Raw genomic sequence first — 144,179 nt, 5'->3', positions numbered from 1 at the left:
TGAGGTGACCAATGGAAGAGACAGATACTAGTGGGGCAAGTCTTGGTGGTGGTGACAGACCCCCCCCCCAGACATTGTTTCTGACTCAGCAAATTAATTTCAGTGCTTTCTTGTTGTTGGCCTGGCTGCCTGGCTCACAGCCTTCTCGTATTTGCCTTCTTCGCACATATTAAGAACATAAGACATTGCTGGATCAGGGCAATGGCCCATGGTCCAATGGCAATGGTCCATCTAGTCTAGAATCTCGTTTTCACAGTGGCCAACCAGATCCTGTGGGAAACCTTCAAGCATGACCAGAGCACAAGAGCACTCTTAACTCCTGTGGCTTCCAGCAACTGGTATGCAGAAGCCTGAATGCCTCTGTCCTTGAAGGCAGAGCATAGTCATCATGGTTAGTAGCCATCAATAGACCTTGCCTCTATTAATTTGTCTAATCCTCTTGTAAACCCATCTAGGTTGGTGGACAACACTGCCTCCTGTGAGTTCCATAGTTTAACTCTGCCCCGTGTGAAGAAGAAGTACTTTCTTTTATCTGTTCATTGGATGTCCATGAGTTCTAGTGCTACAAGAGAGGGAGAAATGCATAATTTTATAAACTTCGACCATGTCATCTCTTACTCACCTTTTCTTTACACTAAAAAGTCCCAAATGCTGTGACCTTTCCTCATGAAGGAGTTGATCCATTTTACAGACAGATCCCTTGGGAGAGGCTCTTGACTGAGCAAACAGGAAGAAAGGCAGCTTGACCAGTAGGCATTGCACGTGTATGTGCTGCTCTGCTCAGGTGCTGCACACTGGTGCTGCATTGCGTCATTTGTTTAAGCACATAGTGAGCAGGTGCCAGGCAGAGTGGTGAGTCAGTAGTGGAAGAGCCATGGGCAGAGCCAGGTGTGCCAAGCCTGATGACCTCAGCTGTGGTGGAAGATACTATCCCATTGGCAGTGTAGAAGTAAGATCCGATACACAAATAACGTTTGTGGGTTTACAGGAAGCTTTGTGAAGAAATAATATTAGAAACACTGTAAAAAAGGGAACAAGGGAATAGGATTATTTAAAACAAAAGGCAATGTTAAAATTTAGAATTGCGGATAGAAGATTAGAAAACGGAAGATTCGCGGATGAGCTGAAGGAAGTCAAAATTATGTATCTGTGATAATATTGAAAATGTATGTTTAAATCTTGTATTGGAAATTGAATAAAAAAAATTTAAAAAAGAAGAAGAAGTAAGATCCAGCTGCGAGGCAGGATGGCTTCTGTGTGCGGCCAGCATTATCATTTTGTTCTTTGCCTGAAGCAGCAAAATGTCTTGGACCCTGTTTGCATACAACATGGTCTGTTATTATTTTTCTGTGTATCACATCCTGCAATGCAGACTCTAGACTTCTGGGTAGGGATGGCCGGGGGAAATACTATTAAGTTCAAACCTGAACTTTCTGAAAAAATTTGAGAACCGAAACATAATTAACCCCCCAAAATTCGCACTTACGTGAATTTTGTGATGCAATTCTCCAACCAATGCTTACAAAAATACATATGGGGAAAGTGTGCATTAGTGAAAAATTAGTGAAAATAAAATAGAAAATACAATATATTGGGTGAAATTGCTTGCAAAATCATGTACATGGGGCAAAACTGCATAAAAAATGTGTTTTTAGATTTTTTTTGCAATAAACTGCTGATAAATTTTCATGAAGATTTAAGAAAAAAAAAATCATGAATTGCTTCAGAAATGTGGAGAATGAATTTAACATTGGTTCAGTGAGCAAATGATAGAACCAAAATTGACAGATGCCTGATTCTGAGTTTCCACATTATGTCCTGTCCCCCTCCCCAATTTTTACTTCGTTTCTCTTTCAGTAGAGTGGAGGGTGCTTAACCTTCAGTCTAAAGAAGAGTTCAGGTGAACTCTTGCTAACAATATATGACATTTTAGTTAGTAGTTTGTCATAATATAAATATAACCCTACTTAAGCTTTCATAGCTTGTTCAACAACTGAATCCCTCAGAACATTCAAAACATGACTTGATTCCCACCATGTTAGGGGTGAATATATTTATGCTCCTTTTAAACTACTTTTAGTAAGTCCTAAAGCAGCCTTAATACTCTCCCCCTTTTAATTCAGTTTTAAGCCTGATCTTCAGTGCTAATATGAGAAGAGTTTTGATTCTCAATTAGACATACATTTTGTTATCACTTGGCCTGATGCCTCAGGAGTTGGAGCCAAAGCTGTAATATCCAGGCGGTTTGGGCATCTCTTTCACCTACAACACTGTTCTCACATTATGATGTTAATGCGTTTCCTCCAGTATGACAAAGAAGCTGTAATGATAGCAGTGGAAAGGACTGAATGTCATTTGCACCTATTTGTTATCTTCAAGGTCAGGAAGAATGCACCTGGAAAATACAATAGGCAGTGTAGTCTAGACAGCTGGCATGCAAACACTGTTCTACTCTGATTAGTCTGTGCTAAGAGAATGATTGTGAAGAGTTGCTCAGAAGAAGAGCTTAACCATCCCAGAACACACAAACACACACCCCATAACCAGCTTAAGAGACAATGTGTATTGCCTATGGCAGACCTATAAAGCAATTCTACAGGCAAGTTCAAAGGAAGCAACTATACCAGTGCTTGGACATGAACATTGGAGACAGTGTTCACAAAAAGTCACAGCAAAAGGACTTTGCACATTAAAATGAACAACTTTAAGGCGGGAAAGCAAAGCATTTTTTTTAATGATAGCATATTACAAGATTCATGAATAGCCTCTAAGTGCTTAGAATGAAGTAATTAACATATGCACAAAAGCATTTGAGACTTAATTTGCTGTGATGGTGCCTGTTATATTTTCCAGTGACTCCTTCCAAGGCTCCACTGAGATCCTGTCTCTCTGTTCTTTCCCAAATCCTATACCTTCTGTTTATGTACAGTGTGTAAGTTCCCTTCTTGATGCCACATCCTCAGAATCAGGGCCAGATTTAGATGAAGAGAGGCCCTAGGCTGCTCTACTTGTGAGGCCCCTCCCCACCCCCCACCCCCACGACTAGAAGAAAATGGAAGTGTGTTATAAACAAAATTGAATGAAGCCAAGGATGATGATGGGTATTTAAAATTCTGCAGTTCACAATTTCTCCTCTAAAGGACATAAGATATTATTATTAAATACCATGGTGATTTTTAAAAAGGCCTGGCCAGAGCAGTCATCCTTTTATATACCTGCTGGGATTGACAAGGCATCTGACCCTCACCTGAATCTCATAACTCTCCTGACAGGTGATTTGGTCTGCAGCCACAGTGTGGAAATAAAGGATGACATTGCCCACCAGATAGCAGGCACTCTGCTATTCAAATTAGGCCCCAGTGTTTCTCTTACAATCCCCTTCTCAATTAAGTAATCAATTTTAATCTAGAATTTAAATTCTCAAAACTTTCTTATTTGTTAATTAAAGCAAGAAAACTACTGCTCTCACTTCCTTACAGTGTTTCTACCTGCAACACACTTGAGCAAACCTGCTCCTCTTCCTTTCACAGATATTTTGTTGCCATTTGCAACTGTAGCTGCCTCTGATTAGTTATCATTTAACTCTTGGGGAAAATAATTAGCACGTCATGTGCATGGAAGTTGCTGAACCAATTAACAAGCTAAAAGGATTACTGTTAATAGCACCCGTTTTCCTATAACTTGATGTTGCTGGATAGTTTTGATGAACCGCAAAAGCATTTTTAGTTTGCTTTCTGTTGCCACCTGGAACTTTTCTTTATTAGTGCCATTTTGTTTTGTACGATTCCTTGCAAATGAAGGAAAACAACTTTTCTGCTTGTATATGTTGATAATATAATTTTGGTTACTGAGAACAAACAAGACTGTATAAAAACAAGGTTGGGTGCAGGCCGGGCCAGGACATAGGCATCCTGACTGTGACAAAGGTGACCTGTGTGCTTGCTTTCTTGCTTAATAGCTGTTGGGAACTTCAAGGTCCCTGCTCTCCCTTCTTTTGGTCTTTGTAGTGGAATTGGAGACTCCAATAGAGAGCATTCCATGTCAAGAAGGAGGGCAAGTGGGCACTCTATCAAATGACAGGGTAGGAGTTACATGGAGCAGGGCCTTTTCACTGGTGGTGCCCATTGTATGCCTTGCTCTTCCCAGACCTGCTCTCTTTTGGCCTGTATTTTGGAACTTTATAATTTAGGAAGACTTTGGAAGAACTGGCTGACAAGTCTTATCAGTCGCTGACGTATGAGCGGATTTTATTTGCTGCTATTCGGTGCTTCTGGTGCACCAGAGTTTACACCAGCATAATAGAGTTGGCCAAGATGCCAGAAGGGATACAATTTATGAGTTTTCTTCATTATCTGCACAGCAGGGGGTGTTCAGTCAACAGTGCAAAGGCTGAGCTGAAGCGTTCCCTGCTGGTTACGTGCTTTCAGCAATAGGGGTCACTGATTGGTAGTACCCAATTGGTTAGCTGTCAGATTCTAGAGCTCCCTATTGGTGGCTCTTAGGTAATTCACAAAATACAGAGTCCATTCATAAAACACAGTGTTCATTCATAAAGCAGTAACATAAATCTCCATTGCTACATATTGGGTGCATATTTCAGCGGTTGAACATACAGGTTTATGGCCATGCTGTAGTGTAGTGCTTATGCAACTGTGAATAAAAGGTGGCTGGGCTCATTGTCCCGGGTTTGGGTGGGGGGAGAAGTGACAAAATTGATTTCCAATAAGTCCCTCCCCTTTATTTCCATAACAAGTCCTTGAGTCTGTACTCTGAATGGTGACACCAGGGACCTAGAAGGTGCAGGGCTTGTCAGTCCAACCCCTGCACAGTCTCATCAGGGCTGACCTTAAGGCAATTGGAGCACCTGGGCCAAATTGGGCCCCGCAGGCTGCTCCTAAGGGGGCCCCTGCACCAGGGCAATCTAGATGGATTTTATTTATATCTATAAGATTTTGCAGACTGTGGCTGTGAACTGGGGCCCTACAAAAAAAAATATTCAAGTTGCTCCCCACTGCTTCAAATTGAGCCCCACTGGCTAGCCCTGAGTCTCATAGTTGCTGGGCCTGAGTTGCCCTTCCCTTGCATGACGTCTTAGGTTTGCAATTTTGGGAGAGGGGAGACTGCGGCACTGGGGAGTGGGTGGGCTGGCGAGGCCCCCTAGATTTAGAGGCCCTAGGCTTCAGCCTACTTAGCCTATACATAAATCCAGCACTGCCAAGAATACTTCCACTTCTGATAGCACCACTGGGGGGGAAAAGCTTTTGCTAAATGCCAGAGAGCCGGCCAATGTGAAATTTCATCGGGCTGAGCATCTATTTTTAATTCAAAAAAGCAGAAAGCACTTTGCTGTGAGCCAAATGTCATAGTCATCCATTTATTCTCCATCTTTCCAAATCATTCTCTCCCCCATCTCTTTTTAGCCTTTTTTTTTGCTGCGCTTAACTAAGAGCCAAACTGCACATTCAGACTTATCAGGTGATAGAGAAGTCTCATAAAGACTATATCATAAGAATGAGATTTCTGGAGCTATATCCTGTTTGTCACGCAGCTATGCTAATGAGTGGCATGTATGGGCTAGGTCACCAGCTCAGCTGTGACGACTGCATGTGGCTGGGCACCAAGACACAGGGGCAACTCACAGATGGGAACAGGCCCACCCCAAACATTTTGCTGTCTGAGGCAGAACATGACATTCTGAGTAGGAGGATATCATAGAATCATAGAGTTGGAAGAGACCACAAGGGCCATCGAGTCCAACCCCCTGCCAAGCAGGAAACACCATCAGAGCACTCCTGACATATGGTTGTCAAGCCTCTGCTTAAAGACCTCCAAAGAAGGAGACTCCACCACACTCCTTGGCAGCAAATTCCACTGTCGAACAGCTCTTACTGTCAGGAAGTTCTTCCTAATGTTTAGGTGGAATCTTCTTTCTTGTAGTTTGGATCCATTGCTCCATGTCTGCTTCTCTGGAGCAGCAGAAAACAACCTTTCTCCCTCCTCTATGTGACATCCTTTTATATATTTGAACATGGCTATCATATCACCCCTTAACCTCCTTTTCTCCAGGCTAAACATGCCCAGCACCCTTAGCCATTCCTCATAAGGCATCGTTTCCAGGCCTTTGACCATTTTGGCTGCCCTCCTCTGGACACGTTCCAGTTTGTCAGTGTCCTTCTTGACTGTGGCGCCCAGAACTGGACACAGTACTCCAGGTGAGGTCTGACCAGAGCAGAATACAGTGGCACTATTACTTCCCTTGATCTAGATGCTATACTCCTATTGATGCAGCCCAGAATTGCATTGGCTTTTTTAGCTGCCGCGTCACACTGTTGGCTCATGTCAAGTTTGTGGTCAACCAAGACGCCTAGATCCTTTTCACATGGGGGGGGGGAATGCCCGCATCTAATTTATTCCCTCCCCTATGATTCCTCTTCTTTATTTCTCTCTCTCTTTAAAAAGAAGTGCCATCAACATGCAAGTCTTAGATACAACCTGGAAAATACTCTCTAGGGCAGGCTTCCTCAACCTCGGCCCTCCAGATGTTTTTGGCCTACAACTCCCATGATCCCTAGCTAGCAGGACCAGTGGTCAGGGATGATGGGAATTGTAGTCCCTGGAGGGCCAAGGTTGAGGAAGCCTGCTCTAGGGATTTGTACTCTGCATATGCACTGAGACAGTGCATGTGATGATGATGTCTTTTCTAAGCTAAGTTCTGGTTCTTAAAACATGGTAAAAATTGCAAAGAATACTTTAAGATCCAAAGAAGTTTCCTGCTGGATCATATCAAAGGTCCATCTAGTCTGCCTTTAGGCAGGTAACAGCTTCTCCCACAGTATGTTCTCTACATGTGGTGTTCATTACTTGGTATTGCACATATGTGAATCTAACATGCATACAGGCTATGCTTGCTTGTACATCCAAGGTACAACTCTACATATGCCCACTTACTGCAGATCCAAAACCAAAGGTATGAAATCCAACAGGGTTCACTAACATCTTGTATTTAATGAGAACATTTGTATGCATGGAAGCATTATACTTTTTTTGGTGACTTCAGTCAAATCCGTAAACCTGTGTCAATGACAGTCACCCTGGCCCTGCATTCTGCGGACATTGCTTTCTAAGTACTGTATATGTCAATAATTTTATCTTCAATCCAGATTAGCTAAGAACCATATTGCTCCTTGTTCTCTCTGGAATTCAAATGGCTCTTGAAAATGTTCTTTGAATGCTCCTCGAAACTCAAGCAGGAGTCCTTCAACCCCTTACTGTACTAAAATAACTGTGGTGTAATCCTATAGACCTCAATAAGGCTTCTGTGAGATTGCTCCGATGGTAGTAGTTTGATGTCATATTATGGCATTGTACAATAGGGAAAAAATGTCCACATAGTTTAAAATGATTCTGAATTACTGTAATCCTGTAAACTGCATAGTCTTGCTCTGTGCACTTCAGGCTTTATCGTCAGGAGCATACTTCTAACATAATGTAGTGGATTTGTTTTTATTTATGATTTGTGGAGTGGAATTAATTTGTATAAGGTATGTAGTGGATTTGTATGTATGTGTTTTTTCTTTTTTGTATATATGCGCAAATATGAATAAAAATTTATTGACAAAAAAAATAATGTAGTGGATTTGCTTGCTTGAACCGGCAGAGGATATAGGAAGTGGCACTTAAAATACTAGTAGAAATGCAGAGAGAGAATCGCAGAGAGATCATCTCTTACTAGTGGCATCTTATTTGGTGCTTGAAATGAAGGGATTATTTTATGTCATACAGTGGAGATTCAGATGATCAAAAGAATCATGACAGAGAACAATGCAAGAATATGGGATGAGGCAATGCTCCTTAAGGCAAGGACACAGACACAGAATCCAATGAAACCAGTTCAAGGTGCCTTTCTCTTGAAACTGGCAACATGTGGCTTGTGGGCGTGGCGTGCAGACTGCTTTGCCAAGGGTATTGCGTCATTCTGTCCACCGTTTTATGTTTTCTATGACCAATCTGTTTGAAGGATGTTTTAAAACACTTCAGTATGCAGCTGCATGCAATCTCTCTCTCTCTCTCTCCCCCTCTCTCTCTCTCTCTCTCTCTCTCTCTCTCTCTCACACACACACACACACTTAAACCTACTCAACCCTTTCCCCAAGTTTTCTATTTGCGACTCCGGGAAATGGTGAGAAGATCTTGGAACAAGTTGCTTCTCTCTGAAACTACAAGCACAGGCAGGTAGGTTATTGTTCTTCTCAGCATCTTACTGGAAGTAATAAAATGTGAACTGAAACATCAGCACATTGGTATATTCTCTAAGCACCCAGAAGGAAGGGAGGATATCTCCCTTCTGAATGTTTCATTGCTTTTTTTTATTTCATATTTTATATGAGGCTGCACGGTGCAGAAAGAAGTAAAGGTTAAAAATGGAAGAGCAAGAGAGAAAGGAGAGGGGGGAGACAGAGAGAGCACACCTCTGTATTTAAAATACGAAAACAACTTTGGCCATTTATTACACTTAGTGGAAGCAGGGGAAACACAGGATGGGATAAATGGTTCAAGGATGCCATGAGAGAAACAACAGGGTAGATAAATACAGAAAACAGTGGAGCCAAGAATGTACATGAATGATACTAAAGGCTGATTCAAGCAAGGCATATTTGTAGAAATACCAGAAGAGTTTTAAAGCTCAAGATGGTCCAGTATTATTATCATTTTAAAATCATTCAGAAAGGATCTCAACTGTAATGAAAAGACAGGGTTCATGAATATTATAGGATGGCAAAAGAACTAGAAAACCGCTCACTGTTCAGGGCTCAGCCTCTTCACTCTCAGCCTCAACCCCCTGCCTTGCCATACATTACTGTAGCTGTCAGCTCAGAAACTCCCTCAACAGCAGAGCTCTGCTCCCAAGGCACAGCAAGGAAAGTGTGCCATCGATTGCTGGATCGTAGAAAGCAGGCTGCACCTCTCCTTTATCAATTAGCCTTGACTACAGCAGCAATAAGAATACATTCCTGATTCCTCCCCCATAGTCTTTTTGTTTAATCTCAGCGGGATCAGGCCACAGGCAGGCAGGGAGATGGGTGTCCCTGCATACAGTGAGATATTTTTGAACAAACCTTTGACTTGTCTTCACTCCAGCCCCATATGGACGTGCTCTCCAACATTTCGCTAAAGAAAATAGGGAATCAATTTGTTTTGCAACGGATGATTTAAAAGCCAAGGTTTCTTTCTTATGGTGAAATATTGGCTGGAAAACATAATTGCCCTACAATCTTTTGCCAGTGTTTTCCAAAATGGAGCCTCACTAGGCATTGCAAACAGTGCACCAGGTGATGCCTTAGTGTTCATGTGCAGGAATATGCATACATGTGCACCACAGACAAGTTACGTCAATCTCCCACTCAGAGATTTAACTGTATTAAATTGAAGCAATTCCACTAGTGTGTCTACTAGTATTTTACCCCCTCCCCCAACCATTTCCTATTAGTTTATAAGAAAACAACCTACATTTGAAAATTATGGCAGGGAAGAGAAAATGCCAATAAAATTCTCATGGGTGGATTGCCAGGATTTTAGTTGTGCTTAGTTTACTTTCAAGGTGGCCAGTGGGTATTTGAGCACACCCCTTTTTTTGTTTTACAAATAATCTCTCAAGGGGCCTGCACTCTGGTTGCTGATTTGGTTTTTACTTTTCAAGAAATAAATGCAGGAAAGGTGTCGTCGTCGTCCCCAAGTAAAATAGGGAACTTCCTTTAAAAACAAAATCAGTGACTGCCCTGATTCTATGTGCTTAGTACCTGGTTTCCATGCTTCAAATAAGATTCAGGGGGAAATGTCAGAGGAAACTTCTCCTGTGTGGCTTTGTCAGATCAGGAAACCCATGGCTACCTCAAGACAATAATGTAAGCTCAACTTCACACTCACTCAACTTGTAAAAAAATGATGACGTGCCTGTTGAAAGTAGCAGAAAAACAGAAGCATATTTCACAGAGTAAGAAAACTTTTGAGAAGTTTCAGCCCAGCACCAATTTCCAACGATGCAAATATCAGCAATGGCACTTCCAGTTGTGGTATGCAGATAGTAATCAAACACCTTCCAAAACTCAATTAATTAACTTCAGAGAAATGGCAGTGCTGAAGGTTAAAAGACTGGCCCGTTTTTCTTTCTTGAAAACACTGTACTTGGTTGGAGAGTTTTGGCTTTTGAGAAGAACTTTGTCAATGAAAATGTTCAAGCCTCCAGTGCAAAAATCTACCTAACAGGTGAAAGCTCAATGTTTGATCAAGTTCAAGGCATTAGCAATATAGGGCTGCATTATTTCTGCTTTTAAAATAAAAAAACCCCTAACACTACCTTTCATTTATAAAATGAGATTCTCTAGACAATGCCACATGACTGCAAGCTATTAATTATAATGTTCTACTGTTATATTTTGTTCAGAACAACAGTGCTCCTGAGGTCCTGTAGCACTTTTTTCCCCCATACAAGGTGTCAGGTTTTGATTAAGCATCATTATGTACAGTTCATTAACAAGGTATCTTAAAATGAGCTTTTGATTGAACACTTTTATTGGCTATTTAATATGATTTATGGATTCTGCTATAATAATTTCACATACAGCATTTGCCAGGCCAGTTGGTGTATTTTTCATTAAACAATGGCATTTACAGTTCTTTTTTTTCTAAATGGTTTTACTTTTAAAGCAGTGCTGCTAAGGTCTTCATAAATGGCTCTAAGCAGTATATTATTATTACAGCCATTCCATTCCCTTCATACACGGAGTCAAAATCGGGCAAAAATTGTTCCTACTCTATTTAACTTTTCAGAATCACAGTTCTCCGAGACTCACATTACACGTAATACCATGAATTTTCATTAATTTTTAATTAAAATTTATACACCACTTGATTGTTTTTAAAAACATATGCACCTCAAAGTCACAAATTGTGTGACCTCCCTTCTCGGTGATCTCCCCACCTATGAAATACAGCCTAGGAATTGTGAATGTTATAATAGAAGCAGCACCAGGGGATGATGTGATTATAACCCTGTTATAATAGAAGCAGCACCAGGGGATGGTGTGATTAACCCTTTCCCCACAGCTAAATTTTGTCATAAAGCCTCCTCCCTAACTTTTCCCCACCTGAGTGCGCACGCCGAAACAAACATATATTCCAACACCATGTATCATTTGAGCCTAAGGCTTAAAATTGATTTTCCCATGGCAAAATAAGAGATGTGCCCCAATATGATGCTGAATGAATGAATGAAACTGAATACTAATAAATCAGCCGACCTCTTAAAATAGTAATAAATGGGAATTAGCAATTGGGTTATCCTGTTCTAACAAATTATTTGTTTTAGGAAGCTGGTATCTATTATCTAATGCTAGTTTCCATCTGCTTCTCACTTATATATTTGACACCCCTGTGCTAATAATCAGGTTGCTGTGGAGTATGCAGTCATTCCTGCTCTACCCTTCACAGTCCGTTTTCATTTCATCCAACTTTCTCTCTCTCTCCTGTTTTTCATGCTTATTCTTAAGCATATAGAGCACTACTACCTTAGACTGAAGTGTCCTGATGTACCTGGTGTGTTAGATGTACCTGGTGTGTTTGACAGCTAACTTTGCTTGCTAGCTGTTCACATCAGCATGGCTTCATTAGTGTCATATTTGTTTTGGTTTGTGTATATGCTAGGGGGCATTGATGTACTGTGATATCTTGACCGTATGCAAAAGTGTTCAGACATTGATTAGAGACAAATTAAGAATGGCTTAAGGACCTCAGCTGGTGTGAAGCTGGTTTGAGAAAGAACACATCAAGCAGTAGTATTTGAGAACAAAGTATACGATGCATATGCATTTTGAATAACGTTGTGTGTACACAGATTAAAAACCCACTGCTGAAAATGCAATAAGTGCAAAGTAAATGGGAGTGTGAGTGCAGCCACAGTCTCCATTGCTTATTCGTCCTTTCCCCTATTCATTCATAAAAATAATGATCCCTTTGGATGTTGAGCAAGTCATTCATACGCTAGCTAACAGATGATGTCATCTAGACATTGTTGGACTACAACTCTTATAATTATAAAATCATAGAATTGCAGAGTTGGAAGGGACCCCAAGGATCATCTAGTCCAACCCCATGCAATGCAGGAATCTCAACTAAAACTTGACTCCATTGGTTCAAGTCCTGCCTTCCTGATCGTAGGCAATGCTGGCTGGGCTGATGGGATTTGGAGTCCAACAACATCTAGAGAACACCCCATTGCTTATTCCTGTGCTAGCAGTTATATCTTGAAGTATTTTTTACCAGATAAGAAAACTGACTTACCTTTTCCCTTCACATTCAGATGAGGGGCGGAAATCACCATTCATGCCTTTGAGGCCAAATTCTTCCCTTGAAGGTTTGGGTGTTTTGACTGCTGCATGGAACACCATAGTCTACCTGTTGAAATGGGTTGGGTTGGTATAGCATTATACCAGTGCCTATATATATATATATATATATATATATATATATATATATATCAGCATGAAGTTTAACAAATGTCAGCCACCGTGCCATATTTAAAACCCTATACCAGAGCAAATTCAGAAGCACATTTATTCATCCCATATGCTACAGAGTTAAAGTTCCCACCATTCTGCCAGGATTTTGATTCTGTGTTCAGATGTTGAGTGTTCAGCTTATGCATAGGTTAACATTTCACACACAGAATATTATTACTGAAAATACCTCCTTGGCATACAAGCAAGGCATTGGTTATGTATATATTATAGTCTTCCTGTGCTAATGCAATTTACAAAGTACCGTATATTTCCATGTATAAGACTAGGTTTCCTCCCTGAAAAATAATGTAAAAATTAGGGGGCGTCTTATACTCAGGGCCAGTTAACTTATTAGTATCTGCTGGCAGTCATAACCTAGTCTCATTATTTGACTGCTAATATTTCACAAAAAATAGTAAAACTTGAAAGCTTTGTTATCACTTCCTTCACTTACCAGAGCAATGTGAGTCTGTCAATTACTCAGGCACTCTGGCAGATAACATCATTGCATCTGATGGAGTGTGTGTGTGTGTGTGTGTGTGTGTGTGTGTAGAATGGATTGACACAGATACCTGCATTTTTGGACCCTCCTTGGGGGTGTGACTATGGGTAGGTTGTCATTATGTGCTCCTGCACCTTGAAATTTACCACCACACTACTGGTCAGAATTTTTAATTCTGTGTTGCATCAGAGATATTTTAGTCAGAATATAGTAATTTTCCTATTACTCTTACTTAGAGTAAGGTGTTTAAGAATTGTTTTACAGTGAAAAAATGGAGAAATAAAGGACAACATAGCCAAATCTTCAAGAAAAACTAATTACTTTCCCAACGAACAGCTATCCTCATTTTGTTTCATGCTTGTTTTGACCCACTTCACAATAAAACAAAAACTGGACATCATCCAGGAAAGACAATCCACTGTAGTTGCTGATATCCCAGAGTTATCAGGGACCTCTAACTAAAAGTGTGGGGTGTGGAGTGTGTAAGTGTCTAAAAAATCTGAATTGTTTTCTGTGGTTATATTTCTTATCAATTATTGCAAAAATGAGCTGTAGTAAGAATATAAATATAGATATGAAATCACTGTTGAATTTTGAAACCCACTAACCTTTAGTTTTCTTGCCATTACCAAAACAAACCATAACTGAGACAATAACATTTCTTTAGCTCCTTTCCTATCTTATGACCCTGTCAATGATTTTCTTTCTAGCTGCATTTTACCTTTACCCTACATCTTCCCATCTTTCACATATTGGCAATGCTTAAATTCATTACGTTATCTGTAGAAAGGAAAAACATTTTGGAATCAGTCAGCTGGCTTTCCTGCGAAGTGTCTCTCTTGTCCAAACTGGCAATAAAAACACCCCATCTCTGTGTATTTATTTAATATGTAATGTATAAAGGCAGATGAATGTTTTTGGGGGAAAGAAGCCACAATGAGACTCCAAAGCCAATGCAACAGTAAACGTGTTCAATTTTTAAATAGATAATTTGTCACGTAGACAGTGTCCTTTAAAATTCCTTCTCCTTACATTCAAGGCCTCACATAACTCACAGCTGCCTACTTATCGTTCATCTCTTAGCACATCACCCTTCCCTCTTGCCTGCATTAATACCACCTCTGTCTCCAATTTGTTTTGTTTTCTTTCAAGCTAATACATGGTCTCTCTCTCTCTCTCGCTCGCTCTCTCTCTCTCTCTCCCCCTTCATATCTGCTCAGAAAATGCTTTGTTTCTTAGTCATAGACACTTATCCTTGCATTTCCCCATTCAGGTTCTTCATTTGCAGCCTCATAATTTGTGTGTGTCAGAAGTAAGTCCCAGTATTTTCAAAAGAGCACTCTGCACTCTTTTCAACAGGCAACTGTATGCAGGATTGTGGCCTTGGCCTCACAATGCTTTGAACAAACGAGACTGCTTCAAAAAACTCAAATGACACACAAGGCACTGTTCTTCTTCTGGTATCACCAAGGTGTGTGCATGCCGAAACAGCCTAATTATATGTTCTTTCTGTTGTAACCAGTCTCCTTCCGTTCCCCATTTTCTCCCAACTGTAACCTTCACTTGTCACATCATGTCTAAAATTAGACTGCTGGCTCTTTAGTGCACAGAGAATGCATTTCTGTTTGAACTTCAAAGGGTCTTTTTTTAAAAAAAATTGCATTAATACCCCAACTTTTCAGTCAAGGAGCTCAATGTGGACACATGGTTCTCCCCTGCATTCAAGCCTAACAACAACCCTGTGAGTTAGACTAGCCTGAGAGGACATGACTGGCCCAAAGTCACCCAGTGAACTTGATAGCTGAGTGGAAATTTGGACCCTGATCTTCTAGGTCTTAGTCCAGCACTCTACCCACCATACCACACTGCCTCACTAAGTTATCCTGCCTTGCGTACAGTAAGGTAAAGGGGTCCCTGACCGTTAGGTCCAGTCGCGGACGACTCTGGGGTTGTGGCGCTCATCTTGCTTTACTGGCCGAGGGAGCCAGTGTACAGCTTCCCAGTCATGTGGCCAGCATGACTAAGCCACTTCTGGCGAACCAGAGCAGTGCACGGAAACGCCATTTACCTTCTCGCTGGAGCAGTACTTAGCAAAGTTCATGACTCCTAAAGGAATGTGTTGAATTCTAATATGAAGAATTTCATTTTTAAAAAAATCTTGAAAAACAACAGACTGCAGATCAGTCCTGGCAAGACAAATAAGATGGTTTCTCTGCCCAGCAAGTTGATGGTTCACCTGTTCTAGATTTGATTGCACCAGACTCCCCAAAGGATCAAGCCATCAGCCTGGGGGTGCTAGTTCTACCTTTGATACCGGAAGCCCAGGTAGTGCCAGTGGTTCGGAGCACCATTCACCAGCTCGATGGAAATAATGTTATCCATGTCCTGGATATCTCCAGATTAGGCAATACATCTGTCCAATACTGCCTGAAAAACTGCAGGTAGTCAAAACAAAGTTGCTAGGCTACTAAATGGGGCTAGTAATTGGAACATATCATATAGGTACTTAACCAGGTCTACGGGCTCCTGAACACAATTAAAATGCCAAATGCTTATTTTTAAAGCCCTACAAAGGTAGGGCTCGAGATATCAGACAGTGAGTCTACTCCCTAGGATCAGGGCACTAGGATCAGGAATTTGATTTTCATACTAGAACTGAGCCCCCATTCCTTTCACATGAAGATGTACTCCTGGTTGTCCTCCAAGTATTATTTGTTCCAGCAGTCTAATCTGGGGAGAAAAAAGTCTTTCTGTTGTCACTGCTGTTAAACAATTGGGAGTCAGAAACTCTTGCTGCATTTCACCCAGGGATCTGCCTTATGCCCATCCCTGCCTGAAATATTCATAGCAAATCCACACACAAAATGTATTTGTTCATATGATCAGTCCAAATATGGCCATGGGGTAATGCGTGCCAATATTAATATGGCACCTCAGGAGCAAATTCTGTAAGTGTAAGGTGTGTTTATGATCATGCAAACTGTTGCTGACTAGAGGTGTTGAAAAGTTCTGTTGGGAATGGGAATGGGTATTGTGAATGCTTGCTTTATTCATCTTGTGTACAGAATGTAAACCAATCCAGCAAATATGCTGTTGTTTTTGCCACAGCAGACAGCAAGATGAAAAACGTGGTTTTTGCTGGAAGCTGAACTACACCATAAGAGGACAGTGCTGTATTGGACTAACATGGGTCGAAATGGAAATCAATGTCTTCTTATATCCCTATCGCTGACTATCCCATTCCCACATTGTGATTACATTATGAGTGCAGAGTTGGTGGAAAACAGGAAAATGTATTTTGTGCATCAGCTATACAATACATAAATGTCACGTAAGCATCTCCATATCCTAGGTTTTATTACTGAAAGTTAATGATTGTAATGATTTTCTCAGCAGCCATTTTGCTGGCCCATTAAAATATGCTGTAACTTACTGTTTATATCAATGTAACCACATCATACTTGAATAATTTCTGGGCTAGCTCCATGATGGCTCTCTAAACTTGCAATAATGAGCATGTTTCTGTGAGTAAGCCCATTTAGCCCAATGGGTCTTACTTCTGAGCAGAGATGCATAGGATTGTGCTGAAAGTGCTGTGACCCATTGCAACCCCTTTGCAGCTTTCGGTCTCTTTTCTATATGTATTGATTTCCCTGCGGACAAGCTGATCAAACCTGATAATTCAACCGCTGAAGTGATAGGAAGCTGCCCTCTTTCTTGTTCTTTTCTGTGTTTCCTTATTTCCCCAGTGACAAGCTGCCCAAACGTGCTATTCTAACTTCTTTGAGACGTAGGAAAACCTCTGCTATTTTGCAGTCTTGATCTCAGGGTGCCATTGACTATCGTTTTTGAAGTTCTCATAGTTTGACATAGGAGAAGAGATGGTTCCTGCTTTCCTCTTGTTGCAGCACAATATGGGAGGCATGTGCAGGACACATTGTTCAGTGACATTTTAGAGATGTTCTCCACAACCACAAATCTAAACTTCCTTTTTTTAACAAAAAGAAGCAACCATGGAATTGTAGTCTAGTGTCAGAATTATAATCAATGTTTCAAATCATACAATAATTTTAAAACCGTAATGGTTGAGATGACTGCATGCCTTGATCTATACATTAGAAAGAAGTAGCCAAGCAGATGCCTGAAAGCTGAATATGAGTGTAACAGCACTCTTCCCATGGTGCCCAGCAACCTGTCAGAGGCACATTGCCTTTGACAGTGAAGGTAGAACATACTCTCATTGAGAGCCTTATCCTCCACTAATTTGTCTAATCTTTTAAAGCCATCCAAACTGGCGACTATCACTAAGTGGAAGTCGAAGAGTCATTCCCATAGTTTTAACTAACAGACTATGTGAATAAGTGCTTTCTTTGTTCCCATTTACACTTCTTCATTTTTAAAAAAACCCCAAAATCTCCAAACACTGCAATCTTTCCTCATAGGAGAGTTGCTCCAACTGGTTCATCATTTGGATTGCCCTTCTCTGAGCTTTTTCCAGCTCAAGACTATAATAATAATAATAATAATAATAATAATAATAATAATAATAATTTATTATTTATACCCCACCCATCTAGCTGGGCCTCCCCAGCCACTCTGGGCGGCTTCCATAGAAACCAAAAATACACTAAAATACCACATGTTAAAAACTTCCCTGAACAGGGCTGCCTTAAGATGTCTTCTGAATGTCAGGTAGTTGTTTATCGCTTTCACATCTGCTGGAAGGGCGTTCCACAGGGCGGGCGCCACTACCGAGAAGGCCCTCTGCCTGGTTCCCTGTAGCTTTGCTTCTCGCAATGAGGGAACCGCCAGAAGGCCCTCGGCGCTGGACCTCAGCGTCTGGGCAGAACGATGGGGTGGAGACGCTCCTTCAGGTATACTGGACCGAGGCCGTTTAGGGCTTTAAAGGTCAGCACCAACACTTTGAATTGTGCTCGGAAACGTACTGGGAGCCAATGTAGGTCTTTCAAGACCGGTGTTATATGGTCTCGGCGGCCACCCCCAGTCACCAGTCTAGCTGCCGCATTCTGGATTAGTTGTAGTTTCCGAATCACCTTCAAAGGTAGCCCCACGTAGAGCGCATTGCAGACTAGACTAGAATGCTTTGGCTACTTTCAGGTTTGTCAAGCAAACCACTTCACTAACCAACAGTGACTTATCTTAGAGGTACTACTGTATACTAACTCCGGGGGTAGAAATATTGAAGAATTTTAAAATGTTTTATATTTATGAGGACTATTTATTGTTATTAATTATTAACAGTAGTGTAGGAAGGGGAGAACATGGGACACCACAGCTTTTTAAAGAGCAATAATGATTGATGATTTTCCTTGCTCTGGCAAGTGACTCAAGTAATATGAAAACATTGAGGTTTGAACACTTAGTACATAGGAAAGTTAGGAATGAGAAAAATAATCGTGTGGAGGCTGGGTACTTTTTTCCTTTTCTTTGATGAGATTCTGCTTTATTCTAGCAGAGGTAACATTATTTTCAAGAGTCTTTGCATTTCTAAATAAAAGCTGCAGGTTGCATTTCAGCTTTTGCTGAGTTCGAATAGAGCACCTCTCCTCTCTTGTGCTTAATATAATGAATTAACAGAGATGCCTGCATTTCTGGACTCTCTTTGAAGTTGTTGCCATAGGGGGTTGTCATGATGAACTGTTGCATTTCAAAACTGACCATTAAACTCATCTTCCAGTCCCCTATCCCTTCTTTAATATGCATTCATATAGTGAGCCTTAACAATAGGCTTGCCCCAGACAAGTCAAATATACATTGCAAGTCTCAACAGAGGTCCCATGAAAGAAAACTACCAATGAATGCAAATTATTGTTAGATCAAGAATTTGTGTTTGTTATCCTACTTGCTGATCAGCTCCCAAGAAATTTGAGTTTAACTGCTTTGATTTGTTCCTATAATAAGGTGACTGTTTACCATTAAAGGCAGTCTGTGCTAGGCTTGATTTCAAATGGTTTCTATTGCAAACCTTCCATAGCTGCAGTGCTGGATTGTCACACTCTGAAAAACAAGTCACACTGATTTAAAAAATCAAAGGCAAGATAAATGATAATTTACACACTTTACCCAAAAAAAGGAGGTAAAAAAGAAAAGATAATTTGTGGAGCAGACAGAGAAGGCAGAACATAATGTCTCTGAGGGCTTGGTGCAGATGGTATATAGTAAATATAGCCCAAACTGCCTCCATAGAATGTCTGCTGTGCTTGTTGTCATTTGGGCTTTTGTTTTCCTATTATGACAACCCTCTGCTCTTACAGACATTGTTTCATATTAAAATGTGGCTGTATTAAAACTTGACGCATCAAAAAGTCATACTAGGTGAGATTTTGGTCTCCTTGGGAATGTCTATACCAGTATGTGGAGGTTAGATGTTAGGCCTTTAGAACATCTTTGTTCACATGGTTCCAGAATTCATTTTATCCTTGAGTTTCTTTCTTGGCTTAGAAAGAATGCAGAAATCTTTTTAAAAAGAATGAGAACCAGGAGAGGACCATTATTATTATTTTATAATATACCCTAATCTGCCCATTATGACTGCGTCTGATACAATCTCTACCATTTCTAGAGGTATAAATATATGATTTATAGAAGAACCAGCATATTCTTCTTATGACTATAATTATTATGTTGGCATGTCCCAATAACCTGGCCTATATGATGGAAGTGACAGTCCCATTAGTGACAGCCCCAAGTTATAGCCACAACAGATATATAATTTATATTTAACTACTGAACCTTTGTCTAATTTGTCTTGGTTAAATTTTCTTTTGCAAAATCCCTAAGCACAGACCCTCTCTGAAGTGAAATATAAGAACTGGGGGGAAAAGCAAAATTCTGGGAAACTCTGTAAATTAATTACTGAAGACATTTTTTACATTTCATGATATGACAAAGGAGAGATATAGCATAATCCTTTGCATATTTATCCAGAAGTAAGTCCTGTGTTTAATATGGTCTCTCACTTTTAAATATGTTCAAAACTTCAGACTTGGCCATTGCTCATCTCATACAAACATTGTCTCTTCCAACTCCTGAAACAGCAATGTTATAGCTGTCCAATATGCCTTCTCAGGGAACCTGAGAACCTTATGCACAACTTTAGATTGCAATTAGATTTGACAACCCACACAAACCCACATATTACACGAAGCTATATGCATACATTTGTATACAAGGGCTATCATTAAAATGCATTCTGTTTTCTTACAGTGACATTGGGGGGAAATAATGTTAAAATAAAATACTATTTAAAAAATAAAATTGAATCTAACTAGTCACAACCATACAAGGAGACCCAATTAGAGCGCTGAATGTGGACTTGATGAATTCCAGTACAAATCTTTGCCTTAGAGGACTACTTTGGCCAAGTCCTGTGCTCACATACTCATATGAAAATAGCTGCAATGTACGTCTCAAATAATCATGAATAATTATAAAATAAAGAAAACATATTGCACATTCAAAGTGTTACAAAAATGATTTATAAGGATGTATTCCAAATTGTATTTCTTAGGAGTTTCATCTGGGCTGTTTTAAAATTTCTCCAAAACTGAAATGTGTTCATATGAAAACACTTTTGTTTTTCACTCTGTAATGATACATAGTCTGCTAATTATGCATTAATTTTTTGAGTTGAATTTTGTGGAAATTCTACTTGAAAAAATATTTTCTATTTTTAGAAGAAAAACAAGAAAGAGAAAATCTGTAAGATAAATGAAGCCTTCTTACTGAATTTATGAAGGAAAAATACAACATAAATGTGGATGAATATAATTAAGTCTCTGTGTGGTAAACTGTTAAGAATAACATAAATAGTAGTTATTATATGTATATATTTTTGCTATCTTATACAGAATTGCGTGCAAGAGAGAGATTTAATAATGTTTGTTTATAAAAAGGGGAAAAAACTTTTACAGCTGTTTAGGCTGCAGTTTTAAACCCACTTACCTCAGAGTAAGTCCCATTGAACTCAACCTGACTTTTGGTAGGCAATGTATAGGATTGAAAAGGATAGACACTATTCTCAAGGAAGATCCATAATTTTTCTCCTGTCCTGATGAAGGCACTGAAAGAATTTTTTCTGCAAATAGTATAACCTGACTAGATATTCCATTTGGCAGACACCAGATGGCTGGTGGGAATGTCTCGTCAGAGTCTGGCAATTGCCGAAGCCTGAAGAGGGAGAAAAATGACATCCATTGCATAACATTCAATATGATCATGAAATGCTTCTAGGACTTAAGCAGATAACATATAAATAGGAGGTTCTTCAAGTCAGCTTCCTGACATTCCCTGGTCACCTTCCCGTTGGGGCCAGCGGTAAAGTATTTCTCAGAAGTACGGTTGCAATGTTCATGTTTACATTTTGGCATCAACTCAAATACCTATTTACTCAGAGCTTTGAAGGAGTGTGATGGAGTTGAGTTCAGTTGTTAAATGATGGGACCACCTGTATTCATTTTATGAGTTGCATAGGATTGGTTTAACTGTGTTTTTTTAATCTGCTTTCATATTTTATTTGATTGAGATTGTACCATTTTAGCTTTTTATGCTGTAGCCTGCCCTTATATCATTAATCAAAGAAGGAAAGGCTAGAAAATAAAATGAAATTTTAAAAGATATCACAGCCTTTAAAAAATGAAAAATCTTGGGCATCTATTTCAGCTGAATAAACCATGTCAGGAAAGTTCAAAAGGTTTCATCACTAATCCTGTCGCTTCCAATGGTTCCTTTCAGCTATTCTGGGTGACCAGTAGCATTGAAGGGACATCAACCAATAAGCAAGCAGTGAACAGAAAGCATCACACCCTAAACCTCCCCCCAAATTGTAACAGCTGGATTTTCCAGAATTTCCTGTGGCAAAAAGATCATGATTATTAAATAGAAGTTGAAAGAAACAAGAGCTTTTGCTTAATTGAAATAATCTGGTGCACATACATTACTAATAATCTCCCAGAAAACAAAACAAAGAGGGTTGTTTTTGAAATAAGAACACTTTTGAATTAATATCCACACATTTTATTTCTGTCATTTCTGGTGTTTGCCTTTCATGAAGATGTGCCTTCTGTTTGGACTTTTAATGGCTATTAATTAAAATATTTAAATGCATGTTCTTAGAAACCCCTGCATGCCTCTGCTGTAAAGCACAGTGACTTATGCAAGAATATATGGATATAAATTTAGAAATAATTGATATAATTTCAATATAAATACCATGCATCTCACCACAGAAGAGAAGATTTTGACCAGATGTCCTGCGTGCCTGCTCCGTCCGTTGTCCAGGTACTAACTGCTGATGGCTAATTTCAAAGGCACTATTCTCCCTTCCTTATCTTTAAACAGATGAACTGTACATTCCTTCAAAGTAGGGCACATGGCCACCCTTTGTGGTCTCAATTGGTAACATGACCTTATATTCAGAGTTCAAGTGGTGGCCCACAAGACAGATCCTATTACTCTTACTAAGGAAAGAGTCTCATTGGTATAAAAACCAATGCATATGCATCCATTGTTAAAGCCATGGTTTTCCCAGTAGTGATGTATGGAAGTGAGAGCTGGACCATAAAGAAGGCTGATCGCCGAAGAATTAATGCTTTTGAATTATGGTGCTGGAGAAGACTCTTGAGAGTCCCATGGACTGCAAGAAGATCAAACGCATCCATTCTTAAGGAAATCAGCCCTGAGTGCTCACTGGAAGGACAGATCGTGAAGCTGAGGCTCCAGTACTTTGGCCACCTCATGAGAAGAGAAGACTCCCTGGAGAAGACACTGATGCTGGGAAAGATGGAGGGCACAAGGAGAAGGGGGCGACAGAGGACGAGATGGTTGGATATTGTTTTCGAGGTTACCAGCATGAGTTTGACCAAACTGCGGGAGGTAGTGGAGGACAGAGGTGCCTGGCGTGCTCTGGTCCATGGGGTCACAAAGAGTCGGACACGACTAAACGACTAAACAACAACATGCATCCATTGATAACACACTGCAAAAAAGCAATGTTTATGTGATTGTTCTTGTGATTGCATAAATACTTTTTAAATGTGATGTTATATTGATGTAGGCTGTATACACATCATACATATTTTCACCCCACCCCCCAGTAATCCTGGGAACTGCAGTTTGCTAAGTAGTGGGGTAGGAGAACTGGGCGGAGGGGTTTCCAATTCTCCTAGGAGGCTTAGTTTGGTCAGAATCAAGTATATACTAATACCAGTGTCCTGGAAGAAGCAAAGATCACTAGTGTTGAAGCAATGATTCTTCAACATCAGCTTCGTTGGACTGGACATGTTGTGCGGATGCCTGATTATCATCTTCCAAAGCAACTACTTATTCCGAACTTAAAAATGGAAAGCGTAATGCTGGTGGTCAACAAAAGAGGTTTAAAGACTGTCTCAAGGCAAATCTAAAAAAAAAGTAGTATAATCACTAACAATTGGGAAACACTTGCCTGTGAGCGCTCCAATTGGAGAACAGCCTTTACCAAAGGTGTCATGGGCTTTGAAGACACTCAAACTCAGCATGCAAGAGAGGAACGTGCTAAGAGGAAGGCATGCTTGTCAAATCCACACTGTGATCAACTCCCACCCGGAAGCCAACTGTGGAAGGATGTGTGGATCCAGAATTGGCCTCCACAGTCACTTACGGACTCATTGTTAAAACCATGTTTGTGGAAGACAATCTTACTCAACTACAAGTTATCGCCAAAGAAGAAGAAGATACATTTCCAGAGTTAATGCTAAATACATTACTTCTGGTGAACAAGCCACCATAGCCACTAGAGGGACATGAACATTTGCATCCCAGGCTTTTTAGACTCATCTACCCAAGGGGTGCATTGGCTGCCAGATGTGAAATACATTGGCATTATTTTCAGCTTTCTTACCCTACTAAAGGGGGCAAAGACTCATAACTCTTGGTTCAAAACTACAGTTCTGAGGACTCTGTGGGATTTTTGCAATGTTTGATCAATGTACATAAGTATGCATGCATATTAGCAAAACCTTGCACAAAACACAGATAACATCACACCCAGATTGGTCTTTGGAAGTGCTTTATAAATGTACCTTTGTGCACTCGCATTATAGGAGGGGGAAGAATACGAACAAACTGAAGAGACTAAAAAGTGCTTCAAATTGGATATTGTTTCATACACATTTCGGCAATACGAAATGATATGATGTCATTTACTGATTGCATTGGTTCAACTTTGGAAAAGATACTAGATAATTTGGAAAAGTATATAGGGCATCAAGACAGAGATGAGATCACTTGTACAAGACTTCTATTTTAGCTATATGTAAGTAGTCTGGGTATAGCAGAAGGCTGCTACTGGAGGGGAATGAATTTTTCTACACAAACCTTATAAAATGGGTAACCATTTAACAACAGGTTTGTTCTTATTGAGGTTGGATATGGCCTTGAAAAGGTGACACAAGATGATATAGGATATATTTAGAAAAGTTGCCAGCCACCTCTTGCACACTGCAAAAAAGGAAATTAGAGGCAAAAATAGAGGATGGTGAATAGAAGGCTTTGGGAAGAAGGTTACAGAATTTTAAAATGCCTGCTTGGAATGTAAGTTCACGTTCTGCAAGTTTTTGTGTGTTCTTTTTCAACAATATGGGCAGAAGAGAATTTTGAATGACAAACAGTTGTTCTTTATTCACAGCTATTATTTCTTTTCTGTGGTAGCGAGTGTATCATTGTCTTTCTTTCTTCTAATGTTTTATCCCTTTGAGGTAATGGGGATGAAGCCTTTCTGTGTGTGTGTGTGTGTGTGTGTGTGTGTGTGGAGAGAGAGGTCCTGCTGAGGTTTTAGGCCTCAGGCCAAACTTGTACTACTTATGTCCTAAATTGTAACAGGTTCAAGATGTACATGTGGGTGCTCAAAACATACAACATGATGAGAATGAGCCACATTGCACCAATTTACATCAAAGCTGAAAATACAATCTGTTGGCCTACTCTCCCAAATCCCCTGTGGAGATACAGTCATGTGTGCAAACCCATTTTCAGATGTTGCCATTACATGAGAATCCTGCCACATTTAAAGAGAAGTATATAGAGCAATTGCCTCTGAACTTCTCTGTATTTATGAAATATAGGACTGCATTACAGACCAAGAAATGTAGCTGAGAAAGACCACAGCAGTCGCAAGAGCTTAAGTAATAACCCTTTGATCTTTTATTGTGGCCTTGTAAACTCCACAAACTAGTTCCTAAAATTTTCATCCTTGTAAAAGCTTTCATTCTTCATTCCGCTGCTATGTGAGGTAAAACTACCGTCACCTCAGAAAGATTTAAGCTCTAATGGGAGTAGATGCTTCATGATTTGGCTGTATTCCTTCAACAAATTAAGGCAGTGACTCATTTCCTTAATTATTTTTATCTGCAGGAATAAGATTGGCTATGACTATAAGATGTTGGGGGGGGGGAGGTTGGAGGAAGTTTGAAAGCCATGTCAGGGAAGTTACACGACAGTCAAGTTACATGGGAGCCAGTAGGGTCTATGTGGGTGAAAGTCGGCCACTGTCTCCTGAGGGACGTTATGTTTTCACCCAAGCAGGGATAGGTTGAGAACCAAATTTAATGATTTGGCAACTCTCTGCTGAAACAAAGATACAGAAATGCATTTCTGACAGAAATGGCTAAACAAAATTACATGTCATGATTCAAAGGAAGATTGTGCCACTATTGTTCAAGCTGAAACACGAACAACAAGGTAAGTTATGTTGAAAACAAGGCGATTATTATAAAAGAAAGGTGATAACCTGGAATCAATATGGGTCACAATTCACTTGTCTTTTTGTCCCAGTGTATATAATACATGCGTGCACGTGGCCATGCATGCTTTTTTCCTCCCCCCCCCTTTTTTTGCTTCTGCTACCCGTTTCCATCTAGAGGATTTGAACAGATTGCTGGCATTATGGCAGCAAAGAGTAGCTTGGCAGCACTTAACAATGTTGTGACACTGACTCCTTTGCTCAAGGGCAAGGATAAGGAAGGAATACTGCCTCCAGCATGGTGCTAGAACCCTGTGTCAGGGACGTTCAGAAGTTGAAAGCATTAGCAGAAAAGAAGAAGTCTGAAGTTATTTTGGGTTTACATACTTTCAAAATCGCCAGGGACTGAAAACACAGCCAAGAATTGCTTCAGCACTATTCCTTCATAAATCTGCATGATAATCTCTCAGAGGGGCTTTGGTGAAATTACAAGTATACATTTACTAAATTGAGTTCAGTGTCCGTATCACACACTAACACACCTCATTAATATTCAGTACCACCAATGCTTATGAACTTGGTGAAGTTTGTATGCATGCTGAAAAGCAATTCAGATTAAGAGCCCATAACTAGATTGGGAGGGAGGGAGGGGGTGTAGGCTACAGACACCAGCCCATTCACACTTGTAAGTGCCACTTGAATTAAGGGGGGCTTGCCTATGAGTAAATCAAGAAACACATCAAGAACAGCTATAGCATAATTGTATCTGAGGTACCTTTGCCCAGCCCCAAGTATTCAAGGTCTTGTCCTTCAGACAAGAGAGCTCAGCTAATGGTTCCCATCTAGAATTCAAAAATGGAGCTCCTGACTTTTAAAAGGCATCTCCCATGCCCTCAACTGCCTTGGATATGCAAATACTGGTAATGGTTCTGTTGAATTATTGATTTAATGGAACAGAGGTATGACTTGAACTTTAGACTTTCCAGATTAAGTATCCAACACTGTACTTCATTATCACGGTCCTATCTCAAGATCTACCTGCTTTGTGGATAAACAGCTTTCCTTTTTTTATTTATTTGGCAGCTGCCAAGGCTGCTTACTTGGCAGCGCTCTCTCTCTAGTAATAAACATACTCTTAAAACACTCCCAGAGGATAAATTAAATACCTTATTATTAGATCTAGGTTTGGCACCTTTGTTTCCCTGACAGAGGCTCGACACCTTTAACAGCTATGTGATAGGTAGAAATTTCGCAAGTGAGGCTTCTGTAGCATGGAAATATGAAGATGTGGAAAGTTGCAGTAAAAAGAAATCTGCATGACATCTAGTTATTAAAGGCATAGAGCATCTGTCAGGGAAAAAGGTGGCAACCTTATGTTTATCTTGGAGACAATCTACCAATTCATAATAAGTACATGGTTCTGCTCTTTGCTGAAGGTAGAAGCTCAAAACATTTCTGTGGTAGCAGGGGTGGGATTGGACACATATGCTCCTGGAAATAAAAAACCATTTCAGGTAGGAACCTCACATTTTGGGAGCAGGGGTAGAACTTTTATGCCTGAGGCATTTATATATACAGTATTTTTTTTTTGTATTTTTTTTGCACAGAGGACCTTTCAGACAGGCAGTTTCCGCACCTGCAGTCAGAAATGGTACAGTCCCAGTGAAGCTGTGTCACAAGATTATTCTAAATGTATAGAATATACAGAAAGAGGGGATGAAACCCCAAGACAAAGAGGAGATCACTTGTACAACACTTCTGTTTAAGCTATACATATTTCGGGATGGATCACTCTGTTTTCAAAAACTGTATACAAAGGCAATGGACAACACTAATGCAAATAATATAATATTCAGTCGCACCATAAAAGGTTTAACATGAATAAATCCAAAAAAATCAGTTAAATGTTTTTCCCCCAATCATAGACTGGCTAAACCAGAGCATGCAAAGAATGAAAACAGGAGTGGTAAAACATATAATATAAAGGATAAAACCAGTGCTTTTTTTCAGAGGGCACTCAAGGGCACACAGTACCAGCACCTCCTTTTGTTGTTTTGCCACTTATTGTAACAACTTCATGGTGAGTACCAGCACCTATTTTTCTAGAAAGAAAAAAAGCACTGGATAAAAGATATACACATTTAAAATACTATATGATGTAAGAGATACAAACATAAGATACAAATTGCAATTAAAAATAGAATATCATCTTATAATACCTTTGGGCAGAGGAGAGGTACTTGGCCACTAAGTCTGTTATTATCTTATTTATATCAGCAAATAAATATTCCAGGTACCTTTCCAGTGTCCTTCCAGGGTGCTTCCTCATAAGGAGGCAATTGCATTCCTTTGTCTGAAGATTACATTCAAATACGACATGTCCGAAAGTTTCAACTACTTCATCTCCACAGGGACACAGATGATCCATGTATGGAACACCTTAAAATATAAACCACAAAATGAGGCTGTATTGAACTTTAAACATTCACTGAATATTCTACAAAGAAAAGAGACAAAGTCTTCTCAGGACTAACACTTTAGCCATAAAAATCTTTGAAATCTCAATTGCTCTGAACTTTACACAATAATTTATCTTGAATAGAAATGCAACCTGTGTCTAAAGCACTACACAGTCAGCCTAGCATCATCAGCCAAACAGTAGTAACAACCATAATTTATATGGTCTTTTATTAGTTATAGACTTTAAAATTCTTAAGCAGCAGTCATTCAGACTATGCTAACCTGTAAAAGCTTGTTTAAATTTAGGGGCATCTTGTTCTTAAAATATGAACATACTGGATTATGCAATGAGTAGAGCTAAAATAAAAGTCTTGCACCAGTGAGCACCAGAGTTCGATCTCCTCTTTGCCTTCTTCAAACTTACAGGATGGCTATGGAAACAGTGTTGAATTGCTTTTAACAAAGTAAATGGTAATCTCACTCAATACAAAGAATCAGAAAAACCAAGACAAAAAACAAATTACAAAGTAACAAAAAATATGTGTAGTTGTTGTTGGTGTGTGTGTGGTTTTCTGAAACTGCTAAGCATTCCTGGGTGTTATATACAGTGGTACCCTGGGTTACAGATGCTTCAGGTTACAGACTCCGCTAACCCAGAAATAGTACCTCGGGTTAAGAACTTTGCTTCAGGATGAGAACAGAAATCGCGCAGTGGCAGTGCAGCGGCAACGGGAGGCCCCACTAGCTAAAGTGGTACGTCAGGTTAAGAACAGTTTCAGGTTAAGAACGGACCTCCAGAACGAATTAAGTTCTTAACCCGAGGTACCACTGTACAAGTGTTACAATATGGCCAGTCCAATAGAATTTGACACTGTAGAGATGAATACAAACAAGATGCCAGTACTGAAGGCCACAGTAATTTGCTGAGAATTATATGTGCATTTTTCCCTAATTTTAGTGCACAATTTGCATGTTTCGTTCGGGATGTGACTGTGCTTACATTACAGGATCATCATATTTTCTAAGGAGTGCAGTACAGTGGTACCTTGAGTTACAAACGCCTCAGGTTACAAACGCTTCAGGTTACCCTCTCCGCTAACCTGGAAGAGTTACCTCAAGTTAAGAAGTTTGCCCCAGGATGAGAACGGAAACTGTGTGCCGGCGGCGCAGTGGCAGCAAGAGGCCCCATTAGCGAAAGCACACCTCTAGTTAAGAACAGTTTCAGGTTAAGAACAGACCTCCGGAACGAATTAAGTTTGTAACTAGAGGTACCACTGTATTTTGGAACTAGGAAAACTAAATACATCTCAAAATAGTACCTATATAGCATTTAGAATGCAATGTGCACTCTTAGACATGAAAATGTCATTTTCTGGACATATTTTTGATTGATACGTGTTTGTGCACTCCTCTGTCCATATTTCCTAGTGAATACCGGTATCATGTCAGATGTGGTTGTAGCTTTCATTCTCCAGTTTCCATTAATGAATCTGGACACTACTTTATACCAAATACAGGATATTGTACTTATGAATGGTGAAGAAATCAAGTTTGCTTTGTATTTTAATATGCACTTACCTTTTAATGTGATCCACACTTGCCCAAATAATACATGTACCTAAGCATAGCTATTCTCTGAAATTCACAGTTCTATAAAACTTGCAATACAGTTCTCCAAACAAACTGTGTGTACAGAAATGCATATATTAGGGGATAATGTGCACAGAAATGCTCATATTGGGGAATATATATATGTGTGTGTGTGTGTGTGTGTGTGTGTGTATATATATATATATATATCAATCACAATGTGTATATTAGGCAAAGTTGCATACAAAAATATTTATATTAGGAGAAATGTACACAAAAATGCTGACAAATTTTCATGGTGATTTTTTTTTTTAAAAAAGAAACAGCACAAATGGATGCAGAAAGGGAACTTGAAAAAAGGGGAAACTGAAAAAAATCAAAACTGACTGACTTGCCCATCCATAACCAAGTTACACTGGATTAGAGAGGATGACATTAACAGAAAGTGAGGTCAGAAATGTATTATTTGCCACTTTCTTTTTACCACTTCTGAATGCTTCTCACCCAGAGCTTATTTACCCAGTGCTTTACCAGTTGCACTGGATCCTGATGGAGTATAGGGTCAGGTTTAAGGTGCTGGTTTTGACCTTTAAAGCCCTTTGTGGCTTAGGGCCCTTGTATTTACAGGACCGCCTCTGCTGGTATGCTCCGCAGAGGACCTTAAGGTCCATGAATAACCATAGTTTAGAGGTCCCGGGCCCTAAGGAAGTCAGGCTATCCGCCACCAGGGCCAGGGCCTTTTCAGTGATGGCTCCGACCTGGTGGAATGCTCTGTCCCATGAGACTAGAGCCCTTCAAGATTTAACCTCCTTCCACAGGACCTGTAAGACAGAGCTATTCTGCCTGGCTTTCAATTTGAATTTAGCCTGATCTTTTATTCCCATCTCTTCCCTCCCCCCTTTTTTATGAAGATTACCTGCTCTGGGACCCCACAGCTAATTCTCCCCTGGCTTCCTCATTGGCCCAAATAGGACTAATTTAGCCAGCTAGCCCTGGTGACCATCTAATGTTTATTGGATGGATTTTCCCCCAAATTGATTTTTGAAGTTTGAATTTATTGTTATTCACGCTTTTATACTGTATTTTTTGCTGTTTTTTGTTGTATCACAATTAAGTGTTTTAAATTTGTTGTTAGCTACCCTGAGCCCAGTTTTCTGAACCGGGAAGGGCTGGGTATAAAAAAATAAATTATTATTATTATTATTATTATTATTATTATTATTATTATTATTAAGTTGCTTTGTTGTTGTTGTTTAGTCGTTTAGTCGTTTAGTCATGTCCGACTCTTCATGACCCCATGGACCAGAGCATGCCAGGCACTTCTGTCTTCCACTGATCCCGCAGTTTGGTCAAACTCATGTTGGTAGCTTCGAGAACACGAGGTTGCTTTAGGTGTGAACAATTCATAATCCATCTAATTACTTGTTTTTAAAGAGAAACTATCTTGGATTTTGGGCTGCAGGTAATGTGAAGGACAGAAGCTGGGTCCCAATCTGGGCTTGGTGGGAACTGCAGCAAAGGTCAAAGGGTTAGAATACCACACACAGCAGCAGCAGCATGGTCTGGATTGGGGCCATGTGCCTGCAACTTACTTCTGAAAAACCATACACAACAGCTAAAAGCGTTGCACCTTTAGTCAGACTGGGAAGAGAATTTGTGTATTAAGGCAGAGAGTGCCTTCAAGGAGAATTAACATAAAGAATGTATTACATTCTTATCAAGAAATATTATCAAGAAATCAGATTCTCACTCCTGAACTTTCCTTTTGCTCAGTCCCTCCTTTTCCCTGCAATACACTTTTGCCCATTATAAAATAAAAAGGGTTTTCCTTGATGGCATTTTCTTGACTTAGTCATGCTTTGAAAAACCAACAGGCTCTTTTGCTTCTTTCACTTGAAGATCCATCATCCAAAAGAGGCTAATTTTCTCTGTGGGTATGCTTGTCAGATCAGTGAACAGCAAACCTGAAACCTTAACAAATAAAAACTGAAAAGCTGGCTTTGGAAAGGTAGAATTGTACAGTAATTTCATCAGGGGGAGAAAAAAGATATATGAAGAAAAAAATGCATTGTGTATGGGTTATATTAGCCTGAAAATTAAACCCACCTAATAATAATAATAATATTAAAAATGGTTACTGCAATCTTCCTTATCTGGTCCCAAGCACACCTGGCTATGTGTGTCTCTGATGTTTCAGGCATGATAAAGGTTTTTGGTGCTTTTTAAGGGATTAGAACTGCTGTGCAGTAAAACAAATTGCTTAATGGCTTGATAGAAAGCTCTAGTTTTCAATTATTATTGTGTATCTGGGATCACACTGACAGAATTATCAGACATGCAGATACAGAAGGCAAGTTCACACAGTCAAAAAAATTACCAATAGAAGTCAAATTTTCTTTATGCTTGTGATTTTATGGAGGTTTTAAGACATAATGTGGCATACCTTATTTTTGTGCATGACGTTGTTGTAAACTTATCCTAGGGCAGCCATTGAACTCAATTAGACTTGCTGCCAGGAAGCTGTATCTCTTAACTGGGACCATGTTGTGAGACACACTACAACCGTGCATCAGACGGCATTTTTGTGTTTGCCATCTCTAAAAGACAATACAAACAATTCTGCTTTGGGCTAAAGATTAATCAAGGGACAAGTCGGCCAACACAGCAACTGAATCAGACCATCTGACTCAGCCTTGTCTACCATGACTGACAGCAGCTTTCCAGCACTTCAGTCTTTCCCAGACCTACCTGGAAATGCCAGGGTGTTAACCTGTGACCTTTTGTATACAAAGCATGCAATCTACCATTGAGCTTTCCCCCCTTCCCTAGGCCTAATCCTAGTATAAAAGAATTTCTACATAAGCACAGAAGGTGGATCCTGTCAGTGATGCGAGTAGCATAGCATTAGCAACAATAAAATGTCACCTGGGTTGCAGCAATACACAAGTGCAATATACATATGCACTAGAGTAAATTGTTCACTGTGGATGTCAATATATAAACAATTACTGGTCCAGATCTGTTACCCATATATCCATATGAAACACAGTGCAAATGGGACACTTGTTTATCTGGGCTTCCACTTATCCAGGCACATGCTATATCTCCTAACCCATTTCAGTAAAGGAAGCAAGAAGCATTACTGTATGAATAGTGTACATGCAGTTAGGCTGATTGCTTTTCAGGCATATTGTAGAGCAATACTGTAAAGCTATACTGTATCTTTATTGCCTTTTTCCTTTTTTAAAAAAATATACATGGCATAATGACCAGTTCTATAATTACTGTAATATTGCCCTGCTGTTTAACGAGTATGCTGATTATGCTTTGCAAAAGTTTGTGGAACAGCTTTCTTTAGTCTCAAATTCATGACAGTTCCCCCTTCTATTTGGCAGTACATTAATGGAAATGGAAAATTGCCTCATTCTAAATGTCAGAATAATAGAGCACCAAAAACAGTTCAGTCATGTCTTTCAAACCACGCACATATGGTTCAGCACCAAATGTCACTATTCTTCCCCACTTCCTTCCCATTTGTCTCTAGTCTCTTATCACTGTCTGAGTCAAAACTTTCTCAAAGGCTCAGTTTGTAACCTGCCTTCCTTGTCATGATATTTTTTCTTTCTAGCCAGGAAAACATATAGATCTCTGCTTGGTAGCCTAAATTAGATATGTCAGTATGTATGTATTAGGCAAGTTTTTAGAGGCCATGTGGTTACAAATGCCAGTCTTAAAAGTCAACTTCACTTCATTTAGTTTTCTCTGATGATTCAAACTCTTTATGTCAATCACATCACTGATCCCTTTGAGACTGAAATGCAACCCTCCCCCCCAGCTCTACTGCATATAATTTCATGCTTCCACAAAACACTAAAAAATTCTAGCAAAACTAGCTGTTCCATGCTCTGTCCTTTCTCTCCATCAGTCATGACCAGACCCAGAAGCCAACTAACAACTACAGGGACTACCTGCAATGTAGTCTTCCCTCTTTGCCCATAACATTTCATGGAACATTATATTATGTACCACGTCCTGATTTGGCATATGTGTTGGTCAGCATTTCAGTCTCTTAAGTAAACTGTTGCTCAGTAAAAGAAAACTGTTATTTCTTTTGTCTAAAATGGCTTTATTTAATGTTATTTTAAAATTTCGGCTATAGCGCTCTCTTTTTTCTGGCCTCACAATATTATAAATCTTTCAACTAGCACATCTACATGGACTGGGGCAGGGAATGCTCGTGGTTACTTATCTACACAAAGAAGTCCATAAAAATAATTGATACCTATACTGAAACTATTTTTGGTTCTAGAGCAGAAATAAGTGGTTTTGTTGCAAATGGGAAAACTGACAAATTTCACAGGCATGCTGTGGGGATTGGAACATGATTGAAGCTTCTGGTGCCATTCAGTTTTCATTTAAACCCTTATATTCAACACTGTGTACCATTCCACAATACATGCTGTGCTCTCTTCCCCCAACAAATATTTTTTCAAAACAACAACAAAATTTTAGTTCTTATAAGATAGAGTTCCATATATATGATATTCACTATTGTAATATATATAATGTTCACTACTGTAATGCTTCTAGCAATACTTAGTATCTCAGAAATGAAAATATATATATTGTCCATGTAGACCTACCAGGTGTATGAAAATGACCCATAAGGCTGTTTGGGGCAAATAATATTTACCTGTCATCCACCTAGCATCCCATGATGTCAGGTGCAGAGGTCTAATATTCACCAATATAATGCTACTAGCAATATTGAGTAGCATGATTGCCCCCTTCCCTGCTTCTCACTTCAAAATGTCCCAAAGTGATTTACAACCAGAGCAAAAACACAATAAAACTCAAATAAGCATATTAAAAACTTAACTCAGAATACAAAGTCATAAAATGGTTCATTCTCACCATACTCACCCTAACCTAAGATGAACATGAAAGAAGGACAAACATCAAATCATTGGTGCTGTCCAGATTGAGCGACATAATACACATTATCATCTAAATAAAGTCTTGTATTGAAAACTGCTGAATTACACCACTCTAGATGTCTTCTTCTTCTTCTTTGGCGATCACTCATAGCAGAGTAAGATTGTCTTCCATAAACACAGTTTTAACAACGAGTCCGTGAGTGACTGTGGAGGCCAATTCTGGACCCACATGTCCTTCCACAGTTTGGGACATTGGTTTCCGGGCGGGAGTTGATCACGGTGTGGATTTGCCAAGTGTGCCTTCCTCTTAGCACTTTTCTCCCTTGCGTCCTGAGTTCGTGATGTCATTAGCATACTGTCGACACTGAACCCCAAAGCTCTGGACAACCTCTCCCAGTTGTTTAATGTACATGTTAAATAGCATGAGTTATACTGAGCCTGACTTACAGTCCTCAAAACTTGTTCAATGATGAGGTGACTCACTTCTTTTAATTCAAGAAAGGAAGCATGACCAGGTGTACAGCTTACAGTTTAAGGTGCCAACCTCTTAGGCCACCACTCTACTGAATCTGGCATACTGTTCTTAAATTTCCTTAGTTATCCAGATTTATTAAAAATTATCCATATGTATTCTAATTATGACCATTCTGCAGAGAAAGCAGAAAACCAATAAATAGTTACAGTCATGTGACCGATAGATCATTAGGATGTTATAGACCTTTACACCTTCTAGGCAACCCACCAGATGGATGGGGTAAATAATAGTAGTAGTAGTAGTAGTAGTAGTAATAATAATAATAATAAGAAGAAGAAGAAGAAGAAGAAGAAGTACATGTAAGCCACATGTAAAGGTGCATTGGAACAGCTGTATATGGATAAAGTCCCACAGATTCATGGAGATTTTTGGGTTTGTCTATAATATTCAACAGAAAAAAGGGAGGAATTAATAAGTAAGTGTCAATAGACATCTGTCAGTTCCTTAACAGCATTATATTCTTTTTTTCATGAGAAGTCAGTGAGAACTTGTTAAACAGAGGTGCTTTGAATGACAATAACACATCTAGATGTTGCTCTATGAATAGGAAAAGCTAATATTTGTAGAATTAAGGCATGGATACAGTAGTGAAAAGCCATAATTAAGACCTCTTGCCTGCTGTGGTACTCTATAATAATTCTCCTAAGAATGAATTTAATGTGTGAATTAGCTTAATCACAAAGGAATTAAAGAGAATACACTAATTCATGCAAAAACTGTGCTCAAACTGCCGAGAGGCAAGAAAGGGGGAAAAAGGCCTTGGAGTAATTTCTGTATCTGATCAGCTGGCTTGTCTAATCCATTTTACTGTGGGTAGTTGGCGAGACATGACTTCAGATTAGTTTAGTAGGGATTAAAATGGCACAGAGCATATAAATTTATGAACCTGCAAGTACAAACATGCTTCAGAATTCCTCCGTTTTAAAGTGGGCTGGGTGAGAGACAAAGTTCAAAGTCAACTCTGGATGTATTTATAAATGGGGGCTGGCAATTGGGGAAGCACAAAACAGACTATTATGCTATTCTGGAGTTCAATGCATTCCTCCCCTCCTCCCCCATCCCAGGCCATTCAAGCAATACTGAAATAGAGGATTACCAAAAACAAAAACTACCTCCCTCCGCCGCAACCAGCCCCACTCCCCACAAAATCCTGTTTGTTACACAGCTCTCAAGCAAACCAGCCTTCCACTCTGTCAGCTGGCACAGTCTTCGCATAATGTCTTTGGAGAAACTGCTGCCAAGAAGAACAGGTCAAAGACAGCCAAATTATGATATCACACCAATAAAACCCCGTTGGTGTGACATACATAAAACACTCTGCAAATTGCTTTTGTTAATTTTAATTTTTAAGAGCTTTTGAACTCTGTTTTTATTCTGTGACATGTTTTCATTTACCTCTCATGTCCTTCATTAATTTGTTTCCTTTAAAACAGAAAGAAAGAGAGAGGGGAGGAGAAGAGAGAAATGTTGGCAGTTTGAAAGTGCTGAAAGCATATTTTGCATTTTACATGTTTTTGTGTTTTACAGTTTGTTAGAGAGGATGGTTCCCATAGAATCTCTGAATGGTGGGTTGGGCTGGTCAAAACTTTTTCTGTTTCATTGACTTGCACAGTTCCACAGCCAGAGTGACCACCTGTTAATCTGCTACTGTGAAGAGAGAGTTGAAGTTTATAAGGACAGACCAGAAAATTTATTTAAAGAGGAAACTGAGTCTGAGTAGCAAGGAGTGGCAGATTCATGTCCACATTTGTACTTCTGCCAATTGGTGTCAGGCAAGGTGGAAGATGGGCAAATGATATTCCCCCCCCCCAGTGCTCCTTACCAGAAAGCAGGGTCCTATGCTTGTGGTTCTGCTCTGCCCCTTATAATGGCTACCAGAGGTGGGAACATCACCAGTGGTAGCATGCACTCTGATGTGCTTTTGGTGGGTACAGCAGGGGCTCCACAACAGCATAGTTGCTCCATCAATAGAGCTTTGCAAACCATGAAGGAGGCAAACCTTTGTCACCTCCTCCCTCCACTATTAGGGGTTTGTTGTTGATGTTGTTGTTGTTGTTGTTTAGTCGTTTAGTCGTGTCCGACTCTTCATGACCCCATGGACCAGAGCACGCCAGGCACTTCTGTCCTCCACTGCCTCCCGCAGTTTGGTCAAAATTAGGGGTTTAGCTATTGCTTAATTAGTTTCTTTTATTTATATTAAAATATTTATAGTCCGCTGTCTGGTGCAACAGCAGCCCCTGAAATTCAGTTATATGGAATTGTTTTCAACACTGAAACCCATGATGGTTCTTGAACTAATGGGCTAATTGATGGCAAGCAGGGATTCAGCCTGCACACCAGAGCTCTTGCCAAAGAAGAGATCTGTCACATACTCAAAGAAACCTCTCTCTTTTTTGCTTCTTTTTTGTAGTTCAGAGTAGATTAGGAGGCACTTCCTATTCTCTTTCAAGGCTATGAAGGAAGGCCTGCTTGCTAGTGTAAGTAGCAAGGAGACTTGACTGACATCAACAGGAGTTTGCGAAGGAGAGTGAACTGATCTTCATGGATGAAAAAATGTTGGTGCAGCTTATCGTGTTCCTCCATAATTCTTCTTTTGCAAGACTTTGGAGTGCTAAGCATGCTAAGATTTTGGGTGAATAAGGGTTGTATATTTATCCAAGTATCCAGATTCTTTGGGAAAGCCATGGCATTTAAAGTGGTATGATACAGCTTTAAAATGTAATTCAGGTGGGGCCATAGGTTTCTTGGAAAATGGCCTTTCATGAGCAAGGTATGCAGTGCACATCAATATTACCTATCAGTTCTTATCTTAGAACACCATGGGTAAATAATAGATACATGAATTGCAGTATGAGTGACCTGCCAAAACTCATTTGGAATGGATCATTGAGTATGGTTTAAGCATGTTTGAAAAGGCTTCATACAGATTTTATGTCATAAAAAAGAAAGAGACAAGCTTTTATGAAAGCGGCTGAGAGTCAAAGGTTTCGTGAATGAAAGTGGGGCACATAACAATGTCAGTAGTAGCTTTTTGTATTCACTAAATTAGGTTTTAGCATGAAGTTCAACTGTGTGGGTAGTTCCTGCAGTCCTGTTAAAATTATTGCTGAAAATGCACTTTGGCAATTATCGCTTTGAGAGACCAATTCTGCTTCAAATAGTGTAGAGTAGCCTTCCCTAAACATTCAGGTATTTTGGACAATTCCTAGCAGCCCCAGTAAACACAGGAGTTGTAGTCCAGAACACCTGGAGGGCACCAAGTTAGGGAAGGCCATATGGACACACACACACACAGGGTGAACAATAAGATTGGAGAGCAATCCTTTCACTTGGCTGTCTTAGGCCCCTTCCTTCATGATATTATATTCTACAACGCAGCATAACAAGAATTTAACTTGAGCCAAAGGAAATTTAATACTATTTCAGATTCACAGTTTTGATGACAAAATTTGAATTGTGGTATGGGATTTCTGTCACAGAGTTTGAAGAAAATGTGAAGTACAAAATGACAAGGTATGCTGGGCTGGCCCCAGAACTTTGTTGCCTGAGATGAAGGGTAAGGAGACCTCTCCATGAGCCCTAGAAGCTGACTGTATTAGCAGCTGAATTCTATTTCAACATTGGTTACATGACATCTTCCTCCATCATAAATGAGGGCAGCAGGTGACATTAGCAGGCCACATGACACACCCAGCTCTGTTCTCTATCACCTTGCCACCTACAAACTTTGCAAAATGATGCCAAAAGATCAGAAGAAACATAGTGCTGTGCAACTCTCAACAACACCTTTACTCAAAATGGCTGCCTCTTTAGGCTTTAATTTGCTGGTGATTTCCCCCAGAACTGATTTTCCCCATTCTCACAATTTGACTATACTATACTGGAACATTTCCAAATACATCACACATCCTTCAGACTACATTATTTATATGCTCATAGTCCGGCTTAGATGATCTATTGGGGCATGTGATTCACTTCCTGTCCAGTAGGTAGAGGTCATAGAGTCTACATAGGTTCTGCTATGTTATTAAATAACTGCAACAGCAAAATATGACTTCCATGAGGGCAACTTGTCACTTGGAGAGGCTATCCCATTCTCCTCTGTGACCAGACTATTGGCCAACAACCCACATTCAAGATAGCTGTATTCTCTCAGGCTTTTTCCACCTGGCCTGGGAGGATGGGGCCCTGACTGACTCCATCTACAAATCCTGAGCCTGCTGAACAGAATCTTGAGCTGGGGTATTGTTTAGGGTGGTGGTGGTGTTGTTGCTCTTGTTGATGCTAATTTTTTTGTATCTTTATTTTGGATTTAACTATTTGTATGGAAATTGTTCAGTTTGGTTGTGTACTTTTGATGTTTTGTTGTTCTGTTTTTTATGACTACTTTTTAATGTATTTTTTTATATGTTGCAAGCTGCCTCGAGCATAGTTTTTACTTTGTAAAGGTAGCATACAAATAAAATTATTGATTGATTTATATCAGTTACCTAATCTTCAATAAAAGAATTTTCACTAATATGGAGTAGCTTTGTAACATTTATTTATCATACTCATTCCAGTGAAGGAAGAGAAGCTTCTAATTAAAACAAACTTTAGGCCTTCCATGTGGATTATGAATAGGGCCCAAAAGCATTCAAAGCTTAGTCTGTGAAGGAACAAGACTTTCAGACATTTTGTGTTAGGTTTTTGGTTATAAACCTTTTTAATTTAAAGGCTCTGATGCATCGGATGATCAACAGTTTAAAGGAAGGTTAAAAGTACAAGGGGATGTTTTGATTAGGAAGTTGCTCACACGAAGGTTACAGGTTAAAAAGTGTGGTTCAAGAGGATGTTGCGCACAGGAGGGTTGAAGGTTCATTCTAGGATCCTTGAAATTAAGGTTAAATAGAAACTGAACCAGGCTTTCCTTTCTTCCTGACTAAAGGGCTGGGAAGGAAAGTGAAAACACTGCATAAAACTCAAGCTGGAAAACAGGGTAGTTAGTCAGAAGCTGTTGAGTCAGAAACTTGAAGAGCTGGAACTGAAGAACTGCAGGAGAGGAAAAGGGCTGAAAGACTTAAAAATAGCTGGCAATTTTAGAGATCACACTGGGTGCTGCAGGAGGATGCCATGGCAGCTTCTGAAACATGAGGCGCCATGGCAAGGGTAGTTCCCATGGTTCCTGACGCACCTACTAGTTGCTTATTAATGGAGATTGCTTTGCCCATGCCCATTCCAGCTTGTGCCAAAAAATCTACATTTCATTAGGCTGGACATACTTTCCATACTATAATTCGATAAGTGAAGCTCTTTTGGGGAAAGAGCTGCAGTATCTGGTTTGTTATTTCTTAATAGTAGTCACGCTTCAGCAATATCTTGGGCGGAGCTTCAAAACTGTTAGGATAGAAATGCTGACTGTTTCCTGTATATTAATTTTTTTAAATATATTTATGCAATTCAATAACTACGGTGTGCATTTCATTAAACAATGATACAACCAGGTACATTGAGTGTAACACACATTAAACACAAGAGCACCTTATAGTATCACATTACATATATGGGAAATGAATTGTCAAAATAGATGGGAGAAACAGTTGCTTTTAAATTCTGTCTGTTACTTTGAAATGAAGTGAAGGAGATTATATTCACTCCAAGAAATGTCAAGACAGCACAGAGAAGAGCTGGGAGATATGCTTTTATATTATTTAGTACCTTGACTTTGTTGTTCATCTTTGATCTCTGCATGCAAAGTTATTTCTTCTGATTTTGGTGATAAAAAAAAATTGTACTTGCCTTAATCCCTAATTACTTTCAAGGGGCAATTCAGTTTAGAGCTCGATTTACTCTTCTACATTATTCATTGAAACAACATGTTATGATTTTGTTAATAAATCCAATTGTTCAAACTTAGGGTTATACAGACAAGCCAGGATAAAGCATTATTTATGGCAAGTTAGAAAGCAGATCTAATCTAACTGGGGCTCCCTTTCCTTGTGGTGTAATTTTAAGGAATTTTCTGCTGAGTAGATTGCATGCACCTTTGCTCATATATTGGGATTGGTTAAAATGCATTGCTGGTCAGAATGTATTGTTAGGGTTGCCACCCCCAGCAAACATTCTGAGCTCTCAACAGCTGCAAAGTAAATAAAAGTTTGTATGAACCTTCCTCAAGAAATCTGGACGTAAAGCTGCAAGGAAGGCTAGAATCTCTATCAAAAACAAAGGTGAAATGGCTCCATTCCTAGCTGGAAAATATCTCAGCCTATTTACCTATATAGCTTAGCCATCCAGAGAACCAGGATACTCCTCTATGGTTCAGGGACTGGATAATATGCCATGAAGGAGAACAACTATGCACAATCATTGCTTGGGCTTGCATCTTTGCAAATACTTGTGAAACGGGGCGGGGGGGGGAATAAGACCCCTCCTCATATTCTCTATTCCGATCTTCTGCAGAGGTGTCTCTTTGGACCAAAGTACACACTATGCTGAAAGCATATTTCTGTTTGCATGTGTGATGCTTATACATAATAGAGTTTTTTGCATTTACAGTTTTCCCTTTAGAACAGCAAGGTGAGGGATGACATTTATGGTAGTGGATGGTGAGGTGGGGTGACAGTGCTCGCCTGACCTCCAGTGGGTAGTGTCATTACTGCTTACCAGGAGATTGTGGCAGGGGGCGAGGCAATGGTGAGGTCGGTGCAGCAACCTTGCTGCCCCCTTGCCCCCATCCCTCCCAATAAGTAGCAGGGACATGGCCAACCAGAAGTCAAGTGAGTGCTGCTGCCCCACCATGCTGTCTGCTACTGGACAAGGTTGTTTTCTGCTGCTCCAGAGAAGCGGACACGGAGCAATGGATCCAAACTACAAGAAAGAAGATTCCACCTAAACATTAGGAAGAACTTCCTGACAGTAAGAGCTGTTCGACAGTGGAATTTGCTGCCAAGGAGTGTGGTGGAGTCTCCTTCTTTGGAGGTCTTTAAGCAGATGCTTGACAACCATATGTCAGGAGTGCTCTGATGGTGTTTCCTGCTTGGCAGGGGGTTGGACTCGATGGCCCTTGTGGTCTCTTCCAACTCTATGATTCTATGATTCTATGACGTTTGACTTTCAAGCTTTTGTTCCACATCCCAAATGCACGATGGATATTATTGCTTCTTATGATGACATCCACTACACTTTTTTTTCATCTAGTCTTTGCTGATGTTAATTGGCTTCCTCCCTTGCTTGGGTGTTTATTTGCTGGAGTTTTAAAGTTAGCTTTTAAAAATTCAGTTTTTTAACGAATAGTTATGCTATAGTGTATCATGGGTAGCAAAGAATTGCCCTCCAAATGTTTTGGACTACAACTCCCATAATTCCTGGATATTGGCCAGGCTGGCTGAGGGTGATTGATGTTGTAGACAGCCTTTGGAAGACACCATGTTATTACAGTGGTATCTCGGGTTAATAACTTAATTCGTTCTGGAGTTCCGTTCTTAACCTGAAACTGTTCTTAACCTGAAGCACCACTTTAGCTAATGGGGCCTCCTGCTGCCGCCATGCTGCCGGAGCACAATTTCTGTTCTCATCCTGAAGCAAAGTTCTTAACCCGAGGTACTATTTCTGGGTTAGCGGAGTCTGTAACCTGAAGTGTATGTAACCTGAAGCGTATGTAACCCCAGGTGCCACTGTATAATATTAACAGAAGTTCTGAGGAAACATTGTCTGGTTTTGTTTTGTTTTTAACAGAAATGATCGTGCATGTTTTTGGTACTCAAATACCTGTTGCAGCACCTCTCCTGCTATGTGCCAGGCTGGCAGCTAAGATTTATGGAGGGGTTCCTGCTCCTGGTCCCACTCCTGTGCAGTGCTTGGTGTGTGTGTGTGTGTGTGTGCGAGAGAGAGAGAGAGAGAGAGAGAGAGACTTTTATTTATCTGCATTTTATTTTATACATTTTGTTGTTAAGAAGATAATAAAAACTGAGGTGTAAAAATGTGAGAATAAATAAATAAATACAATACAAATCTTGAAACTTGTCATTCTAAAACTTAAAATGGTCACTTTTTCCAATAAAATAATTATTTCTACTCTTACTATTTACTAGGTACCTTTGCCATTGCACTGAGGATCATAAGAGACTGAGTCAGAAGGAGGAGTGATGTGACAAGAATGAAGCAAAGGATATTTACCATATTGGCACCAGCACCGCACATTTCCTGGTATTGGCAGGCTTGACTAATAGCATCTCTTCCTAGATCAGCTCGTATGTCTATGATATGCTTAATACTCAGGCCACTTTTTAAAAACCTCATAGAAGCTTTCAGAAATCACAAGATAGCTGTGTCTACCCCAACCCACCAAAACAACCATCACATGATGAGCATATGAGCATATGAGCAATGGCTGCTTCAAAAGTTCTCAAAGGACAGAACTGCGATCAGGATAGCATGTGAAGGACTGGAAGATAAATGCCCATTCTGAGCTGATCCTTTACTGAAGAAAGGGATCTGATTGCCTTGTCATTGTTTTCAGTGGTCAGAGCACTGGTTAAATGGTAGCTCTGCTAAAACCTAAACACACAAGGGAGGAAGCCACAGTGAACACAGAGGGATTTACATATGCATAAATGTAAATAGGATTGTGGTGTAAATCCTGCTGCAGCCAGAATTCAAAGATGACACAATCAGTCTTTGCTATGAAGCTCCCCCCCACCAATATGTTCACTTAGATGCCTTGGTCCTACTGGAAAGCTTATGCAGATTAGCTGGGAGATGATGATCCCAGAATTAACAACACGGTCCTATCCATGTCTACCAAGAAGAAAGTCTTAACCCCTGCCCTAATAAAGGTCCTTGGGAGAAAGGTGATGGCAAACCTAGACAGCATCTTAAAAAGCAGAGACATCACCTTGCCAACAAAGGTCCATATAGTTAAAGCCATGGTTTTCCCAGTAGTGATGTATGGAAGTGAGAGCTGGACCATAAAGAAGGCTGATCGCCAAAGAATTGATGCTTTTGAATTATGGTGCTGGAGGAGACTCTTGAGAGTCCCATGGACTACAAGAAGATCAAACGCATCCATTCTTAAGGAAATCAGCCCTGAGTGCTCACTGGAAGGACAGATCGTGAAGCTGAGGCTCCAATACTTTGGCCACCTCATGAGAAGAGAAGACTCCCTGGAAAAGACCCTGATGTTGGGAAAGATTGAGGGCACAAGGAGAAGGGGACGACAGAGGACGAGATGGTTGGACAGTGTTCTCAAAGCTACAAACATGAGTCTGACCAAACTGCAGGAGGCAGTGGAAGACAGGAGTGCCTGGTGTGCTCTGGTCCATGGGGTCACGAAGACTCGGACATGACTAAATGACTAAACAACAAATAAAGGTCCTTGGCAGACAGCTGTATTTCAAAACTATAGAGCAGTGTTTCCAAAACTTGTGTCTTCAGCTGTTTTTGAACTACAGTTCTCACCATCCCTGATCATCATCATTCTGCTAGCTAGGGGTGATGGGAATTTTAGTCTAGAAAAACAGCTGGAGACTTAAGTTTGGGAAACACTGCTATAGCATGGGTAGGCAAAATAAGGCCCGGGGGCCGGATCCAGCCCAATCGCCTTCTAAATCCGGCCTGTGGATGGTACGGGAATCAGCATGTTTTTACATGAGTAGAATGTGTCCTTTTATTTAAAATGCATCTCTGGGTTATTTGTGGGGCACAAGGTCTGAGGCACAGTGGACCGGCCCCCTGCTGAAAAAGTTTGCTGACCCCTGGAACCATAGGGAAAAATCCAAACTTTAAAGCAGCCTTCTAAGGGGGCCAGACAGTCTCAGCTCTATAGCTTCTTCCAGGCCTAGTTTTCATTTTATAAAAACAAGTTTACAGAACTCATGATTAGGAGAAGCATGTGAAATTTAAATAAAAGATGCTCAGAAGTGCATGCTTCTCATATTGTGTGGATGGTCAATTTCCTTGTTCATTTAAGTAGAGAGGCCACATCTCTCTGTGCACGTAGATTCGATCCATTTGAAATGAACACTAAAACAGTTGCAGGAATTTGAAGTGTATGCTGGAGTTTCAACACGTTACTGGTTCAAAAAACTGTCTCTTAAAGGGGGAAGAACACTGAAATATGTCCGGTTGGGTTTTCACTATACTCCAGTCATCAACATGCTTTCAATAGCCCAAGAACCACTGGTTTTCTTCCACTGGACACACATTGTGCCCACTGCACATTTCTTGATAGGAAATTAGACTAATTCTAATACAGAATGGGTTTTTGAAAGGGTTCTTTATGTGATGGGGCAAGCAAGGTGGAAGAAGAAGAAAGAGAGGAAAATAACGCTAATGAGAAAGATATCGCAGAAGGACAAAACCTGATTTGGATCATCTGTTCCATACCATGCGCTTCTTTTCCTGGCAATTTTAAAAGATAGCTGAATTGCTTACAGACTAGGGGTGTGTCTCTGAAGACGAGGCTTTTGCCCTCAAGTGATTGCAGCACCATCCATTTCAAATGATGATTTTTCTAAAGAAAGATAAGCCTTTGCAAAGATGAACAGCTCTCCCAGACTTTCGCAGAGGTAAATTATTAAAGTTAATAACCCAGAAGTATTTAGTACATTTTCCAGCTTGCCTTTAATTGGCAACAAAATCCATTATAGTCCACAAATTCTCCCTAGAATTATTTCTCATTATGTACCCAAAATGCATTGATTTTTTTCTACTTCTCCTCTCATTCTTTTGTTCTGGATCTTTGTTAGTAGAATATAATAGTGTTTCTTATGGGACATACAAGACTCTGTGTTATAAATAGCTTAATTAATCACTGTTTGGGAAATGCTGTGAATGTAAAAAAGGCTATAGCTGTTATTTCTTTTCTCTTCCCCTCCCCTTAACTTGGGATAGTATTATCCCACATAATGCATATGAAGATGCAGACACAGTACATATAATCTACTAGATATGCCCATTTAGAAAAAAAATGCTCCAAACATTTTTCAAATGAGTCATATGTGCAAATTAAAGAAGAGAAAGGTTTCCATTTAGTCCTGCCATTCATTGCACAATTACAGCTCAGACTGTAGTTTCAGACTTGCAGCTCAAGCAACACTCATATAAAATCTTGTCTTGATTTAAGAAATATATCATATTTTGAAGTAGGTGAATCAGACCCCTTCTACGCATAGCAAACATTGGTCAACCTCAAAGGACATATACTTTCCTTGTTTCAGCGGTTAAAGACAACTAGAAAAAGTTAAGAATGGGTTCATAGGTTTGATAATTCTTCTTAAGATACTAGCTTTGAGGCTACACTTCTATAGACTCTCCCACTATATGCATGGAAAGTATTGGTGTCTAAGCACTTGAAAGGTACAGTGCTGTCAATCTACGGACTGTGGCAGCTACTTGTTAAACATGGAACTGGTTGATACAAAAATTAGGGAATAACCCCTACACACACGAGAAGCATACTCTGGTATAATCCCAGGTTGGAAATTGGAGAAATGAAAACATTTCTATGGATTGAAGGATATTTGAATCATTTGAGTGGCACAAATGATGAGTTCTCCCCCTTCTCCATTTTAATCAGAAGCTATGCCCTCCCACTATTCACAGGTTGGCAATGTTACAACTGAAACATCTCTTAAACTCTTTGTTTGAATTTAACGCACTGAAACTCCAGCCCTGCTAGAAAATTTTATAACTACAGAGCAACATCCCAAGCCAGTAATATATCCATATGCCAATCAATACAAACAAGTTTTATATGTGCCTCTTTATGTATGTGTGTTTGTGTGTATATGTGTGTATACACACACACTTATTATATTATTCTTGTCATCGCCAACATTAGCAACAGCAGCATTTTTATTCTGTTCTTCAGTCAAAAGAGTCTCCCAGAGTGGTTTACAAATATGAATGAGAAGTTGGACTCTTCCCTCAGGATCACAGTCTAAGAGATACAACACAAAAACAAAAAAGTCTGAGAGTATGGGGAAAAGATCAGGCCCTGATTCTTAGCTATGGAAGTAAACAATAGGAATTGAAACATTTGGAGAGGAGCCAAAAGTCACTGGTCATTCAGCAGAGCTGCTGGAGAAGCCCTGTAATTCCTTCCCTTTCACAGTTTTATGGAATGGCTGTTGTAGATGACAACTGATGGATGTGCCTGATGGATCTGGTTACACATTGGATAGCTATATGGGGTTTTATAGAATAAAATAACAAAACAAGAACCAAGGAAAACGAAAACAAGGGAAAGGAGAAACCCACAATTTTTCTACAAAGGGCCTACAATTCAAATGAAGCGAAACCAGTGGGGAATGCAGGAGAAAGTCAAAGGTAACAAACAGAGACTGAGGAAAATGAGAAAGCCAAGAGGAAGAAGGCTAAATGTGAGCAAACTCGGCTACAGTACATGCGTTGAAGTTTCATTCCAGTTAGCTGTGAAGACTAAAGTACTTCATGGTGGAGGCCTGCTTTTATCTATGAATATGGACTAGGCAAGACGAAAGGTCAACAAGATGCACAAGGCGTTTATGGTAGTTGTGAAAAAAGTGGGCATGAGCAATACAAGCTGTCATGGGATGATAGTTTGCATCGCTCCAAGAAAGGGCATGATAGTTGGTGGAATAGCATGGAAGAGGATTGGCTGGTCTCTTTCAACTGCTGCTGATTTGGCTTTCCAAGTGATCCAACCTCTGTGAAACATTTTATGCCCACTCAACTGCTTCAAACGGTGGAACCGACAGTGTTAGAGGTATCACACAATGCCCATTTCACACTTGTATCTAAATGATATTTTAGTGTGTCAGCATGTACACTCTAGAATGCCCTGCCTGTTGACATCACGCAGGTGCTCTTGCTGTATTCTTGCTGCTAAAAACATTTTTGTTTAGGCAAGCCTATCCATTCATGAAAAAGTTACATGTGTTTTATGACTGTTTCGCTACTGTTTCAGAGGTTTGTAAATACTTATTTTTAAACTTTTTATCCAAAATTCTAATGTTTTATAATTTTGTAAACTGCTTAAATGTTTTCATACAATCAAGCACTACATAAATTTTGATGAATGAATGCATTCATATTGGTTAAACATGTCCAGGACATCCTATCTTTGTGCCCTTAAACTAAATGACCCCTTGATCCTATTCACCAGTATAACCGTATGAGGTTTTAAACTTGATAATGGTAACGATAAAGGGTACAATGGAAACTGCAATGTTTTTATGATATATAGTACATCTTACATAATATTATTCATGAAACCCTCGTGTACTCCTTCGACTAATCCGAATGCCATGGGCAACTGGCACTAATTACACAATTGTTCTATTCATGGCCTAAACTGAAAATGATGTATTGTGCTGCCAAAATTTTCGACAAAGGTCAAACTCTCATATGTGATGATATTATTTTTTACCCAGAAGTACACTTTTGGCACATATCATTGCATAATTTTTATTGTGCGTTTTTATTGTTAGAACATACTAATCCTTTAAAAAATTAGAACACACATCTGTGTACATCCTTCTAAAGTTGCATCTATCTGCGCAGTTATCAGCCTTTCAGTTCAGGAGGTCTGCTTTTACTTATTGCTGCTGTTTATTCAAGGAGACACTCTAAGGTCGTATGCTCTTCTTGAGATTACACAGAGAAATACTTGCTTTGGACAAGGTTGAAAACCTCTCCCATGTTCCTTAATCAATTCCTTTGACAATCAACATTTCGTATTGAACTTAGAATGTTGAGCTAAAGATTAAAAATAAATAAAATAAAATAGGATTCAAAATCAAAGTCCAAGCACTTGTAAGATGAGCTTTCTATGACGCCATTAGTTATGAGTGGGTCTTTGAAAGCTCTGATGTGTGTGTGTGTGTGTGTGTGTAGAGAGAGAGAGAGACAGAAGAGATAAAATAGAATGAAAAACTATGAATCAGAGTTTTCTGCAATCTAAGTGTTTCTGAAGATATGAAACTGCCTTGTACTGATAGGTTGCCAATGTGGAGCCCACAACACTAGTATGCTTATCAATACTTCCTATGGTGCCCAAGAAAGGTCTCAGTAAATATACCCTCCAAAACCTACAATACATAAGACTTCTTGCTCTTTCTCCTTGGTTCATGTTTGTACTATCCAGAGGCAGATTTAGGAGAGTGTGACCAGTTCACCTGAAATTGACACTGAGCCGAAAGGGCGCTTCAGGGGGTGCAGCAATGACAAGTAACAGGGAGGTGGGGGGGGGATGCCACTGAAATTTTGAAGCCTAAAGATCCTACATTAAACACGCCCCCTTACACATGCCCACATTTCACTGGTTACTATAGAATCATAGAACTGTAGAGTTGGAAGGGGTCTGAGGGACATCTAGTCCAACCCCCTGCAACTGGAGACCCACCCTCCCATACTTTCTGAATGGATAAGATGAGCTATTCTGTGTGAGAATAGTCCTGTCTCTTTTTTGGGCTTCTAGATGTGTCAGTTGTTTTGCATCATATCACATCCCCACAGCAGCCATTTTGTGTTGGGCCATGCCCTATGGCAGCCATTTTGTGAGTGGCACCAGAGCAAATGTGCCCATTGAACCAAAAAGGTTAGTGAAGGGATTGATAGGTCAGTCTGTTTCAAGTGCATTTCACCTTACATGTGTTTACCCGTAAATCAGCTCCATCTCATTTTAGACATTAATCTGTGATTTATTTACTTTCAGAATTTTTCCAAAATTCACATTTAAGTACACATTTATATAGGTATTTTTGAACTTATTTTCTCACAAAAAGTGCATTTAAAATGCGGAGAGAAAGGGAGACTGTGTCAAGTACTATATCACAAAATTCAGAGAAATGCCAAATCTGAGGGATAACTACACATTATTTTGGAACATGTGGTTCAAGTCAGTTCTTACAGGTATTCACAGAGGTCTAATTTTGGAAGCATTCCTAGTCAGATTGTTGTTCTGGGTCACCATTGCCTGCACTTTCTAGCAATGTCTATGTCTGCAATGTCTGTGTCTTTCACTCCTCTACCTGGAGATGCCGGGGATTGAACCTGTGACCTTCTGCATGCAAAGCCTTTGCTCTGTCTTATGCATATAGGAGCATATGCTCAATTGAGGGGCTAGGGCCCTTTCCCAACTCTGACTTGTCAGTTCATTTTATGAAGTTTCTAGCTATTTTTTTTAAAAGGAAAAAGCCGAACTAAATCTCATTATGTGAAATCGTGTCAACTTCTCACAGCAGCTTTTGAGCCTTGCACACACTGGCTGCCTTGTCAATCTGGCTGTTAAAATGTCAACCCACAGGACTAGCTGCATGAAACTTTATTGATTGGTAGGTAGAAAAGAAGTAATAGAAGAGACCAGAGCACATTGAAGTCCAGATAACTAGAGTTAAGTAAGTTCAGTTTTACTTTTTTATATCATAAATTAGGGCAAGTGTTAGGGATATATTATTGGGCATTTTTGTCCTAGCATTCATATTATATTTTGCTCTCTGCTCATATGTAAGCCCCACTAAGTTCAATGGGACTTGCTCCTACATTAATGTGTATAGGATGCAGCCTCACTGGCCTAATTCTTATTATACTAGCACCATAGTGCTAAACCTCAGTTGGGAATGCTCACATTCTGCTATTGCTCTTGGAACTTTTAGAAGGGAGAAATCCCCCTAAAATCATTTTTCTATAGTTTATCTGAGAATTTTTTAAGCACATCTGAGAATCACATTTTTGCCCACCAAGAATTCTGGGCCTTGTACCCAGAACTAAAGTTCTCAGCAGCCCTCAACTATACACTGCCCAGAATTCTTTAACAGAAAGAATGTGCTTTGCCAGTGCTTCAAATCTGTTTTGAATGTTTAGTACGTGCACAGCCGAATTAAAAGCTAAAGGTTGGGTTTATGCTGCCTGGATATCTTTTGTTAAAGTTCCATATGTTTTATAAGTTCAGCCTATACTGTCAGAATTAACAACCACTGAGTTCAATGCGGCTTACTCCCAGTAAACAGTGCACAAAATTGCAGTCATGCTAGCTGCTACCAGGGATAGCCATGGTGACGCCCTTCAGGAAGTGTCAGATTACAACTTACATCAACCCCAGTTAGCATGGTCAGTGGTCCATCATCATCATCATCATCATCATCATCATCATCATCATAAATTTTATTTATATCCCGCCCTCCCCAGCTGAAGCTGGGCTCAGGGCGGCTAACAACAATAAAATAATGCAACATTCTAAAAACATTTCATTATAAAAATTAATTAAAATCAAATTGATGGCAGCCATTAAGCAAAAATTCTGTGCAGATTGCCAAAGGAGGGAGTCAGGCTGCGCCCTGACCAAAGGCCTGGTGGAACAGCTCTGTCTTGCAGGCCCTGCAGAAAGATGTCAAGTCCCGCAGGGCCCTAGTCTCTTGTGACAGAGCGTTCCACCAGTTTGGAGCCGCAGCCGAGAAAGCCCTGGCTCTAGCTGAGGCCAGCCTAACCTGTCTGTGGCCTGGGACCTTCAGGATGTTTTTATTTGAAGACCGTAAGTTACTCTGTGGGACATACCAGGAGAGGCGGTCCCGTAGGTACGAGGGTCCTAAGCCGTATAGGGCTTTAGATGATAATGAGAACATAATGGGACCATAGTTTTGCCATATCTGGAAGGTGCTGTATTTGCTACCTTGCGCCAGAATGTCTTTTACCAGCTGTCTGTTCTGTAACTATCAGCTGATCTTAACAAATTTAATATTATATGTACGGCTGTCCTTTGGTTGTGTGTGGCAGGTGTGGGTGTGTGGGTGTGGGTGTGCTCTGTCTGTCTATCACAGCTTAACACAGCTGCCTGCATCTTTGGACTGGAGGATGTGACTATGGACTTTCCTTCTCTCCCTAAGAGTGTAGCTGTGAATAGGCATTGCAGGCAGGGCTATGGATGCTGTCATAATGAGCTCATGCACTTCATAATTGCTCACTGCATCACTGCATAAGTTGTACATAAGTCCTATTGAGTTCAACAAAGTTTATTCTTAAGAAGTGGCCATGGACTCCAATCTTACACATACTTTCCTTATAGTCAGTCTCATTGAACTTGGCACTTAATTCCGAGTAGACATGCATAGCATTGCAGAATTACCCATATGCTATACTGGCTCTTCCTTTGCAATACACACAGAGGCTTTAATGAGGCTGTGTGCATATTTTTTAAAGGAATTCTTGTCAGCAGCATCTTTAGCCTAGTTTTCTGGGTCAAGGAAGCTGCATGTCTGCAGCTGAGGAATTTGGCCTTTAGAGTTTGTTGTTATGAAATGCAAAGGGTGGTATCATCTGTGTAAAGATGGGTATTGACACATTTGGCTGAATAACAGGGACCTATAAGGAATGTTTGTGTTGCTTCGAGGTGTTGTGGCTTCCCAAACTGTCTTTATTATCTAAACCAGCTGTGCTGTTGGTTTAACATGGAATAGTACAATCTGGTCCTTGGAACACAGTCTTTATAACCGTGTCTAGCCATTAGTCTTTGCATTATTATCAGCTAATTTGTAGCATGCAATCAGCTACTTTAAAGATCCATCTTTCTTGCATCTAATTCCACCACAACTTTCATAAAAGTATACTGTAATGACTGTGTTGTGAGTGGGGACTACTATTTTCTTTCCCATAATGCCCCTCAAAGCAATATTACATTATGACATAGTCTTGTTCCAGCACATACTGGGAGAGAAAATGGCGGATGCTGGGAGGTGGCTGTAATGAAATGATTTCCTGCTACCTCTGACAGTAAGAACAATTGAACAAGAACCAAATGAGGATTGCTTTGTGGAAAAATGAACCATGAGCAACAGAAGAAATTAGAGATTATTGTATGGTGAATAGGATATAAGACAGAGACTATAAAGTGCAGTAAGGGGGAGAAATTAAAAATACCTTCTAAAACGGGAGGAGAATTTAAAAAAAATCAAAGAAAAATGTATTATGTTTTGTAGTGTATATGTGGAATTTTTCAAACTTAATAAAATATAACAACAACAACAACAACAAACAAACAAACAAACAACAACAAAAGGGGGGAATGCAAGGTCATAGGAACTACCACCACAAATGATAAACATTTTTTGATGCAAATTTATAAAACTTTTCTGCTTCATCAAATTATTCTTCATTTTTGGGTCACCTTTTGCACCAGTACCCACTGAAAGTTGGTATTACACAGAACTTTCAGGTCAATACTTCTGGGTTCAGCCCACGCCAGAATTTTCTATCGGCACCATTGGGTAGTAGCAGAAGGAAGCAAACACTATTGTCAGATTTCTCCAAGAATTTGAGGCCTGGTAGTTATCATGGATTGAACTGTCACAATACCTCCAGTGAGAAACACTTATCTCTTGATTTCAACAAGTACTTGTGTGATCAGGTCCTCATGATTGTGTGGAATCACCTTAAAACCATATGCCTGCATCCAGCTCCCAAATCTTGCCCCAAAGCTGCTCTGGTAATTGATTTATAGAACTGCCCTAATGATATTTCACTTTTGCTCGTATGAGATCTCACTTTTTCTTCCTGTATTGTCTCAGAGGTCGATCTGTGAATTGACTATATTAGACAGAAGCTACAGAGAGATCTTCAGAGTACTTTATTCTCATTCAGTGGAATCTCAATGGTTTACCATTCTTAACATAAAGTTCATCTAGACAAAATACAAAGCTCTAGATTCCTTTTGCTCAGAGCCACATTCTTATGTTTCTCTGAGAATGTTATTAAGCTAGAGAGATATCATAATGCATCTTCAGTATTTTAAATAGGCAATTTAATCTACAGCAATTATGACAAAATGAAAGTGAGGTGGGACTAGGTCATAAATTTAATTTCTTGCCTTTTCCAGGGTTGGGGGCACAGGGTTAATAACTGTTCCTGGGGAAATTGTTTCATTATAGACATTGTAAAGATGAGTATGTTTGTCTTAGAACAATCTTTGTTGACAAAGCTGCAATTATTAACTGTTGGAAAATTAGAAAGGGTTGGTTTTAAAAATACTGTTGTCATTTTCTGTGAGACAGATAAAATTATCCTGAATCCCAGCTAAAACTAGTTTGGTAAAAACCTGTGTACATTACATGAGGTTTGGAAAAGGTTCATAAAAACAAATGCAGTACACTTCAATTCACATATATAAATACACACATATGTACATATGCACACAACACTTACACCGCTGTAGGTGGTGAAGGTATTTACTCCAGAACTTTGGCCATTAGGCAATGTTTGCTTGTGTTGAAACATGTAGAGGTCAAGGGTTGCCCCATCTTGCCTCACAAAGTCTTAACTTGATCTTTATCAAGGTAATTAGCTGCACTATCAGCTGTAGCAGGGAGCTGATGGAGACGACAAGTGGACACGTGGATTTGAGGAAGAAAATTTTGGAATTACAAAGAAGTTCAAAAGGTCATCAGCAATTTGATAAAGAGGATTAATAAAGCAGTTGAGCAAAGTCAAAGAACATTGTTGAGCCCAATCTAATGGAACAATAGATTCTTCCCGACAGTGTTTATTTATTTTAGTTTTCAGATTGAACTCAGCTAGGCCGCTCAACTGATATTTTCACATTATGTCTTTTCTTCCTGTCCCTAGTTGTCCTTTATGTTGTATCATACTAATTGTAACAGTGCATTGTACCAACAATAACGTTATTTCATGATTCTTCTGACTCTAAGGATGCTCTGCATTGGATAGTTGACATAGTTTCTACTGCTACCTCCAGCCGTTGAAGCAGCCTGCCTCTTTTTACCAGTTGCAGAGGAGCACAAGTGGGGAGTGTGCTGTTGTGCTTATGTGCTGCTTGTGGGCTTCCCACAGACATCTGGCTGTGCACTGTGAGAACAGAATGATGGGTTGTTGTTTAATGGCAAGCAAACTCCACCCTTTAGCTAAGAAGGCTCTCAGAGAGGCATGCAAAAACGCGGTACATTGAAGGGTAGACAGAAAGCAGAGCAGCAACTACTGGTAGATCTCTGTGTGATTATGAGTAGGTTTTCGACTCCCAATTATTTAAACAATAGTAACAGCTGTCTCAGATGTCCTTTTGGGGCCTACTAAAGAACCTCCTCTTCTAAGAAGATCTTTCCTAGTCTGCATCTGGAATGGAATTGTTTTTTTCAGATGTTTTTTCACTTGTTTGCCACCCTGAGCTCATTTGGAAGGAAGGGAAAGATATACATGTAATAAATAAAACATATTATGAGGCACAGGCAGCCTATAGAATCCAGACAATGGTGCACTGTATCACACTCACAGCCAGAGATTTATTCATTTATTGCAGTCATATTCTACCTTCTTGTTCAAGGAGGCATACCTGAACCCTTCCTCATTTAATCACCACAAAAACCCTGTGAAGTAGCTTAGACTGAGATGCAGTGATTGGCCCATGGTTAACTAGTGAGCTTCATGGTTGAGGGGGGATTAGAACCCTGGCCTCCCAGATCCTAGTCCAACATACTAACCATTACACCACACGGGCTCACAAGAAAGAAGAGCCTGCAGAGCCTATATTATCGTATGCATCAATCAGCAAGCTCCATGCTCGGGCAGAAGGTTTAACAACCACCACCTAGGGCCTCTGTTTCACCAGAAATGGGTTCTGCATGGCTGGTGTATCATATAAATGGGGCTTACCATGTGAACAGACACTTTCCCATGGAATGTGTCTGTATCAGCACTGCAACTTTCTAGGACCAATATTGCTGGCATGGAGCTATCCCACAATTTTGACCAACCTATGTTGTCATCACCTTACACATGTTATAGCAGCCTTATGATGAGCAAATAACACACCACAGTAATTTTAACTGTCATCCATTGCTGTAATGGGGGATTGCTGTATCTTCCAAAGAAGACGGAGTTTGTGAAAAAGAGGTGAACTTACCATCCGGACTTTAGATGTGGCAGTCCATGTTGTACCTGAGGATGGAGTAAACTCCCTAGATGGTATGGAAAATGAGTTTTATGACACCATGGGCCACAACTAAGGTACCAGAATAGTAACCACAAATGCATTCAGCTATGACTTGAAGCCAATAAAATACATTGCTTATGACAGGCAGCCCAACAGTCTCAGGACCAATTAGGGAGCTGCAGATTCTTGAGCACATTTAACATCTCTGTACTTCATTTATGTCATCAGAGATATATTTCCTATATAGTCAGGACAATTCTTCAGGGGGTTGTAGTATGTCAGTAATAGAGGTCATTGACTGACATTGTTGGTAGAGATTAGAATAGGAATGAGAAGCAGTCTGCCTGTCACTCTATCCACTACCAGTGATATTTATGCAGTTGAGCCCGTCTTACAACTTTCCAAGGACAGGTAGGAGTTGGCTCAGGGGTGCCAATTTGTTGACAAAGCAGCAGACAGCAATTTACCTGGAAGAAGGCACCTTGTGTTTCTGCATGCATGTGCCCCAAAAGGATCTAATTACAAAGCTGGAAAACTATTGCAACATTTCTTTGCAAATATCCATTTGTATTTTAAGCTCCATAAAGAGCTGCTTGCAAACCCTTTTTTGCAATATTTATTTGCAATAAAAATATTGCTAAAATTGTTACAGAATGTAACAGTGAAGATGGCTGTTTTCAGTTTAAAGGCTCATTTCACTGCCTGCCTAATGGTGCAGTTTCAATTACAGAATGGCAATTAAGCTAGTGCATATTTCTGTTGGACAAGCATGCTGTAAGTTGATTGTGCATTGTAGCCTGAGAACTACATGTATCCAAACTGCTAGTTATAGGGCCACACCAAATGTCTCATGCAGACATTTTGGCAGAAAAGTGTCAGACCCAGAAGCTGCCTTGCACTGAGTCAAACCATCCAGCTCAGGGTCATCTACCCTGACTAGCAATGGCTCTCTATGGTGTACATTCCTAGCACTACCTGGAGAAATTGAACCTGGGATCTTCTACATGCAAGACAGATGCTCTACCAATGGGTAGACTGAATTCTTGTTTGTTAGCTATTTCAGTGTCCTTTTCATCCTGTTCTCTGTTTGATCAACACACTCTGACAACTGAGCCCAACCACATTTCAAGGAACACACACTTAGCCTTTTCTCAACCACAACACTAACTAGCCAGTCCGGTTTAGCTGGGTGAAGGCAATGCCTCCCAGCGTCATTCTGAATAAAGAAGACTTTTGCCTCTGTTAGGAAGCCCTATGCAGGAATTGTGTCGACCACAACAAACTATGGCAAGTTCTTAAAGAAATGGGAGTGCCTGATCACCTCATCTGTCTCCTGAGAAATCTCTATGTAGGACAAGAAGCTACAGTTAGAACTGGATATGGAACAACTGATTGGTTCAAAATTGGGAAAGGAGTACAACAAGGCTGTATTTTGTCTCCTTGCTTATTTAACTTATATGCAGAATTCATCATGCGAAAGGCTGGACTGGATGAATCCCAAGCCGGAATTAAGATTGCCGGAAGAAATATCAACAACCTCAGATATGCAGATGACACAACTTTGATGGCAGAAAGTGAGGAGGAATTAAAGAACCTCTTAATGAGGGTTAAAGAGGAGAGTGCAAAATATGGTCTGAAGCTCAACATCAAAAAAACGAAGATCATGGCCACTGGTCCCATCACCTCCTGGCAAATAGAAGGGGAAGAAATGGAGGCAGTGAGAGGTATCTACTTTCTTGGGCTCCATGATCACTGCAGATGGTGACAGCAGTCACGAAATTAAAAGACGCCTGCTTCTTGGGAGAAAAGTAATGACAAACCTAGACAGCATCTTAAAAAGCAGAGACATCACCTTGCCGACAAAGGTCCGTATAGTGAAAGCTATGGTTTTCCCAGCAGTGATGTATGGAAGTGAGAGCTGGACCAAGAGAAGGCTGATCGCTGAAGAATTGGTGCTTTTGAATTATGGTGCTGGAGGAGACTCTTGAGAGTCCCATGGACTGCAAGAAGATCAAACCTATCCATTCTTAAGGAAATCAGCCCTGAGTGCTCACTGGAAGGGCAGATCCTGAAGCTGAGACTCCAATACTTTGGCCACCTCATGAGAAGAGAAGACTCCCTGGAAAAGACCCTGATGTTGGGAAAGATTGAGGGCGCAAGGAGAAGGGGACGACAGAGGACGAGGTGTTTGGATAGTGTTCTCGAAGCTACCAACATGAGTTTGACCAAACTGCGGGAGGCAGTGGAAGACAGGAGTGCCTGGCGTGCTCTGGTCCATGGGGTCACGAAGAGTCAGACACGACTAAACGACTAAACAACAACAACATGCAGGAGGTTGCTGGTTGTGATGTGACAGCTTTGTGTTTCTCTTCAATTAGCCAAATATTTGCTAGCCAAGGCTTTAGCAAATTTGCAAATATAAGAATAAGGCAGGAGGAGGGAATGGCTTTCTCCCTCACCAGAAGTTACTGTCATAAGCAGCTGACTTCTTCCTCCAACATGGAACTCAATTTCTTCTGCTTGGGGCTGCTATCTTCTCTAGAATTGAATTGCCCATTTCCCAGGAACTGTGGTGGCAATAGCAGCAAAAGGACAACATATCTAGGAGGCATGGAAGCTGCATCAAACTCAATTAGACCACTGATCCAGCTAACACAGCATTGTCTCCACTGACTGACAGGGGCTTACCAAAGTTTCTGGCAGGAAATATTCTCTGTCTTACCTGGGGATGCCAGGAATTGAAACTGGCATTTACTGCATGCAGAGCAGGTGCTCTACCTCTGAGCACTTGATATTGTCAGGTGGTCTCCCATTCAAGTACTAAGCAGGCCTGACCCTGCTAAGCTTCTGAGATCAGATGAGATCAGATGTATTCTGGATGGTATGGCTACAGGCTAATAGGGGTGAGTAAAAGCCAATGAGCAAAAATATGCATAGTGCATCAAAAAGAAAAATGAATATACTTGCTACTTACCTTTGCTTCTCTGCTTCTTTCTTGCACTCTAGCCATTGAATAGTCATTTCAACCTACACAGCAACATACATTTTGAGTTATTCTTCTCATCATTCATCCATCTAGCTCAGAATTGTCTACACTGGCTGGATGTGGCTCTCTAGAACTTCAGAAAGGGGGCATCCCCATTCCTACCTGGAAACACCAGGGATCGACCGTGGAACCTTCTGTATGCAAAGCATCTGCCCTGCCATAGAGCTAAAGGGGAAAAGGCCCATAAGCTTATACTAGTCTTTGCCAAGATGGCGCCGTCCAGATGTTTTGGACTAGAACTCCTGATGGAAGTTGTAGCCTAAAATATCTGGAGGGCACCAGCTTGGCAAAGGGTGGCTGAAAACATAGGTTAGAATTTTGAAAAATGATTATCCATCATTGAAAAAGACTGTTAAGTCCAGCACATTCTGGCAGGACTAAGAAGCATTGTGAGGACCCAAGTGTGTTACCATATCAAAACAGTAAGTACAACAATTGGTCACACACAAGTGAATAGATGAAAATCGTTAACCGTAAACAACTGAACATGAATGAAACGCTTGTTTCAAACGGGAGGAATGTAAAATAAGAAAGTTGAAGATGTTTTCATCATGTTTCCTCTTGCAGCTCCCAGACGTTTTGAACTGTGTTAATATTAAATATTTTACTGCTGTTGATTAAAGCAAAAAAAGAAAAAAACAAAGCAGCAACATCAGGACTGTTAAGTCTAAACAGAAATCTAGATTTGGCATAATATGGACTGTCACAGGGAATTAATTTGAGCTATGGGCTTTTTTGCAACGATGTTCTAGTTGATTGTTTTATTATTCATGGGGTTTTTAAAGCATTTCCTTAAATTGTATATCTCTATAAATTTGAATCCTTTCAAATCCCCATCACCTATCAAATGCTTCCCCCTCTTTAATGAGACATGCTGTATGATGAAACCTGCAATTCCTTTTTCAAAGGATTTTGCTTGTGCTTTTCATGTGCACCAGGGATTTGTGAGTTTAGAATTTCTGCCATGCCCAGGTGGGACCACTTTCAGCAATCAGATGTTCAAGCCCAGCATTTCTGATTGTTGCAGTCCAGAAATGTAATGTGCTTCCATTTCTACTAGGACCATGCAGGCGAAAACAGCTTACAGGGGCTCGATGAGCAGGCGCCATGAAGTCTGTACAATTTGCCTCCTGTAGTAAGGATGAGGTTGTCTCAGGGAAAGACAACTGTCTTGGGCTATAGAAGCAACCTGGGAGCATGGGAAACTGTTAGTTGAACACTACTTGGCCTCCTTGTAGAGTAACCATGTCAAATATTTCTCATTCTCGTCTTCTCTTTCCCATCCACACCTCTCTGCTGAAATTCCTTCAGTATGATTCACTGCAGATAATTTACAGAGCTTGCAATTGTCCCTACCCTTAGGGACAGGAACAGTTATTTCCTACTGTAAAAATGTTATGGGCTGGTTTGGATGTTACAGCCAGAAAGTAGCTTCATGTGCTAGCCATAATGCTGGAAATCTGTTTACCATGTGGAAGGTCCTGATCATATGCAGACTCCAAACCACTGTGGTCTACGGACTCGCTACATGATCAGGGGCATCATCATGATTTGTGTTTTTCATATACACTAGCAGCCAAAACTGTGGAAAACTTTTGGAAAAAGTGTATTTCTGAGGTTTGATGGCTCATAACACCACTTTTTTGGAGTAACACCATAAAATTATATATCAATGGAAAGATAATTTAATGAAGAATGTAATGCAGCAAAATTAAGTTACCTGTATTCTATCAAAGGTTATAGCCAAATAAGCAGAAAAAGGAAGGACAACTTGCTTAGGTAGATATGCAGTTGTTTTCCTTCATTTGTATGTAGCCAATGAACATGAGTGTTTAGAGAGCCAATCAGGTGTTATGAGCCATCAAACCTCAGAAATGCACTTTTTCCAAAAGGTTTCCACAATTTTGGCCACTACCCAGTGCCGGATTTACATATAAGCTAAACAAGCTATAGCTTAGGACCCTACTCTCTGGATGTATTTTGATAAAATACATATTTTGTTATGTGCAAATGGCTTTAGATACCTATTAGGTCCATAAATTACCATATAGCATATATTCAACACAAAAAACAGCAACAATTTGTTGTTGACAAAGGACAGCTGCACATATATAGGGCTGCATTACCTTCAGTAGCTTAGGGCCTCATCAAACCTAAATCCGGCCCTGCCACTAGCGTATAATCCACTACCTACAACACAACCAGTCAGAAGTGGTTCTGGGAGGGCAGCCTTCATGTATCAGGTGTAATGTTCGAATTGGTCTGAACACTATCATTGACACCTATCCTCACAGCCTTGGCAACAATTGATAAATGAGTTCCATCTCTACAGTCTTAGAATAGGAGGTGAATTTTAATGGCTTTTATTAAGCATAGAAGTATTTGTCAACACAAACAGCTTCAATCTCTATTGAAAATTTCAAGGCAAAATCTCACCTGTCAAAGAGCCTTGAGCATGCAGTATGTCAAAAATTTCAAGATCTCCCAATAAATATTAGTTTGCATCCTTTTGGCACTCCTCTCCTTTCCTTTTGTGGTGGATTTTTCTCACATTGGAAGTAGCCTGGAGATATGTGAACTTTGCAGTAAAACCCAGGCTTGATTATTATAGTGCATTGTGTGTGTGGCTGTTTTTGAAGTCTTGAGGAACTCAAGCTGGATCAGAACATAGCAATCAAACTGTTGTCTGAGGCTCAGTGGTATCGGCATATTACATGAATACTTACAAATTTGGCTTGACTTCGAAAATACTAAGTAGCCTCAATCCAAGGTACCCAAAGGACCTGATGCTTCCAGATGAACCTGTCTGGCACCTGAGAACACCATTGGAGGCCCTACTTTGGATGCCCTCACCTGCAAAGGACAGGTAGGTGGCTACTGGTGAAAGGACCTTCTCTGTAGTTGTCCTAGGTATTGTCTGAAAGCACAGGAGGCCGCCAGCTTGATGAAGCTAAGCAGATCTGGTGTCTGGATGAGAGACCACCTGGGAACCAAATATATCCCACCTTTGATTCCATGTTGGAAGAAAGTGGGATTTAAATGTAGTAAATAAAAATAAAATAAAATAAAATGTGCCCCCCCCATGTAACACCATATGAAGAGAAATCTAATTTTTTAAAAAGCAGCTTAGAATTGTTTTGTTTATTATAATCAAATGACTTTTTTTTTGTTAACTAGATAAATAAATCTGCCTGGCATTTTCTTGACTACATTTTAGGTGCTAGGCAAAGTCCTTGACTTCTGGAATCATGCAGTGGCTGCTTTTATTTGCATCATTTCCTTTTCTGTGAAACAGCATTTTTTGATACATATCATCTGCTTTTATATTTTTTAAAATTGTTTCTGATATTTCTATATGTTGTTGTTAAGATAGCTTGGTTGCTCTTTTTGTTGGAAAGGCAGCATGCAATGTTAAAACCAATCAATCAATCAATCAATCAATCTCAACAGTAGAAGGCACACTCCCTGGGACAGGTTATGTATTCCAATCATGACAAAATGTGAATCCATCATTCACAAATCACAATCATAAAGATGCATAGACTGAAACATGAAATATTATATCATCATCATCATCATCATCATTGATCCAAGTACACTGTGGAATAACGTGACCTACCACATAGCAGCATTGGTTAGTCAGTGATGCACAGTACAATTTTACAGATGCAAAACTGAGGTAAACCACCAAAATTAGGAGATGAAGGATATTACAGATAGCGTGACAATGCAGAACCGATTACCAAATCCTATCCATATTCCATACAATGGTGCAATAAATGATTTACAGCTGATATGCCTCTTGCTGCTTTAAAAGAGATGTATGTAAACAAAACTTGGCCAAAAATCTTTTCCATCAGTCTTTTTATGTGAATAGTGCAGGTATTTATGTAAAGGTAGTTTCCTGTTGGCAACATTTCATGTTTCTTTAGTAAACATGGCAATGCTTATCTATTGTTCCTCTTTAGTTGAACAAGTTCATTCCAAAGAATGATACGTAGATACAGCAGTCCTGTTGTGTCTTCTTAATATACCTTGAAGGGCTGGTTCATATAGCTGCCTTTTTTTCGACACAAGGCAAATTACAAATTCATTCATTCATTTAATTTCTATTCCACCCTTCATCCGAGGATATCCTAGAGTAGATCACAACAATGCAAATACGGTAATAATATTGCAATTGATGCTGTTAAAGTATATCATTAACACTTCTATATGTCATATCTCTTCCAAATATTAATTTTAAAAAGTTCATCCAATGGACTTGTGGAAAGGAAATGTCTTCAGTTGACACTGAAAGATGGTCAGAGGAAGCATGACCTGGACCTCTGGGAGAACATAATCCACACCTGAGGTGAAATTGCTGCGATGGCCCTTTGGTGGGTGATAAATCTTCTTCCCTTGGTTAATGCTGGCACTTTGAGAAAGGACTCAAAGCACAAGCAGACCTCAAAGCCTGGGCAGAATGATATGCAGAGAAGTGTGTACTGGGTTTAGGGTTTTATATATCAGAACTGTTATTTACTGAAGTCCTCACCCTGGGCCAGCAGGGCGATACTGTAGATAGTTTTCACTCAGGTCCACATATGCAAATAAGGGATTGAAAGTGACGTTCAGTGATTGGATAGTTACAGAAAGTTGTTACAGTTGCCTTGTACTGGAGCGCTATATAAGCAGGCTGGCTGAACCCTTCAGTTCAGTTCTGTTCTGGCCTGTGAATAAACAAGAGCTGTTTGAAGAATCGCTGTGTCATCTGATATGTTCCCTCACAACATAACAAGAACTAACACCTTCAATTGCGGCTGGTGACAAATAGACAGCTAACACAGATCTCCCCCTCTATTTTTTAAAGGACTGGTGTTATATAGTGCCACACACATGTCCATTCATACTTTGACTGTTGCAACTACTCATAACCTGTAATCTCCAGATCTTCTTCAATGGCAGCCCCATTTAGAGTGAATTCACTTTGTGTCCAGAAGCATGCACCCAGCTTGTCTTGAAGTGAAAAAAGACTCATAATAATTGGACCAAGGAATTCCCTGTAGCCCATTGCAACCCCATTGCAAGCAACTATTTATTAATATCACCAGTGCATTAAAGCTGAACTACAAGGGAATGTAAAAAGACTCTCTTGATGGCTGTTTCATTTTATACTATCCCCTTTCTCCAGGACCAGTGCTGACATGTAAGAGCTAGGGAGGGAAAGGGACATTGTTGCTTAATTTTATGTGATTCCAGATTGACCTTGAAAACATGAAGGGAGGACGTAACCATCATTCGAGCTATAAGCAGTGCCACATTAGCAGGAAACACACAGTAATCAAGCTCCCCAAAATTAACCTAAGCACTGTCCCTTAGTTTTCTTTTCTACACAAAGAAACATGCATGGTCCGAAGTGTATTTTAGACATTTGCACATTTAATGTGCAGCTATAATCTACTAAGAGAAATCATAAAGCAAGTAGAATATAGCTCAGAGACGAAGACCCAGTCCTAAATACCTGATTTGTAAGCACGTCCTGTTGATCTCTGTGGAACCTTCTTCCACATAAAGCATAGTGGAGCAGAGCATCAACGTCATACACATTTGGAAGATTGGATTCTGCTTTCAGTTGTTGCAGTGAATAAAAAACCAGAGTAGCTCCTCTGCAGCAGTTATTTGATTGTGTTACTTTAACCTACAGTAAGATAATTACTGCTTATGTTATCAGTTAAAGGAATGTTTGGCTTTTCTATGATTAGAAATGTGTGTGTCCTTTTACTATTTAGGTTATCTTCAGGTACTGTCTGTTTATTTTTAGCTCTCTTAATATTATGCTTACTTACAGCATGACAGCCCTGCCTCTTCTATAAGGTGAATGACTCACAGCCATTAAAATGAATCTCGATACATTTGGCTACTCACATACAACAGAGGTGCATAATAAGGGGGAATTAGAGGACACAGAATTCATTAATCCACAAGGTGGCCATGATGCCAAGTAGAGACAAGCATATATTTTCTCCTGTATGCTGGATGGAGTAGTGATTCTTAAAAGGGCTTAGAAGTGATGAATTAGTTTGTGGGTGTGGCTCCTGACTCAGGGTGGAAAAAACTGATCTATGGGCATGAACATACAAATAGATCTGTAAAGAAAAAGTATGTCCTATTAGTTCTGTTTTCATTCATATTGATGTTGATTCAGCAACTTCGTCATTTCAGATAAATGTCATTAGGAGTTCATCTATCAGCAGGAACAGAAAATGCAATGCATGATTAGCCATAGCTACAGATCCTATTGTTATGACCTTTAAATTTATTCTGTGTAGTGGTCTGGACACTGATCTAGTCCCTATTATTAAAACAGTAATTTAAAAGTATTTTTACAATGCAGTCCTATCTCCATGTCTACATGGAGTTAAGCCCCAGTGAACTCTGTGGGATTTATTTCCAGGTAAGTGTGCATAGGGTTGCAACCTAAAGTTGCTTTTCCACCAAAAGGGCCTACCAAGCAGCTTAAAAGATTGAAAAATAGAATAGAATAGAAGAATAGAAGAATAGAATAGAATAGAATAGAATAGAATAGAATAGAATAGAATAGAAAACATCATGCCAAAACTTCAAGGCATCATGTAGTGTATATTTCTATGGAACACTCACACACTTGGTTACGTCTCTTGCTGACATCACACAATGGGGCAAGTACCAGATAATCAGCTGATGGGGGTAAGACTTTTTAGGCCCACATCTGAGAACAGCAATTGATAAGTGGGCAGACTTAGCAGGAGATTATAGCTCCATGATAGAGCACATGCTTTTTACAATCAAAATGGATTTCTTTCCCACATGCTTTCCCTTCCAGCCTCACTTACAGTAGCTTACCTGGTTACAACAATATATCATCCTGAATGCCATCATAAGAACATTCCATCCCAGATCAAATGTTCATTCCAGACTGAGAATATAGATATTTTACAAGCTAGTGTAGTTGGTAGATTTCATATATCCTCCAGTAGCTCTGACAATATGCTAGGCTTGGTTTATTTTTAGTGTGGAAATAAGTAATAATTTGCATATTAATAGCACTTTTTCAGGCAATGATTTCAAGAAAGACACATTATAAATGCTAATTAGCTAAAATGCACAGTCCCAGTCTAGGAAAATAATGGACATTAGAGAATCTGTGCTGGGCCCCTGAATAAGCATTCTTACTCTCAACGTTTCTCATCACCCTCATTTCTAAATTTGTACTGTGTTATACAAAGTGACAGAAGTCATTAATGGAGATGACATAACAGAAGTCACAATCAGAATTAATATTCAAGATTGCGGGGGGGGGAGGGGGAGTGTGTTTAATTATTGAAAGTCAGATACATACACTCACTGATAGCGTATAGCCCAGCTACCATTAGGTAGAGTGAATCAGTAGCCTCAGGTAGAATGTTCTTTCTGTTTTAGCTTTTTAAAATGGAAACAAACAGACACCAGGTGGGAATTTTGAGGGACAAAGAGTGGAAAGAGCAGTGTGTGCTGCCACTTGGCCTACTGATGCCTCATAAGCTAGTGCATTGCCTTCAAATGCAGTGGAGGACACTTCCCCTTTGCCAATGTTGAGTCAACTGCAAGTCTGGCTGGGATTCAGACTGGTGTGCCTTTCCACCCACTGTTAACATCTTCCCCCAAGCAGCTAGAGAGGAGCACTGGTGCTTTGAGACCCAGGTACACTCTCTCAGAGCTCTTCTGTAAGCTGCTGGTAGCTACCCTACAAGCAAGGAGAATAGACATACAAGTTATTAGGTGGCTTGTCTCCCATCCTAATTCATCCTCACCTCACCATCCTCAAATACAGCCGTGTTCCATCTGGGCTTCTTGGGCTACCATAGCTGACTTTGCCCCTTCCTTAGTTGGAAGAACAGTATATGGGTCAGTTGCATAAGACTGAGCTGGTATTCCTTTTCCACCCTGGGCTCCTTTGGGAGAAAAATTGGGTTATAAATTTAATAAATAAATAAAACACATCATTTTGGTGATCAGAGGAATGACTCTCCTTTGCTTCAAGCTCTAGCAAGGACAAGGCTTAGCACACCATAGGAGGACCAGTTGGCACAACAAATGTGCTTATGGATCACTCACGGATTCAACATGCAGTGCTTCTTGCATGAACACCGGACACCTAAAAATAAAACTCTACTTAAGTTAGCACATTCAATAAGCATGAGGTGAAATGATAGAGGAAGGTCCCTGTAGCACCTTTATGTCAAGATATAGAGGTGTAATGAGCTGGTGCTTACTCTTCGGATCAAGATCCTGAACCACTGGCTTCCTTCCAGTAACTTGCAAAAGCAAGTTAGATCAGAGCAGAATTAATCAAGGAACCAGTCTCATCAATTTCATCCAGACGCTTAATCTTACTGAAAATCTGACATTCGTTCTTGCTTCCAACTCCATTTCCTTGCAGTTTATATTTTAGAATCTAGAGAGTGGAGTCTGGTCATGCATCAAGGCCAAAAATAGATAATTGAAGCCATGAGGTATCACAAAGTAGCTGCAAAAGATGTTTCATCATCCATAAACTGTAGAGCTTATTTTTTTCAGGCTTGATGTTTCACATGGATGCCTATGGTAAGGGTTCGAATGGCAATCCTTCTTATATCTAAAGAAAAAGAGTAAGTCTTATTTTCCCCACTCCTGTTGCAACAATGGAACTAACTCCCTGCAACTTACAGGAGTTTTTTGGAAGTCAACATTTCATTGGGAAGCAGATTAAAAAGCAAAGCTTCACTGAAACATTTAAAGAAAAACCTGATCATTAGAGGGGGAGAGCAGCATGTGCAGTGGCTGTATTTTGTGGGTGTCACTGCTTGTGTTTTGAAGCACTGGCTAAAATTAATAGCAAGAGAAATTTCAGAAACCAGTAGGCGTACCTATCAATTTGATGTAAATATCAGGCTCATTTTGACTGGTACACACATACATGTTCATCATTTCGTTAATGTAATCTCAGGTGGTATTTTACATGTGTGAATGAGTAATTACAGAGCAGACATCACAAACAGAACTTTAGCATCACATCAGTCTATGCCCACAATAATACTGGTCAATAGAGACAGTTCACAGTAAATAATGAACTACTGAATAATGGAGAAATGTTCATGCATGTGTGAAGCAGCCTTGAATTTGAGTGGCCTACAAATAATTGAGCTGAACCCTGACCTTCTATGATTTTGCCCTTTGAAATCCACTCTTTGTCATGGTTCTAGGAACAAAAATGTTGAGTGAGTGAACAGAACATTTCTGTTGCTGGAACCATGGCAGTTAAGAGTAGATTTCATAGCTCACAATATAAATACATGTTTAGGGTTTCAAGAGAGGTTATAAAGTGGTCCGGCATAGATGAAAATTAGAGGTAATAACATTCATTAAGTGGAACTGTTGCTGTTGCATAATGTGTAGTTTTGTGAAAGTGCAAGGTTTTTTTTTATTAAGTAAAATTTAGTTAACACTTTTTAAGTTAGTAGAAGGGTAGCAGGAAATATGACAGCAGTGTTATTCCCCACCTGTCAAACTGGCAGAGATGCAGCACTCTGCATTGCTTCCATAAAGAAAATCACAATTTGAAAAAGTGATCCAAAAGTAAAACTGAATACAAACAGATTCAATACTAGAGAATTCAGTACTGAGAACATTTACATTGAAAAACCAAGATTTTAACAATCTCTCTCTTCACATCACAATCAAACACATGTCTGTTCAGATGTAAGCACCTCTAGGCTCAAAGAGACTCACTCCCAGATAATTACATATAGGACTGCAGTCTCAGTTTACTTGCCTACATCCAGTTCCCAAAGATGCTATTGTGCTTATCTTCTACTTGTGGGCTTCGTATAGGCATCTGTTTAGCTACTGTAAGAACAAAATGTTAGGTGAGATGGGCCTTTGATTTAATCCAGCAGGGCTTTTCTTATATTTTAAAACTGCACAAGAACCATGAAGAGGGTGCAATGTGTGATGACATGATTTAGTTAAAGCCATGGTGATTGCATCTCAGTGAAAATATGTTGGATTTACCTAGAGAGAATGTTGAAATGTTGAACAGGAGTTTAGTTAAGATGGATGTCAATAGATTCTACAGAGAGGTTAAATATAACAATTCAAGATCACCCAGCACTTGTCCCTGAAAGATCCTTTTGGGGAATAAGCGGGACTACTTAAGAGTAATCCTATTAATAACAGCTAGTCCTCAAACATATGGCCAACATCTTATTAACAGCACTACTGAAATCTGTTGGGAGATCTCATGAGACCAACAAGGTGAAATTACTCTTGTCAATCCATTGGAATGGAGTATTGATCAAAACACTTTCAGTACTACATTCGGGTCAAAAGCTGGAGCGGAACAGTCCCAGAATTCAATGCCATCCAAGTGCACTTAGATTTGCAAGGTGTCCACCTGCTTTTTCAGTACCATATCCAAAAAGAGAGATGGGGTGGAACAGTTCCAACAGGTTGCCACATAACACATATTTGGGAAAAGATTCCTCCATGCTGAAATAAGTGGGATTGTGCTTGTTCTGAACAAACCAAGTTCATTGTTTTTCCAGGATTAATGCTTCTGTTTATGACATTCAGAGTGAGTTCAAAACAATATTTTCATTTACAATGGGACATGATGATAAAGGATCTTAAAATATTTCAGTTTATGAGAGAAGGAAATGTAGTATAATTTAACTTCATGTTTTAGTGCTTCTGCAGAGACAGTTCATTAATCCTGTCGCTCATTGGTTTTCTCAGGAATATGCCTGCAGTCAGCACCGTCAAAGTCACATTGCCTGAATGTCAGGGACTGAACAACATGTCTAGAGTAGACATATAGGTATGAAGTGCACTATAATATTGGTGAACACGAGCATAAAGTATGCCAACTTCCAAGAGGATCCTCATATGCAAAGTGTGAAGCAGATGGTTCCAAAACAGATGGTTCAGGGCATGAACATACAAAAGTTCTTCCACAGAGAAGGAGGAGGGGGACAAGGAAAGCACTTCTCTTTTTACCCTGAGTTTTAATAGACTGAAATGTCATAGGAAGTAAAGCTAAATGTCATGGAAAGTAAGGTATAAGAAAAGTAATTCAATGTTAGGAATGAGCAGCACCCAACATTTTTCTTTTATTTTTGGAACCTAATGGTGATAAGCCCTCACAATTTCCCTCACCTTCAGAGTTTCTGCTACTCTGCTCCCATGCATGTGCCACTTCTGAAGTCTGCCTTGCCAGAAGGTTGTTGTAGGCCTCAAGTGGACAAATATATAGAGAGATAGTCACTGAAGTAATAGGGCTAAGGCTAAATATACAGATTAGTTTATTCGGTTTCCCAAGTGTTTATCGAGCTGTTAATTTCTTCACGATATTTGAGCTTTTGCATGATGTAACAGTCACTTCCAGAAATCTAGCAGAATGTAGTGGAAGTTTAGCACTCATTTTTGTGTTAATTACTTCCAGGAAAACAAACATATTAACCCAGAAAATCTCATTAAAGAAAACCATGGGTCTAAAGTGATGACACTTGAGGCATAGTTCTTTCCTGCCATTTTCATGGTGAAATGTGGGGGAGAAGAAGCACACTTGTGAGAAAAGTTGTCCAATTACACTTGTTGTTATGTCACACCATTCACACTGGTGCGAACTGATTTTAGCGTGACATGCGGTATATTGGTCACAATATTTCCCACATCTGAATGCGCCCCAAGCATGTATAGATAGGTAGATAAAAAGAGAGATTTGCTTTTTCCACCATTTAAACTTCAGGTTTCAGTTCTGATACAGGCTGTGTACCCTCCAAATGTTTAAAGCATGTTTAAAACACATGACTTCCCTCAAAGAAATAGGAACACTGAGAAATAAAAAAATGAACTAAACCAAAATTTTCCACAGAGATACATGGTAAAACAAGGCACTGGGCAAGCATCTAATACAGGTAACATAATCAAGACAGAGAGAGAACAAAAGATGAAAAAATAAAAACAAGAGGGTACAAATCATTAATTATTATTTTTCCCTGAAGGTTTTCAATTTATCCAAAGAAATTGATATTTGGCAGGAATAAAGCTTCTATGAAATGGTCTGTTTACAGAGTCACAAACATCCCTCAACCAGCATCACCAGCATCATTAAATTTATACCCCACCCTTCCTCCTAAAGGAGCCCAGGGCAACAAACAACAATAAACACATATTTAAAGCATCGTAAAAAACAATTCTGACCCCAATGCAGACTGGGGAAAATCTCCACTTAAAAGACTTGTTGAAAGAGGAAGGTCTTCAGTAGGCACCAAGAAGACAAGAGAAACGGTGCTTATCCTTCAAGGACAAGACTTCCAAAGAGGAGGTGCCACAACATCAAGGACCTGATTCCTACATTGTATGGAATGGACCTCTTGATAAGATGGTATCTGCAACTAAAGGGTGAGACAAACTTTCAGATACATACAGTGGTACCTCGGGTTACATATGCTTCAGGTTACATACACATCAGGTTACAGACTCCGCTAACCCAGAAATAGTACCTCAAGTTAAGAACTTTGCTTCAGGATGAGAACAGAAATTGTGCTCCGGTGGCGCGGTGGCAGCAGGAGGCCCCATTAGCTAAAGTGGTGCTTCAGGTTAAGAACAGTTTCAGGTTAAGAACGGACCTCCAGAACGAATTAAGTACTTAACCTGAGGTACCACTGCATCTGGATTCCAAGCTGCATAGGGCTTTATACACCAAAACCAACACCTTGAACTTAGCCTGGTTCTGCTTTCCCCCTTGTTACTTGGTATGTATTATTTTTGGAGATGGCAATAAACATATCCTTCATGTACCAGTTATCTAGAGCGGGGGGAAAACATCCTTCCACTCTTGAGCCACAACTAAATGAGCTGCAACCATCAATAGTGTGTGTGATAATTTATTCCCTAACTTTTGACAAATCAAATATTGGTGGCACTTTCATTCTCTCATATACTGTATATGTGTGTGTGTCTATATAGGTGTGTTTGTGTAAAAGTGTCTTTGATTTATAAAATAAACTTTTTTAAAATGCAAAGTAGCCCTGAAGCTTCCACAAATATATTTTGGATCCATATATTCCTTTCCTTCTTTCTTTTGGCGTGGAAATCAGGGAAACACCAAGGCAAAATATTTTCCCTTGCATTTATATTAAATATAGCTATACTAGTAAAGCAGTTCAGAAATTAGTCTGTATTTTTCAGTACTGCTCCAAAATCACAGCAGGTCACTGAGTGCAGTATGAATTAACTATTAATCTTAGAGAAAAATACATCTCACTGCCAAGAAAAAGTGAGTTTAGATGTGGCCATTATAAAGGAGCCGCCCTAACAATGCATTCTGAAAAATATGTTCTAACATACATATGATATTTTTCTTTTTTCTTATTTAAAAGGTCTTCATTGAAATAGCAGTGAGCATTATTCTGTAATAGCAGCATAACAATATAGCTAGCAAGCAATTCATATAAGGATATATATTGTGAATAGTGTTCTGAATTTGGGACTTGATCCTACAAATCACTGTGCATTTAATTTCACTGAACAAAAAGTGTAGAATATACTGAACAATATGGAGTTAACATAAAATTCATGTGCATAAAATAATGGCTAAAGTCATTTGGTGTATGTGGTCATGGTGTTAAAGATAAGCATACAGAAAAAGATGAATGTCTATGCATGCGCATTTCCATCTTTCAGTGTACATTTAGTATGCACCATTCAAGTCCCAAAATTAACATTTAGCTCATCCACTGGCTTTGGTTGAATGACTGCATTCAGGGGCTCAGAATGAATTAAAGTGACTTGTACTTATATCCTACTGATACCATTTAGGGCTGTGCATTAGCTCTCTCACCATTTGCATGTTTGTGCATGTTTGTGGGGGGGGTAAATAGCAAAGTGAATCAGGATGGTTCAGGAATCTTTCACTTGCACATTGAAGTAGGATGCCAGTAAGACCCCCTGAGTTGAATCAGGGGCCCCCAAAAGCCACAATATGGTTTAACATCTCTCTACAAGAAATGCCTGTTGTCTTTGTCCATGGAGTTTTCTTGGCAGGGATACTGGAGTGGCTTGCCGGTTCCTCCTGCAGGTGAAGCTGAGGCTCCAATACTTTGGCCACCTCATGAGAAGAGAAGACTCCCTGGAAAAGACCCTGATGTTGGGAAAGATGGAGGTCACAAGGAGAAGGGGACGACAGAGGACGAGATGGCTGGACAGTGTTCTCGAAGATACCAGCATGAGTTTGACCAAACTGCGGGAGGCAGTGGAAGACAGAAGTGCCTGGGGTGCTCTGGTCCTTGGGGTCACGAAGAGTCGGACACAACTAAACGACTAAACAATAACACACAAGAAATGAGGCTGTCCAAAATGTTGTCTTCAGAGCACTGAAGAGCTTCGAATTGTTTTTTGTTAAGCACAATGGTTTCATATACCGTATTTTTTGCTCTATAAGACACACCAGACCATAAGATGCACCTAGTTTTTGGAGGAGGAAAACAAGAAAAAAAAATATTCTGAATCTCAGAAGCCAGAACAACAAGAGCGATCGCTGCGCAGCGAAAGCAGCGATCCCTCTTGGTGTTTTGGCTTCTGGGATAGCTGCACAGCCTGCATTCACTCCATAAGACGCACACATATTTCCCCTTACTTTTTAGGAGGGAAAAAGTGAGTCTTATAGAGCAAAAAATACAGTAGGTTTTTCAACAACCATTGACCAATCTTTAACAAACAGGAATTATGGGGAGTGCAGAAGAGGGCCACTGGTTCCCATCCCATTTAGAACCCATCTAGAGGGTCACAGGTTCCCCATCGCTGGCATATCACATTGTAAAGGGCGATAGCTCAGCAGCATTGCAGCTATAAGGTCTCAGATTCAATTACTGCCATATTTGGATGACAAGGAATTAATGTTGAAAGGCTGGAAAGTATTCTCTTGAGACCTTGAAGTGCCACTGGCTGTCAGAGTAGATACTGCGTTTGGTGCGTTAGATGAATCAAAGGTCTGACATCAGACAGCTCCTTATGTTTCAGTTGACTTCGTTCAAAAGTGACTTTTCTTGGTCAATTAAAATCTTCAGGACTTTCCTTTTCTCTTGATACAGCTAGTTCACAGCCACAGCTACTTCATTTCATTCCAAAACTATGTTAAGTAAATTTCCTATGACTTAGTAAGATAAAATGGAAATGACATAAAACCACAAATATATTTATTCAGATTATTGCTCAATGCACACTGGTCAGATAAGCAGACAAGAACCGGAGAGATCCAGGTTTGAATCCCCACTTTGCCAAGAACATAAGAAGAGTCTCACTGGATCAGGCCAAACGGAGGTCCAGCATCCTGCTCTCACTGTGGACAACCAGTTGCTTATGGGGAGTCTTATAGCAGAACCTCTGGGAGTGGTTTCCTCAGTGGATGGAACTGCAGCGATGGCATATTGACAGCAGAGTTGTTGCCACTGACCAAGAGTAGAAGTGGAAGCAATATTGCAGCCAGGAGGCTATTGGTGCTATTCCAACCCAGCAGTTAGAACCAGAATGTCATCCCTTCTCTATGGGCCTGGGCCTGATTAAAAGCACAATCCTAACCATGTCTACTCAGAATTCATCAAGACTTCATTCCAGTTATGTGAGGTTTAAGTTGCAGCTAGGTCCCACTGAAAGCAAGGTGAAAAGTTAGTCATGACAACTTACGAACACTTACCTGGGAGTAAATCCCATTCAATACAGTAGGGCTTACTTCTGAGTAGGTATTCCTTGGAGTCATTTTCCCTATAACTCTTCAGCTTCATTTTTGTTACTGCTTATTGCTATTATTATGAAATCTCACTAAATTACTGATATAAATATAAACTGGGGAGGAAGAAAGATGATCCACATTTACAATCCTAGCTATGGTTTATTCCATGCATTAATACTGTTTTAGTACTGTATTATTTTTAATTAAAAAGCAACTCTACACTTTCCTTGTGACTGTTCAAACAGGAAAACACCCACTGTTGGTGGTGATTCACAATCTGCAACATAACAAATAAACTATAACTCACTGAGTTAAAATCCGCAATTCAAAATGGCACCATAAAACCATCCAACCTATTTAATGGATATAGTTACAACATTTAACTCTCTGACCTCAAGCAGCAATAAATTCTTCAGTTAAAATGGGGAAGTGACCATATTCTGCTTGGCTTCTTCCTAATCTGAGATCATGTGTTAGGTTCTCACATTTATGGCACATTATTCAGCTTTACATAAGATGCCATTAAAATCTCCAGTTATGACACTGTACTGTGATTGAAAAACTGCTTTCACATCAGGTGTGTCCAATGTGGGCATTTGCTCTCCAACAGGAGTCTTCAACTAGTATGTATTATGGTTAGATTAGAATTTGAGTGTCCTTTCTTTCTGACAAAAGGAGAAGCGAAGCGCCTGATTTTAAAGCCTGACAATCTCAATTCTTCAACAGGAATGAATAACACAAATTTCCAAACATGTCTGCAATTTGATAATTTGCTTTGCTTGCAAAAGTAGTTTCACTTGAAAACATTTTAAATAAAGGATTGCAACAGTAGGGAGAAGATTAAATGTGATTCATTAGTCACCGGGCAACCAGTTTGTAGGCACAAATGAACAGAGAGCTATAATGAGGAGGAGGAAGCTCTGTGCAAAATAAGCACTCTGGATATAGAAGGGCCCACTATGATCACTTGTGCTATGTGATCTCTCTGCAGAAATTGCCCATTAAGGTGGCAAACAATAATATAAAATATAGAAATTCACATATACCACTGTGTGGGAGACAACATCAGTAGACATTGGAGGTGTGTAGATAGTTCTTTCCCATTTAAGTAAGTCCTGACCACAGCCAGTCATCATCCTTGAAATGGTATTTTCCTAAGTAATGAGTTTCTGTTTCCAAACAAGGGGTCACGTGGAGTCTTTTCACAAAGGCTCAACATAGGCAGTACAGCCCATAAATCACAGTCTATGCTATCACAACTATTTTATTCTATATGGATTAAGACACAAGAGATACATTTCTGACTTAATTTACTCAGCATGAACAAAAAGGTCACAAAGTTAAACCTACTAGTCTCTACCTCCCAAGGGGAACAGAAGCTAAATTAAATTTATGTATGGTTTTGTTATGCCATTCCCAGGTTCCATCTTTATATATGCCGCTCCAGTGAGAGTAAAAACCAATTCTTTTTGCACCTTAACTATTTTGAGAGGGTAGCTTCATTTGTCTACTGCAGTGACCCATTTACCTCCCCCTTTAAAAAAAAAACAAACTAGATTCTTGCGGCACCTGAAAGATCAACAAATTTCATGGACTAGAGTTCACCAGAAGCAGGAAATGTAATCCTTAATTGGTAGGTATGTACATACATGAGTGTAAAGCAAAGGTGGAAAACCTGTACTACAGCTCCCATAATCTCTGACCATTGGACATACTGGATGGAGATGGGGGCAGTTGGAGTTCAGCAACATTTGGAGAGCTATTGGTTAAATGGAAATGAAATGTAAAAAGTACAGGCTGCAGCAACTAAGCTGAGTTTAAATGTGTGCAAAATAAGCACTGTGGCCCTTACAGCAGAACTAACTTGTCATAAAACAATAATCTTAGCACTGTGAAGCTCATCAGCCCCTGTAGTAGGATAGAAAAGCATTGTCTCTATTCAGTCTTGAAGGTACCACAGGACTGTTTGTTGTTTCTGTACCACAAATTTAATGTGCCTCACAAACAAGCCCAAGGGCAGAATTATGAAGAGGAAGAGGAAGGCTGTGCAGATAGAGATGGGTTCAGTTCTCAATTGTTCCCATTGAATTCTACAGGGAAAATGAAAACAATTGCAGCCTGGAGGGAAGGGTTAAACTTCCCCACACCTGACACTGGGTATCTTAGCTCTCATTGAAAGTGATTCCCCCTGCAGCGATAATAGTGTACATAGTCATATATTTGTTTCCTGGGGGTCTCTATAATACATATCCCCTCTTTCTCTCCCTGATCATAATAGCACACATTTATAATTTGTTTTTTGAATGCAGCCATTTTATTTATTCATCTCTTACATTATCATGGGTAAACATAATATTTGTATATCACACAGATTTCAGCACCAGAGAGAGAACAGTGAATGAGAGGACAAGTGAATAATGTTTGTCCTGCATTTTAATTTCTCACACCTCCTCCACATACCACCTCCATTCCTAGCAAACACAAATGTGTTTCCTATCTACATGCCTAAGAAGCCAAAGCAATTTATTAGTAAGTTCCGTTTAACAGGCGTTGTTATTCAACCAAGCCTTCACATCTCCGGGCCCTTCTACAATTTGCAGTATTTAACCTCTTGCTCCACTCAGAAGAAAAGCACAGAATTTAAAACAGTGAAGGCTAACAACCGAGCACAATCTATAAAAATGGTTGCATTTCATTAGGCACTAGGAACCACTGAATGATTGGCATAGCTCATCTTTCTCAAGGCAATGACTGGAACAATAATCCTGCAATTTGCATACATAATACAACCTGTTTACAGGTGAGGTGGCATTTCCACACCTATTCAGCATCTCCACAGGGAATGGTTCGCATTTGCAAAGGGCAACTGCTATCGGAATGTGGACAGATTTGGATACAGTAATCAGGTAGAGGTGCTGGCAGATTGAAACTGCCCTTCCACACAACCTTGTCCAGGCAGCAAACCCCACATTACCAAGATTCTCCTGTTGGCTCTCGTATGCACTGAGAAACAACAGAGTGCACCTATGGGGATCAAGTTGAACCACTGCATTAGCAGCACCAAAGTGACCTCCTCAGGGCACAAGCCTGGACTGTGTGTATGGAGGTCCTGGGCTGATCAGATGACAAGACAATGCCCTGCCCCATCAGACTTGCTGGTGTGGTCCAAAGGAAAGCAGAGTAATATATGTTTAGGGAAGTTTTTAATGTTTGATTAAACCCAGCCAGATGGGCAGTGTATTATTATTATTATTATTATTATTATTATTATTATTATTATTATTATATTTGGCACTAGCTAGACTGCAGGAGTTGCCAGAAGGAGGTGCACAAGGTGCCGTCCAAATATCTTAGGGACTCCACTCCGGATTTGTGCAGGGTTTACTCCTTAGCTTTTTCTTCTCCTGAGGATATATCACAAGGCAGCAGAGGTTTAGAATCAGAGCTTTCATTCTCTTAGATGGGCTACCTTCCCAAGTGGGTGAGCTCCATCTGTCTCTCACTTCCATCTACAGCATGTACAGAAACCACCAGCTTGACTGTTGGACCCACTATTGGTCTTGTCTGCTCAATCCATGGCAGCTTGTCTTCTCATGTAGGGGAAGCCCCTGACTCACTGAGGGTTTAAGACCCAGCGGTTACCCTCACCTGGTTTAGCCAGTCAGTTGAAGCCATTCCTAAGGTGTGGCCACTGTTGCATGCTGACTGCTTCTAGGAGCCACAGATAAGAGCCGAGTGCAGGGTGGGGACGAAAAGTGGACAAACTAACCCAGAAGGAGCATGACGTGGCCCCTACCAGATGTACTACCCTTCCCCTAACACCATGCACCCCAGGATTATTACATGGAACTCATACCATGAGCAAGAACTAGGCCATGTATAAAAGATGCCAAACATGGCCCAGTTCATACTTGCCCACTTTATGTGGTATCTGATGAAATTATGATTATAATGATTACAGTGGAACCTTGGTTCTCGAACGGTTTAGTTGCCGAACAAATCAGCTCCCACGCCGAAAACCCAGAAATAAGTGTTCCAGTTTTCAAATGTTTTTAGAAGCTGAATGTCCGACGTGGCTTCCACTTGAGTGCAGGAAGCTCCTGCAGCCAATCAGAAGCCGCGCCTTGGTTTTCGAACGGTTTCAGGAGTTGAACAGACTTCCGGAATGGATTAAGTTCAAGAACCAAGGTACCACTGTATACTTATGCAGAATATGAAGAAAATGTGGAATTGTTTTCTAGTTGCAATGGTAGTTGTTGTTGTGAAATAAAAGCAGATTTAACCATTTTGAAAAAGATGCCAGTTTTACATAGTGAAAATAAAGATGGTCTACATTGTCTATTCCAGGAGTAATCAGCATATTGCTCTCCAGATGCTGTTGGAGCATGGTCCTTGGTCCAGGACAATGGGATTTATAGTCTAGTAATCGTCGGCTACCTCTGGTATAACCATGGATATTTTATGTAGCTGTTGAGAGCTTATGTAACCTACACTGAATGTTACATTTTCAAATATTTTAAAAACATTCAATGTTAATGATGGCAATCAATTTTGTTTTTGCTCTGGTAACCAAGCCTTGTGAATGAGCTCGCTGGACGTTTGCTGACTCATTTGCATAGCAGATGCAAATAAAGGCTAAAGTAGACATGCCAGGTGAATTGCTTTAACCTTGGCACAGCGGTGTCACCTGGGATTAGACTTTATGGAAAGATAATGTGATATAGCAAGAGTCATTTCTATCATCTCAGCTGTAGCTGTTATGTAAGCTTGGTCTGCTGCTCTGAATTCCTCTAACAGCTTTGTGGGCTTGCTTTGTTTATTTTTACTTTCTCTTTCTAACCGGAGGTTCTAAATCAGGTAAATGTGAAAGAGACCTTGCAGAAAGGGAGCCTTCAGAAAGTTGACAAGAGCTCACATCAGCGTTAGAATTCCTGTACAGTTGTGGCCATCAGAGGTTGTTTTGATTGTGCATATGTTATTAAAATATATCTGGTATGATAATCTCGGGGCACTTTACATCTGTTTTCTATCTTAAAAAATAATAATACTCAGCCTTTATACACCTTTGCCCTGAATATCCAGAGCAGTGAGGAAAAGGTGAAAGATTTTCAGCCTGTCATCCTCTTCACACTTATTTAGAGTAAGCTCCATTGAACAGAGTGGGACTTGTTTCCAAGTAAAGATGCATAGGATTACACTTCATATCTCTTCTGAAGACTGTCACAGTAGTAGGACTGGATGAAACTCTCAGTTTTGGGCTCTGTTTCTCTTTTTTCCAATCTTATTTTCAGTTCTTCACATTTTTATAAGAATTTGTGATTATTATTTATTTTTTTTAAAAAAATAAATACTCATGAGAATTTGTCAGCATTTTAGCACTTTTCTCATTTAAAAACATATTTTTCCTATGCAGTTTTTTTTTATGGAATATTTATTAAATTTTCCAATTTTTTAAACAAACAAACAAACAAAACAAACAGAAACATTAAACACAGGCATAAAATTCATAAACCATACTTTTAAATAACAAATTTCTCAGACCTCCTCATACTTCTCCTTCTTGTATCCCAATTAAGATTATTTGTTCAGCAAATCCTTCATTTAAAGCATTACAGCTTATAACATTACCTTATTTTTCAAACCCTTTCTTTTCCCCATCTATGTTCTTATGTATTATTGCAGCTAGAAACCTCTCAATTTCAATCCAACACCATCTAACTTTCTTAAATTTTACAATGTTTCTGTAAATAGTCCTTAAATTTTTTCCAATCTTCTTCAGCCGACTCTTCTCCCTGGTCACGGATTCTGCTCGTCAATTCTGCCAGTCCCATACAGTCGATCATTTTCATCTGCCATTCTTCCAGAGTGGGTAGATCTTGCGTCTTCCAATACTTTGCGATGAGTATCCTTGCTGCTGTTGTAGCATACATAAAAAAAGTTCTGTCCTTCTTTGGCACCACTTGGCCGACCATGCCCAAGAGAAAGGCCTCTGGTTTCTTCAAGAAGGTATATTTAAATACCTTTTTCAATTCATTATATATCATTTCCCAGAAAGCCTTAATCTTTGGGCACGTCCACCAAAGGTGAAAGAATGTACCTTCAGTCTCTTTACATTTCCAACATTTATTATCGGGCAAATGATAGATTTTTGCAAGCTTGACTGGGGTCATGTACCACCTTTCCTATGCAGTTTTGACTATAATACACATTTCTGCAAGCAATCTGCCTTAATATTTTGTATGTTATTTTCACTCATGCATTTTTATGCAAATTTCACTCAACTATATACATTTTTGGTCATAATGTTTGGTTGGAAAACTAAATTGCAAAATTTGGAGCAATGTCTTTTTTTGAAGGACAGCTGTGTTTCAGTTCACATATTGTTTCAGAAAGTGTGAATTAGAGAAGTTCACCTTTAAACGTACACTGAACTGAATTACTGCCCCATCTCTACTTTGCTCTCTGAAAGATGATTGTATTAATCCTGCATCATCTATGGGATTTTTCAATATAATAACAATGTCTGAAGGGCACTAACTCCACCATGTTGCAGCTCCTTTAGATAAAACTTCCTCTGCATCAGATCTCAAGAGACCCTCCCGCACCTGCCAATATGCTCTTTTTAACCTCAAATTTTCTTGGCAGGAATTACATTTTCTGAAATTGCATGCTAGTAAGTGTTCCCTCAGTAGCCTGTGCTTTGCATCATCTGTATTTTCTGTGTCCAAATTGCAGCTTTACAAGACCTGAAGGAGATGGAGGCAAAGGCTTGTAATAACTTAATCTGAGAGGTGCCACAGAAAAGTCTGCATGCATTTCATAATTCACCTAAGGAATGGTTTGTAGAGTGTTTCACTTGATGGTTTTCACTACAAGAAAATACAACTGTTAAGAAGAACACTTTTGGTGGTGAAGCCCCATCTCTGGAACTTCCCCTTTACAGGTACAATAGGCATCAACATTATTATTATCCTAGCTCCAGATTAAGACTTTTTTTAGTTGCCTAGGTGTTTAAAGTTTTGTAAGATGATGATTGTTTAACCTGTTCTATGTGTTCTATGTGCTTAAATACATTAGTATGCACTGTTGCTTATTTTATGATCTGGTGGGCTGTTTAATGTTGAGTTCTGGACTTTGCCCTGGTATTGACGAAGAGTGAGTCATCCAGATCTTCCCAAGAAATAAATAATATCATAGCTGCCCCATCCTTTCTGCTTCTGCCTTGGAAGTAATTCTCTTTCAGACATGTAGGCCAGAGACATGTACCGTGCCTGCTTCCTAGGTACTAAGGCAAACAGTCAGAGCCCTAGGAGCAGATTAGAGGTGAATGACTAGCATAGTCCAAGGGATCTTCTGAAGATGTTCAGCAGCTTGAAGTAGAAAGGGCTTTCACAGTCAAGTGGGAGGCCCCATGGGCCACATTAGGCCATATGAGGCTTTTATCCAAGTCCTCTGGACCACCAAGCCTACAGCAACATCACTTTCCCCTTGCATATCAGAGGCCTCATACCACACCCTCCAAAATTCATCGTCATGAAAAAAAAGGGACATTCCAATCTAAAAGCATAGAATGTCCCTGTTTTCTTGCAGAATGTTGAAGGGTATGCTTACACCCAAATATCTGTCTTGGGCTGCGCTAGGCATCATCTCCATTCTGAGATGATGATTTGAGAAATGTATGATGTAGCATAAAAGCTAGCAGCTCTTTGCGGGAAGGCGGCTATGAGAAATGCAGTGAAAAGGAAGGGTTGTAAAGCAAAGGAGATTTCGTTCCTGGAGGAAAGAAGCCCGTGGCACTGATGGCACCTTCCCTTTCACGGCGAATAACAGCTGAGGGGAATGTTCGGCAGGACCATGCTGCGACTCAACCCCCTTCTCCCGATTTTCCTTTTCTCAATACTTTCCTTCTATTGTTTGTTTAATTTAAACAAGACATGTGCGATACGATCGCACATTCCTTGCATTGTCTAGTTTGGCCCTACTGACTCCAGCATGCAGAGCAGGTGGCAATATCTGCCATCTGCTTTGGAGTGGGCCCAGAGAAGCCTAGCAGGCTGAGAGTTCATTGTGGAATCTGTTCCATATGCTGCACTCCAGTCCAGGTTTTGGGCAGAGTAAGATGAATTTATTTCTCTGCCAGAACTTTCTGTAGTGCAAGTTATTGGTTCCAATCATCACAATTTGTTGTTTGTGTAGTTTGTTAAGGGTGCTGAGAGTTGTTAGGTGACCCCATTCCCCTCACAGAGCTGTGATAACCAGAGTAGTTTAACAATCAGTCCCTCTTTCCAGGAAACACTGGGAATTGAAGCTCCGTGAGGGGGGAATGAAGTCTCCTAACAACCTCTCAGCAGCTGCAAAAACTATAGCCCCCAGGATTCTTCAGGGGAAGCCATGACTGTTTAAAGTAGTATGATATTGCTTTAAATGTACAGTGCAGATGGAGCCTAATTCATTATGGCTGAACATGGATAAAAGAGCATGATGATTTTAAGGGACTGCATAGATCATACATGTGAATAATAATCCGAGAAAATATGCAAAATGCAAGAGACAAAAAAAATGGTGCAATCTGTGAAAGAGAAAATTGGTGTCCTCTAGTAAGCTGAATAATGACAAAAATAAATATATGTGCTTACTAAAAAGATCAAGTCAAAACAATCAGCGTTTCAATTGTTACAAACCTTAACAGCAGGTTCTACATAGGGTTGTTGGTACAATATACTGTAGTTCTCTCCTCTTGTTTTACATTTAAATAGAGAAGAAAATAGTGAGCATGCTGGAGAAGCTGTGCTGAAGTTGGCACAAAGTTGATGTCTAAACTCATTCAGCAAGCATTTATTTATTTATTTCATAAAATTTGCATACTGCTTGATTGGAAAAAATGACAAAAACCCTCAAAGCAGTTTATAAAGTATCATAGTCTAGCATAAACTTGTGCATGTGTTGTCCATAACCACACGTAGACTTCCCAAGTCTAAAGAGCCACACTATATAGTTTCAGAATAATCTAACCTATTTAGCTGTCATGAAGGCATTTGTGGGTCCTGCGTCTTCTTGAAATTATCCAGTGATATTTGATATCTCTTTTGATGCCTATATAAATGGCTCTGTATAGAAGCTTTGGTCTTTATTTTGCACGTTATTGATATGCAAAACATTCTGTAAACTTCTGAACAGAGTCAACCCTTCAGAAAACTGCGGGGCGTTTGAAAGCATTCCACTCCAAGCACGTTTAAGTATTTGCCTGCTTTTTTCCATTTGCAACTCTGCACACAAGCATTTAAATTCTTCAGCACATTTCACTGGAGTGTAGAATGCAATATTTCTTTCTGATCAAGATGCTGCTACATTATGTTTGCTGGCTTTGTGTTCATAGCTTAACCTTTACCCTTCTTGCTGCAGTTCTCTTATTGAAAACATTAATTCCTCAAGATTATCTCATCTGATAAAACCTCAATGGTATGTGTAGATCTCTAGTGTCTAAACCTTTGTCATTTTTATTCCATTTGTGGGAACCTGCTTTCAGATAGTCTGTAAACAACATAGGTGACATTGGTATTAGTCTCCACTTGGCTTTCCTACTTACATTTTTTAAGCTATTCTTTATTTCCATCATGTTGGTGCCATTTAGATAATGGTTATCACTGACACCTTTAGTAATTTTCCATTTAAATTCTGGGAGTCTATGAAAAACAATGTCAGTTAAATACAACCCTCTTTGAGGCAACACCTTGTTTGCAAAGTTAAGGAGGTAAGCCTTCAGAGCCATGCTCCATATTTTCTCTTGTCACCCACAACAATATCAACACATTTCCAATGACCAAGAGGTATACACACCCACACCCACACACCAAACAACTATCTCACAAGCTATGCAGGGTGGGCAGGAAGATTCTTTTGTCCTCTCATTCTGCTGTTTTCTCTCTCAGAAGTCACACCTTGAAGCACCAACTTATAAGTTGCCTGGAGTGCAGTTTGTTCCCAGTTCATTCTAAGCCACCATGTGGTTGACAGCTCATTTACAATTGCGCAGATCATTCCCTTCCAGCAGTGTGGCGGTTAAGGTGGGGACAGAAAGAAGCCATATTTATTTCCTTACTTGAGTGCAAGGTGTGGCTCTTTCCCTTACAGCAGTGTGTGTGATGGGTGGGGGGTGGGGGCAGAGGTGATAATGTTATAGGATTGGGAGGGGGAATGATGTTTTTGATTCCCTTCCCTGTAGGATTGGAGTCTGTCAAACTGGTCTCTTGGTTAAGTTAATAGGCACATCCAAGGCACATCATGCTCTAAACTTTAGAGTCTAAAAAAATTACTATGTTGTCATAGAAACAACTAGTACCTAAAGATGTTCAGAATGGGGGGGAAAGGCCCTCCCTCCACCTTACCTAGCGGACGAGTTAGAAGTTGGGGAGCATACAATAACAGAGCAAGCCTAATCATGTAACATTCTAGTGTGGTATAATGATTAGAGTGTTGGACTAGGGTGTGAGAGATCAAGGATAAAACCCCCATTCAGGCATGAAGCTTACTGTATGATAATGGAGCAATTGCTATAGTTTTATTTGGGTGAATGATGTATGTTGCCTGTAATTCTCTGTCCATCTACATGAGAATAGGTTGCATTGAGCTCTTTCTTGTATTGAACAAGGAAACAAGCCAATTGGCCAATTTGTTCAGTAGTTGGTGGTTTTCCTTTCAATTATTTTACAGGCTTAAGAGAGCACCACTGAACATTTATTTTATAAGTTTGTATATGCCACTGATGAAGCATTTCTTAGGGTGTGGTTAATAGCACAGTCCTGTGCATTTAACTGAGAAGTGAGCATATGACTGAAATATCCTAGGTGTCACCCATGTGATCTTGTAGTTGCCCCACCATATGTAGGTTCCATCAGCCTCCAAAGGAAGGAAGTGATCAAAGGAAGAAAGTGAGAACCAAATTGACCCTATAACTCTATGCAACTTAGAGAGAAGATTCAGACAAGGTCTGAAAACATTCCGAAAGTGGACTGTTTCTTTCTACCAAGTCTTTGGAACATAACTACAAATACTAGTATAGTCAGGAAAGATGGGAAAGGAAGTTGAGTTGGATTTCAGCATAGGCTCCTGCAAATAATTGTACTCAATTCACCTTGAAGCCACCTTCTATTTAATTCACCTTAATGTCTACTTTGGGTAGTTGGTAATCGTACACATATCCAGGCTTGCAATTTTTTTGAGACCTTGGGTGTTGCTGCTACCATCAGACAAAGTGTGCTACAGTGATTATGGGTCTGTGATGCTATAACAAAACCCATGATTTTCTTCGGATAACTTTTAATGCCATATGTTCAAGGATTCATCCAGACCTGGGTCAGGGAGGGAAGTTTTAAACAAGTTCTAGGGACACTAACACAGAGAACACTGGAAATTAATTTGGGTAAGTTAGATCTGCTTTATGTGACAACTGTGATTGCAGTGCCTGCTGTGATGTTACACCAGTGGTTTCTCTCATCAAATACAAAACAAAAGCAAAAAATCTAAGGGGAGATCATATTTTGCTGAGTGGGCATGCACAGGGGACCCATGGTTGATCAGGCCTCAATAGCATATAATGTCTGAAACTTTAGGAATATGTACCTGCTGTTCACATGTTATGTATTTTCTGTGGGTCTTTGCTTTGCAAAGCTGAACATCAGAGTTCAGAAATCAAAATGAGGTGATAGATAATGGAGTTGATATATTTTTGTTAACTGTTTTCTCTTTCCAGTACTACGGAAACAGATCAACATCATGCCTCATTGCAACAATGAGGAATTAATATTGATATATATATAAAAGGTAAAGGAACCCTGGACGGTTAAGCCCAGTCAAAGGCGACTATGGGGTTGCGGCGCTCATCTCACTTTCAGGCCGAGGGAGCCACCGTTTGTCCACAGACAGCTTTCCGGGTCATATGGCCAGCATGACTAAACTGCTACTGGTGCAAGGAGGACCGTGACAAGTGCCAGAGCACATGGAAATGCCATTTACCTTCCTGCCGCAGTGGTACCTAGGTATCTACTTGCACTGGCATGCTTCCAAACTGCTAGGTTGGCAGGAGCTGGGACAGAGCAACGGGAGCTCACCCTGTTGCAATGATTCGAACCGCCGACCTTCTGATCAGCAAGCCCAAGAGGCTCAGTGGTTTAGACCACAGCGCCACCCACGTCCCTGTAATAATGATATACATTTAAACCAGTGGGCGACATCCAGTGATGACCGTCCACCCATGCAACAGAAATCTGCTAGTGCTATGAAACAGGACTTTCAGTTTCTCTTCTCTCCCATACATGCAATCCAATTTACTTCAGAGGTTCTCCTAATCTTCTGGAGCAGATTTTGCAGATAAATGGGAGGAGGACTGCAGAGAGAAAGAGAGAAAGAAGCTCTACCCATGAGCATCATATTAGCTGTCATTTAGTATCCTTTTATTATCATGATAATAAAGGTTCTAGATAGTCACTGAATGTTATATATATAAAAACCCTAAGGTGATGCTAGTAGCAGGGGCGGGCATCTATTTCAAGTCAGGATCTTTTTCATTTGTATCTTATATGCTTCCAGGTCTTCTTATAGTTTTTCCTTGTAAATTACGTTGCCTTTGATAATTGTATTGCAGGCAAAAGAAGAAGCTATGTAGGACTTACTGCTGTATTCTAGGTACAAATGTGAGTGAACCTATAATAAACAAAGTTCACACACCCTCTTACAGCATGTTTGTGCCAGTTGCCGGCCTAGGCATCATCTAGTCATGAAGTCAATTATAACTGCAGTCCAAGGTCAACATTCAATTAAATGGAAATTACAGTTATTTGTTTACATAGTTCAAGAAACGTTTCACCTCACAAATGCCTTAGGTGGTGACAAGCCAAATGGGAAAATCAGTAACTAGTGGTCATGATTCAAAGCTGCTGCTTTGCAGGGCTTGCAGCTTAAAATGTTGTGGAATATTCCATAGCTGCATAATAAGGTATAAACCACAGGAATTTCTTCATAATGCATACATGTAGCACCAGGCTGAAAGAAAGCTGGTGGGTGGGGAGGATTTGTGTACTGCCTGGGAGGACCTCATACTTTATCTATAACACGCACCCTACACATTTCCATCATTATTGCATTTGATTCTGTTTGCTATCCCACTCTGCTAAATGTCAAGAAGTTGACCATATAATGAGTGCTAGTATCTAAGGTCCACACATCTCAGATTAGTGATATGGGTAGTCTTTATCTAAATTAGAAATTCTGCCCAAGGCGGAGATAAAATCCCTACAATAGAGGCAATATTCCATATTCATAAATCAATTTATTATTATTAATTTCATAAAAATTTATACAGTGGTACCTCAGGTTACATACACTTCAGGTTACAGACTCCGCTAACCTAGAAATAGTGCTTCAGATTAAGAACTTTGCTTCAGGATGAGAACAGAAATTGTGCTCTGGTGGCGCGGCGGCAGCGGGAGGCCCCATTAGCTAAGTGGTGCTTCAGGTTAAGAACAGTTTCAGGTTAAGAACAGACCTCCAGAACGAATTAAGTACTTAACCCGAGGTACCACTGTACATTTGGAATGTAGATCTTCCTACATTCGGAAGTTTAATAAAGTTGTGGCCTAATTTTAATTCCATATAACATTGTCAGAGTCTTTATTCCTTCCTTATGATCCCTGGGGGCTGGGGCTGTCGCCGCCTGGTCAGGCAATTGTCCACCCCTGTCAGTAACTGAGCCCAGTAGCTTCATCCCTGGATCATCTCATTGCTTGAAGTAACTGGAAGTTCTTGCAGGCACAAACCCAGGAATCGTCACTTCACATTTTAGTGTATTCTTAGGAGGTGGAGTTTTCCTTTGACATGCTATTATTGTCTAGGGTTGTTAAACTACAGTGAGTAGGTACACTTTGCACTTTCAGTGCGTGCACATTGGTCAGATAATTGCTTATTACTCCAGATTTACTCCCATCATGTTTAAATAAAATAAGCAACTGATATACATTAAAGGAGAACCACCCAAAAAAGTGAATAATTTTTCTTCAGACCTATAATTGTTTTGTTTTTCACATGAATTCTACCCCTAGCTGAGAGATGAATCAGTTTTTAATGGTTAGCTCATCAGAAAAGATTTATAACATTCATTGTTAAACTCCAGCACAATCTATCCTTATATTTAACATTTAAAATGTGTGCTCATCATGTTTCTTGAACTGAAGAGTAATTTCACCTACACTACAGTGTTGAGAAAATATAGCCATTACTGAAATTAAAAATACATTTTGAAAGACATTTGATAATTTAATTGTTATGACTATCAGACAGGAATAGAAAACATTGTGTTTGCAGGCTGTATTCATGCTGAATTTAAAACTTATTAAAATCTTTCTGTTCAATATCAGTATTTCTGACATTCTGAATGGCATTTTCACAGTTGGAACATGGAAATCTTTTGGGTCACTCAGAACATTGGTCCATACTGTTGGTTTATTTTCTTACATTCATGTCAATTCTTTCTTCCATTCTGGAGCCCATACCCCTCAACCGTCCTGTTTTAAGTGGGACATCGCAGAATTACAGAAGCCATCCTTGATTGGATATAGGAATGTCCTGTTTTTTGGTCCAGCGTGAGTCAGCTGGCTTGCACCAGATCAAAAGTCACTCAAAAGTCATTTTTGGGTCTCACGCTCTTGCGTGGGATCAGCGGGCTCCCGTGAAAACTCAGAATAAAAAACCCGAGCATCCTGATTTTGATCAGTTGGAGATTATGGGAACCCAAGGCAGCATACATGTAGTTCCCAGGGTATCACCCAGCTGAGCATCGTAGAGACCCAGACTTGCTTAGCTTCAGCAAGGTGATAGGTCAATTAGCTCTATATTGTTTACAACAGGTATAAGGAACCTATGAAACTCTAAATGTTGTTGTACTCCAGTTAGCATGACCAATCTTCTGGAACAGTGGTATTTGTAGTTCACCAACATCTGGAAAGCTACATTTCCCAACCCGGGTTGGGAAACCCTGGTTAGCAACCCACTAGAGCTGGAAAGAATATAATAAGCATCTTGTCCCACAGAATATAATAAGCCTCTTGTCTCAAAGGATATGATAAACTTCTTGTCTCAAAGACCAGTTGGAGTGAAAAGGGTCTTTAAAATAAATAAAATAAAATAAAATAATCATAGGAGCTTCCAAATGCAAAGCATCTCTTCTACAACTGAGCTATGGTTGGAAGTGAAAGTGATGGTCACTCTTTCCTATTATTCCCCATGTTTTCTTAACCCAGATGCATCCTGAAACAAATAATTATTGTCCTTCCCTGAATTTTTGTTGTGAACTGCCTTGAGATCTGCGGGTATAGGGCAGTATTTGAAATATACTCAGAGTCGCAAAGTGATTTCATGCTCTTTATTCAGCTCATAGTGGTGAGGAGGAATGAATGAATGTCCCCTCAAAGTATCTGCTTTATATACATTATTTACACAATGGGCTGCACATGATTGGCTAATTCCAGAATTCTACTGTAAGCCAATCAGGTTGTGGATTCACTTCTATCTGGAGCATGATTGGGTGGTTCCTGCCAACCAATCATACTGCTGCATTGTTCTAGGACCAATCAGACTGCTGCATTCTGAATCCTATTGTTCTAGGACCAATCAGACTGCTGCCTTTTGGATCCTATTGTTCTAGGACCAATCAGACTGCTGCAGTTTGGATCCTATTCAACTCAGTACATAACAGTATTAAATTTTAATTACCGGTAAATTAGCATCTATTCCATAGTTCTTAAGGCTACATTCTATTTTTATAACCGATAATCTCCTGAATCAAGTATATCAAATGAAAGTGGACAGAAGTGCCAAATTCTCCATCCCATAGGATACCAGGGACCTTGCTCATCACACTTTTTACCAAAAATATCATTTCTCTCGAATTTTATTCTACCTTATTTTAACTTTTAATCTGCTTTGTGTCATGGCTGGCTGCCATCTTGTAGGGAGCCTGCTTTATGGCTCTAGTGTAGCAGGAATAAGGAGCATTTTGGATCCCTGGTTGGTCTGTGCTACTGCATTGCATCTTGGGATGATCGCCAATCCTGGAACCCAGTCAACTGCCTTGGCTGACTGCTGGGGGTGGGGTCTGGGACTCAGACTGGAGGAGAACTTATTCCTTCTGGTCTATACCGAGGCTATAAATTCAGGCCTGAGCCATGGCTTCATCATTCCCATTGCCAGCTTATCCACCCACCTTTCCTTAGGCAGGGATGTCCTTGCTGTGGATAACAGGTGGCCACTGGTTGATGGGACTGGGAGAAATTTTTTTGATAACCACTGTTGGCCTAGGCCGATGAGGTTTTCACCTTTTGCATAGCAATGACCAATAAAGCTGTGGTCATACCTAACCCACAACTAAGAATTGGAGTAAGACAAAGGTTCTATCTACCTCTTGGTGTTGTAGCTGAGATCAACTCTCCCTTCTGCAAGCAACACTACAGGACTCTCTTGTGACCATCTTCCCCAAGGTGGGGGTGAAAGAGCACACAGAACAGCACCTCCCTCCTCCAGTCAGCATCGCCACAGAGCTCCTCAAGAACTACCTTGCTCCAGAAGGAGAGATATAGTTCACCAAAAGGTCCCTGATTTGGCAAATATATAGTTTTAATTGATGCTTTATATATATATTTCTACGTAAACTGCTTTGTGGAGTTCAGAAAAGCTATATAAAAGTATTTCAGATGAAAGGAGATTTCCATTTGGGACATTTCTCGTACCAATCCTCAGGTCCCCAAAAGTGGGTCAACAGCCTTATCAGTGAGCACAGAAAAGAAACCACTGAGAGACTCAAGTGGTCATGGTAGTGGTCAGTCACATGATAGCTCTACATTGCCTGAATCTGCTGTCAGGGATTAAAAAAACACACATTATCACCCAATGAATGAACCCACTAGCTGGTTTGTCAAATCTCATGATAACTTACCCATGGACAAACTTCCAATCTGGTTCCTTCATGTGCATCTGTCAGAGCAGAATTTGTCGTGCCTTGTGCTAGGAGAGCTGATTTAAATGAGCTGATTAAACTGCACACCCTATCTGTTTAAAGAGAATACATGTGCTGTGCACCAGACCATGGAGAACAAAACAACTGAAACTGTTTTTACTTGAATTCTCAGCAAAAGAATAGACTTGTTAAAATTATTTTCAGTGCTCCAGAAGGTGAAGTGCAGTAGGAAAATGAATGCATTTATACAAAATGCCTGACAAATATGTTCTGCATTGCAAAGCAATACATATTTCACAAAACCATGGGGCATTTTTAATGAACATTAGTTTTGTGCCAGATGCTTAGGCTTTTAAAGCGGGTTTCCAGTGTACTTTAGTTTTAACCCCATGCCCCCCTACTGCTTCCCAGTATAAAGTCCCAGCAGGCCTGCACTTGGCTAACAAGTGAAGAACCCTGCCCCAGTTTTCCATAATGCATTCATGAAAGGATTTGTAACAACCGGCAGTTACTGCAGCAAAAAGAATAAACCAGCGTAACAAAGGCATTTGGGAAGTAAGCACAAAACCACAATCACTACCATTCTTATGGCCCATGAATGCCCTATAAACATTTGCATATTACCAATATAAGTCATGCTCAAACCGTATGTTCAATACATATTCTTCATATCCTTTTTATTTACTCTCCAGACAAAAAGTATTCTGCTAAACCTTTTATTGAGACCTAACATCTCGATTTTAGACACAGTGGCTTGGAAGGTTATAATGTAATGCTCTGCTAATTTGAATGGCTGCTAATTTCAAGTGTCAAACAAGAAGGGATGCTAAGGAAGAGAAGGAACTCCTACAAGGTTCTCAGCTAAAGCAGACGTCTCATGCTCCTATAGCTGTTTCTACACCACATTCTGGACTAGCAGGGATCTGTATGGGGATCTGCATTGCTCCAAGTGGATTGTGGTGAGCAGGCATGCTGACACTCCCAAAGGTCTACATCTGAAAGCACCTGCAGAAAATAGATGTTACTTGGGATGTTGCAAGGAAGTGCTGACAGACGATTCATTAGTAACTTTGGGCACTGCATTTTTGTGTGTGTGCTTATTATGTCATATTCAATGTAGTCACTTGTGAGATACTTGAGTTCCAGATAGGTATGGAGGAGAAATTCATTTCAGTTGGGATTTAAAGTCAAATTTATCAAATTTATGCAAAGCAAGAGAGAGAGAGAGAGAGAGAGAGAGAGAGAGAGAGAGAGAGAGACTGAAACACAGACATTTTCACGAGTTGCACTTATCCAGATTTTGTGGCGCTGTTCTCAAACCAAACAGTGCTTACAAAATTGTATGTTTTAGGAGGAAATGTGCATTAAAAATAGGGGGGTTACAAAAATGCATTATATTAGGAGAAATTGCTTGCAAAATTGTACATTAATCAAAACTGCACACAAAAATGTGTTTGCTTGGATAAATTCACACTAAAATGCTGAAAACTTTTAATGAGATTTTTAAAAATAAAAATAATAATATCACAAAAGTCTGTGGAAATGTGGATAACTGAATTTAAGACTGAAAAGATGAGAAACAGGAAGAACCAAAATTGACAGACCTTCCATCTGTAGTTCCAGATGCACATTTCATTTATCCATTTCTCTAGAGGTTGGATGCAAAAATCAACAGTCTGAGAGATACACCAGAAATTTTAAACAAGGAAGTATAACAACTTCCTTCATCTATATTGGCTATGCAGAATGTGACATGTACTTTGCAATGATATAGTTTTATAGATTAAATAATCAAATTGGCTTTGAAAATTAGCTGTAGTTCTTCCCAACTTGGAGTGGGGAGAACATTTCCAAATTAATCCGTTATGAGCTAGGATATTCTTGCCTATCTCTAATGAATAGACAGTATAATTGATTATTTATCCCTCATGGAACAAAAAGTGTATGAAGACAGAATGAAATACTTTCAACACTGGTTTCCACCCTGGTTTTAGGACCCAAACACCCTTGGATGCCCATCTATCAAGATGACTTAACCCTGAGAATTGTAGAGGGGATGCAACCCAGTTGGTTTTCCTGGACCTCTCAGCTGCTTTCACTGCTATTGACAATAGCATATAATATTGTTTCTTATAAAGGCTTTCCAGCAAAGATACATTAATTTATGCTAAACTGCAATTGAGTATCCATGGAACTGCAAATTTCATTGACATGAATAAGTAGAGAGGTCATCTTGATTAATGCTATTATCAAAGTGAATAATAGAGATACCAATGCCATCCCTTTCTAACTATGAATTATGACCATTTTTTTTCCTATTGAAGAGCATGAGATTGAACCTAATTATTTTTAAAGTTACATTCCCCTGGCACTACCTACAACAATGCATTTCGATCTTTCAGATTAAAGGAATGGAACTGAATCCCCGCCCATTAAGAAAAGATTAGGTCTTGCTGAACTGTGACCTTATTGTGCAAAACAAAGATCAGCTCCCATGAAAATGCTTTCTGTTTCTGTGATTTGGAGCACATCTTATGTATGGCTTCCATTCAAAACACAACTGATAATATTTCTTAACAGGTAATGATAATTAGTGCATCCTCCCCTGTTTCAGTTCAGAATGGCTGTTCAGCTACAACTAATCATTTCCTCCCACAATGAGAATAGCTTGCATTACTACAAAGCTCAGTCTGATACTTTATGAGATGTATTGTGCAAAGCATGATATCCCTAAAATCTGTAAAAATGCTGAACATAGGGTACTGGCTTGCTAAACCTAATATTTAAATGCCAGGGCAGGGACTTGGGGGAAGCGCTGGAGCTGAGTGATAGACCGACAGAGTGATTTGCATTCAAAATGCCCCACCTTTGGAGTCTGGCATCCTCAGGGAGGGCTGAGAAGGACCTCTGTCTTAAACCTTGGAGAGCTGCTGTCATCAGTTTGAGCTGCTTAGACCAATGGTCTGTTTCAATATGAGGCAGCTTTCTGTATTCCTCTGATTGCAAGAATTTGTATGGCTGAGCAGCTTACTAGGTCACAAGCTGGTTTATAACATCGGACGTTAAAATATAGATGCAATAAGTATGGAGGACTTTTACTTAACGTTGGGTGGTTAGTTTCTTTGTGGTGATGGTGGTTATTGTGATGCTACAGAGCAGAGCTTTTCTATGCAAGGTATCTTGTCTAACAAGGGATGGTCATAGCTACAACTGACAGTTTTTAAAAGGGATTTTTCACTGGTGTTTTTTAATTGAGGGAGTTTGGCAAGCCCACATAGCAAGCTTAGAAAGTGTAAAACAAGTAAGAACTCTCCTGTGCAGATTGTGTTGACTCCTTAGGCTTAACTCATTGACAATCTGTCAAAAAAGCATTGCATTGGGAGGCACAATATTTTTGTTATAGCATGTCATGGTAAATTAATCTGCCCTTAGGCTCCCAAGATTGGCAGGGATGGGATTTGCATACTTTTTTCCTGAGAAGAAGTAACCAGAAAATAGTTTGTTTATCGCCGTATGTGGTATTTTTTCAAGCTTTCATAGTCTTAGCGATGCACAGCCAAATGTTCCAAAACTCATCAGAACAGATAGGCAAGTAGTTAGCTTCATTGAGTTACCCAAATATTTGTTGTAGATTACCTATCTAAAAGGACTAATCTAATTTAATCTAAATTAAAGGGATGCGGGTGGCGTTGTGGGTTAAACCACAGAGCCTAGGACTTGCCGATCAGAAGGTCGGCAGTTCGAATCCCCACGACGGGGTGAGCTCCCATTGCTCAGTCCCAGCTCCTGCCAACCTAGCAGTTCAAAAGCACGTCAAAGTGCAAGTGGATAAATAGGTACTGCTCCGGCGGGAAGGTAAACGGCGTTTCCGTGTGCTGCTCTGGTTCGCCAGAAGCAACTTAGTCATGCTGGCCACATGACCCGGAAGCTGTACGCCAGCTCCCTCAGCCAATAAAGCGAGATGAGTGCCGCAACCCCATAGTTGGCTACAACTGGACCTAATGGTCAGGGGTCCCTTTACCTTTACCTTTACCCATCTAAAACTGGAATAATAACAACCCTGTGGTTCATTTTCAAATGGTAATGCTACTTGTGCTACTTCACACCTGCAAGATCTCTACTGGTCTATCTCTAATATACTCTTCACATAATGGTATCTGTATTAGGTATCTGCTCTTAGTAGCAACTCGATGGGTGGGGCAGAATCACTACACTAGCATCCTGGCAGAGGGGGATCACTGTTGCTTATTGCGACAGAGAGGAGTGAGGTGAGAAGGAGGTCCATGCAGTGCAAACACAGTGGCAGAGCCAATCCTGTGCTCCCACTGATGTGGCTGCACCTCTTCAACCTCCCCACCACTTCACCCCTCTCAGTAAGCAGCAATGACCCAGAAAGGTAGCAGAGAGCCTCTACCTACCTGGTGAGCTGCTTCTGCCTGGTCTACTTCTGTTTATTGTTCTTTGCTTTGTCTTGCTTTGTCTTGTTGCTCTTATGATGTCAGTCCTCCAGGAGAAACGTTTGTAATGATGGATGAGTGATGGGGATTCATGCTATCAGACTGCAGCTCCCTGACCATTGGCCATACTAGCTGTGGCTGATGGAACCTGTACTCTAACAACATTTGAAGGGCCACATGCATCATCTCTGTGTGATAGACTATGCTTTGAGATGATGCCTCTCTATGTTATTGGATTACTACAATTCTGGGATGGGGAGAAATTTGATGTGTTCCATATTTAAAGATGAACCTATCTAATTTGCAGTTTCCAAAACAAGATGCAAACTGAAGCATAGCCATCCTTCAAAATTTAAACTTCTCCAGATTTTTTTTTTTTTTTGGCAATACAATCCTCCAGCCAAGTAATGCGTACAAAAGGGCATATGTTAGTACAAAATGGCAGTAAAAATTAATACATCAGTGTAAATAATGTACAAAAATGCATTCTGTTAGGGAAAATTGCTGTGCAACAATATACATGTTAGACAAAATTGAAGACACAAAAGCGTGTATAGGGATAAATTTGCACTAAGATGCTGGTGAATTTTCATAAGAGCTTAAAAAGATCTGTTGTAAAAATGTGGAGAACGGAACTTAAGATAGGAAAAATAAAAACTGAGAAAAATTGAAAATGATGGATTCATCCATTCTTAACTTGTTTATCTTTACTGAAGCTGCAAATTAAGCCAGTGTTTCTCAACCTTTTCTCAACCCATACTACCTTTTAGTTAACGTGAAAACCCCATGTCCCCCTTCAAACCTGGCTCCCCCAATTATTTTATCTGAATTTTAAAATGGATAGAGATGTTGACTTTCCTTTTTTAAAAAAGACCCTGATATTATACATTGGGGGGGGCACTTATGGCCCCCTCCCATCTTCATACATGATGCACATAATTTGCTTAAGCTCTGACAATTGTGCACAAAGGCAGATAAAGTTTGGGTAGGGAAAGGAATTGTTAAACTAAATCTTCATTTCTGCAGCCAGTTTCCTGAACTGAAATTGGAATAATACTTTGTCACTTTCATATACCCAGGAAACAAACCCAGGAACGTTTTGCAAATGTCTATCTTCCTGTCCCACAGCCCTTTGCGAAGTGTACCATATTGCTTAAGGTACAAGAATGAGCAGAATGAGGTGGAATTGCTAACACCACAGTGAAAGGAAGAAGAAATATTGTTGAATCTCTTGCAACCTTTGAGCACTGTTCCGGGAGCTTGAGTAACACGTTGCTCATCCAAGTGCTGGTGTTTCTTTGAGTACTAGTGCAAAACGCTTCTTATACAATGGTCAGTACAGATGAATGTTGTAAGATAAAATATTGCTTTTTCATCTGCAGCCCCTTTTGGAAGTGACTTGGCCACTATACTGCATGCTCTGATAACTTTCAGTTTGGGTAAATACAGCATGCTCTGCAGGAAGCTGCTCTTGAAGATGACTCAGGAATTTAATGCAGCAGCCAGATTACTGACTGAGCTTTTGTTTAGAAACTCACATAAGTCCTCTTTTAAAACAGCTACACTGGTTGTCGGTTTGTTTCTGGGCCCAATTCAGTGTGTTCATTATGTTGTTGTTGTTGTTGATGATGATGATGATGATGATGATGTTATCATTAATTAAATTTGTATGCCACTCTTCATTCATAGATCTCAGGGCAGTTCACAGCATAACAGTGTTTAAAGCCTGTCAGATGTTAAGATCAGCATAGAGGACCCTCTTGGTTGTCCCACAATCCCTGGTGGAGTGGGGAGACATTCTTTGCAACATTCTTTGCAACAGCTTCTAAGTTGTGGGATTCCTTCCCCCACAGAGATGTGTCTGGCACTCTCACTGTATGGCTTCTGTTTCATGCTGAAGATGCACATATTTATCCTGTAAATTGTTTTAAGTGATTTGAATAACGTTGTAACCTGCCCTGGCCTTATGGTGAAGGGTGCCCAAGAAATTCTATCTATCTATCTATCTATCTATCTATCTATCTATCTATCTATCATCTATCTATCTATCTATCTACCTATATTAAGTAGGATAAAAAGTGTGTAAGGCAGACTTTAAAGCAGCATAAGCTCAAAATCATCAAAACACTGTTAGGATAACTGTAGAATGGCAGTAAAGGATGACATCACCAGCAACAACATTGTAGAAGTAATCAAAGAGTGCTGGGCTGTTTGACCGAGTAGGCAGACAAGCAAACAATGAAAACAAGAAAATAGGAGGAAACCAAGTAACAAATCAAAAGGAAAAACAAATAAGAACGAAACTGTGCAAATGAACAACTATTTTGGAAGGATTCTCATAGAGTACTGACATGTGGTTTACTAACCATGTGAACATGTATTATGTAATGAGAGAATCTATGCCTTGTAGCTAAGCAAGCTTGCAAATAAGTAGCAATTATTTATACCAGGATTTGTTACTAAGAAGTTACATACAGTGGTACCTCGGGTTACATACGCTTCAGGTTACATACACTTCAGGTTACAGACTCCGCTAACCCAGAAATAGTGCTTCAGGTTAAGAACTTCGCTTCAGGATGAGAACAGAAATTGTGCTCCTGCGGTGTGGCAGCAGCAGGAGGCCCCATTAGCTAAAGTGGTGCTTCAGGTTAAGAACAGTTTCAGGTTAAGAACAGACCTCCGGAACGAATTAAGTACTTAACCCGAGGTACCACTGTATATTGTTTGTGTGCCTATTACAATGCCTATTGCAATTTTTAAAGGTTAATTTGGACTTTGTTAAAGCTGCTGCTGCTTTTCAATTTTGCTTTATTTATTTTTTGCCTACATTATCCCTTGTTTTAACGCTCAGCTGTATTTGATGAAATCTAGGTGATGAATTGTTGTTATTCAGTGCACTGATGTGCTATTGCCATGTTATAAATTCCCCTGTTGCATTGAGATATTGCAATTATAGATTAATTGTTGCATCACCTAAATGTGGGTGGATTTTTTAAAATGAAATAGTTTTCCAGTTGTGTTATATTGATTACGTTTCACATTGTTTGATACAAGGAGCTTGTTTGGAACTGCTTTTCTTTTGTGGCTTGTTATATATTGTTGCAGATCTAATTGTTCTGTTGCTATTATTTCTATCATTTGTTGTTGTTGCAAACAGCTTAGAGCATAATGTATGGAAAGGAGACATATGAACAATATCCCTAGGGAAATCTCCCCTCCGAGCTCAATGGTTCCCATAGGCATGTACACCAATTCTGAGGCCACTGGTGGCAGAAGAAGGAACTGTGGCCTTAAAGAGCAAGCTTGGCTGTGTCCTGATACTTGCCCTGTCTGTTAGCAACAATGCTTTGGGGGGAGGATGGTAAAAATGAACTGCTGGTGCTCATATATTGATAAAAGCACCATGGATGCCAGCAGAAAATGGCAGCAAAAAAGGAAGTGCCACTTTTCTGTACCAGTGTCAGACCCAAAGCCCTGGTTAGCATGTATTCAGAACAGTATCGTACCGTGGTGGAATCAATAGCAACACATTTGTAGCAGAGATCTGCTACAGCGGTGCCTGCAGTCTATGTATGGTGACAAAGAGGAAAAGTAAGGGGCCAGAGATAAAGTGAGGCTCTCCTGTGGAAATGTATCTGGCATATTCACCATTTCAGATAAGCAGATCTCTATAATATATAAGCAGTCACGACAGCCCAATACCTGGACTTAGATCCTCCAGATTGTAAAAGGTGAGCTGTAAACAGGAGGGAGTTGGTAAGCAGCAGGCATAAGCTGCTTATCTTTACTGGAAGCCTCTTTCTGTATATGCTTTTCTGACCTTTAACATTATTTAACAGAGTCATTTTGTATTTATGTTATGAGTGGGCCAATGGCATTGCTTGCAAGTTGGGTATGTAAACAGCAGAGGAAAGTCTGCTCGCCAAGAATGTTCTGTTTGCAGGGCTCCACTTCGTTGGCCTGGATGAGATGAAAATCAGTACTGCATTTACAGCGCAGTCAGCAAATGAGGGAATTGATGGTGACCCCTGTTGGTGTAAGTGCCTTCTGAGTGTCCTTCATGTCATTTGTCTCAAATGACATCATCAATAGATGCCCACAATTGCGGTGGACACATCTGTGGAGTTAGCCTTCATTTGCTTTCTAGGAGGGGAAAAATAGCTTTCTGAGATGCAGCTTGATGTGTACCAAACACCTACAAAATTAGGATGACCAGAGACAGCAGCACAGAATAAATGTTTATGCCTACCTGTATCATTCTGAAAAATGTTACTTGGCTCAAGAGGAGATGATATTGATGACAGGGATTCATACCTACATTTGCTCCCCAGATTCACTGGAGTCTCTAAACCTTTCTGCTTGTCTTCTGTGCTCTTGTATTCTCTAGATTTTTAGCAAAAGTGCATACATATACAGTGATGAAACTTCACAATTACAACAATACATCTAATGAGCTCTGTATTGTCTAAGCTAAATGAAACCCTGGTACTACAATTCTGCCAATAGTTTAAGTAATTTCAGTTACATTGATATTAAGACCAAGTCTTCCTGGAGACCGTGCTCTATTTTTTATTTTATTTTTTATTTTTTAATGCTTAGAGAAAATGGTAACCATTTTTTCCTAAGCCAGTGAAATAACAAAAATAACTTTAAAGTAAGAGATCCTTTCCCTGAGCTTAATTATCTGGAATCTCAGAAAGGAGACTCAAAGGACAATTCAGTAGTTTCATAACTATATGAACTAATAAAAACCTGTGCTATATATAGGCAGGCACAGCTGTATGATAAACTTTTTATGGGGAGTGTGCATTTTTCATTATGAACATCCATGATTAAGAGGCTATATATTTAAGCATTACCTAATGGAGTTACATGGCATCAGGAGCCAAAAAATAGGCATATTTCACTGCCACTTGATTTGTGAGGTCATAATCCTATATAAATGCTCAGACACATATTGCAAACTGACAAATTAAGGGCTCTAACTTAATTTCCTTTTGACTGGGGACTCTTCTTTCTTTCCCTTCATCATTATTAGTCATGGCCTTGATTCAGGACCATCTAATTCACAAGTTCTAATGCTTTCTGTGTATGTCAGGGAAGTATATCAGAGCAAACCTTTTGCAGTTGTTACCTTAATGTATCTATAAACAGTAAAGGGATTGTGATTTTTAAAAGTCTTAAATGGTTTTCCCCTTTAATTACTCCTTTCATCAGAACTTCAGGATGAATGAAGAATAAAAATACATTGTTTTAATGCTGCTTTGAAATTTGATCTAACAATATGAAAATAAAGGGGAGAAGCACAATGAACAATCCCTTCTTTTTTGAAAGAGATTGCCTCACTATAGAGTAGAATCCTCATATCACAGAATCATAGATCTGGGAGAAACATAATAAGTCATCAAGTTCAAACCTCTGCCAGAGGCAGAAGGCTACTTGAATATACAAGTGTAAGAACCTTTGAAGGGGCTATCCTGTTACTCTTCCTGTTTGAGTATTGAACTTACCTAAACAGATCTAATCACTTGCTTCTATTAGACAGTGAAGGCCTTAGGTGCTGAAGATTCCACTTCATCCATTGAAAATCTAGTGATCTAATGTTCCAGGGGTAGAGTGGGAAGGCTTTTCTTAATCTGTTAAGATAATTATTTATAATCTTGACCACAGTAGATAAGAAATACTGATCTCTATCTTCTTTAAAGCAACTATTTATATATTTGAAGATTCTTAATAAATCCTGCTTCAGTTCCCTCTTCTCTGAGCTAAATAAACACAATTCCTTCAGCCTTTTTTTCTAGACTACATTGTCAACCTCCACCATTGCTTGTTGCCCCTCTTTGGATTCATATGGGATCCTTCACTGTAAGCCAATGTGATCATATTCTGGTCAGATGATTATAGGGCAGGTTTTAGTGGGCAGTTGCCATGTTTCATGGTAAAATGGTGGGAACGTATAATGACAAAATCCATCTAATTACATACATGAGTGGAAAAGTCATGAGACAAACATGAGTGGGTGATGTCTTGGTAGGATGCTAGCACAATCGAGTAACATGAGAAGCAGACTACATGTCCTGTGAACTACCAACCATTGTTAGTAGTACATTAGTTCTATAGGTGTGAACTGAAATTTGTAAACTAGTATATGTATGTGTATGTGTATCACTGTCTTTCCACATATCTTATATCACACAGCTTTCAATTCACAGCATGAGACAATCTGTTGCCTTTCAGAATTTTGCAGTATTCCTTAGTAACAATGAAAAGAGGAAACACATGGTTAGGAGGTTAAAAAGCTTCTTGTTGCTGGAAGCTGAAATGCACTGTGCTATAGAGATAACCAAAGACCTCACATGTTGCTAAGGGATGGTGCTAGCTGTGTGGCAGAAATCAACAACATGCTATTATGAGTGTTATCCTTCCTCATATGGACTGTTGGCAAGTGACCTATATCAACCATCATATTCATGCCATACTGCAAATTGTTGAACAGTAATTTCTCCTGCCTACCTAGCAGTTCGAAAGCACCCCTAAGTGCAAGTAGATAAATAGGTACCGCTTTATAGCAGGAAGGTAAACGGCGTTTCCGTGTGCTGCGCTGGTGCTGGCTCGCCAGAGCAGCTTCGTCACGCTGGCCACGTGACCCGGAAGTGTCTGCGGACAGCGCTGGCTCCCAGCCTATAGAGTGAGATGAGCGCACAACCCTAGAGTCGGACACGACTGGCCCGTACGGGCAGGGGTACCTTTACCTTTTACTAATTTCTCAGTTGCCTAGAAGGTTGCAAATGGGATGGAAAAGCAATCCAAGTATGTGCCATAGGGCATTTCACAAGAAAAGTTTAAGGTCACACTGTGGATTGGCAATGAAAGCTCTGGAACTTTGCAGCTCAACTGTGAATGCCTAGTGCTTGGTGATGGTAGAGAACCTTGCCCCACCTTTTGATGATGAAGGTACAGAACGCAGGTGGCACTGTGGTTTAAACCACAGAGCCTAGGGCTTGCCGATAGGAAGGTCGGGGGTTCGAATCCCTGCGACGGGGTGAGCTCCCGTTGCTCGGTCCCTGCTCCTGCCAACCTAGCAGTTCAAAAGAACACAGTGCAAGTAGATAAATAGGTACCGCTCCGGCGGGAAGGTAAATGGCACTTCCATGCACTGCTCTAGTTTGCCAGAAGCAGCTTAGTCATGCTGGCCACATGACCCGGAAGCTGTACGCCGGCTCCCTTGGCCAGTAAAGCGAGATGAGTGCCGCAACCCCAGAGTCATCCGCAATTGGACCTAACGGTCAGGGGTCCCTTTACCTTTACCTTACAGAACTGATGGAATTTGGTCATGCCAAAAGCATTGTGATTGGCCAGCTGCTCCCTCCTTATGACACAATGCAAGACAAAGGAAAAGGAGAGGCAAGCAGCAGAAACCCAGTTAGAGTGTCTTTTATGCCCAATAATTACCTGGCAAAGAGGTATCAGGAAGCAAAGGAGTGCTTTGTATATAGTATACTATATAGATTATACTAGGAGGTAAAGGCTGCTTTCAACAGCACTTCATTCTGTTTTCCTGTACCTGATAATTTATGCATCAGTGTGATCTTTTACATAATGTAAAAACCACTTCTAGAAATCTAGTGGAATCTAGCAGAAATGTAGTGCTCATTTCTATGTTAATTGCTTCTGGGTGGGGGGAATGCATAGTAACCTGGGAAATCACAGGAACTTAATGCTGTACTTACCCTGCAGTTTCCCCCCCCCTCCCCGCGATGTGATGAAATTTGGGGTGGTATTCAAGCATACAGTTTCCCCCCAAAGTTTTAATGGGTGCATCATGTGGCAACAGAAGCACACATGCACATAAAAGGTGGTGACATCTCCAATGGTGTCTGCTGTTGTGTCACATCATGCCCACTGGTGTGAATGAAATTTAGCACAACATGTGATCTAACGGTCACAGTTCCATAACACAACAGGTAATGGAAGCATGTTTAGAAATCAGAACAGAAACACTAGCATTATAACCAGGAAAACCAACACAATAATCCCCATGTCGGAATGCATCCATGGGAAAGACAAGACTGTGACCATAAGGTGAAGGTAGTAAATAAATAGTCATATAAATAAAATAAATATTCAGAAATGCAGTAAGATTTAGAATGGACATAGGAAGAAATAGTAAGCAAAGCAGAAGCCAGCTTTAGAAGCGCTTGTTAAATTAAAAGTATGATCTTGATTGCAACATGTCACCTACTGTCACTTTTCCTTTGACATGAATGCCCTTTTTCATTTGGGTCCCCAGTGGCCAATGTTTCTTTTTCTTTTGCTCCCTTCAGGATTTCTGGCTTCCATGCACAGCAACCTGTTTCACGCAGGCAAAAACTCTCACTGAAGTGCCTTGCAGCTTTCCCCCAGTGCAAAACAGGCATGGGATCTCAGCAGCTATACAGTGGTACCTCGGGTTAAGTATTTAATTCGTTCTGGGGGTCCGTTCTTAACCTGAAACTGTTCTTAACCTGAAGCACCACTTTAGCTAATGGGGCCTCCTGCTGCCGCCACGCTGTCACCTTGTGATTTCTGTTCTCATCTTGAAGCACAGTTCTTAACCTGAAGCACTATTTCTGGGTTAGCGGAGTCTGTAACCTGAAGCGTATGTAACCCGAGGTACCACTGTAAAGGGTTTTAAAAACCACCCCGCATACTAGGATCCCAATCCAGTCCAGTCCCTATCTGTTGTCTATTTGTGTAACAAAAGAAAACCACACTCAACAACAACACTAAAAGGCACAGAAAGGTAGTTCATGTCACATGTAGCTTGGCCAACACAGAATTCTCACGGTCTTTCTAAGATTTCAGTAAGAAAGATAGTGAAGACCAAGTCCAAGGAAGCTCTTTCTTCACTTTGAATAAGTTTGTTTGGGAAAGGAAGGCAGGCCCAGCCATAAAACTTGGTTGGCAGTGAAGATAAGTCCTTCCTGAACTTCAGAAGAGGTCTGGAGGACTCAGTTGATAATGAGGATTGTATTTGCCAGCTAGGATAGTTTTGTTTCTAAACTCTAGTAATTCCAGAATTTGCAGGCCTCATTGCCTTCTATTGATCTTCTGATAGCAATCACAGAATGTAACATATGGGGGTGAGGGGAAGAAGGATACACTTGCGCCACTAAGAAACAATCACTTCTGTTCCCTTTTATGTTCTAGTTAATCACTTCATTTTAAAAAGGCCCAGCAGTTCCCAAAGTGTTTGCTTGCTTAAACTCCAGCTCCCGTACACTGTGTCATGAAAGTGCAAATGTTAATGATTAAAGCTATAAAAGCGGACTGAAGCGAATAGTCACTGAAGTCAAACACAGCCATCTCTCATTTTATCCTGCTGTCATCGTGTGGTGTGCTCCCAGATATGCGGTAATAAAGAGGAGGCTGAAGATGATAAATGGTTTTTCTGCCAGCTAGCTTCTGTTTTAAACCATCCCCTCTTGCCGCTATACCACCATCACCATCCCAAATAATCAGCTACTTATTGTGTAAGAAAGAGAACAATATTAATGCAATGTTTTTTTGAAAGCACGTCATAAAAGTGGAAACTGGGTCCAAGATCTCAAGTGCAGCAGCTCTAAAAGGAGTGCTCAATTTTTTGCAAACTTAATGCTTCCTCCATTACCCAGTGCCTATTATCCAAAATTGCTCTCCTTCACATGTTAACTTTCTCATCTAAGGCTGGACATTTAACATGTTTCAGGCTGACGTTCTTCATCCATGGGGCTGCAGATAGACCTCCAGTTTCATTTCCATAATAAACCTGCTTTCAGGACATTTATAACTCAGATACTTTTAATTTGATTCAAGCTGTAATGATCTTTGTACATACGCCAGGGAGTGAGACAATATTTTTCTGTATATTACCACTTCTTGTTGTTTAGTCGTTTAGTCATGTCTTGCATTTCAGCCAATAGCCTGTAATCCACAATGAGGTACCTGGCTTTAAATTATCTCTTAATTACACAAAGAACAGAAAACAAGCAGTATTTTGAGGGAACTCTGTGGAGCAGAAGAGTGAAGAGGAATCAAACAGTGCAAGGAGTTGTTTCGTTTTGTTTTCCAATTTATTTCTTATCAATAAAACAAATCAGTGTGGTACAAGCAAATTTTTATTCTGAAAGTGTGGCCCACAGAAAAAAAGTTTGAGAAGCACTGCATTAGATGTATGAAATATTACTCTTTTTTTCCCCTATATGGAGAATCTCCGGGTTGGAAAACCTGTAAATCAGGGCAAGAACCTCTTTTATTACAAATTAGTAAAGAATCCAATCTGTATATTCTCAGTGGAGAAATACACTTGGTTCTGGCTTAAAAACACCCCCTCTCTAATGTGGACATATTTTCCTATATAGCAGTGATCTCTGTGTAGAATAAAAAATAGTATGTGACATTGCTGTTACTAAAGGGTTTTTCTTTTGTACCTAATCAGCCTTTCTGCCATCTACACTTTTCTTCATCACCAGCAAATTGCCTCACCTTCCTGCATTCTTGTCTTCTGGGGTTACATGATACATAATGTGAACATAAAAGCTCTCTCTGCTTATCCTTGTAGCATCCATTACTTACATTTCTGTTTCTGAACTGTTCATTCTCACTTACCCTTCTGCCCTATTTTTTCCATTCTGTTTTGCATCCATTAAAAACTCTTATGCCTTATGACATACACATACAACATCATTGATACTTGTAAGATAGATGGATTTTAGGTATGTGGGGGGGGGGGAGATGTCCTTCTGCTTTATTTCTAAAAAGTCACTTAAAGGATATTTAAATTAATATCCAAAGTACCCTCCTCCTCTGCACAAGAATTATTTCTATGTCTCTTCATAACAATCCCATCCATGACATACGGTCGTCCAACCTCTGATTAAAAACTTCCAAGGAGGGAAGGTCTACCACCATCTGAGGGAGTCTGTTCCACTGTCAAACAGTTCCTACCGTCAGAAAAGTTCTTTCAGATGTTTAGTCAGAATCTCATTTCTTGTAAGTTGAATCCAATGGATCATGTCCTATCCTCCAGAGCAGGAGAAAACCAGCTTGCTCCATCTTCCATGTAACAGCCCTTTAGATATTCGAAGATGGCTATCATATCTCCTCTCAGTCACCTATTTCCCAGGCTAAGTATACTCAACTCCCTCAGGCTAAGTATACTCAGGCTAAGTATACTCAGGTTGTCAGTTAAATGATTTGATTAGAGTCTACGAAACGTAACTTGTGCTCAGGTGGTCAACTGTACCATATGGATTAAAGCTTTGGGAGTAAAATGGATTAAAGGTTTCACTGGATTCCATCATCTTGCACATTTTATTATTAATATTACTGGTCCATCTACCTCAGCATTGTCTACATTGACTAGCAGATGCTCTCCATAGTGTCAGACAGGTGATGTTCACAGCCCTACCCAGAGATGCCAGGGATTGAACTGAAGCCTTCTACTTGAAAAGCAGATGCTTACCACTAAGTTGTGGCTTTTCTCCATGGAGGAAGAGAGCTCTGGACATGCATATCAAGCTGCTAGAACACAGAGAGGTGCATGTTCAGTTCCCTTTTTGCACAATTGAGTTCTTGCTCACCCAAGAGCAATGATGTGTTATATTATTTGGCAGAGACGTGAGCTTTGCTGTTCATAAAAATCCTAACAATTCCATCTACATTTAGATTATTGAATAACAGGCATTTAAAAAAAAAATGATGTACTGAATACCTCTGGAAGCCACCAGAACACAGATTGACAGTGGACTGGAACTTTATGACAAAAACCCCCCCAAAACTGGGACCCTCAACATACAGAGCCTAACCCACAAAAAACACTTATTTGAAATAAAACACAGATTCTACAGGGGTGGGGGGAGGTCAACCACATCTCTCATTTTGAGGTTTTTGAAATTTGTGGCTTTATAATTTACATCATATGTTGTAGTACAAAGAGCAACAGTGTTCATTTCGGATTTGCTTTTGAGTTAAGGAAAGAATAAATAAAGACATCTGTCTCAGGGTTTTCTGTTCCTTACTGCTCAGAGCAACTGATGAATGTGGATAGCTATTACCTAGAGATGAGTACAAGATATGGAACTAGTAAGAGCATAAAAAAATATTAAAAGCTCTGCTGGATCAGGCAAAGGCCCATCTAGTTCTTATGGTGGTCAACCACATGCCTATGAGAAGCCTGCAAGCAGGACCTTAGCACAACAGCATTTTCCTCATTTGTGGTTCTCAGCACAACATAGCCATTGTGGCTAGTAGTAGCCAATGATAACCTAATCCTCCATGCATGTGTCTAATCTGTGTTGCTTGATATGTAGCATATGGTAGGAAATTAGAGGTCAAGTCACCTGCCTGCCCCTTCCAGTTCCTCCCATAATGGTCCATAGGATGACTGCCTTTGTGATGGTTTCAGTAGCAGACTTCCTTCCTGGATCAGACTTCCTTCCTGGATCAGCCAATCAGCAGTGGGGTTGGGGGTTATAATCTAAGTACTAAATAGGGATTATAATCTAAGTACAAAGCAGGCAAGTGCTATTATTATTTATTATTTATAGCCTGCCCACCTGGCTGGGTTTTCCCAGCCACTGTTCTGTTCTTGTTTATGTCAGTAAGACCCAGAAGTCTTCCTTCTTCCCCCCCTTCCCTCAGGCAAGCTCCCCTACCTCCCCAGTGCAATTCTTTCTTCCATGATACACATTGCATGAGATAAAGTGCAGTCCAGGGAAGGGGTGTTCTAATTCAAGCTTAAAGTAAAGGTGACAAAATGCACTCACAATGCAAGAGAGTGCCAATTCAGCTTGAAGAACGAGAAGGTTCAAGTACTATGTAGGATTATTGTTGCCCTGTTCACACATTCAGGATGAACACATGTAGGCTTCAGGTGGGATGGGGGCACACAAAACCTGCTTCCAGCATCCCTGCCTGCACCACTACAAGTTCTGAGCTTTCCACATTGATCATGTCGTTTGATCATCGGTTTTGCAGCAACTGAGAAGAATTTCATAACGAGAGCAAAGGGTTAACACTAATTAAAGAACTTTTGTCCATGTCACTGCAGTGCAGATGGAACAGCCTGCAAAGCTGACAGCACTTGGGCAGAATCTCATTTCACAGTTTGAACCTGAGAAGAACCTCTCGGGGACTCATAATCTATCCAGGCATCACAAGCCGGGCAAGCTCATATACTGAACCAGGAAATTACAAAATTCAGCACCATCACTACTTGTCAGAGATCTTAAAAGTTATGAATAACTAATAATATAATTATATAAAATAATGAGCTCACAGTCGTGCCTGCTGGCAGGAGGGTTGTTGATTGACCAGTGGTGTGAAATGTGGCAAGGCACCCCACTCCCCTCTGTTTCATAGGCAGTGATACTCTGAGCTAGGTAAAATTAATGAATTACCTTTCCCCTAATCCAGCCTAAGCTATTCCTAGCTTTCCATTATGACAGGAAAACTACTTCCTGGCTCAGAGGCAGCATGCCACTAAATATCAGTTGATGGGAACTGAAAGAACTATTGCCCTCATCTTCTACTTCACAGAGGCATCTGGTTCACTGAGAAACAAGGTGCCCGCATGCATGGGTCTTTGGTTCAGCAGAGTTCTTCTTTTTAGTAAAATGGCATGGGCTTGGCATACGGATGTATTACAGCACACAACTAAGTTCCTTTTGTTATTTAATAAATAGCTTGTGAAATTAGCTTTCTAATCACTTCAACAGCTCACTGCAATTGTCAGCGCTGTTAGCGCCACCCTAAGTAAAGCACCAATATGCAGCCAATCAGAAAGCGGGGGGAGGGATGCAACACCAATGGTGTTGTTTCCACATGCTGTGCTGCAATGCATGTGCTTCAACAACTTAGCCAAAATTTTCAACATGCCCCGTAAGCATATCGCATATGCTAAACAAAAGTAATTCCCAGTTTGGAACAGCATAATGTGAATTCTTCATGAGATATGCCACTCACTTCCAAAGAGATATGCCACTCATTTCTAAGAGAATAATATGCAGAAACTGTTCTTTTCCTTTAAAAAAAAAAATTCTGATGCCACATCTCAAACATGAGGTCATTGTTGAAGTCAAAATATGTAAGCAGGAGTTCCCTAAAATGAGGTGTGTAATCTGAGTTTATGCATGTTTACATGGGAGGGAAAATCCCATTTGCTCCATGGGGCTTGCTCCCTCAGCTAGGTGTGCATTGTTGACAGATTCTTGTTGTTGTCAACCACACCTTAGGCCACCCCCAACCTCTCTCACCACCAAAGAAATACAACAAGAGAATAGTAAGAGAAAACGCAATTTGAAAAAAAGAGAAAATGCACGTATTTTTGTAAACTAAGAAATCTTTAATAAAAATATGTTTTTTAAAAACTAGGTGTGCATTGTATTTCAGTGTTACTTTTTATTTAATTCATCTACCTGGGTGGTTTTTAAAAACAGAAACAAAAAAAATACAATTCACTAAGGCTGCATCCTGTTTCAGTAAGTTTTTAAAAGCATGAACTTGCTTCACTCCCCTCCACCCATACCCCTAGATAGCTGAGGTTAAGTTTTCCTTTAATTTCCTTAGTTCTCTGCTTAATTTTTATGAGACTTGGTTTTCCCTATGAAACTTGCCATATCAAATGGCAACTTCCCTGCCTTATCCTCTTCTGCATACATTTGTACATAGGAACATAAGAAGAGTCCTACTAGAGTTGGCCAGTCCACCTAGTCCAGCATTTTATTGTCACAGTGACCAACCATATGCCTATGGGAAGCCCACAAGCCGAATCTGGGTCCCTCAAAACATGTTTGTTGCCTTGCTATTACTCTGTTACCGGTGAGGGGAGAGAGCTCATTCCCGTTGATAAGGCAACCATGTCCACATGAACCATGTGGAGCATGCATAGCAACCCCTAGCATTGGGTTGCACATACAAAACGTGCCAACGCAAGACTGAAGAGTGACATCCATATTCAGACACACAGTTGGATGCAGACCCAACTGCATATATCCTAATGCAGATGGCATTTCACTACACTGTGTGGCTTTCAAATGATCTGGAGGCACGCCTGTCTCATTGCAAGCAGCATGAAGTATCCTAAAAGACTAATTTTACAAGGGGTGAAAATATCTGCAGAACTCACACCCATTGCTTCACTTTGTTTCCATTAATAATTGCAAACAGACTTGAAATCGATTGTGAGGTGTGTCCTGATATCACTTTGAGAAATGCCTCATGGGTAACAACACAATATTCTGGGCTACCAGCTTTGAATTCATGTAATACAACAACTGACCTACAAAATGCAAGAGGCCATAGGATAAAGGTGTACATATGGGGCATGACAAAGCAATATGAAAAACCAGGAGAGGATTCTGTTAAAAAAAGAAGGCCGTTTTCATGTACCTTGAGCATAAGCCACAAACACATAGGACACAAACCAAGTGAACTTTGGAGAGTCTGCCTATAACCAGTGAAGGCCTATTTATAGTGCTAGAGCACCTGTAAAAATCCTGGCTCCTGACCACTGCCTGGAGAATAAAGTGGCCAGGGCCAGCCCAAGACATTATGTCACCTGAGGCAAACCACAAAATGGTATCCCCCCCGCTCCTAGCCAGGGAAGTAGGGTAAGTGAAGATCTACATTAGGAACAAGGTGGGAGGAGGACTAAATATTTAAATCAAGTTGCCCTTGTGGAACCTGCTGCCTGAAGCAGTCGCCTCATGGATGGGCCAGCCCTGTCTAGGTTCCCTTTAGAATCAGTATATAGAATTCATGGCAGAGTAAGCTAAATCAGATATTATGCATTGCTTGTATAACTGGGGCAGATTTCATGTCAGGTTTAGAAACTGTTGCATGAAGTATATCCCAGAGTGCAAACTGATATCTTTGAACTTACAAGAATCTACAGATTTGCATTAAATAATACTGATGGCCTTTGCATATAAATGTTTTCTGAAGTGTAAAGAAGCAGATATATTCTTCTGCTCCATACCTGCACAGCATGAATAGCAATGCAAAGCATTTGCAGATTAGCTTAAAAATATGTACATTTTGAATGTTTTCTCCAGTGCTGTGGGTGGAAGAGGAAATAGTAAAATATCTGATTAGTTACAGTTTTGAGAATATTTACACTATTGAATATTGAATGAAGACACTCAAATGGGAACAGGTGGAGATGGCCTTTGAAAACGGAGGCAAATGCCCAGAGGATAGGTCTATCCATGGCTAATAGACATAACAGTTAGAAACGGAACCCCTGTGATCAGAGGCAGGACATACCGGTACCTGCCTATCATATGCTGGAAGTAACTTAGGGAAATGCTATTTCCATCAAAATATTCGTGAGTTCCCCAGGGACACCTCAGTGGCCACTATTGGAGAGAGAGAAAGGGGGTGGGGTGTTAAATAGACTTGGGAACAAAAGAAGCTGCCTTTTACCAAGTCACACCATTGGTCCATCCAACTCAGTCTTGTCTACACTGACTGGCAGCTACTCTCCAGGGTTTCGGGAAGAAGTCTTCTCCAGCCTTACCAGAAGTGGCATGTATACCAGGTGCTCTACCACTCAGCTACAGCCTTTGTCTAGCCCTTGTGTTTTGAACAGGCAAAATGGTTCCTATGATTTTTAATGGGCTAAAAAAAAAAAAGTGGGAGCATGATACTAAACAGACGATAACAGACAACATGCTTTTTGCCAACAGCATCTAAAAATGGTTTACTGTTGCGAATAATAAAAGCCAGAACTATGGAACAGCAATTAACTTTTGAAAGATAAATAGCATGGCACTGAGCAAGGGAAGATGATTGTCAAATGGAAACCAGCAGGGATTGGTGGGGAGATGGGAGAACAAATGAGGGCAGCCCTCACTCCCTCAATGTTCCCTGGGGCTTCTTGTGTGCCCTGGGAAAAGACAGAATAGGAAAAGAGCAGACCCTAGGAACACGTACCATCAGCCCCTGCAGCCACCATCAGTGGACTGAGAAAACTGTTAGGGTAACTCCCTCAACCCTCCCAGAGTCTACTTAAAGACCTCTCTGCCCTGAAGAATGGCAGAAGCGAGGGAATCCATGCTAGAGAACTTACGTCATTAGCTCCTGAAGGGACAATGAGAGAACAACACCCACAAGATATAATGGTGGCCTACAACTTGGACGACTCCGTAAATTAATGGAGGATAAGGCTATCGGTGGCTGCTAGCCATAATGCCTCTGTGCTATCTTACCACTTGCTGGGATTTGCAAGTAGGGAGCATTTTTGCTCAGGTCCTGCTGATGGGCTTTCCATAGGCCTCTGGCTGGTTACTGTGGGAACAGGATTCTGGACTAGATGGGCCTCTTCTTATATTTTGTAACAATTTAGCAGTGCAAAATTGTAAACCATCTTGGGTGCCTTGGCAGCAAGGTAGTACACAAATGCAGTACACTATATAAGTCAATCAGGGTCAGAAGCCAAGACCTTGTACTTCAGTGACAGCCATTTCCTAGATGATGGAAAGTCAGTAGAGTTACTACCTTCCAATTTTCCAGGGCTAATTGAAACCACCAACTCAAACAGGCTTATTTTAGCATTATTATTATTATTATTATTATTATTATTATTATTATTATTATTTATTGTATATTAATAAGCCAGGGTGGATCAAAAGGTTAAAAGTAGGAATGAATCAAATGTCAATAGTTCATGCAAATGTAGTTTAATTCATTCATTTCCCTTTTTTGTTAACATCCCATCTCAACATTAAAGCTAGCAGACAGAGAAACAGAGCACTGACACATGAGAGTCTTTCTTCTTTCAACCTCATATCTTAAACCCTTCTCTCTCTCTCTCTCTCTCTCTCTCTCTCTCTCTCTCTCTCTCTTCCTTGGTGAAAACTTTAGTTACTTGGTTACCATCTCAGTTAGGAATGCAAGAAAGCTAGCTAGCTAACAAGGCCCAGTTCAGGTGGTGGTTCCTTCACCTGGTGCCAAGATAGCAATCAGACTTGGCAGTCCCCAAAACATTCCCATGAATTTCACACTGTTCACTTGTTCATAAATGAACACCAAGTTGGCTTTCCTCTGGCCCTCCTTCAGTTCTTTGTTAAATAGCTATGTGCAAGGTGGGCAATCGACTGAGACATCTGGGATCTGCCACATAAAGACTATGGAAAGCTTAATAAAATAGTGCTATCCTAAACACAGAAACTTATTTCCATTCATTAAATTGGCTCTTTCAAAGAAAAAGTTCTGGATAGCCTTTCCTGACCTGATGTCTCCCAGATGTTATTGGACTACAACTCCCATCAGTTTTGACCATTGCTATGCTGGCCAAGAGTGATGGGAGCTGTAGTCTAAAACATCTGGAGGGCACCGAGTTGGGAAAGCCTGGCTTATGATCTTGGGCTCAATTCAACCCCAAGTTTTAAATGTGTGTTCTGAGTTTTTACAAAGATAGTGGTGAAGCTCATTTTTTCCCAATTCTGTTAGTGCTAAATTTCCATTTGACTTTATAGGGGCTGGATCACACCCTATATTTCCAAGAACATTTAGGTGAGCATCTGTTCAAACAGTAACCAGCCTATATTCACATATATTACCTTTTCTTGTATCAATCTAGCTTAATTCTTACTTACGGAACTGACACAGTAATAGAAAATCATGTGAACATACTGCTTAAATGTTTTTACTGCATAGCAGATGCAACTGTGTAGAAGTGTGGTCATCTCTAGCCTCTGGTCAGAGCACCACCTCCATACAGTTTCTTGGGAATTTAAAGAAAATCATGATACTGCTAGGATTATTATGGGACTGAAGACTTCACATGTAGTTACATATACAAATGAGAGAAGCGTTTGAGAAGCAACGGCTTGGTTTCGAGGCATGTGTTCCCACCCTCCAAAGCAATGGAATGTGAAACATGCAACACACCAAATACGTACGCTTCAGTGATTAATTTTATCACATTCCATATCTAAAAGTCAATAAGCCAATCCAACCACTGCTTTGCCCATGCAGAAAAGTTATTCTGCATGCACAGACCCTCATCAGAAGCACAGCATAAGGGCAGAAAGGACTTATTCAAAGGGTTGGCTTTTGTGACTGCACATTGGCAAACTGAGCAATAAGTATGGGTGCAGGTGCATATCATCCAACCTACATGTGCCTACAGATGCACATTTATATCGAAAGATTCAAGCACTACAATGCAATCCTCTTCCATTGTGTTACATTCACATAGGCTGGTAGGTACAGGGTGGAACTAGCTCGGATACTATAAATTGGGGTGTGGAGTGAGGCTGGATGAAAATCTCCAGCACAAATATTCTATGTTCAATTTACCATTGGTAGTTGACCAAATATTTCCAAGTGAAACTTTGACATTATGCAGAAAGTTTGGTTCCTCCTATAAAGCATGAGTAATTGCTTTACTCACCCTGATAATAGTCTATGCAAAAATATTTTTAGACACTGATGAATTCATATGGCAATTTAGGATGTTCGCGGAATGGGTGAGGCTGTTTACCACGATGGACCAGCTGTCTCATCTAGCTTAGTTTGTATAAAGGCTTACATTATCACATTTGACCAACAATGTACATAGGACTGCATGGGAAAAGCCAGCCCAGAATTAAGGAACTCACCTAACCAAAAATGACTCTGTTATATAACATGACATTTTCTCCATCTCAATTTTTTCCTGTTTGGATGTCATTTAATATTAGGAAGGTGTTGCTTCAAACACCTGTTATTTCATTTGTCTCATTTGTATTTATGCACCAAATCATTCCTTCAATTATACCAGTGCAATGCTATTGCCATTGCTGATTTGCAAAGGCTTCAGCTAGGGATGCTCGAAGATTTTGTTTGATCTACATCTCGTAGGTGAACCAACCTGATCCACATTTCCCAGATTAATAGATGGATTGGAACACAGTTCTCCTTTGGTTTTTGCACTTCTCTAAATTTTGTAGCACAGTTATTGGCTCAAAATGCACATAAGATCAAAATGCATTAAAATGTGTGTATGCAAGGTTAAAATAGGCACAAAAATGTATAGTTTAGGTTAAAACACACATTTTAAATTGCACATGTAGGAGAAAGGGCAAGCAGAATGCATCTTTTGTGAAACATATGGAGAAAAATAATGTGATTTATTTTATTTTTTTAAAAAAGCAGATTGATTCAGAAAGTGGGCTGAATGGACTTTTGAATATCAAAATATATCCTCGGTTGCCATCTTTCGTTAGTTCATTGTGACATTCGCAGGAAAAATAGTGGTGTATTCTGGGATGACAGGAACTTCCAGCACTCAGTCTAAAACAAGAAAAATTGTGTATTTTAAAGTTGCAAAAGGCCAGGAGGGTAGTAAGACTATGTGGTCAAGGCTACATGGGGAAGGGAGAGAAAGGATTGGGTAACAGCCTGGATACAGCAAGGAACTGCATAAGATATATGTGTTGATAGCTATTACTGCTAAATTTATAGGCTGTTCTAGTTAGGCTGGTGCATCTGGATTATGCAACCCAAGATGTTTGCACAGGAATATTTGGAATGTCATGTGTTATCTGAGAGTTGAAGCTCATCATCGAGTCTTGCAAGGGTTTTTTTTTTTTTAGACAGCAACCCTTGCACTGACACCCCTACAAATATCCCTGTCCCATCTAATCAATGGGTTGCTTGTATAACCACAAAGGACTCTGCTTGCAGAAGAGAGGAATACATGCTAAAGACCGAAATAAAAGCTCTTCCCAGGCAGTGTGGGAGACAATGTCCACTAGTGCAGTCTGCTTGCACATTCCCAGTAAGCAATCCAAGCACTGCCCAAGCATAAAGGGGAGCAACTCATCCTTAATGGATGGGAGATGGGGGAAGGAGTCTGTATACACAAGAGGGCCAGGTTCCATTATTTATCTGAGGAATAATATTTATGCTCTGTGAACAGAGCTCAAAGTAGAAACCTGCCTCAGGTAGGAAGCTGTAGAGAGCAGTACACATTTATTTATTTTTTAAACCCTCATTCTCTCCCTATTCTTCATGTTCAGTGAGTGCTGTGCATGTTTCATAGAGTTTCTTGTTCTTTTCAGCAGAGAGAGTTTGCTTCTATAATTCTGACTCTCAGCAAGCATGGGCAGCACACAGCCTTTTTAACTGCCAGGCAGGTCTGCCTCCGCAAAAGTCTAGCTAGCCTGATTATCTGAAAATCGAATAATGTTACCAATACACCAGCTGCTGTTGCCTCCTGAGCCTCAGGATCTTTATAGCATCTGTTCTGCTAGGTACAAAAAAAAATGCTCTTTTCCAGTTTTATATTCTACATCATTGCCTTCTGTTCAGCTTGCAAGCGCTATGCATCTTCTTCTCCCCCGCCACCCCCGTCAGTGTTTCCTCTTACTGAACCACGCTTTCTGAAATTGTGACCTTACAACATTTGAGAAAGGAAAGGGAGGGGTCATCCTGAGGGGAAAAAAGGCCAAGTCAGTCCAACGGAAGAATAGGCAGGGTTATCAACTCTTTCTTAGCAGAGGTTTTACCCAGAATTCTGCTGCTCACCGGGGGGCCCTTACCATTCTGTTGGGGCTTCTGATATTAATTTTTGATCCATTCATAAAGTGGAAACAACGGGCCTGGCACCTTACAGAACAAATAAAATAAAAAAGATAGACCTCCTCCCTGAGTAGCTTACAATCAAAAACTTGGCACAAGGGAATGCAACGGAGAGAGGAGACAAAAATGGAAGTGAAGCTAAAGTATATGCAATAAGGCTATTGGTGGCTTCTAGGTATGGTTAGGGACGCGGGTGGCACTGTGGGTAAAACCTTTCGGTCCCAGCTCCTGCCCACCTAGCAGTTCGAAAGCACTCCTAAGTGCAAGTAGATAAATAGGTACCGCTTTATAGCGGGAAGGTAAATGACGTTTCCGTGTGTTGCGCTGGTGCCAGCTCGCCAGAGCAGCTTCGTCACGCTGGCCACGTGACCCGGAAGTGTCTCTGGGCAGCGCTGGCCCCCGGCCTCTTAAGTGAGATGGGCGCACAACCCTAGAGTCTGTCAAGACTGGCCCGTACGGGCAGGGGTACCTTAACCTTTACCTTTAGGTATGGTTACTGTGTTCCACTTCCCCATTGGAGGCAGCTGGAAGTCACAAGGGAAGAGACTGCTGTTGCACTCAACTCCTGCTTGGGGGCTGCCCATCTGATTGGCCACTGTGAGGACAGGACTCTGGACTGGATGAGTGTGTTTGCAGGCATTTCTTATACCCTTATAGGACAAGAGAATCATAGGGCTCACAATATGGAGGCCAAATGGCCAAAATATTGGGAAATTTTGGAACAAGAAGGTGACAGATTGAAACTGCAGAGTTTTGAGAAATTAAAGGACAAAGTGCGAGACTGGCTTCATTATTATCAAATAAGAGAGGCCTATAATTTGGACAAAAAAATTGGCTTCCAGGTGGAGAAATCGAAATTGGAAACAGAACTGTTAGAACCAAAAACTAAGATTTTGTCAAAGATGTATAACTTGCTGTTGAAATGGAATACACAGGATGAAACGGTTAAATCAGCAATGATTAAATGGGCGCAGGATATAGGTCATAACATTATGTTTGCTGACTGGGAGCAGTTGTGGACCACCGGTATGAAGTTTACGGCATGCATTGCCTTAAAGGAGAATATTATGAAAATGATTTACAGGTGGTACATGACCCCAGTTAAGCTTGCAAAAATTTATCACCTGCCTGACAATAAGTGCTGGAAATGTAAAGAAGCTGAGGGAACATTCTTTCACCTTTGGTGGACGTGCCCAAGGGTTAAGGCTTACTGGGAAACGATATATAATGAATTGAAGAAGGTATTTAAATTTACCTTTCCTAAGAAACCAGAGGCCTTCCTTCTGGGCATAGTTGGCCAATGGGTGCTAAAGAAAGACAGAACATTTTTTATGTATGCAACAACAGCAGCAAGAATACTTCTCGCCAAGTATTGGAAGACACAAGATCTACCCACCGTGGAAGAGTGGCAGATGCAAGTGATTGACTACATGGAGATGGCTGAAATGACTGGCAGAATCCGTGACCAGGGAGAAGAACTGATGGAACAGGACTGGAAAAAGTTTAAGGACTATTTACAAAAATACTGCAAAATGTTTGAGTGTTAATATGATGTGGGAAGTGAAGGCAACAGGGTTTGTGTGATTTGGTTAAACGTGAATGAAAAGAAGAATGTTAAAAAGGACAAGGGGTTATGAACAGAACATTATTATGTCATAGTATATAAGATGAGGTATGGGCTAAAACAATTGGAAAACTGGGACATAATATTTATAAGAATATAAAATTAAGTATGGTTTAAATAAGGTTTTGAACTTGCTGAACCTGATTGGAATAAAGAGGAACACAAAAAAGGGGGATGTGAGGAGGTCAAGACAGAGGGGTATGGAATTTTATAAATTTAAGAAAGTGGATTTCTCTTTTTTCTTTTTTCCTATTTTTCTTTTTTTTTTTTTTTTTGCTATATATTTTTGTTTCTCTTGCTGTTTCTGTTTTTTATGTGAGCTCCATTTATGGTAATGATATATTTGAAATGATGAATCTTTTGATTTGTAAAACCTTAATAAACATTTATTTTTTTTTAAAAAAAGAGAATCATAGGGCTCAGACTCAGTCAGGCCAGAGGATGGGATGCAGAACCAACCAGTGACAGAAACCAAGGGCTGAACTATAGGTAGCATGGGGATAGGACCTGTGGCCAGGGGCAGCCTTTGGTAATACAGTGCCCTGAGCGAGAACACAATCTGGTGCCCTTCACCCTCCCATTCTGTGCATGGTCTCACGTGCACTATGTCATAGTTTTGTGCCCCCTTGGCTCAGTGCCCTGTGTGTGGGAAAATGCCTGCATCACCCGAAATCCATTACTGCAGTGGCCCTTCAGGTGTCGTTCCCATCAGCCTCAGCCAGTTTGGCCAATGGGCAGGGATGATGGGAGTTGTAAAGCAACAATATCTGCTTCTTCATCCCTGAGTTACAGTCTTCTGCAGTGCTCTTGCCTCACTATCCTGCTTCCAGTCTCCCTGCCCTCCTTTGGATGCTGGAGTTGGAGTACCAGAAGTTATATCATATGAAATTCAGGGCAGTTATCTAGTCAGCTAAAGTATCTTCTCCCCAGTCCTCTAGGGTGCCCTCTCAAGTGTCCATTTGGGCTAATATTCTGCAAAAATGAATAATTGGAGAAATTGCATTTTAATGTCCATTATTCCTTTATATTTGATCACAGCATAGCAAATGATCTAATTTTGCCTTCAAGCATTCACTTAGTAATTCATGTTCATTGGGTCCTGGTACTTCTTCCCTTTATGGAAAACCCTCTAATTTTTGCGCACACCCTGAAACACCACCCCAACATATATGAAATTAGATTTTAGATTCTGAACTCGACCTCCCTGCACTAAAAATAGCACTAGATGGATTTTCTGCGCTTCTCTTTTCCTTTATGCACCATATTCTATGACCTACATAATTGGCTTTTCAATATTAGACACATCTACTTAAAAGTAAGCTGAATTGAGTTTAATGGGGCTTATTCCCAGATAGGATTCCAGCCTAAATCTAAAAACACATCAAAGCATTTCAAACCATTTTTATAGACTTGTGAACAATATACAGCTCACTCCTAAACATGCTGATTTGGAAGGAAGCTCCACTGAGTTCCCTGGGACCTTTTTCCTATTATGGATGTGCTTGGGTAGAGCCTTCATCTGCATTGTATCTAATGCTTGTATATGAAAGGCATCGAAAATGGCAACAAAATTAATGTCACTAGTATATTGAGAACTGTAAACCACTCCTTACATATTTTTCCAATCTGGCATTTGATTACTCACTTGTAATCCACCTGGTTTCTTGTCCCTTTTGAGTAGTATGCAGTAAGCTTGCTTTTAGCAGACATGTAGAGCTTTGTGCTGTAAGTCACACACAGCAGTTTATTGCCTGTGACTTTTTCACCTATTGTTTACTGTTAATCTAGAAAGATGGGTAAAGAAAGTGCACTGCAGTTTAAAAACTCTGTGACAAAGGCTCAAGTCACTTCCTAAGGCACAAGGAAAAGAAAGAATCAAGTCCCAAAATAGAATAATTTTCAGGGGAACGGTCCAGCCAAATATGTTGCCGTATTTGATTTTTAAAAGCAGAGTTTGGTTTAAGCCTTATTTGAAAGGCAGTTTTGAAACCAAATTCTCTAATCTGAAGCATTATTCAGAGGAAAGAGGTAGGTACTTTGCACATGTATGTATTACTTCATGTGTGCTAGAGCATGGAGGGGAACCTGTGACCCTTCAAATGTTATTGCACTCCAACTCCCATCATCTCCAGGCAGCAGGACTAATGGTCAGGAATGCTGAGAGTTGTAGGCCAACAAGATCTGGATTGGCCACAGTTACCCCACCCATGTTCTAGAGCTTGGCCTGTCAGGTTCTGAGGTTGAGCATTAGCAACCCTAGCTTCATATGAAGCCCTGCCAGCTGGTAATAAATATAAGCTGGCCTTTCCTTCACAGGTCTGTTTTTCAGTCCATCCAAATAATCAGCTGATTTCCTTGCATCATTGTTGCAGTCTCCGAATTTACAGAATGACCTCACCAGCATTCAATTAGAGCATATGAAATAATGATGCCATTCACTTAGGGAATACTTTATGGTGCATTTATTCTGAGTTGGAAAATATTTCAGCCTAATGTATTGCTTGCTACCTTTTTAGAAAGAGTCCTGCGGCTGACATTTTAGAATGTAACTTATACAACTGTTTTCCTTGATCAGCTGCCACAGAGCAATCCAAATGGCACTTCTAAAGGGATGAAAAATGTATTAGGTCCTGACTGTAAGTTCTGTGAAGTTACTGTCCAAGGGTGCAATCCAAAACTCCTTTGTAGCAGGCTGGCCGGGTGTGTGTGTGTGTGTGCTGGCTGAGGGGGGGGGGACGGGGAATGACGATGATGACAGGGTAACTAAAAAGTGATGCCAGAGTCCTTTCATCAGTTCAGAAAACCTCTCCTACCCACCAATTTGTTGGGGAGGTGGAAATGTTTGCTAGCAGTGAGTTTTCCACTGTGAATGACAAGCAGAATGCCTTGAAATAAGGCATTGTGGGAGCAGGCAAAGGAGAGGCTGAGGATTCCCAGGATCCATTGGATCCTGAGTTCATCCCAGTGCCATCATGTGAGTTTGATCACTGGGGCTGCCAAACTGGTGCAGCCATTTGCCTACCTCCAGAATGCACAGCAGGTGACTCCACTGCCCAGTTAAATCCTGCAGAGCAGCAACCAGGGTTAGGATTCCACCCCACATTCACTTCTTTCACTATGGATCCACACCATCGACCAGTTAAATGTATGAGGGGCCTAAGACATTGATAAAAATGAAGGATGTAAGGAGTATGTATTATTAAATTCCATGCACTTCCTGTTCATCTAAAACACATTTGACCCCTATAGTCTCCACGGCTGCCAATCATTGCTGGTTCCTATGTGAACTACACTGTCTGAACCAATCTACAATCCCATAGGACATCATAGTTAAGTACTCCTGTGTAGTTTACAGCACTATATCATTAATTCAAAAAACTTCCACCCGAAACTTATAGTATATGAACTTAACAGCATGTGCCGACAGAGGGGTATCATTGTTAACAGTGCAAAAAACATACATTACTATCTATCTTGTGCATTACATCAGGCAGTCCACCTGTTCACGGAATTAACACAAGAACAGTGGAGATTCTATCAGTATGTCAACGGGAGCTGAAGTGAACTCTAAAGTCAGAAGAAGAAGAAAAGATTTGGCATAAATACAGCAATGTGGGGGTGGCCAGTCTCGCTTTTAGTGAACCAGGAACACAGAGTAATAATCTGACTTCTGTTTTCTGCTGTTGCAGACATGTTGGTACTGAACATGTGCTGGAGTATTGTGGTGCTTCAACCATAAGGAGACAACTCTGTGTTTTGCTAATCTCTGTGCCATGCTACAGATGGCACATAACCCGAAATTACCCTATAAAAATGTAAATCTTTGATGGCTTTTTAAAAAATGCAATGTTCACTTTATCTCCATTTGGTTTGGGGGGGGGGAGAGTAGAGAATGGCACTGACAAGGACAGACCCTCCAAGTGACCTTGCCCTTCAAAGTGAGATGGTCGCGGATGAGTGGGCATTTTTAGGTGTGATATGACTTGCCTAAGGCATGCTTTCCCCAAGTAGTCTTGCCTGCTGCCTACGATGATAGGATTTCAGAAGCAGGTAAAGACCTTTTAAATCACTTACTCCTATTCCCCTCAAGGCCCCTTCCAACAGTTGACAGGACTTGAATGCTAGTTATATCTACTTGTTCAGGAATGAGGAACCTCAGACCTGAAGGCCAAATGTGTCTCTCCATGAATTTTTGCCAGGACACGCAGCTCTCCAGGCCTTGCTTTCCCCCAGCCCACTCCATGCCATTCTCAAATGCATTTGTCTGTATGGAATGCTTCCTTGAAGTGTGATAACGCCTCTTGCTTGCCCAGATGAGGAAGTGTGTGGAGATGTCAGAAAACATTAATTGTGGGACGGTTGGAATATTGCCTAGTTTACAAAGGTAAGGTCCACATCTATTGCTCCAACCACTTCACCCTCCCACCCCTGTGCTAGGTAGCTGTCTGTTTCACTTAAGGTGAATGTGGAAGTTCCTGCACAGGTGAAACATCTGAAGGAATTTTGAGATTAAATTTGAGTAGCAAACCTTTTTCAGGAGGGTTGCTCTCATTGCCACCATGAAAAGTGAAGATCCACTGACATCTATAGCAAGACCTGAATCTCATTGGGGTTTTTCTTTAAAACAGTATTTTAGTGTTATGAATTTGTGGGTGCCAGACTCCTTAAATTCTTGGACCCAGGAGGTGTTAGAATTTAATTAAGCTTGGGGTGCTAAGTTGTGTGCTGGACACTTCTAATTCCTTGGAATCAGCAAAGGATAAAAGCTAATTATGTCAGGCTAGTTTCCTTTTGAGAATGGAGCCTCAGTGTTGGGTCATGAAAATAACAGAGGATCAAAAGGACTCAGTGTGGGGTGGCAAAGGGGTGGGTCCCCTCTCACTCCACAAATAAAACCAGAGCTTACAGTAGGGAGAGTTAGGAGTTCTGTGATTGAGATGCAAAGCATGATGGCTGATGTCTGTTTGAATCAAAGGCTGCAGCTATGGGAGAAACAAGACTTTCTTGGGGAGACTATGCTGTCCACCCCTCTGTCATAAGCTCAGGTGGTATATATGTGTAAATAAATCATAAAGACACCTGAGTTTCCACCATGTCTCATTTCCAAAAAGAAATACAGACCCTGGATGAACGCCTAGAACCCCTGCAACACCACTCAGAGACTGGGGTGGCGTACAACAATACATGACAAGAATGGCTAAAATAATTAAAAATTATTAGCGACGTTTTTCAGGGAGGGCTTGTCTATTTCTTATCATGCATGTCATTTTATGAAGTCATAAATATTATGCTATATGTTTTTACTTTTTACTCCATGAACATCACAGGTATCACCTCTGGAAGCTACATTTCTTTGAATGTTAAACAACAAGAACCTGTATAGTTCCAAAACCAGAAACTCAAATGGGTTTGAAATTTTTCAAGAACCTCCACAATATTTCTGCACTGTGACTATCATTTCACTTTGTAATCCAGCCTCATAAGAAAATACAAATGCATCTGATAATTGCCTCTTCTTTTAAATTCATAGGCTATTTCCCAACAGTTTGTTGGAAGCTGAAGTTTAAAACAAGCACCACTGTCCTCAGCAGTGCTCAATATTTGCAGCTGAGTAAAGGCTGGAGTCATTACCAAACTACTACAAACTGTATGTGGATAAACTAGCCTATTTTGCTATTGTTATCCAGAACTGTGCATGCTATGTAACAAGCAGTAGTTTAATTAGGGTGCAGCAGCAACTATTATTATTATTATTATTATTATTATTATTATTATTATTATTAACCCACCCTTCACCTAGAAATCCCTGTGACCCTACCAATGTTGTTGGACTACAACTCCCACCATCCCTGGTCATTGTTCACGCTGGCTGGCACTGATGGGGGTTGGAGTCCAACAACATTGGGAGGGTCAAAGGTTAGCCACCCCACCTTACATGGCTATTGATAAGCTACTTTATGTCATGCTCAATTCATTATCTGCCCTTTATAAATGTTAAGTATTTTTAAAATAAGAACTTGGTAGCTATCGAGTTGCTAAAAATTGTGGGACCTCTTGTACAAATCAACCTAGTAAGCACTAATAATATAGACTGGTGCCACATGTCTTGTCTATGAAGACAACTGTGCCTTTCATGAAAGTATGTTTTGCAGCATTCCTCTGCGTGGAGCTGGAATATAGCCTGATGGTGAAAGCAAATGATCGGCTGCAAAAGTGTATGCAACAATAAAGAGACACCAAATCGCTCAGCCTCTGAGCCTATTCTTGAGCTCCTGGTACAAATCCTAAGAAAGGTCAAGATATCTCAAGCTAGACGGAATGCAAGAGTTAGATGGGATAACTCTCCTTGTGTAAATCAACACAGACCCGTCAAGGAAGGACATACAAATTGAATCATAAAGTGAGGGCACTGTGATATGACAAGCAAATAAGTCTGCTGTTCTCTCTGCCTTGTAGATTAATCCCAGGAGAGAAAAGGGCCAAGGGAGCTTACCTTAGCCTTCATTTTTCCTGGGGATTAAACCTACAAAGCAGAGAGGACTACACACAAATTTGCTTATTGCTATGTTTGGAGCTTTTTTTTCAGCCAGAACTCACCAGTACTCAGTTCCGGCACCTATTTCCCATTCTAAGAGTTCATGGTGAGTTCCAGCAACTCTTTCTCTAGAAAAAAATAGCACTGGCTTATGTTGCTTATTGCCAGTGCTTTTTTTTCGGGGGATACTCAAGGGTATCCTGTACTGACCTTTTTTCTTTTCTTTTTTTGGTTTAAAGGTGAAACTTACTGTAACAACTTCATAGTGAGTACCAGCACCTATTTTTATAGGGGGGGGAAACACTGCTTGTTGCTAATGGCACTCTGGAGCGACCCACCTGACTAGGGTTGCCATATGTCCAGAATTTCCCAGATATATCTTTAATATTGCTATTGGAAGCAGTGTCTGTGAGGAAATCGGGAAAATGTCCAGGAAAATCCGGACATATGGCAACTCCTGTTGGCAGTCTCATTTCCCCTTAAAAATAACTCAAAAACACCTGACTCACACCAGAGTGAGGACATTCTGGGATTCAGTCAGAAGTCAGAATTGACTTCTGTAATTCCAGGATCTCCCACTTAAAATGAGGCAGTTGAATGGTATGGAATGAGCAAAAACAATAATGCACAGGTATATTCATATTTTTTTTAGGTTTTTAATAAAACATTACCTGATCTCTTTACCTTCACCTGTTCACTTTGGTATGTACACAGCACAAGGTGGCCATCACATTTTTTTTGTTTATTTAGAGTAATCTCTCTGGAAAATTGAAAGGATGTAAACAGCACTGTGTTATGTGGAAATTACTGGGGTGTTCACTTCAAACTTAGATCTACCAGAAGTTTAAATATTAATAAAGACTTTCTGCTGTGTTTTATATGCAGCAAAAGAAAGAGGAAGTGCTAAAATCAATGGGCAATCCATAATATATGGCTTGGGAAAATCCCCGCTGGAGCAGCATACTATATATTTATTGAGCAGTGCATGCACTTTTTAACCGTGAAATTCCCACTGATGTCCATGGGACCCAGGCCAAAATAATCCCACATTATGAAAAATGAGGCTCAACTAAGCCAATGACTGAGGAACGCCTGTGACCGTTTTTCATTGAGGTCCATCTAATAAAGTTCCACTGCATATCACAAGAAAAATAATTCATTTCCTCTCCCAGCTGGGTGTTTTTAATATTTCAAAGCCCCATATTCAATGAGTTAAGTAAAAAGTGCATTCTCAATGATTTCAACTGCAGAGACCATGAAACTGCAGCTACACTGGAAGGAAACCAGGAAGTGGTGGTGAGCATCTTGTATATGTGTGCATGTTTGTGTGTGTGTTTGTTGTAAATATGTGGGTTATGCGTATACAGCTCAGGAGTGTAATAGGTTATATTTTAACAAGGCAGCTGGGAGTGGAAAACTTGCCCTTTATCTGAAGCAAGTGGGTCCCTGCTGTATAAAAGTCAAATTGGTAGGTTTGGTGACAGGGTTGCTAATGTCACACATTAAATTGGCTCGATGTCAGCTCAGTCTCAGAATTTTGTTTCTTCAGTGTCAGATACTAAGGCTTGGAAGTACTGTAGTACCCATTTACTGAGTACTCTGATTTATTTTCTTTCTCCTTGACTCGTCCTCTTCTTTATTATTATTATTATTATTATTATCATCAAACATGCACAATACAAAAACTATAAGTGAAATATATGAAACCAGCACATTGTAGTTACCGCCACCTACACCATCTTTAGTATTCTATGGGCATCAATTTTTAAAATCCTGTTTTGATTATTTATTAAACAAACATTGTAAGGTGTCGCATTAACAGTAGCAGAACCTTCGGTTTCTAATTGTCTTTTACTTTACCATTTTACTCATAGAATACTTCTCTATGGGCTAATCCATATTTGCCCCATGATTTCTAGTCATGGGTCCAAGTTCTTCTTTTTTCCTTCCAGTTTCCCCAGGAAAACTCACTGTTTCCTGCTGAACCAGAACAAAAACATCTATCTGCAGAAAACCCAGCTGAAGGCTCATTCACATGTTCGCTTGTCCCATTCCCAGAAAGCACAGGTCCAAGTGGTTTTACCTTTGCCCTGTCGCTTTCCCCCAGAAAACCAACTTTTCAGTGCTAAATAACAGCTATCTGCAGAAAATCCAAATACTGTTTGTTCTGATTCGGCGCTAAAGATCAGGTTTCCCCCAGAGGAAAGCAGAGGGGCAAACGGAGGTTTGAATAAGCCCTGACATTTGTTTCGATTCAGCAGAAGTTTGGGTGAACCCTATATTTCTCTATGAATGATCAACAGTCTATGGCCTTTAAAATGTGTTTGTGGAAGTGGGGTTCTTGGTTTGCTTTTCCTTTTGTTTTATTGTGCATTTTCTGTTCTCATTTTGTATCTTTTTGGGTTGTGAACCACTCTGCAGACTTTTTACCTGGGAGATAGTTCATTACCCCAGCTCAGTACAAGAGGTTTGTGTGCAGAAACAGGCCCACAATGACACGGCATTAAAAAGCTCTCATGACTATAAAGTATGGAGCAGTGGAGTCCGCAATGCTGAGTCTGCTGGCATGCAAACTGCCTTATTCAGTGGATGACCCATATCAATCAGTCACAGGAAGATTTTTTTTAAAAAAATAATACACTACTAAATGATCAGATGGCTCTGGCTCCTTCAAAACAGTCTCAATGGATAGATATGTAAAGTGGAAATATGCATCACCAGCATCTGTGCAATCCAATAACTCTCTGATGACTAATAGCATACAATCGGAAGCTGGCTGGCAATGAGGAAAATCTGTAGGAGTCACAGAAGGGTTCTTTTCTCGTTTATGAATGAGCAAGACATAATTATCCCTTATATTTACTACATCTCTGAAACAACCTCCTGGTGAATAGAGAGGTCAGAACCAGGTACAGATTATTTTAAGACGGACAGACCAGCATAAGTAATGTAGGTGCTTGACTTGTGTGTGGATTTGACTTTGAACTTTAACGCTTTAGTCCAGTACTTCTAGCCCTCTGCTGGAGTACCCTGGGACAGCAGAAGATGCTCTGGGAGAGCACATTGCTTCTGATCTTGCAGTTTTGCTTTGGTGTTGGTCCAGTGAGACCTACTATATTTATGATGTTCTGTTGCAAGCTCTAGATGATTCATGAATGTCCTGGTGGCATTTGTCTATAGCAAAGAATGAAATATAGGATCAAATATAACAGCATGTGTGGAATACTGGTTAGAATGTTGAGTAGGGCTAAGAAGACCCAAGTTCCAGTTCCCATTCAGCCATAAAGCTCACTGGGTGACCTTCGATGGTCACTATCTCTCAGTCTAGCTTAATTTAGAGGTAGGGAGCAGAGTGATCTTAGATTTCAGTTTAAGTTGAACAAATAATTGGCCTGATCCAACATGGAATATTCATATGTGAAATATCAAATGGGGCTCCGGTTCACACTGAATTGCATATACCTCGGAAGATCCAGTGCTATCTGCATCTAAACTTTATTGTATCTAAACTTTATGGTATGAGAAAATATTGTTTATTTCTACCCAATCTTTAAATATGGAAAGACTGTGGATGGGGAAACTGCACACATCTCTTTTTGCTGCTCTACACTAATGTTTATGCATAACAGTTTGTTGACTATGTCTTCTCTGTTTTGGATCCACTTGGAGGAGGAGCAAAGAAAGAAAGGAGGACTAAGATGTAATTATAATCAAATAACATGATTTCCTTGTTTAGGAGCCAGGTAGACCACAGTCGATTTATTTTCTTAATTCAGTTAAGTAACTTATTTCTTTTGAAAGCTCCTTGACCCTGGCCATTAAATGTCGAAAAACATTTGTTTTTAAGATATGACATTTCACTATATAATCAACAGAGAATACATGGAAATTATAGGAGATAGATCAGGATGCAGGATCAGTTGAGTCATGAAGTAGCTGCCTCTAAGGGCATTTGGAAGAAGAGAAGGGTGTCCTTGTGATTGGCGTTGCTGCAAACTGGATTTGGCTGCTTTAGGACAGAAGCACTTTGCAATAGTGACAAATTGCTTTGCAGCAATTTGGGAAATGTTGAAATATGGCTTGCTCAAATATAACCTTGGGAAGGAATCTGAAAATCCTAGATAATGTATTTGTATTTTCCTATCACAGTGTCTCAAAGCAAAAGGACCCATCAACCCATGCTCACTCACACTAGACGAGCTTAGTCATTTGAGCAGCTTTTGAACAGCTTTGTTCGCATTAGTGAGATTGCTCGCATACGTCTGTGGGAGGAGACAATATGGCCATATAATTGTATGCTAGTTCATCGGTTTAAATATGTGACATAATGGTAGACTGGAAAGCAGGAGGAAATAAATACTTTCTGTAGGATATGCAAATTTGAAATCCAAAGTCAAATATAATCATTTCAGAGTTTTAAATCAAAGAGCACACATTTATTTGTGTCAGCTGTGAAATATACACCACAATTCAGTTTCCGAAAGTCACTTTAGAATGGTCTCCTTTCTGACAAAAATCGTAAGTGCAGACTCCTGTGGTCCACCTGAGCACCATCCTGCACCACAGCACCGAAGCATCAGGGAATGCCTTGGTTCAGTCTGCTACAGAAAATCATACATGGCAATTTCCACGCACATACTGTAAGTATTTTCCCCACTAACGGAAACATTTTCCCATTTCTGCAGAGATTCCTCTGGGAAGTGACTGAAATGAACTCCAGGATTGCACCCAAGGCCTTCTTCCCTTCAAATTCTAAACATAAGCCATTATAACACAAGACTGTCAGATGGTTTCTGTTCTAACCTTTATAACCATATAGTAAATGTGAGTAGGTGGAAAGAAGGCTTTGAAGTGTATTCAGTTGAACACGCCTAGAATCCCTCTTCTTAGTGTGCTACCACTAAGCTACAGTTCTTTCCCCATATGCATTATCCACTATTTGTAAAGTGGAACATGGGCAACCTTCAGTTTGTGTCACTAAATGTAAAAATATGCTTATTTGGAAAAGAGGAGATTGCAAGGAGATATGGACGCCATCATCAAATATCTAAAGGGCTGTCCCATGGAAGACAGAAGCTTGTTTTTTTCCTGTTCCGTAGGGTAGGATCCAAACCAATGGTTTCAACTTGCAGGAAAGGAGATTTCCATTAGGCATCAGGAATAATTTTCTGATGGTAAGAGCTGTTCGACAGTGGAGAAGACTCCCTTGAAAGGTGGAGGACATTCCTTGCAGGTTTTTAAGCAGAGGTTGGATGGTCATCTGTCATGGATGCTTTAGCTGAGATTCTTGCCTTCAACTAGATGATATTCAGGGTCACTTCCACCTCTACAATTCTATGATTATATGAACTACAGTCCAGAGCACACAGAAAGGGCAATAAAGTTTAGTTTGAAAGCAACGCTTTTGCAGTCAATATTCCAACTCCAGAAGGACTCTAGTAACAGTTTCAGCTAATATGAAGCAAGAAGATTTGATAAGATACCAGAAATTATGGCAGTCTATCCACCCACAGCCTTCTTCCCTTCAAATCCTAAACATAATTCATTGTCAGCAAAAGGCAGGGCATATAATATCCAGTTTACAAGATTTCTTTTAATAAAAAATGTGATGGGTAGATCCAGCATCTCCAACTATTAAATCACATGGAAACCTGGCGTACTGATTAAAGCTAATGTTCATGCTGCAACACCAGAAACATGCTCAAAAATAAAGTTGGGAAGAACATAAATCAAATTTAAAATTGTCCAGTCCAAAGACCTTCATTTTTCATGAAATATAGATTAATATCACCAGGTGAAATCAATTCACAGTGGACTGGGAAATGGCAGCTAAAAAGTTAGAAAATGTCATAAAGTTTTTACTATTAGCACTCTAAAATAATTACGTTTTCTTATCAGAAGGTCTGGAACTGAAAAGAGTGGTGGTGCCTCCACCATGTTGATTGGTTCCATCACATGGGATTACCTGAAGATAAATAGGTAAGTAGGTAGGTAAGTAGCCAGGCTCTCTTTCATTTTGGTCTAGCCAAGAGTTAATATAATTGAAAGTTATTCTGTTCAAAAAATGTATAGAACCATTACCAATAATTTCCATGTACTTAACCTCAGATCTATTAGATGTAATTCATCAGTAGTCACAGCAAATGGGTTTGCTGTACTTAAAGGCTCTGGGTTTCAAATGGCTTTCTGAATCAGTTAGTGTGGATGTTTTGAAATAGTATTAGACATTCTGGGGGGAAAGCATTTCTAAATAAGAAGCTTCAAGCATGCTATTTCACACCTGAAAACAGAAACTTCTAGTAAGAATTTTATTTTTAAAGGATATACTGTAGTGCAGTTATATGCATATCAAGGAAAGGTAAAGAGAAGTAATAAACTCACATTCTAAGGACCCAAATCAATGAGGTGCAGGATTCATAACTGGGTCCCGAAATCTATGTACATGTTTCTGTGTGGTTTAACTAAAAGCTTATGTAAGTGACTCACATTTTGATCAAAACACAAGCACTGAGGGAAAGTGGCATGTAACTTCCCTATTCACAGTTTCTTCAATTCTTTCAAAGGTATTAACCTCACTGGCAGGGAAAAGCAAATGCCTGTATCACACCTGCATTTTCTCCCCTGCACTAAAGGTAGTAGCAACTTTGAGGTATGAGGCATTTTTGATAATAGATATGTAGCTGTGGTCCATGTCATATTATAAGCTGTCGCAAATTATCATTGCAGTAGTTAGGCCAGTTAGCGTTGTCACCGTGATTCAAGTCTGGCAAAATACCACCTTCTTTTGCAGATTTGCAGGACTCTTACTTATTTTGACGTCCTCTTTTTCCTACGTGTGTTTTCTAGAAAAAAATCAAATTTGTGAAACTTCTGTCTTATAGTTTGTATCATTTGCGGTAAGAGCACCACATTCAGCTGCCTTGGTGTTAGTTTCAACAAGTGTATACATATTCTTCCATTGCTTTCTGTGTACAAAGATATTTTAGGAGGAACCCCTCTCGCTTTGCTTGATCCTTAATGTTTTCTACCTTTCGTTTGAGCTCCAGATGGTCGGGTTGTTTTTTTTTATCTGCCATAGCTTACTAGAAAAATGAATGTATTTTCAAAATAAGGTTAAGATGTGGCTGTAAGTGCATTTTCACTTACTATGTGTATGTATTGGGACGCGGGTGGCGTTGTGGGTGAAACCTCAGCATCTTGGACTTGCTGATCGTATGGTCGGCGGTTCAAATCCCCGCAGCGGGGTGAGCTCCCGTCGTTCGGTCCCAGCTCCTGCCCACCTAGCAGTTCGAAAGCACTCTTAAGTGCAAGTAGATAAATAGGTACTGCTTTATAGCAGGAAGGTAAACGGCGTTTCCATGTGCTGCACTGGTGCAGGCTCGCCAGAGCAGCTTCGTCACGCTGGCCATGTGACCCGGAAGTGTCTCCGGACAGCGCTGGCCCCCGGCCTCTTAAGCGAGATGGGCGCGCAACCCCAGAGTCGGTCACGACTGGCCCGTACGGGCAGGGGTACCTTTACCTTTACTTTTATGTGTATGTATTACATAACCTCCAAACAACTCTACAGTCTATTTCATATATACATAAAAAATATAATATATGAGTTATCTCAAAAAGGATAAAATATAAACTGAAAATAAAATATAATCTGAAATTTATAAGCTATAACAAAAACTAATCTGTATAAACTGTGCACCTCAAATGTCAATACTGTGCTCCTCCGAGGTCTGAGCCCTTGGCAGCTGCCAAGTTGGCCTAATGATAGCACCAACCCTGCTGCTACCTTTGATGAAGAGTGGGCTTGTAGAGCAGATTCCCATGCAAACCTTCTGGAAAGTAATGATCATATTTGATGGCCATGAGGTTAGGAAATGGCAACCAGAGAAAAAATCATTCCCAGCTGTAGCACTCCACTTGAGAAAGGCTGGAGACTTGGCTGGGGCCAAACTTTGAATCATTCCAGCAACAGATGAAGACATTTTTATTCATCCAGGCTTTTTAATACCAGCCTTTAATGCCTGATAAATGTACTATATGTGCTGCTGTTGCTTATTTGTTCTGCTGCTTTTAGTTGTGTTCTATTATGCTTTATCCTTGACTACTTTTAATGTTGGATTGCAGGCTACCCTGGGAGTTATGAAGCTGAAGGGTTGGGTAGCAAATAAACTGGAATACATCTGCAAATAACATATTTTTTCTTTAGCTCCTTTTGAGGTTCACCTCCTGGGCAGGGAGCTTGTCTTAAATGGTTGCAATCACTCCCCCCCCCCCACATAAACACACAACCTTCCCCATAACTGTTGCTCTAAAATTAGAATCTCATAGGAGCTTTTAAGTTTGTGTGTCTATGTTACAAAATGAAGACATTGGGATCATGAATCTCATGTGTCAACGTCTTGGGGGGGGGGTGGCTAACAGGAATCACTCATCTAATTTCATTGTTGCTGTCTTTTTATCATTATCCTAAATATCTATGAAATCTCACAATGCCATCTAGTTAATTTACTTAATATACTTTCCCCATTTGGATTAAAAAGGTGTAAGTGAATAAACAAACAAATTGACATTGCTATGTATTTTTTTCCTGCTTCAAGAAATGGCAAAACAAAGCAAGGTCACTTTATAGAAGGGGACAAGGAGCTGGAGGCCTTCATAACGTTGCTGGACTTCAGGTAGGGCTGATAGAAGCTAGAGTCCAGTGGCATCTGGAGAGCTGCAAGTTGGCTGCCCCTGCTTTTCCCCCTCTTGAGCCTCAATTATGCTGGGCTAACAAAGAAATCCCCTTCCTTCTCCAAAATCTTGCCTGCTTCCAGAACAAAAAAACTGGTGGCACATGATAGCATGGTGGTTCACAACTGGCTGGCCACTGGCAAGAAACTGCAGCACAAATTAAAAACAGAATCTCCAGCACTTACCATATTGTCTTATGAATTTGGCAGCACAAATACGTACAGGTTTTTTTTCTGGGGGGACGCAGAGGTACGCATACCCCTAAACGTTTTGTGAATCTAAGTCTGGCCTCATTGAGGGGAAGTATTTCAATATAGTGGTGCCTCGCAAGACGAAATAAATCAGTTCCGCAAGTCTCTTCGTCTTGCGGTTTTTTCGTCTTGCGAAGCATGGCTATTAGCGGCTTAGCGGCTATTAGCGGCTTAGCGGCTTAGCAGCTATTAATGGCTTAGCAACTTAGCGGCTTTAAGAAAAAGGAAACAAACTCGCAAGAACTCGCAAGACGTTTCGTCTTGTGAAGCAAGCCCATGGGGAAATTCGTCTTGCAGAACGACTCAAAAAACGGAAAACTCTTTCGTCTTGCGTGTTTTTCGTCTTGTGAGGCATTCGTCTTGCGAGGTACCACTGTACGTGTAGTAAAATACATGTAGACATTTTTTTTAGAAAAAAAGCATGGAGTACTTATACGTGTGGCACTGAAATTTTGAATGGCAACACTTGTGTACCAACACTTAACAGTTATTCCTATAGCTTACTAGCAGATGTTGATGGTATTGCTAAGAGTGAATGGAGGAAGGGTTGTGTTAGGGCTTCATAGTGCAGTTCCCACACTATGATGCAGGGGAGTGACTACTGTGCCCAACATGGCTGGAGACCAGTAAGATCATTGATCTACAGGTTCTGTTGCATCTGCAGCATGCAGCTCCAATCTGCTTCTACTTCCTCCACTGGTGGCCAGCAGCATCCACAGGAACTTCACTCATCCTCTTTACACTGTTCAGTGCCAGCAGCCATGTTGTACTTTCTTCTGCCCTCCCCACATGCACCACCAGAGGAGGGATGTCAGAAGAGGGTCAGCACTAGGACAAGTCAATGTGAATGATGCTGAAACAGAGGTGCTTATTCTTTTTTCATTTCAACACAATGCAATTCGTTTAAACCAGGTACATTGCTGAAAGCTTGCCCACTTTACTAAGATGAATGGATGAACTGAAAAGGGCTTCTGGGGGAACAAAATGTTGCTGTTGTCAAAGCTGTTTAAATGATTGTTCCATTTTTGCTATAAAAAAAATTCAGTTAAACTTTCAACAAGTTTCCGTGTTATGATGTTGCTCCAGAAACAAACATTTCCCCCACCTAATTTCCTAACTGGCCAGCCAGCTGCTCCCAAAGGTGGTTCCAAAATGTGGCTGCAATGCACAGTGCAATTGGAACATGGTGTTAGAGGTGCCTATTTGACTGTGTGATTAAATGGCTAATGTGAGGGGGAAAGATTGCTACATTTGTTTTAGCTGAATTTGACATTGACATTAAGCAGTGGTACATTGAGTTAAGTGCATAGCACACAGTCAGAGTAATGATTATATTAATAGACAGTGCAGACAAAAATCGGTTTCATCTGTAAACAAAGGTTTTCATCTCAACCTGTCCAACCTAAATATCATTTGGCAGTGGAGTGTAGGAAATAATGTTCTGCATGAGTTGGGCCAAACTTATTCAGGGACAGCCCCATGGAGGCCATGCTTTCCACGAAGTCCCAAGCAGCCCCTTGTAAGGTCGTGTCGGCATGGATGTTAGAATCCCCTAGGACAACCAAACTAGGTGTCTCCAGGAGAAAATCCGCCACAACCTGAAGCAGCTCGGACAGGGAATCCTTGGTGCAGCGGGGAGGTCGGTACACCAAAAGGAATCCTGTACTGCCCCTATTGCCCAACTTCCAGAACATGCACTCAGAAAACTGGATCTTCCCAGTAGGACGCCTGGTGCAAGCTAGTGACTTCCTAAAAATCACTGCAACCCCACCTCCCCGCCCACATGACCTGGGTTGCTGTGCGTAAGAGAAACCTGGTGGGCAAGCAGCGGCAAGGACAGGCCCATCTGCTTCCTCCAACCAGGTCTCTGTCACACATGCCAGGTCAAATCCTCCACCCACAATCAGGTTGTGGATGGCAGTGGTTTTATTCATCATTGACCTGGCATTACCCAGCAACACCTTCAGGTTATGTGGGTTTCCCCTGTTGATTCCAGTATCCATCTGGTCAAGGCCAGACCCGGAGGCAGGGATAGTCTTCAAACAACGACTAAACCTGCCTCCTCGGTAATGACGTGGTCTGATCTTAGCGTAACTCCGCCTCCTGCCCATGATCACCGAGATCGGGTGTCCCAGTGCTTCCGCCCCTGTGGAATTTGTCCCAGCCATCGTGTTGGCTGGGGCCCCACTCCCAGGCAGCCCTGATCCTGCTCCTTTAAAAAAACCCACAAACTATACAGAACCAATAAAACAACAACAACAACAACAAAAAGGAACAGAACAATTATACTAAAATTAATCCCCAACCAAATATCCATCCCACCCACCCACCCCCAACAAAGGAAAAAAGGAAAAAAAGAAATAAAATTTTAAATTGCCACCGACTGCTTGAGGACATTTTAAAGCATATTAACCACCTGGAACAGGGAAGCAATGGCAGAACACTTCCCACACTTCCCCAAAAGTTTGTTCCAAATAAGGGCTTGGGCCACACCCCCTGGGCCGGTTGGAAAAGGCCTTGGAAGGGAGCAGGCCCTGCAGTCCTCACCCAGCCGATGGTGTATAGCTTTTGCTTTTTGTTTCCTGCTCTTGGACATGCAAGAGAGCAGACATGTTTTCTTTGTCCTGAAGTATGCTGAATACACTGCTTGTAAATATGCTTTACATATGCCTCTGTCCACCACTTCTGTTACGTGTTATTCACTCTGCTGATTAAGGTGTGGTCAAGTTTCTGACGGCTTCTGAAGCTGTGTGCCACTGTTTTGATGCTGTTCCAAGGACCAGAGTTCACCTGGCTGCCGGCCGGTGGGCTGGAGCCAGCTGGGGGCCTGCAAATTGCCCCCGTTCTCCCTTTATGACAAACATAGCACCAGTAAGACTGGCTGTTTGAGAGGCCAGGCCACAAATCCAAACTGAAGGTTGGCCTGTTTGTTCTTCTCCCATCATATGAACCTGAATGAAGTCCACTTGAAACTCAAGTTATTACTATTCACACTGCAAAATAAGGAACATTAAAAGAACAAGCAGAAACACCACTTGTAAAGAACCTACAAGAGTCTTTTGGGGGAAAGAGGTAATATTAAATCTCAACTTAAATCACAAATATTAAATAGTGCATAGAACCTAAGGATCATTTGCTTTTTGTTTTTTTAAACCCTTTGGAAATAAAAACAAAAGGTATTGAAGGAAGTATAAAAGTGTGAGCAAAGCATGGTGTTACCTTGTGCTCCTTAATATGCATAGGCCTATTAATTGAAGCCCTACATAGCATAGTCAACACCATGTTCCCCCTAGCAGTAGAAATTATTCCCCACAGTGAACTCAATGAGTTCTACCAGGGACTTGAATATTGTTTTTGTGTTGGAAAAGCACACAGCTGATTCAGGAACCCAGTGGTTTTACTTCAAGGGTGTGCTGTTCTTATAGAGAAATTACACTTTCCCAAAAACCAAACACAGTATTTTGTTCCGATTCCACCCCCGCCCCCCACCAATTAAGGCACCTACTTGATAGCTTGTGCACCATCTTTAAATACAAGTGCCAAGGACAACTGTTGCCTTCAGTACATGACATCATGTGATATAATTCCTCTTATTCCTCATTTTGTGGTTTTTGTGACTATATATGAACATGAAACACATAATACAAATAAACTGCCTTATCCAGTCTTAGGTAAGTCCTGTCTACCATTGTAAATCCCCCTTCTGCTGTAAAATTGCTCTAAAAACACCTTAACGGAGAAATGTGGTGCATGTATAGACCGCCTAATTTCAACTACCTGTGTTTCAGACTACCCCAGCAAATCCCATTTCTATCAGCCCGAGGCTTTTTAGTTTCCGTGAGTCAAATATTTTGTTCTAGCTGTGCATTGCTTGCTCTATACTGGACAGGGATGGAGCGATCGTTTGAAAGGGCAATCTCAGAAAGCTGTTCCCATTTCAAGTTTGTCCAGAGACCCATGCAAACCTGGATCAGGTCTTAAAGGGGAGGGGCTTCCTTTCCACCCCGCTGAATGGATGCAAGCATCAACAGGTGCCAAAGCACTCCAGTTTACAACTGATAAAAGTACACTCAGTCCATACAACGTGCTCTCAAACCTTATGACGTGTTGCAATTATATGGAACAAAGTACCACTATCCTCTGTTTTATGTGCATAGCATTGGCTACAGGGGGGGAAATGCTACTTTGTACTTAGAAATATTCTTCTCTGTTTCTGTAGCCAAATTTTACCCATGTAAATACTACTGCATTCAGTGGGGCTTATTCCCTAGAAAGTACACAGAATTGCAGTTTCCCTCTAAATATCTACTACAGTTCTGGTTAATGTTAGAAACTGCAACAAAGGTGAGCCCTGCTAGAGCGGACAAAACACCCATCAAGTCCAGCATCCTGTTCTCTCAATGATCAACCAGATGATTCTGGGAAGCCCAGAAGCATGACCTAAGCGCAACAGCACTCTCCCCACTTGTGTTCTCCAGCAACTGGTGTACAGAAGCTTACCGCCTCCAATTAGTAGCCATTGATAATCTTACTCTTCATGAATTTGTCTAATCTTTTAAAGCTATCCAAGTTGAAGCCATTCACATTCCAACATTTTGTGGTAGAGAATTTCACAGTGTCATTCAGACAGATGTTTTCCCCAGTCCTGCCTGTGATGCTATGGACTGAACCTGGTATATTTTGCATGCAAAGCATTTTTTAAAAGAAGTTGTTGTTGTTGTTGTTGTTGTTGTTATATTACTTTAAAAAGGAGATGAAGTCAAAGTGACTTACAAACACATATCCTGTCCTTCATCATAGGTGATCTCAGGGCATGTAAGAAAATTTAAGATACAATGAAAGAGAAAATAAGATCCCGTTAAAACAAATATAGTATAATTCTCCTCTGTTGTCATGCTGGCCATATGCTCTACTGCTGCACAATAGCCCCTAAAAAAAGTGTTTGAAGGTTGACCTAAACAAACCTATCAGGCACATTTTTACTATAGTGCTCCAATATAGAATATAACACTAAGTGGTTTAACTGAAATATAGACATTTCTGAGAGTGGTTAAGTTTGTTGTCTCTGGCTACAAACCCAGATTATAGAAACCTCAGTGGGCTTGTCACACATCCAGGGAATGAAAATCTTAAACTCCATTTGCTATTAAATCCAGATGTTGGTTAGCTGAAAGTGCATAAACTGATTATTCCTCTTTTCCTTGTGGTGCATAATATATTAAATCCTCAACATTGTTTTTTAATAAATGGGCATAGCTGCAATACAACAGCAAATGAAATATCTCGAGAAGAAGATGCTTTTGAAACATACATGCAATCATGCAAAACGGAATGACAAACCTGATCATGGTTGGATATAACAGTAAGAAATTCCTGAAATAACCCAGTGCTACATCTTTAGCTTGTCAAAAGAGATTGCCACATAGCAGAGGAAAGAAAGGTACTTATCTGGTCCAAAGGCATGGTGGGAAAATGAAGCCGCTAGCCTCTGGCTAAGGATGCTGCAGTTATCTGTGAAAAGAGATATTCATGGTAAAATAGGAAGTTTTGCTGGGTCAGTGTTCTTCTCTAGATCTTTGGCCCACAACGTAGGATGTGGGCTTTGGGATGAAGAAGCAATACATGGGACAAGCAGATGCAATATGGAATGTGTCTCTTGAAGGTGCATTTGTTTTGTGCTGTTTTTAGCTGCTGGGTGAGGGGATTTTTGCCCCAGTCCTCATTGAAATTTCCCCATCCAAAGCTGCTGCTTATCTCAGAAAGGAAGCATCCATTGGTGGCAATGGAAGAGGGCTCTCCTAGGACTAATAGCAACTTTGGAGAGGTCATGGACTTCATCAGGACCCTGGCAGGGAAGCAAAGGCTCATTCCCCTGTTCCCCACACTATGTTGTCCTGATACAAGTCCCACCTCCTGCAGTGACTATTAAAAGTGCCACATAAATGCAACTTCAAGTGACCCATTTAGCATTATGTATGGTTTAGCACACACATAATGTTCTCGCGGGTGGCGCTGTGGGTAAAAGCCTCAGCGCCTAGGGCTTGCCGATCGAAAGATCGGCGGTTCGAATCCCCTCGGCGGGGTGCGCTCCCGTTGTTCGGTCCCAGCGCCTGCCAACCTAGCAGTTCGAAAGCACCCCCGGGTGCAAGTAGATAAATAGGGACCGCTTACTAGCGGGAAGGTAAACGGCATTTCCGTGTGCGGCTCTGGCTCGCCAGAGCAGCGATGTCACGCTGGCCACGTGACCTGGAAGTGTCTCCGGACAGCGCTGGCCCTCAGCCTCTTAAGTGAGATGGGCGCACAACCCCAGAGTCTGTCAAGACTGGCCCGTACGGGCAGGGGTACATTTACCTTTACATTTAATGTTCTCGTGAAGTCTAACTATAACTGAATTTGCTCCTGTCCTTCCCTTGCTATCTTTGTTCCTCCCCTCTTTATGTCCTCTTGTCTTTCTCTTCCCTCTCCTCCCTATGTTCATCTACTCTTCTGTCAAAATTTAGACCCGAGGTTCCTTGGGGCAAAGACATTTTTGTTCATGAAAACACATTATACAGTATATAAGTACGTAAACTGTTTGATATGTCTCAGCCATTAGGGGTGTTATCCACTGTTATCCTCAGAGAAGACCCATCAATATGAATGGTCTACTCTAATTTAGTTGGGTATCACCCTAGATGTACTGGAAGACGCAGCATGCTATGCATCTACTCAGACCCAGTACAAATCTTTGATCTATGTATCCCCAGTCATATTAGCAATTACAATGCAATAAAGGTTATGGAACTGCCAGCACTTTCAAGTTCTTGCCAATCCTTACAGCTCTCTGAGATTCATTCAGTAGATTAGTTAAAACATTATAGAGAAGTTGGAGACGATGACAAAAGCTGATGACAACAACATTTGTCTGGCCCTCTTGAAATCATTTGAAAAACTGGAGGTCGTGTACGGTCTCGAAGCAAAAGTTTTATTGCTTCTTAAGGAAACATTTGCATCTCTAATAGCAACCCAATTGTGTGTCACTAACTCAACTGACTGAGTCAGATTTGTGCATTGATTCTGTCCTCATCTGCAGACTCAGAGCAGAGGATGGTTTGCGATCAGTGTTTTACATGAGAAAAAGGTAGGGCAGGTGGTGAGCCAGGAGCCAATGCAATTGAATACATGTCTATGTGCATTCAGGAAAGAGCTTTCAGGATGTCACAACTGCTGAAACTCTTTGGCTATGCAGTAGCATTCTGGAACAGCTGGTTGCAACTTCCAGTAAAACCTTTGCCAAAAATAGGGAGGGTGCTGTGTATTCCTTTACAGATCAGCACTAAAGGGGGGGGGGAGAGAAAAACTTCTTTTTCTTTCTATAGCCATGGTCTGATCCTAGCAGTCTACATTCTTATGCTGAGAACTTTGTTTTGAATTTGATACTGTTGTGATTTTCTGTGGTTATATATGCCTTTGAAATGTTTTCACCTTTGTTAATTAGGTACTGGTTTTGCCTTGGTTTTTCAGCTGCACTGGATCTCTTTAATGAGAGAAACGTGGGATACAAGTATTTTATTAAACTAACAAAAACAACAAGCTTTTTCATCACTACCAGTTGCCTGGGAACTTGGGCATTCCTCAAAAGATGATGGCGATTCACAAGGTAATCTGCCCTGCGTGTTATAGCCATGGCACAAAGCACTTGCCACAGAGAGTCTGTGATAAGTATAATGTGCTCAAAGGCCTTTAGATTTCAGAATCCTTTTTGGAGTGCTACTGCTAATGAAATAGAAGGTCAGACAGCTTCTTCTGAATGATAATTTGCATTATTAACACAGATTCAAATGCAGTTGAAAGGCAAGGAACTTGGGGCAAATAAAAAATAATCCATATGATCTAGCATTTCCTTTAAAGGCCTCTTAACGTAAGCCATTCAGACACATCAGGGTGGTTTCCATCAAGCCATAGATCACTGGTGGTGAATGATGCACAAGCAGAGGTCAGTGCATGGGTTAAGAACTCACCAAATATAGCACTTCCGGGTTAGCACCATTGACTAATGGCGGATTCCCTCTGAGCTCCGGAGGGAATTGGCTCCGTAGGAATTGGGTCTGGCCGCTGCGGCAACGCGGGGACCCTCAAAAATCACAGGCGGTGAAGCCTGTGAACCTGGTGACTCGGCGGGCACCATTTGCTCCCCCCCGACCTGCGAAGGAGCCTTTTTAAAGGCTTCGGAATGGGGGACGGGGTGAGTGGCGCGGTGCTGAGAGTCGACTGCTTCTCCTACGTAGTGAAGCCGCATTGCCATGGTCGGAGAGCGCTGACTTCTTCTTGTGAACAATTGGATTCTAAAAGTAACAACCCGTGAGTACTAAGGAAATTGGAACTGTAAAGAAATTTTTTTTTAAGAATTAGGCACGATCGGGGAAGGTGTAAAAAGGAAGTCTGCCTCCCCGTCTTGTAAACAAGTTAAAGCAAGGACCTGCTAACTAAGGTCGAGAGAACCTCTTTTTTCCTTCTTTGGTAAAAGACTTTAATTTCACGGTTTGGCAGTATAAGAAATCTTGCTGGAGGATAAAGAGCTAATTTTGGGAGCTGAAGTGCCACCCTCCCGGACCCGCGAGTGTTCTGCGAGAGAGCCTGTTGATGAGGTACTAAAGAGTTTGACAGCTGTCAAATTAGCTGTCAAGACGGAAAAAGAGAACTTTGTTTCTGTTGCTTCTGCTGGTTATATCTGTTACAATTTTGTTACAATTTGTTGAAAACAAGGAAGAACTGATACAAACTGACTGGATTTTTGGATTTGAACTGGAATGAATATTAAGAAACCAAAAACCCTCTAGAGGGGGTTTTGGGACATTACAAGAATGGCTGGAAGGGGGAGAATTCAGGCTGAATTGGACAGAGTCTTTGTTCTCTTGGGAAAGTTACAAGGCCAAATTGATGTTTTGGCTATAAATGTTACAACTCTGGACTCAACTGTAAACAATA

The sequence above is a fragment of the Podarcis raffonei genome, chromosome 9 (assembly GCF_027172205.1).
Source record: "Podarcis raffonei isolate rPodRaf1 chromosome 9, rPodRaf1.pri, whole genome shotgun sequence".
Classification (NCBI taxonomy): domain Eukaryota; kingdom Metazoa; phylum Chordata; class Lepidosauria; order Squamata; family Lacertidae; genus Podarcis; species Podarcis raffonei.
Note: the sequence above shows the minus strand (reverse complement) of the source record.